General features: G+C 35.8%; 9 protein-coding genes across 11 annotated transcripts; 3 read left to right on the top strand and 6 right to left on the bottom strand.

Annotated features, from left to right (window-relative positions):
- Positions 1 to 4,059: 4,059 nt before the first annotated feature.
- LOC108992308 (nucleobase-ascorbate transporter 3-like) lies at positions 4,060 to 10,389 on the bottom strand. The gene is made up of 14 exons (XM_018966838.2): positions 9,846 to 10,389; positions 9,019 to 9,116; positions 8,560 to 8,736; positions 8,006 to 8,106; positions 7,758 to 7,833; positions 7,579 to 7,638; positions 7,313 to 7,497; positions 7,126 to 7,222; positions 6,816 to 6,902; positions 6,604 to 6,662; positions 5,703 to 5,794; positions 5,532 to 5,609; positions 5,271 to 5,434; positions 4,060 to 4,447 (listed from the first exon to the last, which is right to left on the bottom strand). Exons 1-14 carry the CDS (start codon positions 9,988 to 9,990, stop codon positions 4,229 to 4,231), a joined length of 1,638 nt encoding a protein of 545 aa, XP_018822383.1. The 5' UTR covers positions 9,991 to 10,389; the 3' UTR covers positions 4,060 to 4,228.
- An 8,406-nt stretch (positions 10,390 to 18,795) lies between these two features.
- Positions 18,796 to 22,260, bottom strand: LOC108992353 (serpin-ZXA-like). 2 transcript variants are annotated; one of them, XM_018966890.2, is made up of 2 exons: positions 21,722 to 22,260; positions 18,796 to 19,771 (listed from the first exon to the last, which is right to left on the bottom strand). In XM_018966890.2, exons 1-2 carry the CDS (start codon positions 22,112 to 22,114, stop codon positions 18,992 to 18,994), a joined length of 1,173 nt encoding a protein of 390 aa, XP_018822435.1. In that variant the 5' UTR covers positions 22,115 to 22,260; the 3' UTR covers positions 18,796 to 18,991. The 2 variants fall into 2 exon arrangements, with proteins under 2 accessions (XP_018822435.1, XP_035541769.1); XM_035685876.1 differs by lacking the exon at positions 21,722 to 22,260 and adding an exon at positions 21,271 to 21,495.
- A 12,955-nt stretch (positions 22,261 to 35,215) lies between these two features.
- Positions 35,216 to 43,248, top strand: LOC108992335 (cucumisin-like). Its single transcript, XM_018966867.1, has 11 exons — positions 35,216 to 35,486; positions 39,005 to 39,063; positions 39,149 to 39,237; positions 39,862 to 39,959; positions 40,102 to 40,242; positions 40,401 to 40,500; positions 40,725 to 41,238; positions 41,354 to 41,676; positions 41,765 to 41,876; positions 41,996 to 42,209; positions 42,665 to 43,248. The coding sequence occupies exons 1-11, from the start codon at positions 35,216 to 35,218 to the stop codon at positions 43,246 to 43,248; spliced, it is 2,505 nt and encodes an 834-aa protein (XP_018822412.1).
- A 31,230-nt stretch (positions 43,249 to 74,478) lies between these two features.
- Positions 74,479 to 80,088, bottom strand: LOC108992343. 2 transcript variants are annotated; one of them, XM_018966875.2, is made up of 3 exons: positions 79,330 to 80,088; positions 76,873 to 77,951; positions 74,479 to 74,706 (listed from the first exon to the last, which is right to left on the bottom strand). In XM_018966875.2, the coding sequence occupies exons 2-3, from the start codon at positions 77,945 to 77,947 to the stop codon at positions 74,675 to 74,677; spliced, it is 1,107 nt and encodes a 368-aa protein (XP_018822420.1). In that variant the 5' UTR covers positions 77,948 to 77,951; positions 79,330 to 80,088; the 3' UTR covers positions 74,479 to 74,674. The 2 variants fall into 2 exon arrangements, with proteins under 2 accessions (XP_018822420.1, XP_035541974.1); XM_035686081.1 differs by having other exon boundaries at positions 74,497 to 74,706; positions 76,873 to 77,947; positions 79,330 to 80,065.
- Positions 80,089 to 87,980: 7,892 nt separating this feature from the next.
- LOC108992336 (protein NRT1/ PTR FAMILY 4.6-like) lies at positions 87,981 to 88,637 on the top strand. Its single transcript, XM_035685766.1, has one exon. It carries the CDS (start codon positions 87,981 to 87,983, stop codon positions 88,635 to 88,637), a length of 657 nt encoding a protein of 218 aa, XP_035541659.1.
- A 519-nt stretch (positions 88,638 to 89,156) lies between these two features.
- LOC108992342 lies at positions 89,157 to 92,005 on the bottom strand. The gene is made up of 3 exons (XM_018966874.2): positions 91,721 to 92,005; positions 91,325 to 91,636; positions 89,157 to 90,062 (listed from the first exon to the last, which is right to left on the bottom strand). Exons 1-3 carry the CDS (start codon positions 91,853 to 91,855, stop codon positions 89,322 to 89,324), a joined length of 1,188 nt encoding a protein of 395 aa, XP_018822419.1. The 5' UTR covers positions 91,856 to 92,005; the 3' UTR covers positions 89,157 to 89,321.
- A 7,334-nt stretch (positions 92,006 to 99,339) lies between these two features.
- Positions 99,340 to 102,809, bottom strand: LOC108992344 (thylakoidal processing peptidase 1, chloroplastic-like). Its single transcript, XM_018966876.2, has 6 exons — positions 101,801 to 102,809; positions 101,188 to 101,253; positions 101,021 to 101,089; positions 100,760 to 100,846; positions 100,592 to 100,659; positions 99,340 to 100,340 (listed from the first exon to the last, which is right to left on the bottom strand). Exons 1-6 carry the CDS (start codon positions 102,482 to 102,484, stop codon positions 100,220 to 100,222), a joined length of 1,095 nt encoding a protein of 364 aa, XP_018822421.1. The 5' UTR covers positions 102,485 to 102,809; the 3' UTR covers positions 99,340 to 100,219.
- A 14,661-nt stretch (positions 102,810 to 117,470) lies between these two features.
- LOC108992358 (lysine histidine transporter-like 8) lies at positions 117,471 to 124,006 on the top strand. Its single transcript, XM_018966898.2, has 5 exons — positions 117,471 to 118,316; positions 120,154 to 120,287; positions 120,913 to 121,340; positions 121,465 to 121,596; positions 123,213 to 124,006. Exons 1-5 carry the CDS (start codon positions 117,943 to 117,945, stop codon positions 123,696 to 123,698), a joined length of 1,554 nt encoding a protein of 517 aa, XP_018822443.1. The 5' UTR covers positions 117,471 to 117,942; the 3' UTR covers positions 123,699 to 124,006.
- Positions 124,007 to 139,208: 15,202 nt separating this feature from the next.
- Positions 139,209 to 140,560, bottom strand: LOC108992337 (dof zinc finger protein DOF1.6-like). Its single transcript, XM_018966869.2, has one exon. The coding sequence runs from the start codon at positions 140,258 to 140,260 to the stop codon at positions 139,532 to 139,534; it is 729 nt and encodes a 242-aa protein (XP_018822414.1). The 5' UTR covers positions 140,261 to 140,560; the 3' UTR covers positions 139,209 to 139,531.
- Positions 140,561 to 144,179: the final 3,619 nt, after the last annotated feature.

Raw genomic sequence — 144,179 nt, forward strand, 5'->3', positions numbered from 1 at the left:
CGGTATCGGCCGGTATTTTGGCCGGTACGGTATATATCTAGTACCTTTACCGGCCGGACGGCCGAAACGAAAAATTTCGGCCGTACGGTACGAAATTAAAAACATTGGATATTAGACTTGTGCCTTTCCTAGTTCAGGGTGACGGGATAAATGTGGGTACTAAGTAATCAGAGTCGATATCCTTTCTTTTGATTAGAACATCAGACATTAGAGGAGTCTATAATTTCTTTACCTGTTTTAATGGTCTAAACTTTTTAGATGGTGATTGCTTGGACTTTTCACGGGAAAATTGTTGTTGCACAATTTTATTTTGGTGAAGTAATCTCCTCAGCATTACACTTCCCATTAAGCTGAGTTCGAGTTTGACTGGTGCATATTCATTTAATGCCTTTTGGTTCTTTCTTGTTTATGAGTATATTATTATAATACCTGGCAGATCTTTTAAATTATTGTTAGATAAGATGAGATGAGATGAAAATTGAATAAAATATTGTTAGATATTATTTTTGTTTTTGGACTTGAAAAAGTTGAATTGTTTATTGTATTTTGTATAAGAATTTGAAAAAGTTGTAATGATTAGATGAGATGAAATGAGTTGGGAGGTTCTCTCAATCCAGAAAACCCTTCAATGATTTCATCTGTGTTTTTTGTAGTTTAATTTTGTGGAGGACGGGATTATGCTATTTGAAGCCATTGCACCTGTAGAATTCTGGCAGGGGTTTACATCTGTTCTGCTGCGTTTAGGTTTGAATTACTTGAAAGTCATGGAAATGCCAACGCAACTGTTTGTCATGTACCTGTTGTATTCTAGTACTGTACGACTGGTTTCATAATCCTCACAATACTCGTTTTTTTTTCTTGGCAAGTTAAGTATTGCATAGATAAACTAAACGGTTATAAGGATACAAGATTCAATGGGGTAAGAGTCTCTAACAATCATCTCAAAACAAGTAAAAGTAGCACCGAAAATAAAATTAAAAAAGTGGGTTATTAAGTCAAAAATTTGACTCCAACCCATTCTCATATGGAGAAGTCATTTTAAAGTAGTTTTAACATAGCCTGATAAACAGACTATACACCTACAATTGAAAGTCACATTCGAGAAGGGTGCGCTGCATTTTGTTGATCTGGTCCAATTGTAAGAGATTATCATGACCACATCGTCTTGGTCGTTAATTAGGGAAAACAGGAACATAGGAGAATAACAACCTGAAGACGGCAAGATACACTAGCGAAGGACAACCACCGACGATGGTGGTGCCACATTGAGGAAAAAAGGAGCACACAGATGTGAAGCTGTTGGCCCCGATGGTATCGCGCGTGGAGGCAGGAAACTCCTTATGGTGCGGCGGTGTGTGAGGCCCACGCGCATTGTAAACTGCGCGTGAGCCACACATGCCACTCATTTGGACAGATTTCTTCCACCATTTGATAGATCGGCAGTTGGGGAGTCCATTGGAGGGGTGCATGGCGGTCAAATATGGCCGGCTAGCAGTAGATCGGAACATCTTGGTACTATCACTAGAAAATTTAAAACGAAACCAAAAATAAACCTAAAAGCAAGGGTTGGGTGAGTGGAGGAGGGGAAAAGATGAAGCTCCACCCCCCATAGACGGAGATGTTGTAATGGCAGGTTGTGGATAAAGAGATAACTCTGGGGAGAGAAACGGAGAAAAACTCCCTTACCAAAAATTGTAGCGGGAGATAAAAGCATGGTACCCCTTCTTGTAATAGGAGCTCGATTAGTGTTTCCTTATTACATTTAGTTTTTTCAATTGCTGAGCACTGGATAACTATGCCCATGGATGATTACCACACAAATCTTCGAGTTCTTGTTTAAGAGTAACATATAGCTTATTTTACAACTATTCTTATAATTCTATTTTAAATGGAAAGCCATTATGGAATGGTTGACCGAGGAGAGGGCATCAAACAAGTTTCTCTAAGTCTGTTTCTATCAATAAATAACTTTTTTTTTCAATGTCACATCTAGTCCTAAAGTAATTTTCGCGCACTCAATTTATAAAAAAATAGGTGAGCAACTATTAATTCGTGAATCTTTTCAAACAGAGTATAGTTTTTTTTTTTTTTTTTCAAAAACACACAAGACTTGCACAATCCAGTACAAAGCATCTCTTTCAAGTTTTTCCTCTTTTAGTATAAACTGTTCATTTATTTCAACAATCTGCCTTATTTTTATATGTTTTCTAAAGCATATACCTCATATCACAGTGAGCTTATCATATGCTGATACAAAAGAAAAATCGAAAATATGTTAAAGGAGGATAGGATTAGATATAGCCTCCTGAGTCCTAACTAATATTTACTGTGTACATTCATATTGCAAACTTACCTAAGAGGTCTTGGGACCTTTTATCACATACCCCAAAACTTTTTAACCGTTTGATCAATATAGCCACTGAAATTCTTAGATATGCAGGATTTGGGTCGAAGCCAAAACATGCATACTTGAATGAGCCACAAATCCATCATTTCAATGCCACCAAGCAAATTGCTAATATTTCAATATAAAGACAATATATTAAAAGCAGATAACAATACTCCAACAAGAAGGATAAAAAAAAAAGGGAAAGAGATAGCAATCTACTAATAGGAATCGAACATTATAGGTTCACACCAAGCTATAAATATATATATATATATATATATATATATAAATATATATATATTTATATGTTTATATGTTTTTTCAAAAAGTAAAATCCTAGCTGTATATATCAAAAGTGCATCAGTTTTAGTCCCCGTTTAGATAGTAACATGAGATAAGATAGTTTTAATAAAAGTTAAAAATTAAATAAAATATTGTTAGAACATTATTTTTTAATATTATTATAGAAAATACTAGGAAGTCCGATTTGGACTCCTATTTACTTTTTCTCGTTTGACGTGAGTTGGCCTTCCGTACTGAGTTTTAAATTTTTTTTTTTCCACCAAATTGCCATAGCTGAACCCACCAACTGCCATAGCTGAAACCACCGAAAAACTCAAAACTAAGTAAAAAAAACCAACAATGAGTCTCAAATTGATACAACAAAACTCAAAATTGAGTAAAAAAAAATTCCAAAACAACCAAACCCAAAATAAAAATAAAAAATAAAAAAATAAAAAATAAAAAGAAGAAAGAAAGAAAGAAAGAAAGAAAAAAAAAAAAGGGAAGAAGAAGAAAAATTCTAATTAAGAATCCAGAAGACAAAAATTATCCGATTAAGAACTACAAAATGAAATTTAGTGGAGCACTTGGTGCTCACAAAATCACCAGCCACTGTGACCAATTGCCATAGCCGAACCCACAAAAAAACTCAAAATTGAGTCACAAAAAAAAAACCTAACAATGAAATTGGTACAACAAAACTCAATGAATTGGGCAAAGTGGAGACGCAGAAAACCAAAAAGAACTAAAAAAAATGTGCATCGACATCTTACCTTGAAAAAGAATTGGGCAATGATCAATGGGGAGACGGATTCACTAGACAGGGGAGATGGAGATGCCGAGTGAGAGAGATGGAGATGGAGAAAGTGAGTTTGGATGGGTAGGGAAGAAGCCGAGTGAGAGAGATCTGGGTGAGGGAAATGGGAGGGGTAACACCGGGAAGGGGAGAAATGTGAGGGAGGAAAAAATAAAAAAATAAAATTCAGTACGGAAGGCCAACTGTCATTCCCACGTCAAAAGGGAAAAAGCAAACAGGAGCCCAAATCATGCTCCCTAACATTTTCCTATTATTATTGTTTTGAGAATTTAAAAAATTGAATTAAGATTTAAAAAAGTTATATTGTTTATTATATTTTATGTAAAAATTTAAAAAAATTATAATGATAAGATGAGTTAAGATGATTCTCAATTCAAACGAACTGAAAATTTGGACAAAAAATTGAACAGAATGAAGGACCAAAATGGTTAGAACATTATTTTTTATATCATGTGCAGCTTAATAATCTCTTCTATCTATCTATCTATCTATGTCTGCAGGAGCCAAATTGCACAAGATTTCCATATACTTGGTTACTGGGATATACTAGTGATCATGCCGAGACTCGGGTGGGGGGATTAAGAAGCTCAGGACATGGCAAAATCAAAAAACACAATGGCTGCCGCCGGTGAAAGTATAATCTATGTTTAGAACATGCCTTGTTTTACAACAAACAAAACCAATATATTCCTCCTAGCGTATAGCCAATCATGTACAAACGGGTAAGAGACTCGAGTTATTCAAAGAAATCTAGTAGGGATATACTCATTTATCCTCAGGGGAAGACTGTAAAACTCATCATTTCTTACATCTCCATTCCTGTTTTGGAAGGGAACCCACCATGGGATTCCTCTATCATTAATTGTGTGCTTCCAATCAAGCGTGTTATCGAGCAGCGTCCCGACAATCATTGCCACGGCTGGTGGCGAGGAGAATAATGTGTTCACAATGTTGTTGAACTGCAAAAGTTACAAAGACAAACAATCAGACCAGACCAACATATAAAATATAAATTACAAGTTGATGTATTGGCTCAACGACCAGGACAACTTCAGCCTTTGAATACACATCAAATTAAGAACTATGAAGGTCAATAGCTAAAGAACTTCAGATAATGTGAAGAATCAACATAATCATACTCTAAATCTACTAGCAGAGAAATAACTTTTAGACTTCAATGTCAAGGCCGATTCAAGAGACTAGAATAACCACTCGATCTCGATCATTACAAAGAGTGACCCTTGTTTAATTGCGCATGCATATTTGCTTATTAAATGAATGGGACAATACACACTCACTGGGTATACATTTCTGAAGTAGCTAAATAAAGTTTTAGCTAAGGCAGCAGCACATTTGGAGAACAATGAGGCAGAAAGGACTACAAAAATAGTGTGACTGAAGTGCAACTACTGCAGAGATCTAAATATTGATAAATTGTGGGAGATGGACAACATGGAGGATTTAAATATGAGTCTTGCTAGGTACAAGCGGTTTGGAGCACCAAACCGCGTACCGACTCTGACATGGTTTTTTTTATTGAAAAGAAAAACAAAAGAAGAAAAAATTTGAAAGAAGAAGAAGGTCCTCTATCTCACGAAAATCATTTCCGTCTTCAATTCGCAACGTTTCATTAAATGGATGCCTTACATGCCAGCATCGATGTGCGATTTGGTGTGCGAACTCGCTTGCAAGAAGACCTTTTTTTAATATTCTAAAATGGAATACATACAGCCAAAGAAACATATTACCCCATTATCAGCAAAGCAGAGCATTTCTACTTACCCATTGACCATCTGCTCTTACTGGTCCATGGCCATTATTTAGATCGGTGTTTGTCACAAAATATTGAGGTATTGATATTCCAAGGAACAGGGACAGACCCAAAACATAGAGGTTTCTCAAAGAATTATTATTTGCAAACTGTATGAACGAGATCCCAACAGCAGCTGTGAATAAAGAAACAGGAGAGAAAATTTTCCTTTAAGAAGATATCAACAATATTAAAACAGATTAATTACAACAAGAAGAAAGAAAATCACTCACCAACAATGCCAAATAAAACACAGTAGACGGCAGCAAATATTGATAAAGGAATAGATGCAAAGAGGGCACCAAACTTCCCTGAAAGAACAAAAGGTTACACAATTATAGATAAATAATGCATAAAACCCAAGATTATAGGTAAGGAAACTCATGGTGGAAGCAGAAACAAACCAAATATGGAGAAGAAGATCATGAAAGCAGTTGAAATTTGCACCACCCTTCTGCTCCCTATGTGAGTCAGTCCGAGGAGGCCAACATTTTCTCTACAATATTATCCCAACAAATAGAGTTTTAATGGAGCCTAGTCAAACAGAGTATTGAATGTTCAAGCTATGCTCATTTATTCTTTATTCAAACATGAACCGAGTTTGAACTTATCCACCGAATTAGATTTTGTATTCCCGATTGGTTGACTTTTTTCAACAACTTCAAGCTTGTCCAGGAGTTGCTTGATTAATATATTACTAAAACCTTATAAATTCTCATAATCCAGATTAACAATTAATAACTTGATTATGTGGAGATTAATAACAGTCTCTGGCAGTGATCTTTTGGTAGCCAATAGTGTGTTGTTTGATTTAATATTAACTATCCATCTATAATGTGAAAATCGTGAAGCGTTGCAGTACAATTCAATGCAATCACCTTATATAATAACATAATAGATATACAAAAACCTTGTATGAAAGTCATTTTACAATGTATCATGATCTTACAAATTTGGTTCTATGATAATAGCTAGACATATAAGATAAGCACAATCCTGGCCCCAACGGGACCTGAGTGTTCAAACCATTCTAGGGCTCAAGGTTTCTCACAATGGAGCATACTAAACTACCAGCCTAAACTACTATCCCAATGATTGTTTTGCTGAACATTTATAGGAAGAAAAATTCTATTAATGATCCCCTATACCACACACCACACTTTATTTTTTTATTTTTTTCCCTTACCAAATGTATGGTGTAGGGGGATGATGAGTAGAATGGCTCTTATAGGAATAGTTGACGCTCATGCTAAGTGAAGGCACAAAACAGATTAGTATATTGATCATAAAATGTTGCTTTCTTACACAGATGCAGTAGTACCAACAGCAGCACCAAAGATCCCTTCAAGCAGCATGCCAACACCCTGCATTGGATGATATAAGCCTTAATTTTATATTCTAAATAGTAAAGCAATAGTCAGTATTCATTCATCTTCTGTTAAAGCAATTAGACATATATATATATACACATATTTACACAACAGAGAGAGAGGCGTGACAGCCCATGGCTGTACTACCTGAAGGCCAATACTTCGGCTGAGAACGTGTGCCGGAGGGGGTGTAGCACCTGAAAGACGTGCTGCTGCAAAAAATGTTCCAGTTGACTGCCAAAAGTTTAATGAACACTTCATCAAGAAAAAGAGACCAATGAACTAAATTAAACTTATAGGTTCTACATCAATGTGGAATGTTCCAATATTTACATTAGCCACGTTTGTGGAAATCTAGTACAAAAGGGTAAGTCAATCAACTATTTGTAATGGGCTGATACAAAACATAATAATGAATTTTTCAAAAGGTTCTAAATTGGAATTTTAGCGAATGAACCTCTGCAGATGTAACGAGTGCTGCCCCTATCATTCCAAAGACATGGCTTGCTCTGAATATCGGAGTACCCCACTGAAATGGGTAGGGAAATTTGATCCTAGAATGCCAAAAAAGAAGTCAAAATAAATTATGTACAGAGGGACCCATAATGCAACAGGGAACAGGGAACCCCATTATCTGAACATACCAAGGAGCAGATTGTATGAGGAAGGAATGATCTGTGCGGCAACTCATTTTAGTCTGCTCTGGTACGTTGTTGTAAGCACCAGCCACTGTGAGGATAGCTGCAAAAGCCCAGATGATACCAATGCAAAAAAGCAAAGCGAACCTCTCAAGTATGATATGGCCCTTAGGAATGATGCGCTTCAAATACTGCACAGAAAATCACACAGCTCATCAGACTTTTATAGAGGAATCTTGCATCAAGGCAGGATTTCGGGAAAGATCTATAACCTGCTGGGCAACAACCAGAAGAATAAGCATGGGCAGGCCAATCTCCACACAGTTAGCAAGCTGCATAGAACATACGAGTCAGATGTTGATGTGATGATTTTCTTTCCTTTTTGACAAGTGATTTGATTTTTTTTCTTTCAAAGCCACCAAAGCATTAGAGTGCCCCTTGAGAGAATTACCACTGGGAAGCCCCTCATGAATAGACCAAGACCCACTACACAAACCACCGGTACGAGAACTATGGGACTAAATAGTCTGGGGAGGTGAAAAACAAAGTGAGAACGGTTGAACAAAATAAATTAAAAAAAGAAAAAAACTAGAAATCAGGACTATGTTTCAAGCCAGAATCCTTAAGATGGAAAAAAGTTACAAGTGTTGAATTTGTTGTGTAGAGGGAATTTCTTTTTCCATAGCATGATTACATTACCTAGTCAAATTCCCCCATGCCTTACTATATCCGAGAATGATGTTGACAAAGGAAGATACAATCATGGATCCTTGAATTGTTCTCATTGTGTGGACAAATCTCTGCAAGCAACCTCATTAAAATCATGAAAAAATCCTATGTTTCAAATACTCAAAATATATAACATGCCAGAAAAATCAAAGTTGAGAATAAGAAGGCAAGGTAATTTGATGGTAAACCAGCTAAGCATGCACCTCAACTATCCTAAAATTTAGTTATCAGCAGTACAAAGACGCATGTGCCAATGTTTGTAACATCATCGTTCGAGGAATAGAGTGAAACTTGCAAGGGAAACGGAAAATAAAAACAGCACATGTTACTAAAAAAGAACACATACCATTGAAAAATTCATAAATTGAACATGTAATTCAAGAGAAAGTAACAAGAACTTTAGAACGATGGTGTAGAAAAATGCCATGTCTTATATCACCAAGACAACAACTTTGAGACACGACCAACTTCTAATCAGGTTGTACTTGTTTTCTTTTCAGTCACATAGCTTGAACTTTACATACCTCATGCCCAGTTGTGAAGTTCTCATCACCTAAATCATTGATAATTGCCAACACTGGTAGGAGGAATGCAAATGATGCACCCATCACTGTAGGGAGCCTCGTCCCAAGCAACGTTTGAAGCAATGTGTTCAGTCCCGCCATAAAGAGTATTGTTTGAATGACACGGGCTTTATCACCCTGTTTGCATAAACAGTGAATTTGGAATATTTGGATTAAAGCAAAGTTGTAGTCCATCTAATTCAGCTCGATTATAGAGTAATATTACATACAGTCGTGTAGTACACAAGCACCGTTCAATCACTTTGAAAAAGAGGAGTCCACTATTAAAAAATTATTATTTTTTCATGTGGTCTCATATTCAAAAAGATTGTGCGACTTTTGTGTCCTTCACGATTGCAAATATTATTTTTCATTAGTGTATATATATATATATATATTCGAATCTTGGATAAGACTTACATGGTCCCCACCCATGCGAGGCACTAGTGTTGTAGCAATTAAAACCGTCGTTCCAAGCATTACGATGTAGTGCTGGAATGCCAGTAAGCATGCTTCCGCTGTAAAATTCCCATTAATTTAATTAGTTGCAGACTGTAAAATCAAAATTAAAAAAAATTATAATTAGCTTCAGAATATCCACAACATGTAATTAAGACCAAAAATTCTGAAAAAAAAAAAAAAAAAAAAAAGAGTGATCTGCAATTTTTTATTTTTTATTTTTGGAAAAATACATCTTTTGGTGAAATAGAAAGTTCGGCTAAAGTAGGATAAGTTGTGGAATTAGTTATTTATTAACACAAATTACTAACGGACAGATCACTAATGTTCAAAACATATTTCAATTAAACATGAAATAATAAAAGAGAAGAAGAACCAATTATTACGACAAGAAAAGCGATCCGCAAATTAATCAAGAGGAAAAATACAAGAACTAAGGTATATGAAATCAATTTTTGTGATGATAACTGCTGCAAATTTAAAAAAGATTTCACAAAAATAACTTTATAATCTTACTTACTTATTACATCATTACGTCAATTTATAAATTTATTTTTACCTAATCAGACTATGTATTTTTCTTTTCTGATTCTCTCACAACCCCACCACATACCAAAAAGTGTCCACCTTTTATCACAGAATCTTCAACTTCACCTTCTTTTTTTTTTTCTCGTTTACAGAACTAAAAAAAAAATCAGTATCCTGCACGAACTGAACTACTAAATCAAGTCCCAAAGCAAGAACTAAGAAGAAAGAAGAGGGAGAGACAGAGAGAGAGAGAGACTAACGCCAAGAAGGGTTGGAGTGGATACAGTACTGGAGTTGCTGGAGTTGCTCGGCGGGAGGCCAAGTGGGACCTCTTGCGGCTCCAAGAGGCAGCGCTGGGGGCGGAGGCGCCGACGCCGGCTGGTGGTGGTTTGCCGTTTCCACCATCTTTTTCTCTTTCTTCCTTCGTTCTTTCCCTTTTAAGACTGTAATAATAGCTCTTCCTCTTCCTTCTTGTACTGCTCAGTACTGGGGTAGGTTTTATCCCTCTCCCACACCAAAATCACAGAAAATAGAGAAATACAAAAGGAAAATACCAGAAAAAACAAGGCAAGTGAAAGGAAAGTATTATTAGAATTCAAAAGTAAGCCCAGTTGACATCTTCAACGAAAAAGGAAAGTTCATAAGGAAGTTCCAGATCATTTTATTAACGCATAAATTAGCTCCTTCAGATTCACAGAGAGACAGAGACAGAGACAGCATGGGATTACGTTAAGGGTGTCATGTGTGTACATATAGACTACAGACAGAGGATCATGGTACTTACTGCGCACATAAATAGCGTATGGGCAGAAGGGACGGGACTTTCACGTCTTCGAGGAAGTTTTATATTTTATATGTACTTTCCTTCTTCCTTAATTAATCTCACCAAACTGGCTTTCAAGTTTCTTTATATTACTATTTTGCCATTTTCTTTCCCATCCCACGCCCATTCTAGGCCCTACTCGGCCAACTAGCAAAACTTTGAAGTTTGACCGGCGTCTGGATAATAAATTGAGATAGAAAATAAAAAATAAATAAAATATTATTATTATTTAAAAATTTTAAAAATTAAATTATTTATTATATTTTATATAATAATTTAAAAAAAGAAAATTGTTACACAACTTCCACCACACTCTACACTTCACATTTTTTTAAATTTTTAATATTTTTTTTAAATTTTTTTTTGAGTTTATTGTTTTTAAATTATTTCAAATTTTTTATTCATTTTTCATATAATAAATATTTAATAAAAGAAAAAAATAATAAAAATTAAAAATAATGTAGAGTGTGGAGTGTTAGGAGGTTGTGAAGATTTTTTATTAAAAAAATTATAAAAATGAAACGAAATAAAATATTTTTACGATCCAAAGTCCAAACCAATGAAGTCAAAGCTCGCTTTCTTCCCTTGTAACAAGAAGTCGCCGACACGTCAGGATTTTTTATTATTTTATGAAAAAATTGAAAGGCATTGGACCTTTTTGAACTCTAATAAAAAAGAGTTTTGACCGCTTGGTTGTAAAAATCATTTCATCTTATTTTATTTATTTATTATAATTATTTTAAATTTTTATATAAAATATAATAAATAATTTAATTTTTTTTTAATTTTAAAATAAAAATTACATTTTAATAATATTTTATTCAACTTTCATCTCATCTCATATGTATAATCAAACAAGACCAATCTCATATGATTTTCACATATGGTTTCAACTCATCTCAATATCCAAATACCGTTTAAATATAAACACTTTTCAATCTCAAATTTCTCATCAAATCAATACTTAATCACTATAATTTTCTCAAACTTTCAAATAAAACATAAAAAATAATTTAAGGTTTTCAAATCTCAAAATAAAAATTTTATTAAAAAATTTTATTCTAACAAAATTTTATTTTTTATAATTTTTTTATTCAATTTTTTTTTATTATTTTTTAAAATTTTATAAAATATCTTAACTCAAACTATTTTATTACTATTTATAAGCTATCTCATTAATATTCACATATTTTTTATTTTATTTCATCTCATCTCATTTTTATAATTAAACGAGACTTAAAAAGTTTTACGGCCAGAATAATTTTTAATATATCACATTTATTTTAAAATAAAATAAAAAATCAATTTAATGGATCATTTATTTTAATCCCTATGCTTGGTTAAAACTTAAGCATATCACCTTATTTTCAATATGTACTGACGGAGGCGACTAATTCTTTTTTTTTTTTTTTGAAATAGACTAATTCTAAACTTGTAATAATACGATAGGTTAATTCTAAAAAAAATTACACAAAAATGTAATCTCAAACCGGATAAAGTACAGGGAGTTAATGGTAATTTAACCCTTCTATTTAATATACATTATATTGAAAAACCATTATAATAAGTAAAATTCTGATTCCGCCTGAGCTCACAATCTAACTTATTATATGCATGCAGGGAGGGCATGCATATAACAAATTTGTCTCTTTTTTTTTTCATTTTTTTTTAACATATATAAATATTTTTAAGAAATAAAAAAAAATATCAATACACTGAATGCCACTTTAGTCTTTCGTAATCGTTAAATAAATAGAATAAAATAAAAAAACATCAACTATCAAGATGAGTAGGTAAACTTAGGCGGCATATTAATATTTTTTTTTTTAAATTCAAAATCATTTAAAATCATAAATTTTGGATTAGTTAAAATAATAATATAATATTATTTAATTATAATATTAATAATTCTTTCTTCATATTTTACAACTACGTTAATTATATATTAATTAATAATTTAATTTTTACTTAATTATTATTTTCTGACAATTTCTTTCCTAAACCTATTTTGCAACTACAATAACTATAGTTTTGATGTTTTAAAATATCACTTTTGAAGATAAACAGTATACCTTTAAATATATCTTTAAATATGAAGAAACATTTACAAATATTGTAACTCATATTTGAAGCTACTTGTATTTGATTATTCTAATACAGATGATTTCGTCTCTATTTTTTCAAAATTTGAAGATGAACTACCAAATGCCAGTTTAACATCTACCTTCTACCCCAATGTAAACCATACTGTAATGCAGCACGTCTTCTTCATCTTTTATAGAGATAAAAAATAAAATAAATAAAATAAAAATGAGTGGAATATTTTCAAGCAACTTCATTGGCTGTTTCGAGGTTCAATCCGATCATAATCCTAATCCCAAATTCTTATCCCAATAACTTCAGAATCTCTTAAATTTTGGACCTTTTTGGTTACCTAACTACTCTCAATTCATCATTACAACTTTTTTAAATTCTAACACAAAATATAATAAACAATTCAACTTTTTCAAATCTCAAAATAATAATAATATTAAAAAATAATATTCTAATAATATTTTATTATCTTAACTCAACTCAACTCAACTCAACTCATTTCAACATCCAAACACAACCTTATCTTTTGGGGGAAGGATGATGATACAGCTCCACTGGGACTTCCGTTGGAACTCTAACATGTGTTTATGTTTTTTTTTTTTAAATTATTATATATATATATATATTAATATTTTTTAATAATTTTAAAAAATAAAAATAAATTTAGAATATTATTAAAAATACTTTCTTAATCAAAATATAAAAAAAAAGTTTATTAAAAAATACTTCCTTAATTACGAAGAAAAATAAAAATTCATAAAAAATTATTTTTTATTTTATTTTGTGATTAAGAAAGTATTATTTTATGATATTATAAATTTTTTTATTTTTTAAAAATATTAAAAATTATTAAAAAAATCTATATAAAAAAATTAAAAAAATACACATAATAAAACACATTAGAGCAGCTCTAGCATTTTCCTTTGGGGAATGAACGTCTCTTCCTGTCAACTTCTCTTCTCTTGTCAACATTTGAAAAAACAAAAGTTGCTTCTTTGGAATTTGCTTTGCAAAAATTGTGGCTACCTATTATTACAAATAAAAATTAAGTTTTCTGTGTTTTACTATTTTTCTAAACTCTCAAATAAAATATAAAAATCAATTCAATCTTTTTAAATCTCATAATAAAATAATATTAAAAAATAATATTCTAATAATATTTTATTTAATTTTTAATTTTCAACTGTCATATCATCATATCTCATTTCATCTGTTTAATTAAACAAGACTTAGAATAATCAAACACCTTCAAACTATTAAGATTTGAGTGTGAAGATTATGTCATGTTACCTATTTTTCATTTTATGTTAACAATTATAATTAATTCAAAGTGTCAATTGTTATATAATTTGAGTGTACATTACGAAAACTTTTATTTATTTATTTATTTATTATGCCTTTATCGTTACTCTTATTATCTCGTGATAAAATTCTCTTCACATGTCAAACACCTATATATGTGAACATTTATGTCCTAATTAGACAATGCATGAAAGTTGCCTTCCAAGTTTCTTCGAGGGCTTTCAATTCTCATTCATCATGAAGCCTACCGCCACTTAATATCGAAATAAATAGAAAAAGAAAGAAAAAAATATTGGGAATATTCACCAAGATATTAGATTAATAGCAAAATGGTAGTTTTCCAATTTTGAACTCACTTCTTGGAAATGAACACATAACTTTGGTACGTTCACAAGTGTACATCGAGTAATTGAAGAAATATCACTTTAGTGATCTGATGATTCCGAAAGCGTGAATATAAAATTTTGAATTTAAGACATAATTTATAGGGCTCGCTCTCGGATTGCTATGCCATCCATTAAGGCGAGATGCCTAGTTTGTTTTTAGAGATGAGATGAAATGAGTTGAAATTAAAGTTAAAAAGTTGAATAAAATATTATTATAATATATTTTTTCATATTATTTTTATTTTAAAATTTGAAAAAATTGAATTGTTTGAAAATTTGAAAAAGTTATAATAATGAGACAAGAGGTTTTTAAAATTTTTAAAATTTTGGGTTTTAGTCTTGAAAGCAAATTGACGTGATTTTATATAATACGTTAGATCTATTTTATAATAAAAATAATATTATAACTTGATGTATCATATTAAGACACGTTAGTTTGTGAATTTATTTTTTATATAATTCATCAAAGCATTTCTCTAAATTATTTGGTAGCAAAAGGGGATCTACGAATATGTAAGTGGGTGACAATATATGACACGATCCATAAACTCAACACGAATAAAATACAAAATTAGCGAGTTTGAGTTTGATTTTAATGTTTTAGGTCAAAATAGGTTGACTCGTTAAGACACGATTTATAAACGAGTTAATAAGGTGTCAACTTGCTTAATATGAAATTAATTCATTTTGACCAGTTTAGAATTTATTTCAAAATTAAAATTTTATTATTGTTAAGTTGTAATATTGATGTTTCTCAATATGTTTATGTTTTTGTTGTAATTTTAGACCTATGCTCATATTTGTTATTCTATGGTTTGTAATATTAATTTTATTAAATGTTAAAATTTGAAAAATATTGATATATATTATTAAAAGATTGTGATTATTAATAAATATATATTTTAATTTTTATGTAAAATTATATTAATTAGGTCAAATAAATTATAAGTTTTAGTTCAATTATTTACATAAAATAAACAAATTTAAATTAGTAGTATCGAGTTAACATATTTTTAATTAATTTATAAATAAATTAAAACAGATAACACCATATGATCGATCTGTTATTTAAATAACTTGAGTTAGAATTTATAAATTTGACACGTTTAATTTAACTATTGGATTGAATTCACTTATAAAATATTTATGATTTCATAATACGGTGGCTGCTAATTGCTAACTTCTGATTCTGCCCTGATGTTTTGATGGCCATATTTTAAAACTGATCCTCCCCCTTCTCTTTAGACTTCCCCAAACTCCAGAATCGGCTTGAGCTAAGCTCCCACCCCCTCACTCCTTCCTTCTCCCTCTCTATTTTTTTTTTCAGGCCAAATAAAGGAAGAATCGCCGATCGTGACTTTTTGATACCCAATAGCCAACACGCGCCCCACCAAGAGGTTGCCCAGTCGCCAATCTATATGACCACCGAATGTATCCCCAACTGGAGTGGAGCGTAGCCCGCACGCACGGGACGAAAAATTCAGAATTCATCGACGTGTGGTCCTCAAGCGCCACCAAGGAGCTCTTTGTCGTTGCAACGAGCGGCTATTTCGGAACAGGCGACTCTGTATCTCCCAAGATTGATAGTTGGTTTTCCCTACCGCCGCCTTTTTGTGCACTGTTTTTTTATTTTTACAGTATTTTCACATTGTAGTTTATTTATATCCTGTCTTTATTTTCAAGAAAACAAAAAATTTAAAAACGTTGTGCCTTCGGACCTATGTCCAAAGGATGTTGTCTCCCTTCCGCTTAGGCGGTGATATTGGGATTTTGGTTTTTCCATACTCCAATTAGTACGGTATAGAGTTTTGTTACTTGGTTATTGTAAACTCTGTCATGGATAGAGTTGTGTTATCTCTTAGACTTCTATCTTTAGAGATTTACCGTTTGAATTAGACCATGTTAATTATAAAAGTGTATTAAAAAATTATTAATATTTATAATTCACTTATTTTTTAAATTAATTTTATATATCTTCTTTTAATGAATCGAGATTCGTTCTTATAAAAATATATATATATTTATGATTTCGTACGAGAGATCAAATCGTGCCACCCCAGCAGTTAAAGGCAGGCAATGCGGGGCGAGACAATGAACCTCAGCAGCAGCTACGTGCTTAATTTTGTACACTGGTCGGTTGCTTTTCCTTGTCATTGTCATTGACATTTCCCAAGTTTCAAAGAACACAAAAAACCAAAAACAAACGAATAACTACCCTCACCGAAGGTGTTCCGAAAGTGTGTCCGGATAAGTTTATTTTATTTTATTTATATATTTTTTAATCATCATAAATATTTAAAAAAATAAAAACTTCACAATATTATTAAAAAATAATTCATTAATCACTAAAAAAAAATACTTCGAGACACACTTCCAAAACACTTTTTCCGTGAATTTAACATTTCTGAAAACAAAAACACCACCAAGTGTCAGTTGTCACCGACCTTAAATTATCCGAGCAATCACATTTTTCTTTACAGAATAATACTATGTAGAAGTTTTTAATAGAAAAATTATAAAAAAATAATTTATACGAGCATCAAATAGATTAATTCTGTATTAATGTTTGTAAAAAAAATTGACTCTACTTTAAATAAATTGTAAAACAAACTATTATTTATTAATAAAATTTATATTATCTTATACTTAACATTATTTCAAATTTCACTAAAAAAAATATTTATATAAAGTGATATTATTTTTATAAATTATTTTATATAAATATCATTTATTTAAAATATAGTTATATAAAATATGGTAAAAAAGATTGTATATCTATCCTCTTTCTTATCCCTTTTGGTTTGGTCCATCCATCGTCTGTGGGTGTCCTCTATTCGGATTCTCTAGTTTGGTTGGCGGTCTATTTCTATTTTTATTTATCCAAGCATATTGTACATTTTATAGTAAAGTTATTTTTATTATAAAATAAATTTAATTTATTACTCAATTTATAAATTTATTTTTATAAAATATTTTTATATAAATAATACTTCTCTCCCTTAAAAATTTATTAAAAATATTGCACCAAGAAGCATATCATATATAACATGAAATTCATATATATATATATATATATATAAAGGTTTAAGTGATTTGGATTAATTAAAGAAGTTCTTCATGTATATAGTTTGTCATATATATATATATATATATATATATATATATAATAAGGTTTTTAGAAATAAAATGCAGCACTTTTATGGCCGGGACTTGTAAATTATCTTAAAAGAGATCGTGTCTCCAAATCTCAGATCAAAAACATGTGCCTCGTTAGTTATTATTATTCAACCTACTGCAATACAACTTAATTTAAGAATATATCTGAATCCACGTGACAACCAAGAGTACGAATTCCTTCAAATTTTACGATTTCTTAGTTTATGCTACTTACATCCCTCGGGTTGCCTTTAGTATGGAATAATTTGGATTTGTATTTTAATTCAATCATGATTTCAACTTCTAGATCTTGAAGCATTTAAGGTTAGGTTTGGGTAAACAATTCAGATGTGATGAGATGAGATGAGATGATATATTTTGAATAATAGTTGAATAAAATATTGTTAGAATATATTTTTTAGTATTATTTTTATTTTAAAATTTGAAAAAATTGAATTTTTTATTATATTTTTATATGAAAATTTAAAAAAATTATAATGATAAAATAAAATGGGATGCGATAAGAAAGCTTGTTTGGCTTTAATACAGATCTATATTTAAATTTTAATATATATGAGGATTTGGATTATAAAGACTCAAATCTAAATCCTCCAAACTCTTATGAAAGTCCCAATTTCATTTAAGTACCGTTTAAATAATGAGATTAGATGAAATAATTTTAGATTAAAGTTAAAAATTAAATAAAATATTGTTAGAATATTATTTTTTTAATATTATTATTATTTTGAGATTTAAAAAAGTTGAATTGTTTATTATATTTTGTGTGATAATTTAAAAAAATTATAATGATGAGATGTGATGAGATGAAATACTTTCATTATCCAAATAGAGCCTTAGAATAATGCTAAATACAATGTTGACCCCTTTTGAAATTCTTTTTAATAATCCACTATTAAAAGTGATTTTTTTTTCAGATGAATCTTATATTTATCAACTTTTTATAAAGAAAGTATACAAGATTTGTACACTGATGTGATGAGATGAAATAATTTTACTATCTAAATGGATCCTTAAAATAATATTAAATACAATGTTGACCCCTTTTAAAAAAAATGAGATTTACTGTTAAAAAAATAAAATTTTCAAATAAATCTTATATTTATTAACTTTTTATAAGTAAAATATACAAAATTTATACACTCTAAAGCTGGATAAATCATTTGATTATTACTCATCATATCTACTTTAACTTAAGCACTCGAGATTCGTAAGTGGAATTACCCCCCTTGAAATTGAGCTGCCCAATCAGCGGCATCCACTGTTAAAATGTAAATTTTTTCAAATGAATCTTATATTTATAACTTTTTATAAAGAAACTGCGCAAGATTTGTACAGTTTTCACTCTAAAACTGTATAAATCATAGCTCCATGGAGCTTGCATTCTTTACTAAGAAGTCCAAAACTAAGCATTAGAAGGGCAAGGAAAAAAGCGTTTAAGTAAAAAACTGAAGACAGCTGATGATAATTTTAAGGTCAACATGTTAGGTAGTCACTTTAAGCCACGGTGGGCTGTTATTACAATAGCACAATAAAGCACAAAAGCAAGACAATTATTAATTACGATGGCCTCATGATTGTAAGATTTCATATACTATAACACATTTTCACTAGAATGCATGTTCATTCAGCCTTCAAGAGGATTGAGCACATGGCCGATAAACAGCACCGTTCCGGTCATGTCTTCTCTGATCAGATATAAAAATGGGTGGTCAGCCACAAAGTCTATCTTTTCAGTAAAGGCTATGGATCTTTCCGACACAACAGCGGCAGAAGCAGCTGCAGCTTCTGTGCCTTCTTCATTTACTTCAATGAAGGATTTTTGGAATATGTTTGAAACATATAGGTTCTGACTAACAGGTGAATCAACCATTTCTGTCAAATCTCCGCCAGAGAAGGGCAACACCAATCCTAATCCTTTCAGAATATTACAAGCTTCAAACCCAAAAGATATCTTAAACCTAGGGATCTTGAGGTCACCAATTTCTACTTTCCTGTTAGGAAGATGGCGATCCAAGAATCTAGATTCAGAACTCACTTTCTCCACCAGAGATGGCAGACCATCTTTTGCATCTGGAAGAAAGAAGTACATGGAAAAGTAGCGCTTATCCTCACCTTGCTTATAAGGAAGTCCAAGTACTTTGAAACCATCGAAGGCAATAGCAACCTGATTCTTCTTGTTAGTCATGAAGGGTACTTGAACTGAGCTCCCATTAGGAAGATGGAAATCATAGTCTTTTGTTGCTGATGCATCGAACTTCTCACCCCAAGCTCCTTTGAAGTACAGTGCATTTGCAAAGATGAGTCTGCTTGTCCCATCAACTGACCCAGGAGGAAGAACCTCCTTGATAAGGCCATTAGTCTCCTTTTCAGCCCATGAATTCACTTCACCCGTTGCTTTGTCAGGCTTCAACGCAACCGTCAAAATGAAATATTTTACCATTAGTATATCCGAACAAAAGTATTAAGAACTAGATAGTAAATGCAGTGAATATGCTACATAGAAAAAAAGTGTAACATAATCAACTAAGAGAGACTTCAGCTTGGAAACTGAATCGTTCCATCACATATCCTGTACTATGCTATGTTTGTAGGGATACGTAAGATATATAAGCAGAAGGAGACAGTGTTTAGTTTAAGGCTAAAGTAAGAATAGAAACACTATTCCTAGTTACGAGAACGTGTTAAGGAAGATCAAGATCTTTGCAAAGAAGATGGAAAATCCAAGAAATACCAAGATAGAATTCAACATGACCATAAAAGATTAAAGCAACAACGTGAAACTTATATAATGAGCAGCAAATAATCGGGCAGAACACGGACCAAAGATATATGTATCAGTACGTTCTTGAAAATAAAGATAATTTTGCCTACAATGACTCAAGGAAAGCCAAAGTCACGAGTTATATTCCAAAAAACCTAGTTACAATTAGAGCTTCTTAGAATTATTATAAAGCCCAATTCCACCAAGGAACCAATGTGAGACTTAACATTAATGCATTTTTATCATGCTTTAATCCCCCATTATGGGACTTAGCAGCGCACTACAATCTCACACACTTAAATCACTAGCGTTCTCATCAAGACCCCCATCGCATTGAGTATCCAAGTCCACATATTGTTAATAACTTGACTACGGTACCATTTGTAATGACCCAAGCAAAAACCCAAGACTTCAAAATAACTAATCAAAGTTACATCTGAAACTATTTCAAATCATAATAAAACATGGTTCTACCTAGTGAAGAACCAATGTGAGACATGGAACTTAATGAACTTTATCATGCTTTACCCACATAATGCGGGATTTAGCAAGGCATTACACAGCTAAACCACTGGCATGATGGATGGAGAGAGTGGCTTAGCTCCGGAAATAGTATTAGATGCATCTTTTACTAGAAGAAACTCAACTTGCCCATACCATACCATATGCTTTTCCTAACTTCTCAGCCATCTTAATTGTGATTTTTCACAATCACTTAGTCAACAGCTATTTTATGTAAAGATCCAAGTATAATAATTCAAAAGACAGTTCGTGTGAAGGCCCCAACATTCTAAATTAAAAACGTGACAATAAATTCCTCCATAAGAACAGAAAGCAAAGCAAGTTCACTTTTTGAAAAGAAAAACCTCTGTCCATCGTTAAACAACCATCCATTGTAAATCAATTACATGGCATGGAGAACCAAATAGAAAATCATCAGGGAGCTAAACTACCCAAATGGGTTCAAAAATTGCATCCAAATCACTCGTAGGATAGAATGGTGACCAATTATGTTTTCATCTATTATTTTTTGATAAGTAATTTATGTTTTCATCTATTAATGTGAAGAATAATACCCAACTGAACAGTCAGTTTTCTTCTCAGCCAAAGAAAAGAAAAAAAAGACCTACCAATTTTCTTACCATTGGACTTCTGAAAAATGAGGGCAGTTTTTAGTTGACTCCCGCCAAGTTACTTGCTCGGTATAATATTGAGATAAAAAATCTGTTTAGCCAAAAACGTTTTGCCGTCCAAATGAAGTGGGCTTTCTTGAAGGCCAAGTGAACTCATAGTTTCAGAAACATGCTGTGTGGTTTTCATTAGACGTTTTTCCGTCCAAATGGAGTGGGTTTTATCGAGGTTCACACCTTGGGTTCAGCAATCACACAGGCAGAGTAAATATAAGACGCTCTGTTAGTCAATATGAATATATGTAAACATCAAACATCGAAAACTAGAAGAAAGAAAGAGAGAAAAACAAATTAAAATAAAAAAAAAAAGAAAAACAGCAAACCCTTCTCGCAAAAACAACTTAAGACCGTGAATAACTATATCAATTTAAGAAAGAGCTGATTAGGGTCGAGTTGCGCTAACCTGGTTCCTAAAATCAACTTGATTCAGAGAGGCCTTGAAAAACTTGTCCACAGTCTGTTTGAAAGAAGGCTTGAGAGACAGGGACTTGTCGAGCCAAACTCCATTGGCGAAGGACAAGCGAGGCCCACCGCTGGGACTGCCGTCGGTGAATACAACGGAGATGATCTCGGAAGCGAAGGAATTGAGCTGGTCAGTGGATCTGGACTTGAGGAAGGATAGCAGCTGGTCGAGGGTAGGGCCCTTAGACCCCGCCGCGATAATGCTCAGCACCACGTGGATCGACAACGGCGAGAACACCAGGTTCGATTTCTTGCCTTCTTCACTTAGCAGTAACCGATTGGCGATCCTCAAAGAAACGTCGGTTTGGTCGCTGATCGATTGCCGGAGGTCCATAGTTGCTGTTTTAGAGAGGTCGACAAATGTCTAGAGTGGAAAGGAAAGAGGGTGTGTCGGTGCGTGGCTCTGAATTACGAAGTTTCGAATCAAATAGAAGTATCAAATTCTACAGTGTGTGGCTCTGGATTACGAAGTTTCAAATCAAGATAGGCAGCAGGTGTTACACCTGTTAAAAAGTGACATCTCAATCACTCTCGACACGTGTATTAATTTTGATTCTCTTATCCTATTTTTATTATCCAATTTTTTTTTTCTTTAAATGATAATTAAAAATTTCAAAATATGATCATATTTTCATAATCTAAAAAAAAATAAACTCAATCAATTAATATAATCATATAATTTAATTAAAAATAAATAAAAATTGACATTCTTTTAACTCTTGAGTCAATTTTTATAAAAATAAATTTATTTTTAATTAAATTATATGATTATATTAATTGATTGAATTTAATTTCTTTTAAATTATGCAATAGGATCATATTATAATATTTTAATCAAAATTCAAATAGTAAAAAAAAAATTATATTTACAGTTGTGGAGTGCGCAAGCGTCATGTAATTTCTTTAAAAAAGTAAATAAATGTGAGACTCACATAAAAAAAATTAATTTTTTAATAATAGACATCACTCTTTTTTAAAAAGAATTGTATTATAATTATACACTCTATGACCATATGTAACATTATTAAAAAAAAAATAGTTAGATAGTAAACAAAGAAGGTATAATGGTATCATTACTCGTTTTGAGAAATACTACAATCACAAAATAATTTTATAAAAATATACCTATAAATTGACATAATTTTATATTATAAATTAATTTTTATGGAACATTTTTGTAACTAAAATATTTTTTTTTAAATTTGTTACTCATCATTCTACGCACCACATTTTTATATATTTTTAATTTAATTTAATTTTACTTTAATTAAATTAATTAAATTATTATCTATACATTATATATTTAACAAGGAAAAAAAAAAGTAACAATATGTATGACGAAGGGATGGTTATTAGATATTTCTTTAATAGGATTTGTCAACGTGTCCAAAGGCAGGCTAACGGGGCCAATTATTATTGGAAAGAAAAATGATAAACATATAACACTTTACATAATATTTTATATAATAATATTTTAAAAAAAATATTTTTATAAAATATCTTATAAAATAAATATTATTTTATAAAAATATTTTTATTTTATAATATATATTATGAAATATATTATAAAATATGTTGAGTAGATATCACTAGTCTACTAGAAAAGATGGTTAGGAAGCTGGTCTAACCAACCTTCTACCACGTTAATACGCATATTTGTTTTCTTCCTAAACTACCCTTTCTTTTACTTTCTTTTCTCTTTTTTTTTTTTTTTTTTTTCATATTTTATTAGTCAGTACGACCTGTAGATAAAATTCTACAGTCTGTGGCTCTGATCAAATTCTACTAAACAACTAAGATTTCTTCTCTACTAGGCAGCACTTACACATGTTAAAAAGTGACATCTCAATCACTCTCGACACGTGTCTTAATTTTGATACTCTTATCCTTTCGTTATTATCACTTTATTATTCAGTTTTTTTTTCCCTCTTTGAAGGATAATTAAAAATCTCAAAATATCTTTCTTTCATAATCTTAAAAAAAAAAAAATTCAACCAATTAATATAATTATATAATTTAATTAAAAATAAATTTAATTTTATAAAAAATAACATTCAGAGTTTAAAGAGAGTCAATTTTTATAAAATTTTATTTATTTTTAATTAAATTATATAAATATATTAATTGATTAAATTTAATTTTTTTAAAATTATGAAAAAATGTCATGTTATAAAATTTTAATCCAAATTCAAATAGTAAAAAGAAATAAAAAGCGAAATGATATTTGTAATCGTAGAGTGTGTAAATACTGTATAATTTTTTTAAAAAAAGAGTAAATGTGAAACTCACATGAAAAAAAATTAATTTTTTAATAATAGACATCACTCTTTTTAAAAAAAATTACGCTGTAATTGTACATTCTATGACTATATATAACATTATTAAAAAAAATAACTGGATAATGAATAAAGAAGGTGTAATGGTATCATTACTCATTTTGAGAAATATTACAATCACAAAATAATTTTATAAAAATATCACTACAAATTGACATGATTTTATATTATAAATTAATTTTTACAGAATATTTTTGTAATTAAAATATTTTACTGTTTTTTTTTTAAATTTGTTACTCATCATTTTACACATTACATTTTTATATTTTTTTAATTTAATTTAATTTTACTTCTATTAAATTAATTGAATTATTATCTAATATCTATACATTATATATTTAATAAAGAAAAAAAAAAGTAACTATCTGTATGATGTAGGGATGATTATTAGATATATTTTTTTTAATAGGATTTGTCAACGTGTCCAAAGGCACGCTAACGGATAGTGATTTGACACCTCACAGATGCCCGCGATTCTTAAGATCGATTTACTCACAACAAGAAGGCCTTGAAAATTTTTAAGTTAACAATCTGTAGAAAAAATAAAATTTGAAAATTGGTCCTAGATTTTCTACTTGTTTTGTGTTGAGATAGGCGGGAGATGTGCTTGATTGCATTAGTGGCGAGTGTGAAGCTTGACTTGGGCGGGAGATCTACACGACCGCGTTAGGTGTGAGCATGGAGCTCAGCTTAGGAGGGAGATGTACTCGACCGCGTTAGGTGCGAGCACGGAGCTTGGCTTATTGGTGTGAAGGCTGAGCTCGGCTTGGGTAACTTGGCTTATTGTTGTGAGCGCAGAGTATCGACTTTGGCGGGAGATGATAGACTCGATCACATTGAGGTTAGAGTTGAGCTCAATCGCTTTGCTGTGGCGGGAGGGAGACAGAGCATGAGGCTAGAGTTAAGCTCGATCGAGTTGAGTTCAACTGTGCTAATGGTGCAAGTGGAGACGTTCGACTTGTGTTTGATGGGGAGATGCCTTGATCGCGCTAAGGGGGACACTTGGCTTATGTTTTGCTGGGAGGATACCTCAACCGCGCTTATGGTGCTAGTGGAGACACTCGGCTTTGAGAGCTAGGTTGGAGATGGACTCGACCGCTCTAGGCATCGGCTTTGAGTTTGTTTGTTTGTGTGAATGTTTGCCTAAGAGATTGTTTATTGTCGACGAAAAGTGCATATTTTCATTATTGGTTTTTGCTATTTGTTTTCCATGATTGGTTACATGTGACCGTTTGCTATCAGTAAATAGTGTGCATTTTTGTGATCGGTTTTTCTATTGTTGGTAGTAGTGGTCTTTTTGCCCTTGGTGTAAATTGTTGTTGGTGTTCCCATTTTACTGTTGGTATTTGTTGGTCATAACCTATACTAAGTGGTCAGAGAGCTTATCGACCCCCTGGGTTCAACTTAGGCAGTTGTCAAGCTTGTTGACTCATTCCTGAAGGTAATCTGTGCGAGGCGGTTGTGGAGCTTGGAGGCTTGTTCCCGGAGGTAACCTGTTGGCGGCGATTGTAGCATGAGTGTAAACACTCGACTTTTGTTGGAGAAGATGTTATGCTTGTATTGCTGTCCAGGTGAGAGATGTCGGACAGTTTAGAGACTTGCCCACATGTTGGACGCCTTGGGAGTCGGGCGATCCTTGTCCTTTATCACCTGTTGACTTCCCGTCTGACTTGTCACGAGGGAGGTCAGGTAGTCTGATGACTTGTCTTGCCTCTTGATCCTCACTGAGGTATGAGTAAGGTCCGGCGGTTCTTGATCTTTCCCTTCTATTGGCTCGTCACGAGGGAGTTTAGGTAGTCTAAGGACTTGTCCGCCTCTTGATCCTCGAAGAGATAAGTAAGGTCGAGTGATCCTTGACCTTTTCCACCCTTTGACACATCACAAGTGAGGTCGGACAGTCTGATGAATTGTCCTGCCTCTTATTCCTCGACGAGATATTAGTAAGGTCGGGCGGTCCTTGACCTTTCTCGCCTGTTGGTTTGTCACAAGAGAGGTTGAGAAGTCGGATGACTTCTCCCGCCTCTTGATCATCAGCGAGAGATAAGTAAGGTCGGGTGGTCCTTAACCTTACCCACTTGTTGACTCGTCATGAGGGAGGTCGGGCAGTCTGATGGCTTGTCCCGCCTCTCGTTCCTTGGCAATATATAAGTAAGGTCGGGCGGTCTTTGACTTTTCCCTCCCATTGACTCGTCACGAGGGAGGTTGGGCAGTTTGATGACTTGTCCCGCCTCTTGATCCTCGGTAAGGTATGAGTAAAGTCGAGCGGTCCTTAACCTTTCCCGCCTGTTGGCTCGTCACGGGGGAAGTCAGGGAGTTTGATGATTTTTCCCACCTCTTGATCCTCAACGAGGTATGTGTAAGGTTAGGTGGTTCTTGACCTTTCCCGCCTATTGGCTCTCAACGAGGTATGACTTGACTTTTGTTTGAAAGAGATGCTTGATTGTGCTAAAAATGCAAATCCAGTTAGTGTAGATAATTCAAATCATAAATGTGAGATTGGCAAACCTGAATCTATTTGCAAGAACATCGCGAAGGTTTGTGGTGCATAGGGTTGTAAGAGGACAAGACCAAAAAAATCAATCGGACCAAACCAATAGTCTTATTGGTTGGTCTCAGGGTGTGGTTTTTTTGGGCTGGATTGGACCAAGACTACGAATGTGTGTATATATATATATATTAAATATTATATATATAATATATTATTTTATATAGTAGTTGTATAAGTTAATTAAGTAATTTTTATCCAAAGGGATTACTATTGACCATATATACAATGAAATTATTTAATATTCATTAATCATATATAAAATATTAAAGAGATCACATAATTTCATTAACCATATATATATATATATATAATGCAAAAAATGTTCATGGACCAAATCAGACCGAATGGATCAACCGGATCAATAGTTAATATGGTCCAATTTGGCAAAAATGACGGACCAAAATTTTTGGTCTGTGACTCCCCCCATATAGAACCGGATCGAATTGGACCGATTACACTCCTAGTGGCGCGTTAGCAAGGCCCGCAAGCAATCATGCGTAAATAATGAAGGTCTGGGGTGCCCATGATACAAAGTAGTCTATTTTGATATAAACAGATTAAGAAGCCTACACGGCGCCCGGGAAGGGCTTTGTTGCCGGTGTTCCGCGTCACATGGGCGATTTTCCATGAAATATATTCCCTGAGTGTATAGCCACTCAAGATTCTCGTGGAACCTTGAGAATTTTTTATGGGAAAAATCTCCAAAATTCAAATTTGTTAGTGAAAATAAAATTAAAATAGCAAGTTTGAAAGAGATAAACCTAAGTGTTTAGCTGCCACTTTCAATTCTTCCTCAATTGAAATCGTTAGCTACTAAGTGATTTTTGCACAGAAAAATTACCTGTCTTTGAGCTCTTTTGTAATGATGACAATTGTTTGTCCATCTCAAAATCTTTTTTTTTTTTAATATCCAATCTGAGCGAGCAGCTAAGTGTAGCTAAGGTTAGGTTTGGATAGTGAGTTGGATGAGATGAGTTGAGATGAAAGTTGAATAAATATTGTTAGAATATTATTTTTTTAATATTATTATTGTTTTGAAATTTGAAAAAGTTGAATTATTTATTGTATTTTATGTGAAAATTTTGAAAATTGAAATGATGAGATGAGATGAAATGGGTTGAGAGTGTTTCTCAATTCAAATTAAGCCTAAGTGTGCCGTTGACAATTAACATTTTAGAATTGATTAATACTCTCAATATGAGTGGACATTCCTTATGTCCCGAAATTTTAAGTAGCATATCTCATTCCAGTTTTTCTCAAGCAAATGGAGAATCAATTTAACACTTGTGTTAAAATAGTTCAAAGTGATGGGAGTGGAGAGTTTGTCAATCAAGCTTTAAGTACATGTTTTGAAAAAAAAGGATTATCCATCAGTTGTCTTGCCTTGATACTCCTGAGCAAAATGGGTTGGCCGAGAGACGTCATCGGCAAATTGTTGAGATTGGTTTAACCTTATTGGCCCATGCCTCAATCCCATGACCACAACAACCCTTCTCATCAATCGACTTTCGACTCCAGCCCTCCACAATAACTCCAAATTTGAACTAGTATTTGGATTGCCTCCTACATACAACTAGTTAAAGGTATTTGGTTGTGCTTGCTATCCTTACTTACAACCTTTTGGCCAAACTAAGTTGGAGTACAAGTTTACATGATGCATTTTTCTTGGATATTCTGTACATCATAAAGGTTACCGATGTCTCGACCCACAAGGTGAATTTACATTTCTAGACATGTTTTATTTGATGAACTAACATTTTTGCTTGCTCACCATCAAGATTTTATCTTCAAAGATTTGAAGTTGTTCAAAGTTCGCTATCTTCTCCCGCCTGTTCAGCATGTTGGTCCTCCAAACCATTTGTCTCACAATAACAATTATGTGCAACCAGAATAGATGGCACCTGCTTTGGACAACTCCTTGAACTCAGACCCTTTGTCACATATCCAAACCTTAGTTCAAGTTGCATCTCAGACCATGGAATCTCAGGCACCAGTAAAACCTAAAACACTAATCCATACAAATCCAATGATTACACATGCCCAAGATAAACACGACATCCCAAAGTGTTTCTCTCCACACATCATCCTCTGCCCGCATGCTTCGTTGCTGATCTTACAGCTCAGTTGCAAGAACCCAGGTCTTATAAACAAGAATTGCTTAATCCTAATTGGATACAGTGCAAGCTGAACTTGATGCATTTCATGCAAATCGCACATGGACCTTGGTTCCTCGACTTTCTGACATGAATATAGTTACTAGAAAATGGGTGTTCAAAATTAAAACTAAAGTCAATGGATTAATTGAGCGCTACAAAGTTCGTCTGGTTGCTCGTGATTTCACTCAAATCCTGACTACGACTATGATGGAACCTTTAGTCTGGTAGTCAAACTTGCCACTATCCGTTTAATCCTAACCTTGGCATTATCTCAGGGTGGTCTCTCAAACAATTGGATGCCAGTAACGCATTTCTTCATGGTGACAAACAAGAGTAGTCTACCTCTCTCAACCACCAGGTTTTGAAGATCAATCTCATCCAATTAATGTTTGTCATCTTCACAACGCGTTGGTTATATATAGCGGATGAGTTTCCAATGTTGGCCATATGATACCTCCTTATTTTGTCGTTGCATTGAGTCTACCATTTTTATATTTCTCATATATGTTGACAACATAATTCTCAAAAAAAGTTCTCTCACTCGAACCATTTTCTACAACATCTCTCTACTGTCTTTTGCATAAAAGCCTTGGGTGATGTACACTATTTTTAGGACTCCAGGTTGTTCGAAATGAGCTACCATGACTCAGACTCAAACTTGTTGATTTTGCTTCTCCAACGTTTTGGTTTGAATGGAGCAAAACTTGTTTCTACGCCTTTGGTGCACGGTGCTAAACTTTTGGCCTTAGCTAGAATTTCATTATCTGATCCTACACTCTACCAACAAATGGTTAGCACACTATAATATGTCAGATTAACACGGCCGGATATTGCCTACGATGTCCACTTCGTTTTTCAGTACATGCGGCAGCCAAATGATCTTCATCTTGTTGTTGTCAAGAGAATTTTCCAGTATCTTAAAGGGACAGTTCATCCTTGTTTACATTTAAGCAAGCAGCTCCTCTCTACCCTATGTGGTTACTGTGATGTTGACTCGGCTGGATCCAGAGATGATTGACACACTAGGATGGAGTTTGTTGTGTACTTGGGTGATAACATATTTTCATGGAGAGCTAAAAAGCAAACAATCATCTCTCACTCCACTGTCGAAGCAGAGTATCGAGCTCTGGCGACCACCACTACTGAATTAATATGGTTTATGCATCTTTTTCACAATCTCGGATATTAGTTATCTGTGCCTACTCTGCATTGTGATAATCTCAATGCTATAAACATAACCAAGAATCCAGTTTTTCACCATTGTACCAAACACATTAAGATAGATGCGCATTTTGTCATAGAACAAGTTGCTTATGATATTATCTCTCTAGCTCATATTTTTGGTCATACTCATGTCACTGATACTTTCATACAAAAGCTCTATTCTGTCCTCATTTTGAACCTCACCTAAACATATTCTGTGTCGGTCTTGTACTGCCTTGAGCTTGAGGAGGAATGAAGAGACAACAGCTCCATAACAATACTATCATTGTCAAGATCTCCTACACTAATTTAGCTCTGGTTGTAATATTTATGTATAGCATATTTGCTTTCTATATGAAAATTATTTTCCATTTATAAGTTGTTTTATTTGGCATTCTAGCTGTAACTTGTAATTTGTGATCTCTATATAAGTAAATACAAAAGACCTTGCCTAAGATTAGGCCATTTCTTTACACACACACAATATATATATATATATATATATATATATTGTTTTCTTTTAACACATTCGTTTATGTTTTCTTTTTCAAAGTCTTGTACTTATAAAGGTATCCAAAATTGTAAACATGATGTTCATACATCATAAGTGATGGTTATTAAAAAGGAGAATGCTAATTTTCATCCAACATCTTGTTGTGATTCTCAATCACACATTGATGAGGCATGTTTGAAGTGGTTGTTTTATCAGTCATTTAAATAATAATCACTTAAAATGTATCATGCAGTAAATGTAACTGAAGATAACAAAATTTAGGAAGACGAATAGTATTACTCAATATAATTGAAGTACTATCCTCTTTCGAAAGAAGAAAATGTAAGAAAATAAAATCAACTACCCTTATGAAAGAAGTTAAGGGAATGATATTTTTGCATTCTCTGTCTATTTATCTTCTAATTAAAGCTAGGTTTTTTTTTTTTTGGTCACAATCGATCTTCATCACAACTCTCATGATTATATTAATATAATGATTAAACATGGTATAATAATAATGAGTTTTATATAAATTAGTTGAACACATTAGCATAGAGGGGTAAGCATTACTAAAAGGGGTTATTTCTAAAAGAATAATTGTACGTGACCTCGTTTGGATAATGAGAAGAGATGAGATGGTTTTAGATGAAAGTTAAAAGTTGAATAAAATATTGTTAGAATATTATCGTTTAATTTAATTATTATTTTAGGATTTGAAAAAGTTAAATTTTTTATTATATTTTGTGTGAAAATTTGAGAATGTTGTAATGATGAGATGAGATGAAACTGTTTCTATATCCAAAAAGAGCAAATCTCAATTGAGACAAAGTACAAGGACTTATTATTTTTGTTTGAAAGAAGTATAAGGGGTTATTAGTTATTAGCAAATTACCCATTATTATTAATCACAGATATAATGATACTTACATACCATGCTAACTAATAAGTTTATCCTTCTTTCATACAATATGGTACTATAAATTTTCCACGTGGCAGTTTATAAGACAGTAATGTATTTTTCGTCAAATAGAGTGGACGAATTTAAATATTGTGATAGCATAAGGGATGATTGTTCCTATAAAAAGTTGCACATGGGCCAAATCTCAATCAAGGTAAAGCAAATGGGCTTATTAGCCCATTATCCCTAATAATAATATTTTGGATTGTTGAATCGTATGAAACATATTATTTTCCTATCATATTATATATATAAAACAATCCATAAAACTATGATTTTCCTTATAAATAGGCATGCGAGTTTACCTTTATTTATTAATGTAAGGATCAACCAACTTACCATTTAGTGATAAAAAATAATAAAGAAAAAGAAAAGAAAAGAAAATGAAGTAAGCAGAGTGGATAATAATTAATCAAGGAAGAAGTATAAAATTTACCATGCAACTAGATTAATATTTACCTAGCGTATCACGCACATCAATTGAGAAAGCATAAATATTGCATATATCGATCACAAAAGAATGATTATATAACAATCCGATGAAGTGAAATCATTGATTATGACCACATAACAAAATTGTTTGTGCTTACAAGTCACACAATAAGAAAAATGATTATTTATGACGAGTGATTTACGATCAGAATAGACTCATTTTGATAGGAACTGGTAAGTTTCATCGCAAATAACTGGCTGATAAGAAATCCACAAAGTAGAATTAATTACTTGGGAAGAAATAGATGCTTTTAACTTTTTTTGTGATATGCAAAAGGTATTGCTGGCTAAGAACAAAATGTTCAACTTCTCTTAAGATATTTTCTCTTTCTATTAAAAGTTTGAATAAAGAAAATTGTAATAAATGCTTTAAAAAAAAGTAATGAATCATTCGATCTCTAGCCAATACTAATTAACTAGATCCTTATATATAAAAAAATACCACACTAATATCATACTAATTCTGAAAATATGCTTCCTAATTTGATATTGCCTTTTGCTATTTTTAGTCAAACAAGGGACTTCACCATTAGTACTAGAGAGCTTTAAAAGGAAGTTTAACTATTATTCCCTCGCTCGTACTTTTAAAATATTGCCCATTTATGATCTGTATAGACCATGCATTATACAAACACCATAAATGTGTAGTGTTAGATGTATTTACATTTTTATTTACAAGATTTATTTTGTTAGTTTTTTTTTTAAATTCAAATTTTGAAATTCAAATTTCATGATAATTTTTAACATATCAATGACTGACATGTAGCGAAACAAGTTTTTTATAAGTTTTTCTTAATTACATTTAGTATTTTCTAATTAAAATATATGATGCGTCAAAAATATTATATATATCATGAAGTGTTTTTCAATGCAAATATGTTTGAACCACAATCCATCTACGACTATTTAACAACTGCTTTATAATTCAATTTACAATTAGCTAATCTAATGCAGTTAACGGTAAAATGAATTGTAAAACAGTTATAAAAAAGTTGTAGATGCATCATTATCCACTTAAAAGGAGCTGAGAAGTGTACAAAATGTGAATCCAAAGTAGGGTTGAGTTGAGCTTGCATCAACAATAACAGATGGGAAAGGATGACTAAGTTTAAAATTCTTGAATTATGATCCATTGGCTGAACACAGAGGATTTAAAACAATACACATGATTTGTATAATGTAGTATGAATGCTGTTCTTAAATAAATTAAGTAGTTACTTAAGAAAAGTCCAACACATATATAATACCTAATTGTATAAAGAAATCTAGGAGGTAGAGTTATCTGATCTTGTTCATGTTAGCATTATTTAAATTACTGGACCTACATAGATTAACAATTTCTCATTGTATAATTGCCTAATATAAAGTTTGGATAATGTTTGTAAAGCCCAATAAATGTGATCAATAAAGTAACATAACTGGGCCAACACATCTCTTGAAGCCCATGATTTGGACAGGTCATGAGCATGAAGTGGTACGGGTCCAATTCATGTGTAGAGACTTATTAAGAACCTATGTAATTTCATCGTTTTATGATGGGCAAAACTGTAATTCTAGGTGTTATATAAGGTCATGGTCCCCACTCTAGATTCATTTTCTACTTTACACATCCCATAATTGTGAGTTTTTACTAGAGAGTGAATATTGGACGTCGAAGATCATACCACTATGCTATTCTATCCAATGATTACATGTTTGCACTCTTTATTATATTTCTACATGAGTTTGATAAGAGATTTTGTTATTTTTAGGATTTTATTTAAACTTCCAACAGAATCACTATGGGGAGAGACCTTAAAGACCACAATTTACATTCTCAATCTAGTACCTAGTAAAGCAATAGCTAAAATCTCTTATGAGTTATTGATTGGAAAGAGGCCTAATATTAGGCATTTACATGTTTGAGGTCGTCCAATTGAAGCCAGGCCCTATAAGCCAAATGAAAAGAAACAGGACTCCAGATTAGTTAGCTGCTTCTTTATGGGATATTTTGATAGATCGAGGGGTTTCAAGTTTTATTGCCCTTCAAGTAATACCATTATTGAGATAGGTAATGCCAAATTCATTGAGGATATTCAGGATAGTGGGAGTTCACAACCTAGAAATATTGTATTTGAATATGAACATATTGAAATACCTCTAAAAAATACTGAGGGTGATGAGATGGTCACACCTGTCTTAGTACAGGATGCATATGCGGATCATCAAATCATTTTTGAGTTGCCTCTAACTAATATGGAAGAACTTGAACAGTCTCAACAAGAAGTGTCATGAAGGAGATCAAATAGGGAGAAAAGATCAACAATTGTAAATGATTACAGTGTTTATCTCCAAGAGCATGAGTTTGATATAGGATTGGAAGATGATCCAATCTCTAACAATCAAGCCAAACAAAATGCGAACTTCCAAAAGTGGATAGGTGCAATGCTAGATGAGCTAAAGTCTATGAAGGACAATGACATTTGGGACCTTGTCGAATTGACTGACAATATTAAACCAATTGATTGTAAATGGGTCTTCAAAACCAAGTGAGACTCTAAAGGCAATGTCGTAAGATATAAAGCACGTCTAGTTGCAAAAGGCTTTACTCAAAAAGAAAACATTGACTATAAAGAGACTTTCTCTCCAGTTTCATCGAAAGACTCTTTTAGAATCATTATGGCACTTGTAGCTCATTATGATTTCGAGTTTTATCATATGGATGTAAAGAATACTTTTCTCAATAGTGACATTGAGGAAACAATATATATGATGCAACCAGAGGACTTTGAGACCAAATAAGCGAGTCATGTGGTTTGCAAATTAAAGAAATCTATCTATGGTTTAAAGAAGGTATCTCGCCAATGGTATCTAAAGTTTGATCGAGTAGTTTCCTTTTTTGGTTTTAAGGAAAATATTGTGGATCAATGTATTTATCATAAGATCAGTGGGAGCAAATTTATAATTTTGGTGCTATATGTTGATGACATTCTACTGGCAAGTAGTGATATAGGCCTGTTATAGGAAACCAAGAAATTTCTTTCAAAACACTTTGAAATGAAAGATCTTGGTGAGGCATCTTTCATGTTAGGCATTCAGATTCATCGTGATAGATCACGTGGTACAATTGACCTATCCCAGAGGGCGTATGTCGAGAAAAAACTTAGTAGGTTTGGCATGTAAAATTTTGCATTTGGGGATGCGCCCATTGCAAAAGGTGACATGTTAAGTTTGCTCCATTACTCAAAGAACAATATTGAAAATAAACAAATGGAGGATATCCCTTATGCATCAGCTATAGGGAGCCTCATGTATGCTCAAGTTTGCACACTCCCAGATATTGCATATACAGTTGGAATGCTTGGCAAATATTTGAGTAATCCAAGCTTGGATCATTGGAAAGCTGCTAAAAGGGTAATGTGGTACTTGCAAAGAACAAAAGATTATATGCTCACATATGAGAGGTCAGAACATCTTGAGATCGTTGGATTCTCAAACTCCGATTTTGCTGGTTACCTCGATGGTAGAGATCCACTTCAGGGTATGTTTTTATGTTGGCTGGAGGAGCTGTGTCATGGAAAAGTGTCAAATAGACACTTATAGCTTCTTCGACCATGGAAGTAGAATTTATTGCTTGTTATGAGGCATCCAATCAAGCTATATGGTTACGGAATTTTATTACTGGTCTTCAATTCGTGGATTGTATTGAGAATCCACTAAAAAACTATTGTGATAATAATGCCGCTGAGTTATATTCTAAGAACAACAAGAGTTCATCAAATTCTAAACACATTGACATAAAGTTTCTTGTCGTGAAAGAAAGAGTTCAAAATCACGTGCAATTGAGTACATTAGTACAAATCTCATGGTTGCGGATCCGCTCACTAAGAGCTTATCACCTAAAGTGTTTAAGGAGCATGTAGCTCGTATGAGAGTGGTTAGCTCTAGTGACATATTTTATTAAGTGGGAGTTTGTCTGTTATGTACTTGATTTATTTGATACTTATTACAACCGTGTTTTGGTTTATTAATGGTTCTAAGATTGCATTTCTTTCAAATTGTGGCAATATGTAAGGCTTAAAAGAATGATGCAGGGATCAGTTGGAAATAGGCATGATAAAGGATCACAATACATGAAATTTTCATGCTACACATCCGTACTTGATCTATGTTATTGATAATGTTGGTATTTGTGACCATGGATGGGTCCTGTCATGATAAATGTGACAAGGACTGCCATGATCTTATACTGATATTATTCAATAAACCAGATTGTTTTGAGATGATATCCATAAAGTCTGGCAATTATAGTTTGAACTCATAAAGTTTACAGTGTTTGATTTTTCAGAAATCTATGTGGTCCAAGTGGGAGATTGTTAGCATTATTTAAATTAATGGACATACATAAATTAGGAATTTCATATTTTATAATTGCCTAATATAAAGTTTGGATAATGTTTGTAAGACTCAATAAATGTGATCAATAGAGTGATATAACTGGACCAACATATCTCTTGAAGCCTATGATTTTGGTTAGGTTATGAGTATGAAGTGGTACGGGCCCAATTCATGTGTAGAGACTCATTAAGAACTTATGTAATTCTATTATTTTATGATGGGCAAAATTGAAATTCTGTGTGTTATATAAGGTCATAGTCCCCACTCCAGATGCACTTTCTACTTTACACATTCTATCATTGTGAATTTTTACTAGAAAGTGAATATTAGAAGTGAAAGATCGTACCGCTGCACTCTTCTATCCAATGGCTACATGTATGCACTCTTTATTATATTTCTACGTGGGTTTGACAAGAGATTTTGGTGTTTTTTGGATTTTATTTAAAATTCCAGCAGTCCAAGTATAATACCTTACATAAAACCTCCTTGAAATCAAACTGGGTTTAACAATATTAGCAATTGAGAATTTCATTTAGTATGAAGCAAAATTGCTAGTGAACTACAGCTTGTAGTTTTTTTTAAGGGTGTTGTTATTTTAGTCTCCTCATATAGTCCCCTCAAGGTAACCACTAGTTCAAATTGATTTTGTGTGTTTTTTTTTTAAATGTTAAAAAAATACAGAAATGCACTAGTTGTAAGATTCTTAATCATTTAAAAAAAACTGAAATGTACTAGCAATGAGTTTGAGGGGACTAATTAGCATTATTCCTTTTTTTAATGGGCAAAAAGGGTAGGAAAGGACAATCGGAGGGTTTTTTTTTTTAACAGCTTATACTTAGGTACGTGATTATAGTAAAACTGCTGGCACTCCCTCAAGTTGGGATTTGAAACTCCAATCGGATAAACTCGCAGTTTGCAATCTGGAAATTTGTTACATAGATGGTTTATCTGAATATGGGATCATATATTGTCATAGTATAGAGTGAGAATCTACTACATAAATTTGTGAGTACGTATGACTGCAATGCATAGAGAGGTTAATTAAAAGAGTAATACTAGGTATAATCCTATGTGTGCAAGTCCTGCATATTTCCTTTAAAAAAAAAATGGTGCCCACTATTAATGAAAAAAATGATTTGTTTATTTAGTTCTTAGATTTATCCAATTTTTTTAAAACAAGTGCGGGAACTCTTACACTTCAAAACTGTAAACACCATTTCTTTAAAATTAGTCACCCCCTTTTTTATCCTCAAGATTATATATCGACTCTTAATAATTAAGAAAATGCTGGTAAAGCGTGGAAAAAGATTGGAAATGGTCAAGAAACAAATAAGAATATTCGAATAAAACATTTTGTAGCAATTTCCCTATCATTATTTTTTTTCCACGCTCCATGCGCATGAAATCGTGTACAAAAAATGCACATGCAACGATGTGAGCATGTCGGTGATCTCATTTGTAATTAATTAGCATTTGAAACTATATATATATATATATATATATTCATGAGCTAGCAAGCATGGATTCCTCAAATTAATATATAATTAATTAGCACGTAATACTCAAAGCCAAAAACTAAATAGTTTAGTAAGACAATGATCACATAAACAAACAAATTAAGCCATACATATATATATATATATATATGTATATATATTTATGGAGTCTTATGATAAAAAACCAAAAAAAAAAAAACAGAAAAGAAATTGCCACATAATGATGATTCCCTTATTGATCCAGTACTATAAGGACGTTGATTGCTCTGTCATTGTCTGATTTTTTGTTGTATGATAAAATATTCATATTAATTAGAAGATTAGTCTCTATAAATAGCACCCTCGCGCGGGAGGTTTTCATTCTGGAAAAACCACCATTAATGAGTGAGAAGCAAAGTTCTAATTCCACCCATTAATATTGGGTCAATGAAGGAAGATCAATAAAGCTTATTCCAACACATGAATGGTATATATATAACTCGTGATGAATCCACCGGTACCAGATTCTGGATCCTTGAAGTTAATTGCATGCATGCATGCATGCATGCATGCATGCATTTGATATTAATCAATTCATTTTTATCTTATTATTTTGAAATTTGAACATGATCGATGGTTGTTAATTCAGTACTGCATGCATGCATGAGCGCGCGCAATGTATCATGCCTACTTATTCCAATCATAATTAAGTACTACGTACGTATACCGCGTACTGCAATAAATTAGCTGCATGCATGCATGCAGCTTATTCCAACCTTCTATTTTCTCTTCGCCATTATATGATTGATTCCCTAATTAATCCACTACAACTGTAGATCGTATCTATGTTAGAATATTTCTCTCTATAACCAAGAGAGAATTAGCAAATTAATTAAAGTTCTTCGATCGTTTTGGGTCAAGCAAATTGGTTCTTTCCAAATTCGAGCAGTACATGATGATCATATATATGCTTAATTCGTCAAGCCAGGCATCGATCTATGCGCAGGCTCCCTCGCCCTGTATATTTTTAACGTTTCTTAATTATATTAACACCTCGGAAAATTGTTTTCGCAAGGTATTAGCTTAACATTCTACAGTTGAGCAAAGTTCAACAGTACCATTGATATGGCGGCCAAGGTAGGTTTACATGTTCTTCTCATGTACCCATTGCTAATGCTGCTTACAGCTCTTCTGCAAAGCTGCCATGGCGGCCAGGAAAGAAAGGTAGATATCGATCTTTACCTAGTAATTGACATTTAAGTAATATTTCTCAATACTCAACATGCATATATGGGATCGTTTTTAATTAAGGAATTTATGTTATATACAGGTCTACATTGTATACATGGGAGAGCGGCCTCAAGGAGACTTTTCTGTTGCATCAACGCACCATTCCATGCTCGAAGGAGTACTCGGAAGGTCTCCGGCCACTAAATTACGTTCTATTCTATATTTGCGGAGCCCTTTTAGTCAACATGACCGTATGGTCATACTGTCATAGATTGTGGCTTTGCTGTGATGAGAGAGAAGAAAAAGAAGAAAGAAAGAAGAGGAAGGATGAATAAATCTAAAAATATTTTTCACATATATATCTTGCTTAGTATATTAATGGAGCTTATGCCTTGAAACCAGTAATGTTACTTTGAGGCTTATATATGTACAGGAACCATACGAGTGAATATCGAGACACAAGTGACATGAAAACAGTCATGTCGTCGGATGATATGGATAATTAATTTTTGGAATTATTTCTAGAATGAGCTGCTAATGATAAGTGTTGCGAATATGATATTATTTTTTAAAAATATTTTAGCTACAAAATAATTATATAAAATTAAACTTATAAATTGATGTGATTTCATATGGTACGACAGATTGTAAAATTATTTTTATTATAAAATAGATCTAATGAATTTTATGAAGCCACATGATCAATTTGTGGATTTATTTGTGTAATCTCTTTGTGTTTATACCAATTTTTTTTTTTTTTCACCTAACCATTTGAAGTATCTCAAGCATATATATACCTCTTTCCAATTGCAGTACTTTATTGGCCAAAAAGTCGCTAATTTACAGTTATGGGAGGAGTTTCAACGGATTTGCTGCCAAGTTGACCGACGAAGAAGTTGGCACGTTGTCAGGTGAGATTGTTGTCAAACAGGTGCCAAAGAATAATATATATATATATATATATATATTTATATATATAAGCTTTGTTATAACTCATGATGTGTTTTGTACTAAAATTAAAGCTTAATTTGCAACTGATGAAATGTGTTGCAGAAATGCAAGGTGTTGTTTCAGTACTTCCAAACCATAAATTAAAGCTTCACACTACAAGGTCATGGGATTTTGTGGGTCTCCCAAGAAGCAAAGACGTTGTAGGCCATCAAGGGGATATCATTATAGGGCTACTTGATACAGGTTGTTATGCGTCAATGTTACACAATTCTCTTTAAGCGAGACCCGGCAAATGATCAACTTACAATCAACTCATGTCATGCTTGCGCGCGCATTGGTTGATTGAAAGATGGATCGTAAAATACTTGTATATGTTTCTCACGTGGTTGATCTGGGTGCAGGAATCTGGCCAGAGTCTGAAAGCTTTAATGATGAAGGGCTTAGCTCACCACCCAGAAAATGGAAGGGTATATGCCATGGTGCCAACTTCACCTGCAACAAGTGAGTTCTGATCTAATTCTCCCCAGTACTTTAGCATTTCCATGCATGGGTCCAAAAACCATTAGATCAGGAAACGAACTAATCAGCCACTATCTCATCATCGAACTCACTCTGATGCTAATGTCTAGAATATCAAAACATAAAATGACATCATGTGCATTGGGTTTTTTAGTGGCCGTCAAGTACTTAGCGAGCAACTCAAAGATTTCTTTTTTTAATCACAGAAAGATCATTGGAGGCCGTTTCTACAACATCGACCAGTCCTTCAAGAGCACTGAGTTCATATCTCCAAGAGATTCTGAGGGCCATGGAACCCATACTTCCTCCACAGCTGCAGGAAGGAAGATAGCAAGCGCAAGCTACTATGGGCTAGCAAATGGAACTGCGAGAGGTGGAGTTCCAAGTGCAAGGATCGCCATGTATAAAGTTTGCTGGTCAACCGGATGTTCCTCAGCAGATATCTTGGCAGCATATGACGATGCAATAGCAGATGGAGTTGACATTATTTCGGTGTCCATTGGTTCTGACGAGGTCGTCCAATATTTTGAAGACCCAATTGCTATTGGGGCTTTCCACGCCATGAGAAAAGGTATTTTGACCTCGGCTTCTGCTGGAAACTCAGGGCCAACCCCATCAACCATCTCCAATTATGCACCTTGGATTCTCACTGTTGCAGCCAACACCATTGACAGAAAATTTGTTTCCCAAGTTGTGCTTGGCAACGGACAAGTATACACCGTGAGTTTCCCAAAATGAAGTTTTCTTTAATTAATTCAAAAGATAGCATTTCAAAAGATCAGTAATCATCAGTACTGATACCATTATTCTAATTCTTTGAACGATATAAATGAAGGGACTCTCCATCAATAGCTTTGATCTATATGGAAAATCATTTCCCTTGATTTGGGGTGGAGATGCTGCAAACTACTCTGCAGGTTTTGACCCGGAGATTTCAAAATCCTGCTCCCCAGGTTCCCTTAATTCATACAAAGTTGAAGGAAAGATTGTCTTGTGTCGAAACCCCCAGAGTGACACTGGCGTTCTGAGCGCTAATGGTGTGGGAATCATTATGATCGACTCATTTACCAACGATTTTGCCATCAGTTACTCGTTACCAGCAACACGGATAAGCACAGACGATGGCCTCAAAATTCTGGACTACATTAGATCAACAGAGTAAATAAGTTTCTACCTATTTAAATCAATCACTTAGAAATTTTCTGTTTTTACACAATCCTAATGAAATGATGCAAATCATTGGTAGAAACCCAGTCGCAACTATTTTAGTTGGTGAGACTTGGAAGGACGTTGTGGCACCTTATATTGCCTCATTTTCTTCTAGAGGACCAAGCCTTATCACCCCAGACATTCTCAAGGTGATCTAAAGATCGAGTCTCTCTACTAAATCTTATGCACCTTACCATGATTTAGTTTTAGACCACATGCATGCATGCATGATATTATATGCCAACACTCTTGTTTGGATGGTATGCAGCCGGATCTAACCGCCCCCGGAGTGGACATTCTTGCTGCTTGGTCTCCTGTGGCACGAGCTTCCAATGACTTTGGGGACACAAGGAGTGTCAAGTTCAATATAATTTCAGGCACATCTATGGCTTGCCCTCATGCTAGTGGTGCAGCTGCATATGTTAAGGCTGCCCATCCCAACTGGTCGCCTGCTGCCATTAAATCTGCACTCATGACGACAGGTGACGTAACAAGTTACTTGAATTCTTGAAACATGGCTAACACAGATTATTTCTTGGCCCGGACAGAACATCAAGGAAAACATACTACATACTGAGTTTCGAGTTTATGATAGACAGATTCAATAGACCTTTCTTTCTACTCGTTTTGGAACTACAAAAGTTTTATAGGCTAATACAAAATAAGCTGCATTGGAATGAGTTTGTTTGATGAGGCAGAGTTTATCATCGTGAAATCACTTGTCTTGAAAATTTAAACTCGTGGGCATTGGTAAATTTAAATATTTACATTATATCTTAACACTATCTTTTATTTGAACTCACCCATAATAAATGGGCTCGACATGTAACATTTTAATTAAATAGGATGAAGTATAAAATTTGGTTCAAATTCGAAACTTCTATCAAGATATTATGCGAAAGAAATAGACTTAATTATTTATATTACATCTTAACAGTTCACAGGATGGACCCAGAGAAGCATGAAGATCTTGAATTTGCCTATGGATCAGGTCACATCAACCCATCAAAAGCCATAGACCCCGGGCTAGTCTATGATTCATCTGAGGCAGACTACATCGACTTCCTTTGCAAGCAGGGCTATAATAGCACCACACTAAGACTCATCACTGGAGACAACAGTAGTTTCTGCACCACCACTGTGCCTGAAAGAGCTTGGGGGCTTAACTATCCCTCATTCTCCCTACCTATGGAAGATGGCTCACCAATTAAAGCTGTGTTCACTAGAACAGTCACCAACGTTGGCCCTCCAAACTCGACCTACACTCTCAGTTTTCACATGCCTCCATCTATTGCTGTTGTAGTGGAGCCATCTGTCCTGTCATTCTCTGCCACTGGAGAGAAGAAGAAGTTCAGAGTGAAGGTACATGGCCCAAAGATTGCACAACAGCCGATCACATCAGGAGAGATTATATGGACTGATGGGGTTCATGTGGTGAGAAGCCCACTTGTGGCTTACACAGTTCTCCCTGGTTCAACATTCTCCTCCTTCCCATCTCAGAAAGAACCAAATTTCAATTAAGACCCTTCCATGTATCATAAGAATATATATGGGATCCTTGTGCAAAAATAAATCAACCCATATTTTCTTTCATATTAATTGTTTTTTATTTATTTATTTGAGACGGCTTCAGCTTCAGCTTTAATTGTATTGCCTTTACAAGGCTGAAATAAAGATGGATATGTTTTTAATTATCTTTAGTTTTTTTCCAAAAGTAATTTTTTAATGATTTTCAATACACCATGTTTTCAAGAATAATTTTTTAGTAGTACTAAAATTAAACCACTATCCCATCATCCATGCCATTCTACAGTTTATATAAACCCTTAAATCCATCATCGTAAAATAATTAAATTTAAAGGGTATTGTTAAAAGTTAATGCATTTTCTTAAATATTCTAGAAATAGTTTGTATAGGCTGGTTCTAGAATATGTCTACTTCTCCTGTATATACCCAACACAGGGTGCTAATTTGTATGGCAATCCAAAAAATAAAATAAACCAAATAAATATCAGTCCAGCTTTGGAAGAACTCAAACATATATAGATGTCTTCTTAATTCCTTTAGCCTTTTCTCACAACTTATCCATTCAATTAAAGAAAAAGCTACTCTTTTCACTGGAGGCTACCACTGTTTTTTTTTTTTTTAACTTAATGATTAAGTAAGTATTTTTTAATAATATTATGAATTTAAAAAAAATATTTAAAAATGTTAAAAAATTACATGTAAAAAAATAAGTAAAAAAAAAAAATCAAAATGAACTAGCGGGAGCCCCATGTGGCTGTAGAGCCTCCCTTCAACTAAATATCAAATTTCCATATCCAATAGTGGTATCAGAACTCAAGTTCAATCGATTTTGGGCGAAGGGCATCATGGCTTCCGGTTCTTTTCACCCATCAATTCATGTCTTTTCTTTGATGGTGACAATTATGATTATTGGAGCATTAAAATGATGAAAGTTTTTCAATATCAAGATCTATGGGAGGTGATTGAAGGAGTTGCAAATCATACTAAAGGGAGTCCTCTCTCTACAAGTCAAACGTCAAAACAAAAGGACCTCAAATAAAAAGATGCCAAAGCTCTTTTTGTTCTCCAACAAGCACTAGTTGATACAGTCTTTCCAAGAATTATGAGAGCTAAATCATCAAAGTAGGCTTGGGATATGTTGCATGGGGAGTTTCAAGGTAAAACCAAAGTACGAACTAAACTCTGATAAGAGAATTAGAGAATCTTAAAATGAAAGATCCTGAGTTGCTAAAGACTATTGCTTATGGAGAAGAAATCTCTTATCAAAGACTGTAAAGGAAACATATGATCCTGTTGTAGCTGCAATTGAAGAGTCTAAGAACTTATCATCTTTTCTTCTTTTTGTTTTTTTTAGAAAGAGGATGGTACTCTAATTTTATTGATAATCCTTACTTGTGGCAGAGGAAAACCGTAGTTATAATTTTAGACGCCTGAGAGGTACAAATAAGCAAAATAAAGACCGACTCCCAGACATCAAGAGCAAACAAACGACAAAACTAAATGTTCAGAAATACAAGACCAATACAAGACCAAAAAGCAAATCCAAAACCTGCAAGAAGAAAAAACCACACATGCAAAAAATGATAGAAATGTCAGATGGAGTAAGACCAAAAAATCATACCTGGGGTAGAAACTACGAAATGCGAGAGAAGGAAGACCAATTCTATCCATTTTGAGAAGACCCCGTAACTGGCTAGGCAGAAGATCACTATCATTGTACCAATCTATATCAGTCACAGAACTGATGGGCTCTCTACAGGCACATGAGCAATGATCGAATCGGCGTCCCAAAGCCTTACTAGAGAATGCCTTTCAATTTAAGCTCAGCATAAAAGCTTAGATATCAGGAGAAGCGGGAAGCGAATTTCAAGAGAGTTCTAACGGAGGATTGATATCTCAAGGGGAAGAAAATATGAAACGGAAGGAAAAAAAAAAAAAGAGATCCTCCACCTGTTGCGTATGCAAGAAGACAAGCCATCCTGTATAAATTGTTCTATGCATGCCAAGTTGCTTCTGACCAGAAACGTGAAAAGTAGCATTTAGATAGTGGATGCAACAACCATATGACGCTTGATGAAAGTATTTTTAGAAATATCAATACATCTATCAAGACAAAAGTCAAGGTTGGAAATGGTGCTTTTGTGGATGCAACACGAAAACATGCACAATTGCTATTGGTGCAAAGAAAGGAATGAGATGCATCAAGGAGGTTCTTCTCGTCCCTAGTCTTGACCAGAACCTGCTCAATGTTGGTCAAATGACGGAGAATGGATATTCTCTACATTTTGAAGGAAATGAGTGTACTATAAATGTAACACCCAGGCGTTGCAGGAAACTTGCATTCGATTTTTTTTTAACATGGATGAAAAGTCTACTTGGGTTTTAACGAGTAAATTTTGGAATAGTTTATGTGTCCAAAATTTGTATCGATAGAATATGGACTTTTATTGAGCTTGATATTTAGATTATTTTTTGGTTAATATTTTTTTATGGATAAGTGGGATTTGTTTTAGTATCCAGCTCGGCTTAGTTATGGAATGAATTAGACTAGTAAGTCAAAGCCGTAATACTTTGAAACATGCCCTAAAGCCCAAGCCCTGAGATTACGCTATGCACGCTTTTTCCTATTTTTTTTCATAGGCTATTTATGCATCATCTCACGCATGGAGAACCTCCCTCAACTAGGTTACACTTGACGTCAGTTTTCTCCATGGCATGCATGTTCCTATCCCTACGACAGTCACGACAACTACTTGCATATATATGAGATATACATTCACTGCAGTTTTTCTACCATTTGTTTCTCTAGAGTTTTTTATTAGTTTTTTTCTATATATACGCTACACACTTCACGCACATGGCACAACCCCTCAAGTGATCATCTTCAACCTAAGCTAGAGTGCCGCCACCTGAGTTGCAGTGAAGCAACGCCCCCCTGTTTTGCTTCACCAAAAACAGAGTAGCTACTTCAGCCACCAGCTCATCTCGGGAGAACCACTCATCGCCACCAGCCTTACCCGACGTCGCCTCTTGCACAGATAGTGTTGACTGGACATCTCAGCCACCCTAGCTGCCGCTCACTCTCGGTAAGTTCACGATGTACCCCACGGCCTTCCTCCCGTATACTTTTGTCCTCACCGTGCTTCATCTCTCTTTTTCTCTCGTGCTCAGCCGCTCAACGTCAGCATCTCCGCTGCACGCCCTCCCCTGCTCTTCAGCCACGCCACCACTGCCTATCCAATCCAGCCCAGTCACATGTTGCCTCTTCCTTACGCATCTCAGTTCTACTCAGTAAGCCCCTTATAAGGGAAGCATGCGTGGAAACCATTCAAGCACAAAAACAGCACAAAAACAGCACATGATCAGCTCAATCTTCTGTCATAAATTCTGTATCAAAACTGATTTTATTTCCTTAGTTGTATATTGTAACAGTAGCTTAATTTCAGCATTCCCGTTACTTAGTTTCCAAAATAGTCAGTCTATTACTCTGTATATATTGGACAATCTCTATCAATGAAAAGTGTGGGAATTTATTCATTGAAATTCATTGCAGTATATTTTCTCTATATGGTATCAGAAGAGCCACCATCCAACGAGTCACCGATCCAAGTTACCACCATGTCTTCCTCCTCAGATCAAAACCCAAACTTCAATCTCAATACCCAACCTCCTTCCGCAGCAGAAAAACCTCTCATTGCTCTTAACATCACTGCACAAATCAATGAAAAGTTGACTCCCTCCACATTTCCTCAATGGCGTGCTCAATTTGAAGCACTCCTTATTGGCTATGCTTTACTAGATTATGCTCGAAGGCACCCTTCAGTGCCCCACTTCGGCTGGCACCGCCGCTGATGAGCTGCGCAAGATCCATTGGATCCGACAGGATAAACTTATCCTAAGTGCCCTTCTAGCCTCTACAGCCCCGTCGATCACCCCACTCATTGCTACGGCAAAAACCTCCCATGAAGCTTGGAAAAAGCTCAACAATTTATATGCTAGTCGCTCACGCACTCGTGCTATGCAATTAAAGGAGGAACTCACCTTAATCCAGCGTGGAAATCGATCAATCACGGAGTACCTCCATGCGGTGAAAGCCTTGGCTGATGAAATCGCCATTATTGATCATCCAATTTTGGATGATGACCTAACCCTCTATGTATTAAATGGCTTAGGTCCGGACTTTCGGGAAATCGCAGCACCCATCCGAGCCCGAGAATCCTCTCTCGCCTTTGAAGAGCTGCACGATTTGCTGGTGGGTCATGAAGCGTATCTCAGACGCTTGGAAGCTGCAACGCAGCACCTGGTTGCTTCAGCCAATTTCACGAAGACGAAGCAGTCCGCGCAAGGGGGAAATTCCTCGTGGTCCTCCAAGAAATCTGATTCCTCTCGTGGGCCTCGCGGATCCAGCCCAGGTAATGGCACTCAACGCGATGGACGACGCTCCAACGCAAATTCTGGCAGGCCCAATAACTCCAGTCGCCGTTACCAGCCCAAATGCCAACTTTGTGATCAGTTGGGTCACATTGCCAAAGCCTGTCCACAATTTAATTCTCAGAATGTCTCTATCAATTGTGCCACAACCTCAAACGGAAAGGATAAAAATTGGTTGCTTGATTCGGCTGCCTCTCATAATATTACGGGTGATCTCTCCAATTTATCTCTTCATTCCGAATATGATGGAACTGATGAAGTTCTTCTTGGTGATGGTTCAGGTTTGGCAGTCTCACACATTGGTTCTTTGACCTTACAATCTCCCCATCGCACCTTTATATTGCGTGATACCCTTTGTGTTCCTAATCTTTGCAAAAATTTAATTTCCGTTCATCACCTCACTAAACAAAATAATGTCTTTGTTGAATTTCACCCTTTCTATTTTCTTGTGAAGGACAAGATCACGGGGGCGATTCTACTAAAAGGAGCATGTAACAATGGCATCTATACCTTCCCGGAATCAATGGTGCCGTCACAAAAAGTTGCTAATGTGCATGAACGGACTTCTATTGATGGATGGCACAAGCGTCTTGGGCATCCCTCTCTTAAAATTGTTCATCATCTTGTTAAGAATTTTTCTCTTCCTACTTCATCCAATAAAAAATTGTCGTCATTATGCTCTTCATGTTCTATTAATAAAGCCCATCAACAACCTTTTCGTGACACTAGTCTTCAAAGTAATGAGCCACTTGATCTTATTTACACCGATGTATGGGGTCCCGCTAGTTATACCGGAATTGATGGCTCTCGATATTACCTTATATTTGTTGATCATTATACAAAATATATCTGGTTTTATCCAATGGCCACTAAATCCGGTGTTTCTACTATTTTTCCTCACTTCAAAAAATTTGTTGAAAATCGCTTTCAAAAATCAATCAAAACCTTATATTCCGACAATGGTGGTGAGTTTATTGCTTTAAAATCCTATCTCTCGCTTCATGGCATAACTCACTACACCACGGCTCCCCATACCCCACAACAAAATGGTGTCTCTGAACGTCGTCATCGACATCTTGCTGAAACGGGCCTTACCCTTCTTCATGATGCAAATCTTGATTTCTCGTATTGGCCCTATGCTTTTCAAACAGCTTCTTACCTCATAAATCGACAACCCACGCCTCTTCTTCAAGGAAAATCTCCCTTTGAAGCCCTTTTTGGTCAAACACCAAATTATTTAAAATTAAAAAAATTTGGTTGTATTTGCTATCCTCTCACCCGAGCCTATAATTCAAACAAAATGCAGCCAAAATCAAAAGCATGTCTTTTCCTTGGCTATTCACCAACCCAAAACGCATACAAGTGCTTTGAACCTCACACAAAAATTTTTTTTTCCTCAAGGCACGTGCTGTTTGACGAGACTCAGACCCTCTCCTCACTCCCTCAACCCGCGTCGTCCGTGCCAGCCCAAACACATCCAGAAAATTCCCAATCCCTAATTCCCCTTTTCGGTACCCAGCACCTTGAAGGCAGTTCATCAATGGAGTCTGGCGCACCTCCATCCTCGTCACCTCCGGAAGGTCCTCCTGCCATTGTTGCGTCCCCCTCAGGTAATTTCGGACCCTCTAGCTCTTCCTTTCACAATTCCTTGCATCATATTGATTCCAATTCCACTGATCCGAATTCTTACCTAGATGAAAATATGATTGCATCTCCATTAAACTTGCCGCCACACTCCACTGATGCTTGCGTCGAACCCATTCAAGAACCAAATCCTTTTTCATCCAACCCGAATGTCATAAATCCTCAACCCAATAATCCCTCCCAACGCACCCATACCATGACCACAAGATCCATGAATCAGATTTTCAAACCCAAACAAATCCATACTGTGTCCAAATATCCTCTCCCTGAGATCATAGAACCAACGAGTGTGAGTCAAGCCGTGTCGCAACCTCACTGGCGTGAGGCCATGTCCAATGAACTCACGGCTTTAATGAAACATGGGACTTGGGATCTTGTTTTACCTCCTTTGAACTGTAAACCAGTGGGCTGTAAGTGGGTTTTCCGTGTAAAAAGAAAAGCCGATGGGTCAGTGGACAGATTTAAGGCTCGCCTAGTTGCCAAGGGCTACAATCAACGTCCTGGTGTTGATTACAAAGAAACTTTTAGCCCTGTTGTTAAACCAGCAACTATTAGAGCTGTGCTATCTATTGCTGTCATGAATGGATGGGATTTGAGACAAATGGATGTCAATAATGCCTTTCTAAATGGTGATTTAACTGAAACAGTTTTTATGACACAACCACCAGGGTTCAAAGACTTGTGCAAACCTCACCATGTTTGCCGTCTGAGAAAGGCTATTTACGGGCTTAAACAAGCCCCACGGGCCTGGTACACAGCACTGAAAAGTGCTATTCTTCAGCTGGGATTTCATAATTCCAAAGCTGATTCCTCTCTCTTTATTTACAACCATGGCTCAAATCTCTGTTATTTCCTGGTTTATGTTGATGATCTTGTTATTACCGGAAATAATTCAATCCTTGTAGACAACATCATTAAACAGCTCGGTGACATGTTTTCTCTCAAGGATATGGGTTCACTTCATTTTTTTCTGGGGATTGAAGTGATCCCTACTCGGGCTGGGTTATTTCTCTCACAACACAAGTATGTTCGTGAGCTTTTAGCTAATACCAGTATGAGTGGTGCAAAGGATGTCTCAACACCTCTCTCTACCACTCAATCTCTCAAGTTGGTCGATGGTACTGCTGCTGTGGACAGCTCAGAATTTCGCCGCGTCATTGGCAGCCTTCAATATCTCTCTCTCACTCGTCCAGACATCTCATTTGCAGTCAACAAACTTTCTCAATTTATGCACAAGCCGACTACAAATCACTGGACAGCAACCAAGAGACTCCTTCGTTACTTAAAACAAACCATTTTCTATGGTATTCAGCTTCACAAAGCTGCATCTCCTGTTTTGAAGACATATTCTGATGCCGATTGGGCTGGAAATGTAGATGATCGCACATCCACTTCTGCCTATATTACCTTCTTGGGCTCTAATCCTATTTCTTGGAGCTCCAAGAAACAAAGAGCTGTCGCACGATCCACAACAGAAGCTGAATACCGGGCATTAGCTAATGCAGCTTCCGAGACAATGTGGCTGTCCACACTTCTCAAAGAACTTGCATTTTCAGTAAAAGGACCTCCTCTACTGTTATGTGATAATCTTGGTGCCACCCATCTTAGCTTTAATCCAGTCAATCACTCGCGCATGAAACACATTCAAATCGACCTTCACTTTGTGCGTGACTTAGTGCAAAAAGGGAGTCTCCAAGTTCAGCATGTCCATACTCAAGATCAATTGGCTGATCTGTTAACAAAGCCTTTGTCAAAACAACGCACGGAATGGTTACGTAACAAGATTGGCCTTGCCGATGGAAGCACAATCTTGCGGGGGCGTATAAGGGAAGCATGCGTGGAAACCATTCAAGCACAAAAACAGCACAAAAACAGCACATGATCAGCTCAATCTTCTGTCATAAATTCTGTATCAAAACTGATTTTATTTCCTTAGTTGTATATTGTAACAGTAGCTTAATTTCAGCATTCCCGTTACTTAGTTTCCAAAATAGTCAGTCTATTACTCTGTATATATTGGACAATCTCTATCAATGAAAAGTGTGGGAATTTATTCATTGAAATTCATTGCAGTATATTTTCTCTATACCCCTGCCACCACATCTTGGCCTCCCCTGTTACTTTGTTCTCTTTTAATGGTCTTAAAGTTTAGTTTATATATTTCTATGTTAACCTAGTAGAAAAGGGGTATTGTTACACTTTTTCCCTTTTTGAAAACATGTGCTGATATGTAATTTTTGGAGTTGTTTTTATGTTGGCTGCAGGTTTATTTTTTTTTGGACTTATAAATTAAGTCAGTACACTAATGATTTTTAACAGAATAATTATAAGTTGATCATGTTTTGATTTTATGTATTAAACACAATTTGTATGAGTTTTGTTTTAAATAAAGATTTGAAATATATTATTAGTATTAATATATATTTTTTTAGAAGTACATAGTAGTGAAAGATTTTATTTGGAACTCTTTAAAGAGAAACTAATTAGTCTTTCATTTTATGAAATGAAATCTTTGCTCTCCTACTTTAATCAGTTTTGGTTATAATGAATATTTAAACCATAAATGTATTTAGTGGTATAGTTGTATTTTTTTTACTACTATTATTATGCATTTTTAGAAATATTTTGAGTTTAATAGTCATGTGGATATTGAGGAATTTAGGAAGTGGTGATATTTTAGAATTAAGAGAAATGTTAGGTTATTGAGGTATTAAAATAGGTACTTCAGGTGTAAATATGAGATATCTATTCATTGGAGATTTATTTAAGTTACATGAATTTTTATAGGTGATGATTGACAATTGTTTAATACAATTGTGGAGAAATTCTGAAAAGCTAAGAAGTTCATGTAAGTGAGATTCCTATGCTAGACTTTGCATAAAATAAAAATGAACTGAGGTGGATTTATGAAAATGTGCATCATATGTTTTGATAATAAATGTGAAAATAACCTTAGTTATTTGTTCGTCATTACTCATTGAACTCTGATGAAAGAGAAAGCATTTTTGTCATGATTGGTGTAAACATGAGCTTATTTTTGACATTCTATTTCTGACCTACGCAAAAAGAACGAATATGAAAATTTGTGTATGATTATGTAAATACGCTTTGGATCTGCTTTGATTACGAAGATGATATGATTTTGTTCAGTACTTTGTTTGGATAAGATGTGATTTCTGAAAACCTTTGGCATGACTCTCTGATTTTGAATTTGATTATGTTTCCGCTCTGTTCAGTAACAGCCTTGCCAGGGTGATAATAGTGGATACGGCCCAATCACGAGTTATAATAGTGGATACGGCCCAACCACGGGTAATAATAGTGGATATGGCCCAACCACTGGTTATAATAGTGGATACTATTTTGAGTGCACACCTTGGTAACAGAGTGATATATGTTCTGCTTGGCTATCCGCAAATGCACAACCCTACCAAGGGGGTTATACATGGCCTCTATATTGATATGATATTCTGGTGATGATGATGATCATTTATGCTATATGCCAAATGATATTTTTGAATGAAATTATTTCTGAATCTTCGCTCTAATATTTTGATAACATGTTCTGCTTCCGCACTCTGAAAATGGAGATGTTTTATTTTGCATTCTGATATCTGTAAATGCTCATGTTTACACACTAGTTTATGTTTTTTGCTTACTGAGTTGTTGATAGCTCACCACTTATCTCCACAACATTTTTTCAGATGATGTTGATATCTCAACTGGAAGTCAAGAATATGAAATGTTAGCAAGGCTGTTTATCGTAGATGAATAAGTGCCAAATAACAATTATTTATTGAAGAATCTTAGTTAGTAGAATTATTATTTTATGTTATTTTGGAGTTTTGAGTTATGGATATGTCCGAGTCTGTGGAGATTTTAGTTTCTTTTATTGAGGTTTTGCTATGGTGTTTTGGTGGAGAAACATATATATTTGGTTTGAGTAAATGAATTTATGTTTTTATTTGGAATTGGAGTATTTATAATTATGGTATGAGAGATGATTTTAGCTTACAGGAGTTAACTCTCCGACCCTTACGGGATCGGGGCGTTACATGATGTGAACAAGAAAGAAGTGGCTCAAGTTTTTTTTTCTTTTATATATATATATATATATATATATATATATATATCAAATGGATTCCATTAATAATAAAAGAGATTACAACTGAGCACCAGTCCAAATGGCCTGTGCAATAAAATCAGGGAATGAATCCCACCATACATTAATCTCTTCCACACACAAATCATTTATTGCTAGTCTATGAGCTGCCATGTTTCTCAAATGCCCTACATGTTGGATTTGGCATAGAGGAAACATTTTCATCAAATCCTGAATGCCCTTTATGATGTTTCCTAGCATTGCTGGTACACCTACTACTCCTTGCACAATAACCTCTCTCAATCCGTAGGAAGACATAACTGTAGCCCCTTTAATAAAGCAATAGATTCAATTTCTAAAGGATCACCAACAATGGGTTCTTTCTTGCTTGCTGCCATCACTACCTTACCATTCCAATCCCTCAGGATCACACCCACACCTGCACTCTATTCATCATCAAATATTTCCCCATCAAATTTAATTTCATGGCTTTTACTGGAGGAGGTTCCACATGCAAGTTTTCCTTATAGATCACATAGGTCCCTTCTTGACAACTCTGAAGGACTTCAACAAAGATAAAGCATGGTTAATCACCTGCTGTACTTAATAATCTTTCCTCAAACATCCATTGGTTGCGTCTATACCAAAATTCCCATGCAATTTGAAAAAATAGTTTTAGGTGTTCCTCTCTTCCTTTTGCTATGATCTGTTAGCAGCATCTTGAAAGTGGAGTTTCTCATCAGTACTACTCAACATAGATAACTACATCGACCAGCGTTCGTTAAGATTTGAGTAATGTAATAAAGCATGTGATGTGTCCTTTGGTTCCTTAAAATAGAATTTGCAACTGTCATCCTTTATCACCTTCTTCTTCCTCAGATTAGCCATAGTAGGGGCAGTCCATCCATGCAAGCTTTCCCTGCAAAAACCTTAATTTTATGTGGATAGTTCATTTTCCAGATTTCTTTCCATAGTTTCATTTGTTGGTTCCCATTAGAACACTCCCCTTCCTGTCTCAGCTTAGCCAAGTCCCTAAATAACTGATAAGCACTTTTAACACTGAAATTCCCATCCTTATCATGTTCCCATACCTGCTTATCTTCATGATTTTAAGGACTAAAGATAATCTTCAACACTTTATTAGCTGCTGTTGGTGGTAATAAACTTCTGACTTTTGATACCTCCCACCATCTGGTCTGAGCATCAATAAGTTCCTCCACCTTTGCCTCATTATTCCCCAATGTAGTCTCATCCCTGTCCTGAATCAACCTTCCATGTCCAGGGATCCAACTATCCTTCCAAATGCTGATTTTTCTCCATTCCCTACCCTCCATATGCACTATTTGGCCAGTTTTTCCAAGTATAAGATGAGTTGATACCTAATTTGGAATCATGAAAGTTTCCTTGAGGGAAGTATCTAGCTTTAAAAATTTGGTGTAAAAGGGACTCTTCATTCTACATAAGCCTCCAATCTTGTTTAGCTAATAAAACTTCATTAAAGGTTTGGAGGTCCTTAAACCCCATTCCACCAACATTTTTCGAATGACATCGCTTCTTCCGGCTCACCCAGTGGATCATTTTTTCCTCTTTTTTTTTTGTCCCCACCAAAATTTTGTCACCATCTGTTCATACTCCCTACATAAAGCATCAGGTAGTTTAAAGTAGCTCATTGTGTATGTTGGTATTGAAAGAGCTACTACTTTGACAAGAATATCTCTTCCCCCTTGTGGTAATAACTTTTCCTTCCATCCTTGAAGTTTCTTCCACACTTTATGCTTAATATCAGAAAATACTTGGAACTTTGATCTTCCAACAATTGATGGCAATCCAAGATATTTATTATACTGCTGGAACGCATGAACTCCCTAAATGGATAAAATTTCATTTTGTTGCATAGTAGAGACATTTCTACTAAACACCATAGTAGTTTTCTCTATATTTACTCTGTCCTGACACTCTCTCATATTTATGGGTGTAACCTCAAACCGAAAAACTGGAAAACCGGACCGGATCGGACCAAAGCGGATCGGTTTTGAACCGGTCCGATCCGGAACCGGTTTTTAAAATGTAAAAACCGGCCGGTTCAGGTTCCGGGATTTTTTGGACCGGACCGGACCGGTTGATTAAAAAAAATAAAAAATAATATTATTATATATAAGTTTTATACAAAATATTTTATATATATTAAATATTAATATATATAAGTTTTATATATAATGTATAATTATAAATTTTTATGTGAAATTTTATATATAACATATATATTCATATATGAAATAATTTCTTATTATAATTTATAAATTATTACATAAAATGTTAATACTAAATCACTAAAAGTTTATAACTAATACTAATATATAACTTATAACTATACCAATAGTCTAATATTAATACTATTATATAGTCTAATATATTAATAAAAGTATAAAACAGTTTTTTTTAAATCAATTTTTTTTTTTTATAAACAAATTTTTAATGAAAAATTATAAAATTTACATTTTAAAAAAACCGAAAAACCGGATCGGACCGAACCGGAAACCGGTAAAACCGGAAGTACCGGTTTAGGAGGGTAATCGGTGCGTAATCGGTTTTGAAAAATACAAAACCGGTACATACTGGTTCGGTCCTAGATTTTATCCAAAACCGAACCGGACCGGACCGGTTACACCCCTACTCATATTGATTGAGTATCCTTTGTACCTCCTCATTCTCCTTCATATTAGCTTGAATGAACAACACACTATCATTGGTAAATAGTAAAGGATTCACTTTTGGGGCCCCTTTACATATTTTAATGTCATTGATCTTCCTCTCCATTTTAGCCTTTTGAAGCAAAGCAATCAAACCCTCGGTGCACAAGAGGAACGGATAGGGGGACAATGGGTCCCCCTGCCTCAAACCTTTAGAAGGATTGAAGGGTCCTATAGGTTCTCCATTAATCAGCACAGAGAATGAAACAGTCTTTACACACTGCATAGCTCCACCCATTTTGGGCTGAAACCCATGTTCATCATAACATTTTCTAAGTAAAACCACTCAATTCTATCATAGGCGCTGCTCATGTCTAATTTCAAGGACATGAAACCTTTTTTCCATTTCTTTTATACCTCAAATCATGAATCATCTCATATGCTATCAACATATTATCAGTGATTAATCTACCCGTAATAAAAGCTAACTGAGATTTAGAGATCATATTAGGTAGAACCAACTTAAGCCTATTAGCCAATACTTTGGAAATCAACTTATACACAACATTATATAAACTAATAGGCCTGAATTCAGTCACTTTTTCAGGCTTTTTAGTTTTTGGAATCGAAGTGATAAATGTGTAGTTGAGTGATGTAGGGAACATACCACCATTCTGGGCCAGCAGGACAGCAATTGTCACAACTTTCCCCAACACATGCCATTAGGTCCGGGGGCTTTATGTGGGTGCATTTGTTGAAGGGCTTCAAAACCTTATAATCAGTAAAAGGATTTGATAACTCGTTCATCTCTTCTGTTACTCTTCTAATCATTACATTTAAAAATTCCATTCCACCTCTCTTAGAAGAAGCTATGTACATATTTTGAAAATATTGTAAGATCAGTTTATCTCTTCCTTTCCCCTCTTGACTACCTCCTGCATCATCTTAAGCCTGCCAATGTAGTTCCTTTTTCTCTTGTGACTGGCCTTATGATGAAAGAAACCCATGTTCTAGTCCCCTGATTTCAGCCAAAGAGCTTTAGATCTTTGTCTCCAATATATCTCATCTCTTTCAAGCCAACAATGTAACTCCTTTCTGGCTTTCTCCTGTTCTTTAATTCTCAAGCAGTTTGGGTCACAAAGCTATAGATGGTCTAACTGAGTTCTAGCTTGGTTAATGCTTGTTTTGACCCTCCCAAAAGAATTCCTACACCATGACATCAGTTGCTGACTACACTGAGCAATACTTCTTTGAACTTCCTCCAAGTTTGCATAACTAGATTGCAAAGTCTAGTTTTTTGTAATTATTTTTTTCTCACATTCATTTTCCCCCACCCACATTGCTTCGAATCTGAACATTGGATTCTTACTTCTTCTTCAGATCTCACCTTCAAGGAGAAGTATAATTGGAGCATGATCAGAATAAGCTATTGAACCATGTACAACTGTAGCCTCAAGGAACAAAGCAGTCCTATTGGCTAAAAACCTGTCCAACCTTTCGCATATATTATCAGTTGGTCCCCCTTTTATTCCACCAAGTAAATTTAACCCCCTTATAGCTCATATCCATCAAGTTACAATAATCCATAGTGTTCTTAAACTCCTCCATCTGTTTTTCAAGCCTATTCCTCCCACTATTCTTCTCATTTATATTTAAAACCTCATTAAAATCACCAAATACCAACCATGCCTTAGAATGCACATCCTTTAAAGAACAAAGAAGTCTCCATGTCTCATTTCTCTTAGTTGTTTCTGGGTGAAGAAATTTATGGGTCTAATTCATCTCATAAAATCAGTTCTACAAGAGATGATTGTTCATTTATTATAAACATACGCAAGACCTTGTCCACAGGCAATGTGAGATTATTCCTCAACACCCTCCCTCACATATAGGCAGTATTTTTCCTGATTCTTGTTATGGGGTAATTAGTGTGGGCCCTCATTCGTCCTGTGGCAGACTCTGATACCATGAAGAAATTTATGAGCCTAACTCATCTCATAAAACCGATTCTACAAAAGATGATTGCTCATTTATTATAAATATGCTCAAGACCTTGTCCACAGACAATGTGAGATTATTCCTCACCATTAGGTGTCCATATACACCTGTTAATTGCCAGTCTAAAACTCATTCTCTACTATCCTTCACACATGCATCAATATGGTGTTTAGAAAAGCTTTGATCACACAAATCTACATCATTTCTCCACAATAGAGTTTAAACACCACTCCTGCCATCACTATCCACAACAATACAATTATTAAAACCCAACTGAAACTTCAAATGTTCCATCTTCCTAGTTTTCAATTTTGTTTCTTGTAAACAAAATGTTGGGAACTTCCTTCTTGATTAAATTACGAAGAGCTCGAATTCCAGGTGGGTTTCCAAGCCTTCATAAGTTCCAACTTATTAACTTCATTGGCCCCCGCAGGGCTAGAAACCAGCTACCACCGATATACAAGTTTGGTGCTCCAAATCATGCCTATCAACTCTTATTTGCTTTGACTCTTTGTATTTTGCTTCTATCTCTGGACTCAACCCCTCTAGATCTAGGCGAGAGGGCTTCCATGGGTGTTTCTGATTGTGTGCCATGCGGTTCCATTTTTAGCATCATGGGTGGATTACGTGGCAAAAATAATAATTGGAAGCTATTTTCAACCGTTTAAAAATGTGACTGGTTGGAAGATTTTTCCTTTATATTATATTATATATATTATATGCTAAATTACTTATTAATATAACTTGAAATTTTAATATTATTATTCAATTCTATTAATCTTATAATATAAAATTAATATAATGTGATATAGCATAAAAATAATCTTATAATTCTTAATATAACATATACATTTTAATTTTATAATATAAAATTAATATAACATAAAATTTTAATCTTAAACATAAACATTAATATTAAATTATTAATATAAACTTACATTTGATATATATCAAGGATACGTTTTTTGCATAATAAGTTATGATACCGGTATATACAGAAGTTTCAATTTCGGTAGTGACTCGGTCTGGTATCAGTTCTTAAAATTTCAAAACCGTATATCGACTTGATAATAAAAAAATGTACAAAATCGGACTTGTTACACCCCTAGATCCTTCCAATTTGAGCTTGCAGAACAGAATGGTGAGGAATTTTGGTCTGAAGCTTGGTTCAATTTTTTGTCCTTACCCCTTCCAGTCGCTCCCCCTACCCTCATCCATTGCCCAAACGAAAGATTCTCTTCAGGGAGCATCCCGTCATGTGATTGCCTTTGCTCACAATCACGCTAGTTATGGCCTAATCTACCACAGAGGTAGCATAAGGTTGGTAGCCTCTCATTAGGGGTGTAATCGGTTCGGTCCGGTTCAAGTTTGGACAAAATTTAGGAATGAATCGATATGCACTGATTTTGTATTTTCGAAAATCGATTACGTACCGGTTACTCTCCTAAACCGGTACCTTCGGTTTTATCGGTTATGGTTTAGTTCGGTCCCTTTTTCGGTTTTAATAAAATGTAAATTTTTCATAAAAAAGTTATAATTTATAGTGATTTAGTATAACTATATTAGTATTAGTATAAATGTTAGTTAAAGTTATAGTGATTACTGATTAGTATAACTATATATTAATATTTTTATAATAATTTTAATTTAATATAACTATATAATAGTATTAGTATAACTATCAATATAACTATATCACTATAGTATCATATAGTGATATAGTATTAGTATAACTACTAATACTATAATGATTTATATAGTTCTTTATATATAGACTTAAACTGGATTACTAATTTAGGGCATAAAATGAAATTAATATACTAATACACATTAGTATACTAATGTATACTAATTAATTAAAGTGAAATGTAATTAATACATTATGTATATTATTATTACTAATGTATTATGTATTTATCAAAAGGAATATGTTGAGAATTTATTTTAAGATTTTATATTATAAATTATTATAACATTATCTTATATATAATTATAACTTATATTATTATATATAAAATTTTTATATAATATTAAAAAAATTAATTTAAAATATATAATATAGTGAACTGGTCCGGTCCGGTCCTAAAATGCATAGAACCAGAACCGGACTGGTACCGGCCAGTTTTGGAATTAAGGGAACTGGTCCCGGATCGATTCCATCGGTTCGGGCTGGGCCGGTCCGGTCCTGTTTCCCGGTTAATTTTTACACCCCTACCTCTCATACACGAAATGGACCAAATATGAGCCATGAGACCACAGCTCATTACACTTTCCTCTCATCAAAGGCTATGTAATGTTCATCTTAATTCACATTCTAAGGAATTCTCCACATCAAACTCTTCGATTTCCCTTAGTGGACTGGCCAATCAATCTCCCAACCCTTTCATTCATCGCATGTAGTCGTTACTTATACATCCTGATCCAAGATGATGCTTCTATCAACTTTATTATGTTAATCTGTAGTTCCCCTTCAAAATCCTTAAGCAAAACCAGATACTTATCAAATGACCATGGCCCTTCCTTCTTGATCCTCTCATTTTGAAAGCTATCCTCAAATTCTGCAAGTAGCATTCTTGGTCCCAAGTCCTTTAGAAGCATCTTCTTCACTGGTCGCCATATCCTTCTCAATGTTTGCTTAAATGCTTCCTTGATTGTTATAATGTTTACTTGTTAGTACTGATACCAACAAGCACTTTCCACCTATGTTGATGGAGTTTTCTATCAGGTTTGGCTCAACCAAAATTTCTTCATTCTCCTTCTCAGACAGAGATAGCTTCTGATACATATTTGTTATATTTTCATCCATTATAGTTCCTTCACCACTTCCCGACGTTAGGGTAGCAAGACTGAACAACCTGTATTGCGAATAGGGAATGGCCTGATTTACAAGAGCATTACTATCGAGAGGAGTTACAGAGATTAAAATAGATAGAGATTTGAGAGAAAAATTAATTAGACGTGGCTCAAGTTAAGCTGGATATAAGTCAAAATTTTCCCATCATAGGCAATATGCAAACAAAAACAACTATGAAGACTCAAGTTGACAATTCATGGATTTGGCATCGAAGGTTTGGACATTTCGACTTTCATGCACTCAAAATTCTACATGAAAACAATATGATGAGAGACTTGCCAATTGTAGAGGAGAAACTTGGAGCATGTGAAAGTTGTCTGCGTGGAAAACAACATCGACAACCATTCCATTCAAACAATGCATGGAGAGCCAAAGAACTAGTGGAACTAATGGACATGGATGTACATGGTCCAATGAGAACACCATCTATGAATTAAACCAAGTATTTTATTTTTTTATAGATGATTATACTCGAATGACATGGGTAGATTTTCTTCAAGAAAAACATAAGTCTTTGGAATCTTTAAGGGCATGGAGCATCATCTCACTGTTGCTTATTCTCCACAACAAAATAGAGTTTCGGAGTGAAAGAACATGACCATCATGGAAATGGCAAGATCAATGCTAATGGATAAAGAACCTCCAAATAAATCTTGGGCAGAAGCAATAAACACATATGTATATTTGCTTAATAGATGTCCAACAAAAGCAGTGCAAAGGCTCTGTTTGGTTTGACATATGGTTTTAATCAATCTCATCTCATCTCAATATCAAAATATTATTTAAACACAAACACTTTTTAATTTCACATTTTTAACTTTTCTACTTTCTCGTCTAATCATTACATAATCATTATAACTTTTTTAAACGTCCAAACAAAATACAAAAAAGAATTTAACTTTTGTAAATCTCAAAATAAAATTAAAAAATTATATTCTAACAATATTTTAATTTTATAATATTTTTATTCAATTATTTTTTTCTCATGATTTCCCAAAACCTTATAAAAACATCTTAATTCAAATAATTCAACAACTATTCATAAATTATCTCACTACTATTTACAAATTTATTATCTCATCTGTATAATCAAACAAGGCCTAAGACTCGAGCATGGAGTGGGTTGAAGCCCTCAGCTAAACATCTTACAGTATTTGAGTGCATATGTTATGTCCATGTCCCAACTACAAAAAGATGAGTTGGAAGAGAAGGCTAAAAAGGAATTTTTATGGGATACAGTACAAAGTCAAAAGGGTATCGAATTTACAATCTAAATTCCAAAAAGCCTATCATTAGTCGTGATGTTCAGTTTGATGAAAATGCTACTTGGAATTGGGAAACAGAGAACATAGAAAGGAAAAATGTCATTGTGCCAAATGAAGTGCTTCAGGAACATCAAAAGGCTTCAAAGATCCAACTAGTAGATCAACTCTGCCTTCATCACGTACAATCTCCCCTCATGTTCGAGGTAAGCTGAGTTTTCACTAGAATCACCTTCGAGAAAGGTAAGAGAATTATGTGAGTTGTATGAAGCATGCAACGATTCAGTTTTGGATTCAAGCATTTTGGAAGTTGCATTAAAACGAGAAGTATGGGTGAAAAGCATGGAGGATATAAAAATGATTGAAAAAAAATAACACATGGGAGTTGGTAGACCATCCTTGTGATAAGGTGATCATTAGAGTTAATGCATTTTTAAAACAAAGCTTAACTCTAATGGCTCAATACAAAAATAGCATAAAGCAAGACTTGTGGCCAAAGACTACACGCATCAACATGGGATTAACTATAGTAAAGCTTTTGCCCCAGCTGCTCGAATGGATACTATAAGAGCACTTGTTGCTCTTTCAACACAAAAGCAGTGGAAACTACATCAACTTGATGTGAAGTTGTCTTTACTTAATGGAGTATTAAAAGAAGTATGTACAGAGCAATCACAAGGATTCACAATCACTATTGAGAAAGTTTTTCGATTGAAGAAAGCTTTGGCAAGCACCTCGAGCTTGGTACAGTAGAATTGATAAATAATTTACTAGTCATGGTTTCAGGAGCAAAAGTGAGCCAACACTCTACATCAAGATCCAAGATCACATGGATATTCTTGTTGTTTCTATTTACGTTGATGATCTAATTTTCATAGTAAATAACCATAAATGATTGAAAAATTCAAAAAAGAAGAAAGATACCATTGTGTAGTCATCTGCAAAAGCTAAATAAAATGTAACAGTCAAAGCACCACGCCAAGCAATATGGCTTAAAAAGAATATTTGAAGACATGGTATAACCACAAGACGGTCTTCCAGATATCTATTGTGACAAAAAATCGATAATAGCTATGACAAAGAATTTGGTTTATCATAGTCAAATAAAACACATTGCTATCAAGTATCACTTTCTCAGAGAAGCATAAGCAAATGGAAATCAATCTAAAATATTGCAAAAGTGAAGAACAACATGCAGACATATTCACAAAAGCATTATTATCAAGTGAGAAGTTTCATTTATTGCAAAGAATGCTTGGAGTTTCAAAATGCATTAAGGAGTGTTAAAAGTTAATATATTTTCTTGAATATTCTAGAAATAGTCATGTTCATTATAGGTAGCCAAAATTCATTGAACCTTGAATCTTGGACCATGCATGTATCTAGTTTTTTTATTGTGCCTAGGAAGTTATAAAGGCTGTTTCTAGAATGTGTCCACTTCCCCTATATATACCCAAAGTAGGGTGCTTTGTATGGCAATCCAAAATATAAAAAATAAACCAAATAATATCGATATTTCTACAAGTTTTAGAAGAACTCAAACATAAAAGTCTTCCTAATTTCTCTAGCCTTTTCTAACAACTTATCTATTCAACGAAATATCAAATTTAATTTCCATACCCAATAGTTATTAAACATTGTCACATCAACAGAGCAATATATATAATACTAATCTTATTAGTATTGCTTCTAGCATTATTTCAAAAACGTTTTAAGAGTTTTTGATACCATGTTTAGTAAGTAGTGCTTTTTCTACACAATTATTCTTATTTTTAAATTTATTTAAAAAAAAAAAAAAAACTTGTGTGTGAAATGCATGTGGAAGGATATGAATAAAATTATGTGCTTTTAGATCTCAGGATTATTTTCTTCAAATTAAGGACCATGAACATATATATAATCAAGTCCATGCAGTACTAAATCCACATGCAACTGCGTACATGAGCATGTCGGTGTCTTTTTTGTAATGTAGTATTTGAAACTATTCAGCATGGATTCCTCTAATCAATTAGTATATACTCAAAACCAACAACTAAATTCAAAATACCCACCAATCACTATAACAAAAATTCATTTTTGGGATATTTTTGTTTGGGGCGAAATGAAAATTGTCCCAAAAAATGAGATGTAGGGACGAAATTCAAATTTCATTCCTAAAACATAACAGAAGGTGTTTATCATTCGAACATGTTCGAACAGTATATGTAAGGATGAAAAATTTCATCCTTAATAAAATAACCGTTCGAACATAAAAAAAAAAAAAAAACGTTCAAACAAAATAAAATAAGTATTCGAACGGATATTATATATGGTCAAACGACAATTTAACTCGTTAAGTGTCAAAATTTAACGAGACATTGACTTACCGTTTGAACAATATACAATAGCGTTCGAATGTCAAGGTTAATCAATGTTTAAACAGATATTATATATGATCGAACAAGAAATTAGCAGGTTACATCACTAAATTAGTGGGACATTGATTTACTGTTCAAATCTATTATTATACCGTTTGAACGAATACGTTAATCAATGTTTGAACATAAAATAAAGAGTTCAAACATAGATTTATTGCATAAATATCTTACGGGAATGGAGAAATGTTTGAATGTGATATATTCTGTTCGAATGGTTACATAATTTTTATAATTATTGATGACAACAAATACCTTACTTAATTTTGGATAAAGATTTAATTTATATAAAAAAATTAGTAATTAAATAATATAAATCAATAATTAATTTAGAAAATACAAAAATAAAATTCATAATTAAATTAACTTCACAAAACACAAAATATTATCTGTACAAAAAAAAAATAATGCAAACAAAAGATATAGATTCTTATGATTGTGACCTGAGTCGCAAACATAACATCAATTTCTATATGTAAATTAGAGATACTAGCATTAATTCATGTACATAAGCTAGAGACGCTAGCATTAATTATTGTATGTAAGTCAGGGATGGCACTACGGATCTCTATACGCACTGCATCAATCATCACTAATGTTTGTCCGCAGATCTCTACACGCACAATATTTGTCTTCTCCTCGCAAGTAGATGTGCATGGTGCATCGGCTTGTGTGGATGTCTCATCGGCCGATACTCCATGATCTCTTAGGTGTGCATCTCCTTGAGTATCAACTAGGTCTGGAATAGGACCACGAAGATAAAGTCTCGAGTGACCCGTTCTTCGTGACAGGGTGGAGGAGTTGATCGGCCCAATCAGCTCCTGGACACACTTTGCAATATCTGGTAGGACCCCGACATGTAGCAGAAATCGTGTGATCATGATCCCGAATGACAGTATATATATCATAATGTACTGGGCCTCTGATAGAACCCTAGTGAATATATAACCCACTAGGTTAGTAGGCACCCCACAAGTGACGCATATCATAAACTTTGCTCGATCTAAGCCAACCTCTGTCTTATGCTGTCGAGGATCAATGTTATTGGCGATGATCAAGTTCATAATCTTGAAGAAACCCGATAGATCTGCATGTTTGATGCTCTTCATCCCATCATAGGGAAGAGCATCTAGACCAACAATCAGCTGCCTAACCTCATAATCAGAGAGGCCATCGAGTACATCTCTATCAGAGCCCTTGTCTTCAACCTTCTCTCCATCACCCATAGATGAAGACTCCCTGAGTACCACATTCAGATACGCTCTGTGCAATCGTGAGATACCAATAAAACCGGCAAGTATGTCCGCTGAAAATGTAACTAAGGCTTCGCGGACCAAAAAATATATGCATCATTGTCATCTCAACTGGAACGACCAAGTTCTCTATAAAACTCATCGACGATGTCAATATATGAAACAAGGTCCCATGCTTCATCCTTCTGGTTAAGGACTGGTGTCCAACCACGCTCGAGGAATACAACTGGCAAGGAATCACCCTCCCAAAAAAGATCTTGAAAATCAGAGATCTTCACCTGATGTTCCAACAAAATAGTCATCTCTTGAACTGCTTCGCTAAAGGGTTTTCTTGGTCTGCCACTGTTTCGTCCCCTACAAGACATTGAGAACCTGAAATTTAAAAAATAAAATTAAAAAAGTTAGTTATAAAATATCATACATAAACCTCACAAAATTATATACTAATTAATATAATTTAAACTGTTTTGTGTTATACCGTTCGAACAGATAATTAAGCGTTCAAACAGTACAATGCATACAAGCATTCGAACTTGAAACATATGTGTTCGAATACTTTTGATCAATCACTCAACTGTTCGAGACATGAGTCACAACCGTCCAAACTAATAAAACATCGTTCGAACACTTTCGATCGGTCACTCAACCGTTTGAACGGTTCAAGATATGTCACAGCTGTTTGAACAAATAAACCATCGTTCGAATGGTTTCTGGATCGAGCTCGGTAATGGCTGAGTCAACTCAGTGGCCATTGGAACGAAAAGAATCCACGTTCTTCCACAAATAATACACATACAAGGCCAGAATATGCATAGAGGCATCCCGGCCTTGTGTTTTCTGGCCACCTACGGTGTATATTGATGAAAACTATTCAATTTCCTATTTTCTATAAAAAAAAAATCAATGAAAATAACACAAAATAAACCTATTAGACGTTATTAAGTTGTGTACCTTGGAAGTGGTATTTGATGGTTGCGGTGACACGGCGGTGACGACGACGGTTCAAAGGCAATAGGAGCGTTCGTCGGCGTATGTGGATGGTTTAGAGAGAGAGAGAGAGAGAGAGAGAGAGAGAGAGAGAATGAGATCGAAGGGAAGTTCAGATGTTGTTTAAATGCGTTATACCGTTTGAACGTATGTTTTATGTTTGAACGTGAAAATGAAACATTCAACCAAAGTTTCATATGAGGTACTGTTCGAATGCCAATATTTTTCATTCGAATGGTACCTCGTATACACTAATATAATACTAACAATAAAGCTTGGAAAATGATAATACGACTCTCAAATGTGACTAGTATAGTATATTTTTATTTTTAATATTTTGTTATTTTTTTCTTAATGGTTAAGGAAGTGACTATTAGTGAATTTATAATATACTACTATGTATTATACTACAATAGTACTATATTATAATATTAGTATACTTCTATATTATGTACTAAAAAAATACATTAATTAATATACTATACTATATTATAATATACGAAACTATACTATATTATACTATACTATACTATACTATCATATAATAATATACTAAACTACGTTATACTATATATACAATACTAAACTATACTATACTATACTAAACTAACATTTATTTTTTATGACAAATATACTAAACTAATACTACAAAAAAATCGTGCTATGTCGACGTTTGAAAAGCGTCGGCAATGGTTAAAATAAATGCCGATAATTGAATAACGGTGTTTATTTACCAACGCAACCAAACACCGATATGGGAGGTCGCTATTTACACATTTTGGCATTTTTGGACAAACTAACGGCGTTTATTTAAATGCTACCACTAGTACCATCGTATTGCATAAATTAACGGCGTTTATCTAAATGCCGTCACTAGTACTGTACTAGTACATTACCTAAATTAATGGCGTTTATCTAAACGCTGCCACAGTACATTGTCAGCGCATTTTATAAATTAACAGTGTTTATCTAAGCGCTGTTATTAGCATATTGTCGGCGCATTTTATTAATTAACCACGTTTATCTAAACACCACCAGTAGTACATTTCCAACACATTACATAAACACCACTAGATTTTTTTTTCAGCATTTCGTAAACGCCGCCAACTTACTAAAATTACCACTGAATCTATTGGTTTTCCAACCTTTTTAAAGCATCAATAATAGTCACTATTGATTATGAGCATATATTGTTCTTTAAATAAACGTCACAATATTCTTTTTTTGAAATTTCACCAAATTTAGATGGAAGTCCATAACGATTTATTATGTATCAACATTTAAAAAAATTATATTACACAAGTTAATAATAAATATAATATAATGGGTAATTATTGATGTAATAAGAAAAAAAAAAAATTACAAATCAAATCAAATGAAAGTGACTTAAGAACTACTATATATAATATTATGGATAATGCTATGGGCTCACTCTAGAGTTCTGCTTCCCCTTATTGCTTGATGTGGCATGCCCCCGTGACATCTATTTTAATATTAAAAAAACCAAGTATTAGGCATCTATTTTAATAAAAAAAAAATCACAAAAACGTTTCATTTATTTTTTTTCTTTCTTTTTCTCTCCTGAAAAGCTTCTTTCTTTTTTCGTCAGAACGCTTCATTTCCGTTTTCCAAAAAGCTTCTTTCTTTTTGGTTCTGGGCGAACTCTGCCTCAACTTCCTTTTTTCTTTTTTTGTTCTTCTTCTTCTCTGAATCAGTCGAATTTTGTTCTTCTCTCCCCGAAAAAAATACCCATTCTGGTGGCAAGTAACAATTTCAAATGCCAAAATGGTTTGCAGCATTTTGAGAATTATTGAGGCCTAGTGCTTGCCCAATAGGTCATTGGCCTGAATCACCTCCATTGATGCTTTGCAGCATTTGTCATGTGCAATACATCATTGCCAACTTTCATAATCCTGTTTGGAACGAGCACCTCAAGATTCCCCCGACCCATTGGGTCCAAGTCCCTTGTGGAGTTCTACATAGAAGACAAGGACTTCGTATGTGCCAATATTGTTGGTGTCACCTTGGTCTCAGCTGAATCACATCATAGTTGACACTATTGGTTCTCATTAATCGGTTGGTATTGGAAGCCAACATCTGCATCGAGATGAGGTTCACAAAATGAGAGGATGAGATGATGTACTAGTACTGCATGTTGAAACCATTTTGGCATTTGAAATTGTTACTTGCCACCAGAATGGGTTTTTTTTTTTTTTTTCAGGAAAAGAATAATATACATGTTGGTGAAACCTTCATTTTCTTTGTGACAGATGGTGTGTTGTTGAACTGTTGCAAGGTCATCTTCATGGCCAAAGAAGAGTAAAAATCAAATGGAAGAAAAGAGAAGAGAGATTACAGAGTATAGAAAGGAGTTTCTGTTCAGGCCACTACAATTATGTTATGTCTCGATCGGATATCCAAGAGGTTACTTATACACCAACTGTACTGCTGCTAACTCAGAAGCTTTTGGATCAACAATGGTAACTCGAACTGGCAGAAAGGGAGTATAGCTTTGTTGAGGGTGAACTTACTGTGAACAAAAGCCGATTGATTCAGAGAAGAAGAACAAAAAAAACAAAGAAGCTGAGGCTGAGTTCGCCCAGAACAAAAAAGAAAGAAGCTTTTCGGGAAAAATAAATGAAGCGTTCTGACAAAAAAGAAAGAAGCTTTTTGGGAGAGAGGAAGAAGAAAAAAGAAATAAAGCGACTTTAATTTCAATTGATTTCAAGAAGTCACTTGATTTTTGACTAGCAACTTCAATATCTCCAAAATTGCAATCTTAAGCCTATATTCCCTAAGCGGCTGCGCGCATTGGCGTAACCTGCATATATAAAATTAACTCATTAATAAGTAAACTCAATAGATTGTTCCAATAGTGTAGGAAGGTTCTTACCTTGAGTTTTTCATCTCCAAGAAATGACTTTAAGCTCTGGAAAGAGAAGAAAAAATAGCCATATCAAGTTGAAGACATATCTTGTAAAAAACACAAGAGATTACCCATCTTAGAATTCTTTATTCTGAGTTCTCAACTCTCGATGGAGAATAAAAAATACAAGAAAAAATGTTCACCAACTCTTTTATAAAATAGCAATGCTAGATTAATATGTACCTTTAGTAAAAATGTCACAGCCACCTTCATGCAGGCACCAACCATTCAATAAATTTCGATACAAGCTGTTATCATATGATTTTTTCTCAGCAACCAAACACAAGGTAAAACTCTTCGAAACAAAAAAAATATATATATATGAGAGAGAGAAAGAGAGATGATAGAATAATGAAACAAAAGAAACTTATTTAGTTATATAATTATGACTAATTTAAAGCATTTGGGTTAATGAATACAGAACCTTCAAAGATTGAAACTTTAGCAATACTGCAAATAAACTGCAATATTAACGCAAAAGCTTCTGAGATCATTAGAATAAAGTGCAGACCTTGATTGTGGAAGGGGTTACCAGGACCAATACCTCATAGCACCAGATAAATCCCTTCAGCAAACCCACAGAATTGCAAAAACAGAGCAAAATAAAACAGAGTGGTCAGGACACTGATATGGCCTCCGACCGCCATTTCAAAGGTAAAGCTAGCTTGTAAGCACGAGAGGAGAATGGTTTGGTTATACAAAACAAAATTATCTCATCTCATCTAATCATTATAATTTTTTTAAACTTTCACACAAATATAATTAACAATTCAACTTTTTCAAATCTCAAAATAGAAAGAATATTAAAAATATAATATTATAATAATATTTTATTTAACTTTCAACAAAATATCTCATCTCACTATAACTATATTGTAGTATTAGTATATATATTATACTATACGAAACTATAATATACTATATATAAATAAAATAGTGATATACTACACTAAACTATACTATATTATAGTATATTATACTATAGTTCGAACAATTTTCCATGCCTATTTGGTCGAACAAACTAGTTTCGATCGACTACTCATGAATGATGCGTTTGAACATAATTCTGGGACAAAATTCAATCGTCCCAAAAGAAATGTTACATTCGAATGCGATTGAATATTTTTGCTCAAGTTTGTCTCAAAAGATATTTTTTTGAATGAAATTGATATTTTCGTCCTAAAATATCTTTTGGGACATTATTATTGGAACGACCTTAGAACGATTTTTTTTCATCCTAAAAAATATTTTGGAAGAAAATCACAATTTTTTGGGACGAAAAGTTTTGTCCCAAAAAACCACTTCTGTTGTAGCGAATATTTAAAGAGTTTTGGAACACAATGATATGATCAAGAGACAACAAAAATATAATTGGGGTCTAATGAAAAAAATAAAATAAGCCATAAGATTCCCTTCTTATTCCAGTACTATATATCAAGTCATGTAGAGCATGCTGCACATTTGAAGATTTTTTCTCTCTCTCTCTCTATATATATATATAGAATAAATATAGATAAAAATTATTATTGGAAGTATCTATTTTACACACATGATGTGGCATCATATAGACCACACATCTCCCCAAGTGTTGGGAATAATCAACTAGAAGCAGCCACGCAGTAAGTATAAAATGTGTACTGCTATAGTGACTTCTCTTTAGCATTACTCATATATATATATATATATATATAAATAGTCGGAGGCCAGAAGATTTCAATCTGAAAAACAACCAGTGAGTAGTGATCGAGAAGCAAAAGTTCTTCCTATTGGCCGGTGAACGGAGAAAGCAGCTTATTCCAACAAAATGGTATATAAGCTAACTAAGCTAGCTAGTTATGAATTCTCCGCCACCATCTGCAGATATATTTTCTTTGAATCTGATCTCTCATGCATTTGAAATGCTTATTTAATTCATCACTGCAGTATGCTTTGGTTAATGTTTTCTTCTTGATAAATAATTCCCCAGGACATATTCTGTGATGATGTGAAAACCAAGCCTGTGAAGGAATCAAGACTAGGAGGAAATCGAGCTGCCATTTTTGTATACGATACTAACACAGAGCTATATTTCTTTTCTTTTCTTTTTTCTTTTCTGCGATGAATTCTGCATGGTACTTAATAAGTAGCTTAATTTTAAACGTGAATCTATGCATATATGTGTAAATGCAGCTACTGAGGGGCTGGAGAGCATGGCGTTCGTCTCCAATGCAGTGAGCCTTGTAACGTATTTTTATGGGTATATGAATTTCAGCTTAACGAAATCCGCCATCACCCTCACAAACTTCTTGGGGACTGCATTTTTACTTCCACTCGTTGGCGGATTCATCTGAGATACCTATTTTTCCAGATTCAAGACTTGTGTCCTGTTTGCTTCCATAGAATTGCTGTTTGTTTAATTAATTATTGATCTATTACAGTATTCTTCACACATTAACTATATATGATCACTACATCTGGAAAAAACAAATAATCTGATAGCCTCTTACGTACAGTACTCAAATATTCTTAATCTGATAGAAAAGTGATTGAAGAAATTTATAAGGAAAAACATGAGCTGATCCTAGAATAATTTGTTCTTAATTAGGTCCACGTACATCCAATATACTCTACAAGAAAACTACTTATTGTGGTTAGCTATTTCTTACAAAAATGACTATTTCTATTAAAAATAGTATGTTTTCGTTGTAAATAGTCATTATCGTCGTAAATAATTTATCACAAATATTTATTTTTCTTATAATGATAATTGGCGAGTTGGACAGATACCAACTGCCAAATTAAAGATATATAATTTGTAGCTAGGTACGTACGCCCCATAACCTAAAAACATTTTTAAATGGCATAATCAATAATTGATTCGATCGAAAACAGACAAAAAGATATAAATAATTCATGTTGTCTAGCATGCTATAGTTAATGGTGTCTAGCATGTTGTCTAGCTAGCTGCGCAGCTTGTTGTATTTCCACATATTTGTCTTAATGATCGATCATCCAATCGTAACACGCACAGGTATGTTGGTCAGAGCATGATAATATTATAATTTCAGCATTAGATCACCCACCACGTACGTACGTAGTAGGTTTGGTGGGTGTATTGATCTAGTGTCTAGCCAGTGATTAATTTTTATTTTTATTTTTATTTAAAACGTGGTGGGTGTATTGATCTAGTGGCTTAGCCAGTGATAAATTTTTTTTTTAACAAAACCGACTTCAATAATTCATCATTAAATAGAAGGATATACAAGATCTTGAATACAAACTGGAACATCACAAATGAACATAGATGCATCAATTAAACTAACAGCAGCTTTAGCTAAGTTATGTGCTAGCTAGTTGATTGGCATCCCTCGACACAAAGTGGAACTCTCAATTCTGTTGGCTAGAAAGCAGGATCTGAATGTTATATGAAGGATATGCCCACTGGTGTCAAACAATCCATCTGCACTCTGAATCAACTCCACCACATTCTTGGTATCACCTTAAAAAAATATTCTATTAAAACCCAACTCCAAACACAATGAAACTGCCATGAAAGCTCCTAGAGATTCAGAAACCTGTGGAAGAGGGCATCCTTGTTTAGGAATTTGCTTTGTTACTAGAATTTCAGTACCATTCTCATTTCTGATAATAATACCAACTCCCATTTTTTGGTGTGTATGATCCAAAGCAATATCCCAATTGGCCTTAACATACCTTGACAATGGTGGTTGACATGACAGTGCAGGAATTTGTTGTTGCAGACATGTTGAATCTGAAGATTGCTTAAGAGATTGAAACTCTCCTCTGGAGAATTTTGAGCCAGGCACAATAACTGAGTTTGATGTTGGAACAAGTTATTATGAATTAACTTATCCCTTCTGATCCATATAGCTCTAGCAGTAACTGTCATTAACTCAAAATCGATTCTTGCAAGACATCCCTCCAAAAACACAACTAATTAAGTCCAAAAACTTTAGACCCAGAACTTTACATTTCTGAAACTTCTTATTACAAAGACACCATACATCAGTAGCAGAAGGGCATTCCCACAAAATATACTTGTAGTTTCCTCTGCTAAGGAACAAATTGGACAAAGTGCATCGCTCACAACATTTTTCAGCTTCAGATTGTGTCTATTTGGTAGAATATTGCAACAGGCTTTCCACATAAAGTTCTTCACCACTGGAGGTACATTAGACTGCCAAATACACTGCCAACAATTTTCTTCAACACTGCTATCAGCTGAACCACTTAAGTTTCTGGTGCATAAATCCAACTGCAGATGGTAAGCACTTCTAACTGAAAACCTCCCATTCTTAGCACATCTCCAAACCAGCCTATCTTCACTAGCAAGAGGACTTACACATAAAGTAGAGATTAAAGCAACTTCATCTGCACTAAACAAATTCTGCAGTAAAGCCATATTCCACTCGTTTAAACCGGGAAGAAATAAACTGTCCACCTTTGCATTCTCATCCAGGACTTTAACTGGAGATTGGATAGAGTAAGTCATAGGTCTTGGTATCCATTTATCCTTCCAGTACGTATACTTTTTCCATTCCCTACTTGTGATGCCCCGACCCCCTCGTAAGGCAACGCGGGGATGCGTGACTCGTACGACAACACGGGTCACGCATCCCAACAATAAGTGCCAAGTGTGTGTACATGCAAAAAGTGTACAACAAAAACACAGCAAATAATTTAAGTAAGTCAACTAAGTACCAAAATTGTTTGATACAAATCCACTTAAAACAAAATGTTCTAAAGAGTAATACAGTTGTCCCAAAATATATTACAAAAGGCAATATACATAACAAGTGGGAAAATAAATCTCGATACACGTGAGCAACCCAAGGTCACTCCTCCAGCGGAGCCAAAGCCTAAGGCTCGTCGTCGTCATCTACATCAAAATCTACGATACCATAAAACGGTACCGCAAGTAAGTAATAATCCAAACAATTCACGAGACAAAAATGCATTAATGCAACCAACAAACAGACCACAAAACCTCATTTTTTCCGAAAATGATTATTTTCCAACATAAGCCAAAATCCCATTTTGGCCCAAAAATATAATCCGATATTTTTCCAGAAAATTATTCACACAAAATCCAACCATTTATCAAACACTATAGGAGGGAATCTCAGGCGGGACTATATCACCATCCCTGCTTACCACAATCCCTACCTCGTGCACCGTAGGCGGAAATCATAGGCGAGACTCTACCACCATCCCCGCTTACCACCATCCCTACCACGTGTACCATAGGCGGGAATCACAGGCAGAACTATAACACCATCCCTACTTACCATCATTCCTACCGCGTGCACCGTAGGCGGGAATCACAGGCGGGACTATACCACTATCCCTACCCCGTGCACCGTAGGCGGGAATCTACCACCATCCCTGCTTACCACCATCCCTACAGTCTCTTTCATTTCTCTCACATGAAAATCCAATTTTCAATAAACACAGGAATATGAATGCAATTACACGAAAATTCAGTTTCTATTTACAAACATGAACATGCGTGCAAACATGCAACGTACAAGACACGACATCAATATCCAACAACCAACAAATCCCAATATAAACCAATCACACAAACAACTCTATCCTCTAATCCAACCGACCCCCTTACTCCTCGAACTCAGTCCGGCACAACCAACCAATCACAGTAAATAAATGAGTTAGCGCAAAAATACATTTAAATCTAAAAATTTTTTTGGGAAAATATTTACAACGCTTTATTATAATTTTCAAATGATCACGGAGGTGCAAGAGACAGCAACACAACAACAGAATAGTGCAAAATGCATTGTAGCCGTGGGTTTCAAAAACCCACTTTTGAACAGGGACAAACCAACACAAGAGATTACTAGGGAAGGGCTTAGGGATGTCGATGAAGCTAATGGTAGTGGTGGTTGGCCGTGGGTGGCAGCGTAGAGGGCAGTTGAAGGCCAAAATGCTCAAAACGGAAATGTTGATAGTAGGGCTTCACCGGTGGCGAATCGAAGCTGGGGATGGGTGAGTTATGTTGTTGGGGGGTCAAGGATGATGTAGTGAATAAATGGCGGCCGGAGGTGGCGCGACGGCGGCGCAAAGACGCAAGGAATCCCACGGCATGAGGCCGCACGCGGGGGCTAATGGCGGCCCAGGAGGAGCTGGGAATGGAGGGGGATGGTCGCCAGTCGATGAGAAAGAGAATAGGAGGGGCGGTGAGGCACAGCGGCGCACGGCAGCAGAGAAGACTCACAACCCGAATGGGTTCCACACGGCCAGCGGGGAGAGAGAGAGAGAGAGAGAGAGAGAGAGCGTTGGGAAGGGAAACTGGGGTGGGGGAGGTCGCCGGAGGGTGGGGAAGGCCTTGGGTTGGACGGTGTCGCCGAATGGTGGTGCACGACAGCGAGCTGGAGGGCGACGAAAATGCATGGGGAGAGGGAGAGGGGCTCGTGCGCACAGGAGGAAGCAAGGTAGAAAAAGAAGGAAAAAGAAAACGAGAAGTAGAAAAGAAAAAAAAAGGAAAAAGAAAAATAGAGGAAAAGAAATGAGGTTCAATTCTTATATCTTGAGTCACACAAATTATCCAACGAAAAGGATTTCAAAACAGCAAGTTAAATAAAATAATTTAAACGTAGTGCTTAAATGAAAATAAAATAATTAAATTCAATAATAAACTAATTTAAAATAAAGAGCAACTTAAATAACGAGCAATAATTAATAATAAGAAAACACATTGAATTAACAATTAAAAATCTTAAAATGATCGCTTAAGTCATCTAAAAATTTAAAACAAGAAAGCCCATAATCTTAATAAATGTAATAATTTACTTAATCAAAACACACGTACATACAGGGGGTGTCACATCCTCCCCCCTTAAAATAAAATTTCGTCCTCGAAATTTGTAAAGCCAAACATCACGCTAAAGCAAGATACAAGATACAACCAGAACACACTTAAGAGAATCACACGACCTCCAACACCCAACAAGTATGGTTACAGCTTGCATAACTTTTCCAAAAGCCGAGAATAAACCACACATGGCATCCATTATGAAAGATAAGATTAGACACATACCTGCCATAATTCCAGCGTCTTGAGTCTCTGGAACCTCGTCGCCAGCACTACTTGGAGTCAACGCGTACACCTGAGCCTGAACTACTTGCCTCTGATTAGTTCTACCACCGCGATGACCACCTTGATTCCCTTGGGTCCGATTAGGGCACTCACGAGCAAAGTGCCCTGACTGACCGCACTCAAAGCACTGGTTCCAACCCTGACGACACTGGCCCTCAAGGGCTCTATTACATCTACCACAAACTGGAGCTCGACCCCCAATACGTACACCAGAGGCTGCCTGCGATCGGGCCCAAGTCCTTTGCACAAACTTCTGTGGCAACCCGGAGCTGCTCCCTTCACCATCAACGTTCAGTCGCTTCTTACTCGAAGGGGAGCCTGCCACAGTACCTCGCTCTTGCTCAGCAATAGAGGCCACCTCGACCAACCTCTGAAAGTTCTGGATTTGTAGGCACGCAACTTGTCTGCGGATCTGAGGGCGCAACCCTTCTTGAAAACGTTCAGCCCGCAACTCTTCGGTGGCAATCAGATGAATCGCAAATCGCCCGAGCTCTATAAATTTTCGAGCATACTGCTCAACAGTCATATCCCCTTGGACCAAATTATTGAATTCTCGTGCTTTCTGCCGTCTCACAAAAACAACGAAGAAACGGTCGTCGAACTCTTTCTTGAAGCGCTGCCAAGACACAGCCGCAAAAGATCCCAACTCCATCTCTAGGAGTTCCCGCTTAGTCTTCCACCAATTAGCTGCTTCACCATGCAGCAGGTAACTCCCATACAACACCTTCTGGGCCTCCGTACAACCACAGACTTCGAATGTCCTCTCGAGGTCTCCAATCCACCTCTCGGCTTGAAGTGAATCCTCTTCGCCAGTGAAGGCAGGGGTCTTATGCACCAAGAAATGCTCATAGGTGCACCCAACTTGCACCACCCTATTCTGCTCTCCTTGCAGTGGACAAAAATTTTGCTGAAGGAAGTCCGTCATCTGATTTAACGCCCTTGCCATGGCGTAATTCCCATCACCTCTCGATAATTCATCCTCGAGCTCATTGGTCGGCCTTTTAGGTCGTACCATCTTCCTGTCATAGCATAACCCTTAACCCTACTTTCAACTTAAAACAAACTAAAATATAATTATAGTAAAATAAATTAAAGTACAACAAAATAACATAAAATAAAATAGAATAAAACCAACAAAATATGATAACATACAATAAATTAAAACAAATATATTAAAATAAACATACAATAAAACAAATAAAGTAGCGTGCAATAAAATAAATAAAACAATTAAAATAACATACTTCAAACAAAATAATTTCAAATCACAACTTTAAAATTTTCTGGTACTGCACCTACAGGACATGTGGTTTTACCCAAAGCCTAACTGCTCTGATACCACCTGTGACACCCCGACCACCTCGTACGGCAACGCGGGGATCGTGACGTGGGGATGATGACAATATGGGTCACGCATCCCAACGAAGTGTCAAATGTGTGTACATGCATAAAGTGTACAACAAAAACGCAGCGTATAATATAAGTAAGTCAACTAAGTACCAGAATTGTTTGATACAAATCCACTTAAAACAAAATGTTCTAAAGAGTAATATAGTTGTCCCAAAATATATTACAAAGGACAATATACATAACAAGTGAAAAAATAAATCTCGATACACGTGAACAACTCCAGGTCACTCCTCCAGCAGAGCCAAAACCTGAGGCTCGTCGTTCTCATTTGCATTAAAATCTGCGATACTATAAAACGGTACCGCAGATAAGTAATAATCCAAACAACTCACGAGATAAAAATGCATAAATGCAACCAACAAACAGACCCCAAAACCTCATTTCTTTCGAAAATGATTATTTTCCAACACGCGCCAAAATCTCATTTTGACCCAAAAATATAACCGACATTTTTCCAGAAAATTATTCACACAAAATTCAATCATTTATCGAACACTGTAGGCGGGGAATCATAGGCAGGATATACCACCATCCCTACCGAGTGCACCGTAGGCGGGACTCAACCACCATCCCTACAATTCCTTTCCACACAATTGAGTATCCATCAGAGCACTATAGGCAGAGAATTACAGGCGGGACTCTACCACCATCATTGCTTACCACCATCCCTACAGTCTCTTTCCTTTCTCTCACATGAAAATTCAATTTTCAATAAACACATGAACATGAATGCAATTACATGAAAATCCAATTTCTATTTACAAACATGAACATCTGTGCAAACATGCAGTGTACAAGAAATGACATCAATATCCAACAACCAACAAATTCCAATATAAACCAATCACACAAACAATTTCATCCTACAATCTAACCGACCCACTTACACCTCGGACTCAGTCCGGCACAACCAACTAATCATAGTAAATAAATGAGTTAACGCAAAAATACATTTAAATCTAAAAAATTATTTAGGAAAATACTTACAGCGCTTTATTATAATTTTTGAATGATCACTGAGGTGCAAGAGACAGCAACAGAACAGTGCAAAATGCACTGTGGCCGTGGGTCTCAAAAATTCACTTTTGAACAAGGACAAATCAAGATCCGAGATTACTAAGAAATGGCTTAGAGATGTCGGTGAAACTAATAGTAGTGATGGTTGGCCGTGGGTGGCGACGTAGAGGGCGATTGAAGGCCAAAATGCTCAAAACAGAAATGTTGATAGTAGGGCTTCACCGGTGGCGGATAGGAGCTGGGGATGGGTGGGCTATGTTGCTGGGGGGTCAAAGATGATGTAGTGAAGAAATGGCGGCCGGAGGTGGCGCAACGGCGGCGCAAAGACGCAAGGAATCCCGCGGCTTGAGGCCGCGCGCAGGGGCTAATGGCGGCGCAGGAGGAGCTGGGAATGGAGGGGGATAGTCGCCGGCCGGTGAGAAAGAGAATGGGAGGGGCGGTGAGGCACACGGCGGCGCACGGCGGCGCACGGCGGCAGAGAAGACTCACAACCCGAATGGGTTCCACAAGGCCAGCGGAGAGAGAGAGAGAGAGCGTTGGGAAGGGAAACTGGGGTGGGGGAGGTCGCCGGAGGGTGGGGAAGGCCTTGGGCTGGACGGTGTCGCCGGACGGTGGTGCACGGCGGCGGGCTGGAGGACGACGAAAACGCACGGGGAGAGGGAGAGGGGCTAGTGCGCGCGGGAGGAAGCAGGGTAGAAAAAGAAAAATGAAAGGAAAAAGAAAAAAGAGAAGTAGAAAAGAAATAAGAGAAATAAGAAAAATAGAAGAAAAAAAATGAGGTTCAATTCTTATATCTTAGGTTATATAAATGATTTAATGAAAAGGATTTTAAAACAGCAAGTTAAATAAAATAATTTAAACGTAGTGTTTAAATGAAAATAAATTAATTAAATCTAACAATAAATTAATTTAAAATAAAGAGCAACTTAAATAACGAGTAATAATTAATAACAAGAAAATACATTGAATTAACAATTAAAAATCTTAAAATAATCACGTAAATCATTTAAAAATTTAAAACAAAAAAGCTCATAATCTTAATAAATGTAATAATTTACTTATTCAAAATATATGTAAATACGGGATATCACACTACTCTCCACCATAAACCTTTCTTAAACAAATTTTGAGCTGAGAGAATACATTTCCAAGCATAAGATGCATTTTTAGGTGTTGTTGCCTCAAGCACAATAGGGTTAGGAAAATATTTTTCTTTTAGGATCAAAGCTGACAAGGATGATGGCATGTTTAAATCTCCAGAGTTGTTTAGCCAATATAGCAATATTAAAGCATTCAAGAGCACTAAATTCCAACCCACCTCTCCTTTTGACTATTCCCATCTTACGTCAACTCAACCAGTAAATTTTGGGTTCATTTTCCATATGGCCCCAAAAGAACCTCTGCATCATATGAGTTATTTGAGCACAAAGGGTCTTAAGCTATCGAAATAAACCCATATAATAAGTTGGGATGGCTTGAATAATGCTTTAAGAAGAATTTCTTTCACAGCCTGAGAAAGAAATATAGATTTTCAACTATTAATCCTCCGACACATTCTGCTTTTAATGGAATTGAAAGTAGCTATCTTATTTCTCCCTACCATCGATGGTAAGTCAAGATATTTCTCAAAATTGCCAATAGATCGAAGGCCAGATAAATTCTTAGTCACATATATATTATCTCTATTAGTGTTTCTGCTAAAATAAAGACAAGTCTTGGCCCTATTCAATTGCTAGCCAAAAGACCTCTCATAACACTGTAAAATATCCTGCAACCTACTCCATTCCATTGAATTTGCTTTAATAAGAAGCAAGTTATCATCAGCAAAAAAATAAGTGGGAGACACGAATGCTACCCCTTGAAATTGGCACACCATGAAAAGCACCGGTCTTCTGTGCATGCAAAAGTAATTGATTGAAAATCTCAACACAAATAATAAATAAGGAGAAATAGGATCTCTCTGTCGAATACTCCTTGATGGAATAAAACTCTGTTGAGGTTCACGATTAATCAAAATAGAGTAGAATACTGTGGAAACACACTCCATAATCAATTCTAACCATCTCTGCCCAAATCCCATTTTCACCAAGACAAATCTCAAAAAGTCCCATTTAACTCTTTCTTAAACCTTACTCAGTATCATGAGGCATAAGATAGCGATAGCAATTGCTTGTAACAGCTTCTACACTTATCCTCCTTTTGAATTTAAAAACAGTTGTACAGCTAGTCAATAAGTCCGATAGTTTCTCTAGTCTAGACTCAGTCAAAATAATTGTTCCTTTAAATTAGAAATTCAAACAAGTTTGTTATCCTGTATGTGTATTTAAACACTGCAAATGTAAATGAAAGATATACTCATTTTCCATATTCTGATATGGTATCAGAGCACCACGATTAACATCAAGCCGATCCAATTTTTTTTTTCTCTTCTGCTCTTCAGCACTCATGGCTTCAGAATCTGACCCTGCAACCATTCTCAATACCAATGAGCCACACCAAACTCTTATCAGCATCAATGTTGCTGCCCAAGCCCCTCTTAAACTTACCTCTTCTAATTACCTCTCCTGGAAACTACAGTTCCAAACACTTTTCATTGGCTATGACCTTCTTGGTTATATTGATGGCTCCAAACCCTGTCCACCAGCCACCATAACCCAATCCAATACAACCAGACCCAATCCCAGCTACAGTCTCTGGAACAGACAGGACCAGCTAATTCTCAATGCTGTCATTGGCTCCATCACACCCACCATTATTCCCTTTATAGCTCAAGCCAAAACCTCTAGACAAGCCTGGACAATTCTAGCCAACACCTATGCTAAACCCTCTCGTGGCCGCATCAAACAGATCAAAAACCAACTCAAAAATACCACCAAAGGCAGCCTTAGCATCACTGAATTCATGCAAACCATCAAAACTCGAGCAGATGATCTTGCTCTTCTTGGATCCCCTATTGATGAAGAGGAAATCACAGACAAAATACTCGATGGTCTCGGGGATGAATACAAAGAACTAGTCCGAGCTATCCAAGCAAGAGACACCTCTATCACCTTTGAAGAACTTCATGAAAAACTCCTCAACTTTGAAGCCTCTCTTCAAACCATCCCAACTGAGCCACACCACTTTCCAGCTACTACAAATCCCACATACAAAACCAACAATAGACATTGGCGTCCACCTCCACCACAAGGCAATACCAACCCCAACTGGCGCCCACCCTTCAACTCAACCAACCGTCCCACTGCTGCCAACAATACAGCAACCCCTTCATCACAAGGCCCTCGTCATCCTTCCAGACCATACCTTGGTCACTGCCAAATTTGCAGAATTCAGGGTCACACTGCCAAAAAGTGCCCTTCATTTCGTCTTGTACCAGTTCAAAATTCCCCCACGTCCAGCTATTCTTCCCAAGGACCACCATGGCAACCACAAGCTCATCTTGCTACCAACCCCAACACCACGCTATCCTGGCTTCTGGACAGCGGTGCATCACACCATGTAACATTTGATCTGAGCAACCTCTCTCTACATGCTCCATATATTGGCACTGATGATATCATGATTGGCGATGGCACCAATCTTCCCATCACCCATACTGGTTCCACTTCTCTCAACACTTCTCAAAGTACCTTTACATTAAACAATGTTCTTTGTGTTCCCTCTATGAAAAAGAATCTCATCTCTATATCCCAATTTTGTCATTCTAACAATGTTTCCATAGAATTCTTACCATCCACTTTTCTTGTGAAGGACCTTCAAACCAGTGCAACGCTGCTGAAAGGACAAACTAAAGATGGTGTCTATGAGTGGCCTACCTCCTCCCCGTTGATTGCCTTTTCCACAATAAAAACCACTTCTGTCAACTGGCATCATCAATTAGGACACCCTGCTTTTTCAATTCTCAAGCATACTGTATTGAGCAATCATTTAGGCTATTCTTCCTCTTTGTCTCCTGATTTCTCATGTAATGCTTGCCTTTGCAATAAAAGCCACAAGTTGTCTTTCTCCAACTCTACCATTATCTCTACTCAACCTCTTGAAATTATATTTTCCGATGTCTGGACCTCTCCACTTTACTCACACAATGGCTTTAAATATTATGTCCTCTTCATTGACCACTTCACTAAATACATTTGGTTTTACCCACTAAAACATAAATCTGACGTCAAAGACATCTTTCAAAAGTTCAAAGCCATAGTGGAAAAACATTTCAGTTTACCCATTAAAACTCTCTACACTGACAATGGTGGTGAATACATCTCCCTAGCTCAATATCTTTCCACTAGTGGTATCTCTCATCTCACCACTCCACCACATACACCTGAACACAATGGTTACTCGGAACGCAGACACCTTCACATAGTCGAAACAGGTCTTGCTCTCCTCACTCATGCCTCTTTACCCCTCACCTATTGGCCATATGCTTTTGCCACAGCAGTCTACCTCATCAACAGAATGCCCACCCCTACTTTAAATCTATCCTCACCTTACCTCAAGATATTTCAGACAGCCCCAAATTACTCGAAATTAAGGGTATTTGGCTGCTTATGCTACCCTTGGCTCCGACCCTATACATCACACAAACTTGAATCAAGGTCCAAGCCATGTGTTTTCCTTGGATATTCTCTCACTCAAAGTGCATACTACTGCCTTGACCCTTCCACATCAAGAATCTATGTCTCCCGACATGTCAAATTTGTTGAATCTCAATTTCCCTACTCCTCACTACCTCATCCGCCCTCTACAACTACTCCCAATATCATCGCCACTTGGATTCCTGCACCAATTACAATTCCCTCATCTTCTTCCCCACAGCCACTCACAATAACATCAGAAGTAAACATCCCTCAACCACCTCCCGCTGCAACTCCAACACTCTCGACAGAACATACTTCAAACATCAACACACAACCTTCCTTAACATCCTCAACCAACACAACCCCACCACTCCCTAATTCCACTTCCTCTCCTCCTAACCCACCCGCAACTAATCCTCTTCCAACTCACTCAATGACAACCCGAGCTAAAAACCACATTCATAAACCAATAACAAAATTGAACCTTCACACCCAACTCTCAAAAACCAACAACATTGAACCAACAACAGTGACTAAAGCTCTTCTAGATCCAAACTGGCGTGTAGCCATGTCTGATGAGTGTAATGCCTTAGTTAAAAATGGGACGTGGGAACTTGTTCCACCTGATTCAACACAAAATATAGTTGGGTGCAAATGGATTTTCAGAATTAAACGTCACTCTGATGGCTCTATTGACAGGTACAAAGCACGTTTGGTTGCCAAAGGATTCCATCAACGACCAGGACTAGATTATCTCGACACTTTCAACCCTGTTGTCAAACCAACCACAGTTCGTGTTGTCCTCAGTCTTGCTGTCTCAAGGGGCTGGTCTCTAAGCCAACTAGATGTCAACAACGCGTTTCTTCAAGGAAATCTCTCCGAGAACGTCTACATGCAACAACCTCCAGGTTTTGTTGATCAAGATTATCCTTCTTATGTTTGCAAACTTCGTAAGGCAATCTATGGCCTCAAACAGGCCCCTCGAGCATGGTATCATGAACTTCGCACCTTTCTTCTTCACTCGGGCTTCAAGAACTCTCATGCCGATACCTCATTGTTTGTTCTCACCACTGCTGGCCATATTGTGTATATACTTGTCTATGTGGATGACTTAATAATCACTGGTGACAACAACAACATCATCGACTCCTTTGTAGAAATTCTTGCTCATCGGTTTTCCATAAAAGATCTTGGACAGCTATCGTATTTCCTGGGTGTCGAAGTAGTCCCAAATCAGCAAGGGCTGTTATTATCTCAAAGGCGTTATATCATGGATATTTTATCTAGAACTCATATGATGGATGCCAAACCAGTGCTCACTCCCATTCCCACAAGTCCACCTCTAATGTTAACGTCGGGATCCCCTCTGTCTGATCCTACAGAATACAGAACAGTGGTTGGAAGTCTTCAGTATCTCTTAATTACACGACCCGACCTTGCGTATGCAGTTAACAAGCTCTCTCAATACATGCATAGCCCAACAACGGACCATTGGAGCTTTGTTAAACGTCTACTACGCTATCTTTGTGGCACTATTAATGAAGGACTACAAATCCATCGTCAGTCACCATTTAATCTACATGCCTTTTCAGACCATCTTCATTGTCAGTCCACACTCAACTTACATGCGTATTCAGACGCAGATTGGGCAGGGGACAGAGATGATTTTTCATCCATCAATGCCTATATCATTTATCTTGGTCGGAATCCCGTCGCCTGGAGTTCAAAGAAGTAGAAAACAGTTGCACGATCTTCCACAGAGGCTGAATACAGGTCTGTAGCGAATGCAGCTGCTGAGCTAAACTGGCTATGTTATCTCCTGACTGATCTTGGAGTTAAACTGCCCAGTTGTCCAGTACTATACTGTGACAATGTTGGTGCTACCCAACTCTGCTCCAACCCAGTATTTCATTCCAAAATGAAACATGTAGCTATCGACTTTCACTTCATAAGGGATCAAGTGCAAAATGGTATACTTCGGGTAGCCCATGTCTCCTCAGCAGATCAACTTGCTGATGCTCTCACCAAACCTCTTCCACGTGCTCGCTTTCTTGAACTAAAATCCAAGATTGGACTTCTATCCCGAGCTCCATCTTGAGGGGGCATATCATGAGACATAAGATAGCGATAGCAATTGCTTGTAACAGCTTCTACACTTATCCTCCTTTTGAATTTAAAAACAGTTGTACAGCTAGTCAATAAGTCCGATAGTTTCTCTAGTCTAGACTCAGTCAAAATAGTTGTTCCTTTAAATTAGAAATTCAAACAAGTTTGTTATCCTGTATGTGTATTTAAACACTGCAAATGTAAATGAAAGATATACTCATTTTCCATATTCTGATACTCAGATCTAGCTTAACAGCCATATAGCCTTCTCTCCCTTTCAAGCAAGAACTCATGGTATGAAAAGTCTTATAGGCAGCCAACACATTATCAGTAATGAGACAACCAGGTATAAATGCACTTTGATTTGGTGATATAATATGAGGCAGAACATGCTTAAATCGATTGGCCAATACTTTAGAAATAATTTTGTAAATGACATTTCACAAGCTAATAGGACGGTAGTCAGATACCTTGACTGGCTCTTTAACCTTTGGAATGAGAGTGATATAAGTCTGATTTATATCTGACAAAGAATGTGCTCTTAATTTAGCTTTTTAAGTGGCTATTTTTAAAATGTAAGATATTTATTGGATATTTTCTCAACTGCCTTGAGTTTTTTAAACCAAAAGGTAAACATGATGATCAAGTTTCCATTAACTATTGTACGTGTCCAAATCATGTTAGAGAGAGAGAGAGAGAGAGAGAGATAAATTTAGGAAGTTATAATTTTGAAACAGGAATAATAAAGCAGATATATGTATGTATGTATGTATGTGTGTAAATTAAAGCTTAGCAATAAATGACCGAACTTTAAAGGCCCCAGAGAGTTCGATCGACTCAACTCATGATTTACATGCATATGTATGCAGGGATATGCCCTCCTAACAGTGCAAGCTCATTTTCATCAACTAAGACCCTTCCCATGCAAAGATGGTGGATTAAAAGGGCAAAACAACTGCGAGGAAGCAGACACCAGCCATGTCGCAATCCTTTTTACTGGCCTATACATGATTGCACTTGGAATTGGCGGGGTAAAGGCGGCGCTACCCGCTTTGGGAGCCGATCAATATGACGACAAGGACCCCAAGGAGGCAGCTCAACTATCTAGCTTCTTTAACTGGTTTTTGTTTAGCCTCACCATTGGAGCTGTAATTGGGGTGACTTTTGTGGTATGGAGAACCTCCAACCAAGGCTGGGAATGGGGCTTTGGAATATGCACTGTAGCCGTGTTATTTGAGCTGGTGTTTGTGTGCATGGGCAAGTCATTGTATCGGAATAATGTGCCCAAGGGTAGCCCATTAATTCGAATTATCAAGGTAACTACCATACAAAATATATATACGTACCTTTTGACCACAAGTTCTTCTATTTATATTTATGAGTCGATGTATAAATATATATATATATATATTTGAATTGATTAGATGTTATTAATTTGTACACTTCCTAGGCACATCCCTCAAGCACACACCCTCACATGTATTGGCAATTTTAAATTATTTCTGTTCTTAAAATTCAGGTATTTGTGGCTGCCATCTGAAACCGAAAACTTTCAATTCCAGAAAATGCACAGGGCTGGCTGGAGCCTCATGACAAAGAAAGAAGAACAGATGATGAAATCCTAGAGAGAACAGAACAATTTAGGTATATAATAAAACATCATCAAGGTTACTAGCAATATCTTTTGTAATTCCTTCAAACTGGAACTACTGAGAATGGAATGCGCTGCAATATATTATACAGATTTTTGGACCGGGCAGCAATCATTCAGAGGAACATGAATGATGCATGGACAGCAACCAGTTGGTGCCTGTGCACAGTGACACAAGTTGAAGAAACAAAGATCTTAATCCGCATGCTACCAACATATTTAGCACAGTATTCATGAACACATGTTTGGCTCCACTTCAAACATTCTCGGTCCAACAAAGCAAAACCATGAACCCCTATATCCTAGGCTTCAAAGTGCCTGCCCCCTCAATCCCAGCCATCCCCCTCCTGTTCATTTTCGTTCTTATTCCATTATACGACCGGATTTTTGTCCCACTGGCTAGAAAAATCACAGGAGTACCTACCAGAATTCAACACCTCCAGAGAATCGGAATTGGGCTGGTGCTGTCCACTATTTCCATGGCGGTTGCCGGAGTCATAGAGACCTGCCGCAAGTCCGTGGCTCTTGAACATAACATGATGGATAGTGTTGAACCTTTACCAATAAGTGTGTTTTGGTTGGGGTTCCAATATGCTATATTTGGAGCAGCTGATATGTTTTCCTTTGTAGGGCTCCTAGAGTTTTTCTATGCAGAGAGCTCAGCTGGCATGAAGTCACTCGGCACAGCCATTTCACGGTGTTCAGTGTCATTTGGGTATTTCATGAGTACTGTGGTGGTGGAGGTTGTGAACAAGGTGAGTGGAGGGTGGTTGGCTAGCAATAATCTTAGTAGAGACAAGCTAAACTACTTCTATTGGTTATTGTCAGTGATGAGCATGGTGAACTTTGTGGTTTATTTGGTGTGTGCATCTTGGTATAGATACAAAAAGGTGGAGAATAAGGAGGGTGGTGCTGAGGGAAAGCTTGGAATGGCAGGAGCTTAGGGATGTTGGTGTTTAAATTTTCTTCCAAGGTTTTCTTAGTATGTTTTAGTAGCATCCATCATATTCCCTAGAATTCGTGCTCGAACTTTAAGCCTAGATTTAGAGATAAACTTTACAGTATTTATTAAATATTTAATACTTCTCAAAAAATCCATATATTAGTTCACATACTTGTTAATATATTTCTCTTTTCAAATCTAGACCTTAAAATTCAAATAAAACTCACTGTTAAAAATTCTCAACAATTTTTAGGTAAGTCCCTCTACTTTGACCAAATCCAAAAAAATTTAAGTCCACTACTTTTAAATTTTTAAGAAATCTCATAAAACTCATTTTTTTAAAATTTCTCAAAAGTTTTCGATGCAGGCTCCAAGTCTTGTTCATGTGGTGCTAGCTGCTGGTGATTATGACATTTACTAACAATGGACAACATGAATATATGCGTACGAGGAAATCCAAGCTTGACTACCAAAATAAAAATAAATAAATAAATAACCATGCTACCAGAGCCATAACACATGGATAGAATCTAGTTTGCAAATTGAATTCATTTCCTCGTTTTCTTGGAAATTTATGTACATGAGAACCAATTAAAAGTGCGCTTGATACAGGTAGCTTATACAATTCATCATCAAACAAGACAGAAAATGACACAAATCACAACTATAATACAACAAATTCATCCTACCACTTCACATCCAGAGTTAGAGCCTCGGGAGGAACGAGGATGGACCCTAACTGTGTAAAGGACACATTCGCCATTAAATTGCTCCATGAAACTGTGTCAACTCCAATGAAAGGATTCACCTTCTCGATTGAAAGGGGCTTCAGCCTCTCTGCTTCAACTCTTGCCATTACCTCAAACCATATTCTTTGGATATTTGGCTTTGTTCTCCACTCTGCCAACTTAGCGTGGAGAGTGTCGTTGCTCCTGACATGTCTTTCCAGTTCTAGCTGAAAGCGGATGATAGCAGATGCCTTGATCTTAGTTTTGAGGAATCTCAAATGTTTTTGAAGAATTCTATCACCAAGAAAGTTCCGCAAAACTCTTTCCACCATGGCAATCCCCGAACTCAAGGAATCAATGGGGCAATCACGCTCCTTGAAGACTCTGTAACACTTCTCAGGCAACAATTCAATGGTGCCCTTAGAAACAAATTTAGTTTCAATGTATGCATCCCTATTTCGAGTCTTATATGCAACTAATGATGCAGCCCCTAGAACTTGTATAGGAAGTAATGGGATGCACATAGAATGCTGAAAGGCCCAGAATTCATTTTTCACCTTGTTATTCACAAGACTTCTATTTACCAAAAAACCAAGATTGGATGAATGAAAGAGAGAGACTTCTTGCGCTCTTCTCACTTCCACCGTGATGCCTTCACCAACAAGAACTCGATTCAAGCCCTTAATAGAAGTGTTCATCTGGCAATAGATGTCAACATGTCCAGGCAGTTAGTGGTAGAATTAAAGAAACTCTCCTATGCAGCCAAAATAATCATAGCCATTTATGGGACTATAACAGATGCATCAATAATTAAACGTCAATCCTTGAGTATAACCAGACATTGTCAAACAAGCTGGTCAGCAAAATATAAAAAGAAAGAAATGCTAGAAAGGCCTTTGCTGATTGAGGTTATCCATTCCAATATGTTGCCATCAAGGTGAACTCAACTGTCCTATACAAGACTGTTTCTGAAATTTTTCGTCTTGCTTTATCTCCTTTTTCTAAGCAAAATTGTATCACAACTACTCATAAGCTTAACAGAAAATGATATCCTCTGGAGATGTTTATGAGAGAAAACTATAGTCAACTGTCTCGGGAATGATTTTTAAAGTCTAAAACAGATCCAAAAAGCTCTAGCAACATTGATTACTGATCTATTCAACTCCCCATCCCTTCACAATCAAAATGAAGTTCCCACTTTTCTTCAGACCATCAAAATTTTATTGCTTGAGCAAAGATTATAGCCACTAAGAAAAAACAGCTTTAGAAACCAGAAACCAAAATCCAAAGGGACCATGAAAGGCTAATCTTGAATCTTTTCAGTCTCTAGAACAATTGATATGAAAAATCGTTTCCCTCGTTTAAGATTTCAAGTAATTACCTAAAGCATTTCAAAACCTGTTGGTGCCCCAACAGAATAATACTAAACATATATGCATCAGAGAATTATCCTAATGAATCGCAAAGAGAGGGAAAGAGAGAGGCAGAGCGCTAAAATACTAGAAGAAATTATCAACGAATTCACATATGATACAGAGAAGCAGAGATTTACTGAGAAATGCACTACGGACTGATAAGTGAAAAGTGACCAATAAGATGCAATTTTGAAGATAAGGATTCCCAAAGAGAGGTTAAGAGTCCTACGCTTCCAGTTCCGTATCCATATAAAAATATAGCAATTATGCATGAAAAAAACACCATCTGCATAACGAAGAATCTGGTTCAGCCTTCTAACCAATACACCAATACACCAATACATTCTCAGATTCCCATTACCATTAAGTAAGAGCTAAAAGCCTAAAACCCAAAAACTAGCAACTTTTTTACGCTCAGCTTCAATAAGATATATATTATATCACTCTCAATTATATCCTAAAAATATATAAAGCCACCTGGTATGAAAATGGAATGAGATTACAGTATATAACCTAACTAACTCGTACAAAAATATAAAGCCTACCGGCAACTGTAGCGAAACCTCGTCGCTACCACCGACCAGCAACTCAAACGGACCCTCCACTTTAAATGTATCAAGCACGCCCATAGAACCAACCTCGCCGACCAAAGACCCAAAATCGCTTTTTTCAGTCCCGAGCTTTTTCCAAGAATCCACTCCATCCACATATTTCAACACCAGTCGATTCCTGCCAAACGCGACCCGATATTCGTACCGTTGAGCACTCCCAAACCGGACCTTCTTCAGATCCAACTTCGAAACCCTAACGTCATTCAAATCCCAACTCTGCCTCGCCGATATTTCCTTCAAAACATCCTAAATTTTCCACAAATTAGGATCCGGTGAGAGCGTTATTAATGGTTAAAGAAGATGAATCAAGATAAGATCCGAGGAACGTACCTGTATGTAGTTGTGGCTTGAGTTCGAGGTGTTTGAGGAAGGAATAAATGCTAGAATTAAGGTTGGGAGTTGAACGTAGACGAGGAAGTGGAGGAGGAGAAGGGACATGGACACAGGGAAACGACTCGTTGTCATCACTTATTTCGTCAAAAATCGGACTCTGTTACTGTCCGTTTTCGGTCGTCGGCGATTGTAACTCGTACGGGCTTAGCCGCCTAGGGCAGGTTTCAACCCAGTTTGGGATCGTGAGCTAGTAAAATGACGGTAATGCCCAGAAAAGATTATAGGTGTCAAACGTTTACGGTGATACACTAAGCGGTCGTTTGCTCACAGAGATTAGGTAAAATGATTTAAGTTAAAAAAATATTATTATAATATTATTTTTAATATTATTATTATTTTAAAATTTAAATAAATTAAATTATAATTTAAGAAAATTAAACTATTTGTTATATTTTGTGTAAAAATTTAAAAAAATTATAATAATAAAATGAGATTAGATTAAACGATTTCTAAATCCGAACGGAATTTAAATATCAACAAAAACATCTCACAAAATAAATTAATATTTTTATTAGATATATTAAATTTATTTTATAATAAAAATATATTTACAATCTAATATATTAAATTAAATCACGTTAATTTATAAATTTATTTTTATAAAAAAATTTTATAGTTAAAACATTTTTCGTAAAAAATATTTCATAAATAAGGAGAATTATTAATTCTACACCGATATCTTATATAAGTTACATAGCTCACGTAATTTAAAGTGTTGTATTGGATCGATTTTACAAAAAAAATAGACCATATGATCTAACGTTCCATATTACAACCCTACAAAATTGTAATAGAAAATAAGAAAATGACTTGGTGTGGTACGGTAAATTGTAATATTATTTTTACTGTAAAATAAATCTTTAAAACTATATCAAGTCTTGAAAGTTCATAGGTTCACTCTCATAAAACTTATATAGATCTAGCAATTTCTTAAGGTTGCGTTTGGATGTTGAAATGATTTCAGATAATTTGAGTTTATCTGTGAATAGTAGTAATTTGTAGATCTCATTAAAATATATTTAAATATAAATAAGTTAATATATATATTTGAATGCATAAAATAAGCTGAGATGTGTTCAACTTTTTTATAAAAATATGAGTTGAAAAATTAGTAAGTCTCATCAATGATTGGTTTGAAATAATTGAGATTATTTCAACAACTTGCTATTTTGAGGTGAATCTAGTAACTCAATCAAATGTCAAGAGGTACATTTTAAGAATTAAACTTCCATTTGGGCAGATTCTCATTAGGATAAATACTATGGTTTGCATTTCAAACAACATGGATAAGGTGAGAACGTAAGTTTTGTTTGAACCCAACCATAGGCTGCTTCTTACAGGCATTCACTTTGTCATTAACTCTTCCTGCGCCTAGCGTCAAGAGTAAGTTTAACAACTCACTTTGTGACGCACCCAATCTCCGCTTGAGATTGGATGGAAACTAAAACGTTGTGACATACAACTCAAGGCACAGTTAAAATGTAATGCATCTATTGTAATTCTAGTAGTATGCAATAAATCGTATTGAAAATTCATGTAAATCTAAATATGATTTAGAGCAATTTTGCAAAATATCATGGTACCATAAAAACCAAAAAGATTACATTGTTTGAACATCCCAAAATACAAAAGGGTCCAATAAATAACAAAGCAAACCATTCCCTCTTTTAACTTCAAATTTTAGGATCCACCTCAAAATCCTACAAGGTCTTATCTACTTCTCTTTGTCCTTATTGATTATCTTTCTCAACTCCTCAAAGAGTTGTAGCACTTCAATTATGAATTGATCAACAGCTTCTATCCTCTCCACTAAGGATGGCTCCAACGAGCGCTCAAGGCTCTTCAGGGCTAAGAGCCTCCTTGACTATCGGGGGTGCTAGCCTCTTGCCTTTCCCCATATCCGGTTTCTTGTCCTCTAACAACTTTCACCATTCTAGATTGGGAATAGTAGTGGAAACTACAACCGAGAGATTTCAAGAAATCTCATTAAGTAAACAAACAACATACCACGAATAACATAGGCATATAAAGGCAAACTATAAGATGAATACATTGACATGTACTTGACACAAAACTTAGTTCATGCAGTTTGATTTTTCGAAAACATGTAACTTTGATCTTTTGACCTTTCCATAAAACATATTTTTCCTTAGCTCATTTACAGTTACATATAACACATCTTTAACTCATTGCCTTGTACACTTTTTGTAACATGTAATTTGGATACATCACGACTCCCCTATCTACCATTAGTTCCCTGCTAGATACCGCATCACCTAACGGCCTACTTGGCCGTGGCGACTAAGTCATAGTCCTTACTATGCGCTAATTCGCTATTTCGTCTTCACCTCATATAACACATGTGGCACCCACTAGTTTTAGATGTTATCCCACTCTGATATCCTTTCCACAATGATCCATTCGAGGCCTGCCAACGGTCTAAAGTGGACAGAGAAATTCCACCAAGACATTCCCTCGTCCTAGCATTTACGGTCGTGATAAAATATATACAGATTCTTTTCTTTGAAAACAGTACACAACCCAAATGCATGTGACATGAAACTTGTTACACTTCTCTTTTAATGCATCATGGGGACGTGTAAATACCGAGAATCATATAACCATGTGATACAACATTGAACATTTCATATTACGGCTTGAAAATATTAGAATATTCGAATACTCAATTCACAAACATGGGCAATAGCATTCGAGACATACTAAAGTAAAAGAGCAATATCTTAAACCCGAATACATATGCATGATCGAATCATTTGAGGCTTACATAAACATGTTATAACAAGCAACTCGAGCTAATATCTCTAAGCATACTTGAAACATCATGAACAAGTAGATATAGCAAGAACATCATGCAAATCCAATTACAAAGTATCACATAGCAAGAGATTATAATCAATCAATTAGTTCATATAATAGCACATAAGAATGCAAAGTTTACACAACATATACAAATATTATCCAAAGTAAGTTGCGAGTCTATTTACAAAAGTCGAAAGCAGTGAAATGTGATCAGGCAAGCTGTAAAAAATGTTTGTTTAAAATATTACAAACAAGAAGATGTAACCTAAATCCAACGTAGGTGGTCATGCTAGGGCTCTTTTTTGCTCATGGTGACACTCCAAGCATTCGGCTTAGAGATCCTTGGTTAATGGTGGTTGTGTTTTTCCCTTGACCTCGGCAAGATCTTTGGCGTGTGTAGCATGGTTAGGTGCATGTTGTGCAAGGTAGTCGAGCTTCCTAAGAAACTAGGTGTGAATCTCTTCTCCTAGTTTCGGCTTCAACTATTGGGAAAATAGTTTTCCCTTAAGAAATTCTCTCAAATAAAGGTTGAACACTTGGGCATGATGGTGGTGGTCTTCCTTGGATCCGAAAACCTAGTGACCTCATCACCCTTGTGTGTGTGTGTGTGTCTGTGTCTGTGTGACTTTTGAGTAGTGAGGGTTAGAATGGTATCGTGCGACGTGTTCCTTGAGAACGTGGTTGTCACCTTTTTCCTTGCTCGTGCCTAAGAAGACAGAGTGAGAAATAGTGTTTGTTTGGAGAGAAAATAGAAAGAAAGTGGATTTTGGGAGGTGAAATGAAAAGATTGCATAGCATGAACAAATGGCATCCAAAAAGCCTTCTAACTGTCAGCCTCTATCCTTTTATATCCCTTCGGTTTCCTCTCACACTTATCTTCGAAATGGATGAAATTCAAGCATGTGTGCCAAGTGGCATGCCCTCATCATTTGGTTGAATCCCCTGTTCATCTTCCCATATCTTTGTTTTCCTTGGAAACTCAAAGGTCTCTTGACAAATGGCGTGTTGGGCTTCAAAAACCAAAACCCTAATGCCTCTTTGAGTCCCTCCTCTATGTCCAGGTTCAATGAACATTTGAGGCTTAAGAGTATTTTCACTAAACCCTAATCATCCTTGGGAGAGTGGGCGTATGTATGCTTGCCACTTGGCAAGGGCATGTGTGTGTGTTGGTTGGCCGCCCATCTCAATTTTCCATATGACCTTTCCTCTTCTCTAGATACTTGGAGTGGCGTGTAGTGAACATTTTCTAAGCATCATTCCCTCTTTCCATGAACATCCTTTTAGAAATCCAGAGTGACATGTGGCGTGTGTGAGAGAGAGTGGTGTAGTGGCAGAAACCTAGGGACTAGGGTTTTGTTTTATCCCATGCACCTCTTCCAATTCTAATCATATTCATCTTCTAGAAATGCTCCAAGTGCTTGGGACTTGGTTTTTGCTTGGATGCACTCCAAGTGCTCGGTGAAATGCCTCAATGTTGTTTGGTTTCTCATTTTCATCATTCATTGGCATATCATTGTTCCCATGCTCATTTCATGTCTATCCTAGTGTTGGAAGGGTGTTTGCCATGAAATTGATTTGTGTAAAGATGGTTTGTGTTTAGGAGGACCATGGGACTTCCATTGGATTTAAAACCCAACCTTGGCATTGTTTTTGTTGGGTATTGAAATGGGCTGTTAAATTGTATTATTGGGCATGTGCATTGTGCTTTTTGAAATGTGTTTGGCAAATGACACTTGACATGTGCATTGGATCATGCATTGGGCATTTTGCATTTTGGACATGCATACATCGGGTCTTAAATACCTTTAGCCATTGTCTAATGGTCACTGATTTTGTCCACAGTAAAAGTCATGTCTCAACGTGTTCGTCCACGCCAAAATCCTCCTACCCCCGCTCAAGCATATTTCCACAATCCTCGGGCACAAGAGCTTTACACTCAAAACTTCTCTCACCGTTCGCTTATTGTTGAGCTTGAAGTCTCCCTTGGTAAGCTTACTAGGCCTTTTATTCCTCGTATTTTTTAGTCTCGCCAGTGGCAGGCCTTGACCACTGGTCATCCCACTCATTCTGAGGAGATGGTTCAGGACTTTTACTCCAATATTTATGTCATCTTTGATAATGGCTCTTTCGTCCCACTCCGCCAGTCATTGCTCAATGTCTGTATGGTATGCCTACTAGTTGGGATGGTAGGTTACCACTTCTAACTGTGAGATTTCCACCTGAATATCTCATTCTAAGTAGGATTGTCCTTACAAATCTTTATCCTACTGGTCATCAGAGTGATGTGAGTCTTGACCGTGCCACTCTTCTGTATGCACTAATCAACGATGTCTCCATGGATCTAGGGAGTCATCTGTGTCGGGTTTTGCTTGAGGCCTTTAATTCTCCTAAAACACAGACTGATTTGTCTTTTGCCTGCATCATCACTCGGTTAGCCATCTCCCAGTCAGTTGCGTTTCTTCCTCATGAGCCTAGAATTTCTCTTAAGGCTCCTATTGGTCGTAGGACCATGCAACTGAGTCGTGCTCACATTGCCCCTCACCCTTTGAATGTTGAGCATCCTCCACCACCCTCATCTCAGCCATCCAGCTCTCAGCCTCATAGCTTGGCACCATCCACATCAGCACCTGGTTTGACCGAGCCCGGCCTTCAGCAGGTCCTTGAGTACCTTGCTTGCCTTGAAGCCCGGTTTGATAGCCTTGATGCTAAAGTTGAGAGCCTGCAGCAGCTTGTGACTCAACGCTTCAATGATATAGAGGAGCGCCTTAATGATGGTGGTGGCAGTCAAAGTGATAGTGATACTTGAGACCCTTGGCTTGTCGTGACAAAAAGGGAGAGTATATATTCAGGGGGAGTGGCATAGATGTAGGGGGAGTAGTAAGAAAGCTGTAGGGGGAGTAGTAAGAAAGCTGTAGGGGTAGTTTTTGTTTTGTTAGTAACACATTGTTTTGTGGGGGAGCAGCTTTTGTTTTTGTATCACATGCTACTCGTGCTGCTATTGTTTGTCTTATTGAACTCAATGTCTAATTAATTTCTTAATGAAAAGTCTTTTATGAAAACTGTGCTACAGACATTGTTTATGCTTATGAGATTATATCTTGCATATTTTTGTTAGTACGTTTAACCGTTTGCTAAGTGTTTGCAGAAATATCTCAACGTATTCAAGACTATACCTGAATCATGAGAATCCTGTTTGGGGTGTGTCAGGATTAGATCCTATGTATAGGTTAGAGGTTTTGTCACAGAAATGCCAAAGGGGGAGATTGTTGAGGGAAAATTTAGTTGATTTGCATATTCTTGTGAAAACCTATGTAAAATTGAGTTGTAACAAGTATTGAAGCGATGTAACATGAAAAAGATTGAAGTGTGCTCGACTGGCACTCGAGCGGAATCTTCCAGAGAGGTTCGCTCGATGTGCGCTCAATTCAGCGCTTGAGCGGAACCCATCCAGAGAGGTTCGCTTGATGTGCGCTTGACGTGGGGCTCAAGCATAACTCTTCCAGAGAGGTTCGCTCGACGTGGTGCTCGAGCAGATCTCTTCTAGAGAGGTTCGCTCGATATGCGCTTGACGTGGTACTCGAGCACAACTCTTCTAGAGAAGTTCGCTCGATGTGCGCTCGACTTAGCGCTCGAGCTGAATCCATCTAGAGAGATTCGCTCGATGTGCGCTCGACTCAGCGCTCGAGCAGAACTCTTCCAAAGAGGTGTGCTCGACTTGCGTTCGACACTTCGCTGGAGCCAATGTTCAAGACAACTTAAAATTCAGGGTTTTGAGCGCCGTGATTTGTTGGGACTATATATAGAACAGCTTATTTCTGTTCTTTAGTGTGGAGAAATAGAGCAAAAATCCTAGTTGCTTCAAGAGCCATAAAGAGAAACCTTTCCTCACTTGTGAATCTCTCTTTGACAAACACATATCCATCACACCAGACTCAAGATCAAATCTTATTCAAAGTCCATTGAAGTTGATGGTTTCTTATTGGCCAGAAGAGTTCGGAGCTGCTGTTGATGCAGAAATCGAGAAATTCTCTTGGGAAGCTAGAGAAGGTCGGAGTTCCGATACTACATGCTTGTAGAGATAGAGTGGGTCAGTTGTGATGTTGCTAGCCAAGTTTAGCCACTAAAAAGGTTTTGTAAGTGTTTCTAAATTGATTGTAATAAACTTTTTCTATAGTAGATTTTAGGTGGTGCCGTACACCCGGAGTGGTTTTAGAATTTGAAGAAGTTCTTCAAATGAGTTTTCACTTCGTGATCAAAATCATTATGTTGATTCTTTGTGTTAATTAATTAACTGTTTGTTTGTGTCTATTTCTGAAAAGTTCATAAAAATTGGATTACACCTATTCACCCCCCCTCTAGGTGTAGTGATTGATAGAACCACTTCTTTTTCGATTTCTAAGTACTCTATGCCTTTTTTATTTTTGCATATGAGAAGAGATGAGATGAGTTAAAATTAAAATTAAAAATTAAATAAAATATTGTTAAAACATATTTTTTAATATTATTTTTATTTTGAGATTTAAAAAAATTAAATTATTTATTTTATTTTGTGTGAAAATTTAATAAAATTATAATGATTAAATAAAATGATATAAATTAAGAGGAATTGAAAACAAACAAAATCACCTCTTGCATGGCCCAAAATTAAATATAACAACGTGACAAAAGCCAGGCACGGACTTGGCTAAGTCCGTCACACACTTAAATGGTAAAAACATGATACAATAAAACAAAACTAAAAAAGAGTTAAAAGAGCATCAAACAATGTGGAAGTTGATGAAATACATGAGCAAAAGTCGATACAAACAACCACCCAGAATTGGGTGTAATGGTCTGTTTTGGTATATGCAGTTACCCACAGATGGTTTCCAAACAGAAATATAGACATTTATTACACACTTATAACAATAATCACTCCGACTATTTGATCCACAACATGCATATAACAATGGGGAATTAAAGCTAGCTCTGAGAACCACCCACTTGCCATGAACATTTTTAAGATGAGTTGGTTAGATTGTCGACCAGAGATGCGATGCTGTATGCCGGTATGGATAAATTCATGAGCAATCCAGCATGATAGTAGAGTACCCGCCAGACTTCATCACTTCACCCATTCATCATCATCAAGGAAACTTCGAAGACAACATCTAAGAGAATCAGAACTTTTGCACCAAAGTCTAGTCGATGGCAGCACCGGACTTCATCGTAAACCATCACCCCGCAGATATTTGAGCCCTCCAAAGCCTAACTCCTTGATTACTGCAAGCTCATTTTGAGTCCTTGACTAGCAAAGTGCATTTTAACGCCCCCACGGATAATAACCATAGAAATATACGTATGAGATAAAGGAATGCTAAATATGTTTCCTACATTCCTCTCTTCCCACTTTTCATGCAGCACCGGCAGACAGCTTGGCCATCCAAAAAGAGACTGATACACAAGGTACCCATCAAGAACCAATTGAAGTCAGCCAGGCACATGATGGGAAAAGGGTTGAATGTTCACAACTGCTTAGAGATGAGGCAAAAGAAAGGATAAACAAGTTCTAGAATCATCATCCAGATGAAATAGTCGTCACCAAAGATCATTATCATGCAAGCAGAAGGCAATATGTCAAGAAACTGCCACTGCTTTCCTGCCCACTTGTGGTTCATATATTGTGTCTGATACTTTGGATGGAGGCCAATAACGAAACACCGATCTCCCTATAATGTTTTCTATAGGAAGCGGACCCCTGATGACAAGGTAAACGAATCAACATGTCAGGAAATACATTAAAAAATTGAAAGTGTGTTTATTGGACAAGCATCGATCGATATTGCCATTCTTCATACATTTTGTATATAAATTTCTGATGGGCTAGATTTTAACATAATCATATTTGAAATATCTGTAGAAGCCACGTGCTGAAAATGATTCTTTCCCACCTAATTCAACATAGTCTCAAACCAAAAAATCATCAGCAATAATAGATTCCAGAATTACCAGTTATGAGAATCAAAACTGTTGTTGCGATTGTCTCCCATCACAAAGACGGAACCTTCAGGAACAAGCTGCAAAATCAACAAGAAGAGTGGACAAGGTTCAAACATGCAAGGCATAGTGACAGATCAGTAACAGGAAAAGAAAGTAATGATGAACATGAGGCATTACCACAGGATCCATCTCATAAGCAAGTGGCTCTAAAATGAAATTTTCATCTCGAACATCACCATTCACATATAATTTTCCATCATGAACCTATCGCATGAAAAGGCAGGCAATATCTAAGGTGTTAGAGATAAACGTAAGGAAAAAATTTCCTTACATAAAAAAGATGAGAGGAAGAAGTGTATATAAAATGATCTTTTAGATACAAAAAAAAAAAATCAGACTGCAAGAAATAGATGGAATTAATTATATATGGATTCTAACCTCAACATAGTCTCCAGCCCTTGCCACAACTCTTTTGATGAACACATCGCCTGAACAAAAGCCAGCCTCCTACAAGATGCAAAAAATTCACAAAATCAGCAATTCCCACTTAAACCAAGAGATTTCTCCATGTAAGGCACTTCAAAGTAGTTTCCATATCATAATACCTGTAATATCGGTGCCTTAAAAATTACTATATCTGAAACATCGGGCTTCCTGAAAAAGTATGAAACCTGTGGTACAAGAACAGAAGCAGAAATATCAGCTTACTGTCCAAAAAGAAAAAAGAAAACATTGACTAACTGTCTTATCTCTATATTTCTGAACCGTTCAATCAAATTTATCGATTAGCCTGTGTATCCACCATAAAACCAGACTTCCTACACAAATCATGATCCCTAGATACCATTTAACAACGTAAGAAACATGCAAAATCTTCGGGAATCCATTGAGTGCACTAAAGGAATAAATCAAACTTTTACCGCGCTTATTGCAACTACAATATAAGATAAAAACCATAATGGAAATTCGGGAAAAATGTTCACTCCTTTTAAGAATTGAGATTGTTGAATTAACAAAATAATCTGGAAGTAAGCACATCCCAAGCAACTGGGAAAAAGTCAATAAATTTAACACGAATTTTAATTACAAAAACTCGCTAATTGGTTGGATGTAAATCGCATCAAGTTCGATATGGAATCTATCCAGCCAGGCACATGCCCGTTCTCGGATTAGAATACCAAAAAAACGTTGTAAAATTAGAGAGTTCAGCTAATGTACCTTCTCGGCCAATACGCGGTCGCCGACATCCAGTGTAGGGTACATCGAAGATGACGGAATCGATCTCGGTTCCGCCAAAAACGACTGGGACATCAAGCTCACAGTCAGAGCAGTGAACACAGCCTTGGCATCCTCCGAACAGAAACTCAATATCTTCGACAACCACCCGCTATTCTCAAACGTCTTGTGTTTGAACTCTGAGCTCTCCTCACAACACTTTGTTCCCCCTTTATCCACAACCCCACTAGCCGAGTCGTTACTAGAAGGAAGCCAGTTCGATCCCTGTAAGAAGGGAAAAATCGACTGGGCCTTAATGGGCGATACCCCGAAAACGCCGAGCGCCGTGGCCGACGTACCCGACGCGCAGGCCGTTGACTTCATAATCGAAATCAAGCCCAGCACAATCGGGCTTTTGCACTTATCCCCGAGAACCTCTCCGGCGAGAGTGGAGTACAAAGAAGCCGAATTTTTGCCCCAGTTATTCGGTTTAGGACGGTTCACATCGGATCGGTAATTGCGCACCGTGCCCGACGTATCGAGCTCGGGTTTCTCGTTCGGACCGAAGGTCCGAGGACGGAACCAGCACTCGTGAGCGGTGCGGCAATGGCCGGCCCGAAGGCCGGCCGAGGATGCTAGATTTTTGGCGACAAAGCCAGAGAAGTTGAAGGTAACCCGGATAGCCATGTCTAGGATTTTGATAAGCAAGATGAAGAACTGGTACAGTGTGACTTCGGTAGCTAGCAAATTCGATTCGGGAAACCCTAGAATCCGAAAAACGCCATTTCCACAGAAGACAGAAACTCGGAGACGGGTGGGTGGAATTGGAACTGGAAGCTACCGCCGGGAAAAGAAATCGAACACGATTGGGAAATTAGGGAATCGAAATCCTTTTGGTTTTGCGTTCGAGACGGGGATTGCTTGGAACTCCAGAGCAGCGAGAGAGCGAGCTGGACTCTGGGGCCGGAAAGAATTGAGACACGTGAAAGTATATCAGCAATGGCTAGATTAGACAGAATTCGGATTTATTACACGGCGGCTATGTCTTGATAATGAAACTGGACTCGTTCTTCGTTATTATTACGATTCTACACCTTACCATGTTTTATTTGAAGTAGAGAAGTTCTATTTACCCTCTTCTAGTGGTTAGTGGGGACTATATGTATAGACACATTATTAAATAAAAGAAATCATTATTTTAAAAGAGATAATTTTGTAATTTTAAAAAATTTTAAAATTAAAATAGTCTAAACTTACATTACAGTCTCCATTTAAAAACTGTACCTAGCATTGCTCTTTAAAGTAAGTAGCAACAGGAGAAAAAAATCTTTCTGTTTTATTTATGGCCTTTATTTTAAGAAAATTTATACTTATTACCAAACATTAATATATAATTATCATTTTTATCTTTTAATCTAAACACACATATTAATATATAAATATGTATATATAAATAAAAAAATAAAAATAAAAACAAATTACATATTAATATATAACGTAAAAATAATAAGTAACATTTCTCTTATATTTAGTTTATAATTCTTATTTTAAATCTCGCCATTCTCATCACACGTGATGATATGTCATATTTCAAGTAATTTATTTTATTATTTACTTAAGCATTATCCACTTATATGATACATGAACATGTGTACTCATTGTAAGGAGATTTTTCTTTTCTATTGGTTCGTATATAGATTATAGAGCCCATGAGGGGTCTCTGGGGGAGGGAGGGGGAGAGAGTCCGATCAGACCCAACGACCCTCATCTAAAAGGAATTAATAGGTCTACAAAGTACTCAATCCATGAGCAAAACTCATCCAATAAGCAACCCTCGCGTGGAAAAGTCGGGCGGTAGAGACAAATAAGACTCACTGCCCTGACGCCCTTTGATGGCACCCAACCATTGGGAACCTGCGTAGGCAGGTGGTCGAGAGATACAAAAAACCATCGATCTCCTAATGAAAGGGATGGAGAGGATGAGTGGTTTGGATTTAGAAATGAGTTGAGATGGTTTGTAAATAGTAAAATAAAATATTGTTAGAATATTATTTTTTAATATTATTATTATTTTTGGATTTGAAAATATTGAGTTGTTTATTATATTTTGTATGAAAATTTAAGAAAGTTGTAATGATGAGATGAGATGAGTTGATGTGAGTTTTGAATCCAAACCACCCCATCCGTCCGCGGAATAAAGTAAGTCAGGAAGTCATACCGCATTAATGAAGTCGCTCTCCAGACTCAATGCAGCATTAAAAGATTCTGACTAGATGAACAATTGAAATGACATGAACTCCATGAGGCAAGGTACGAAGAACTCTCTGAATCCTCTAAGCCGACCCCCATGTACGAAGACCTAGTACCTAGTATGTCCTTGCCCAAAAACTTAATAAAAAAGTCGACTCCCAGGTATAAAGAACTATCTCTAATTCCTCTAAACTCTTACACAAACTACTAAGGAGATCTATTGACTTAAGTATCGAAGACTTCCCGATTTCCACCAAGGCCCTCCAGTCTCTGTGTTTTCTTAAGTGTGCAGTTAAAAGGCTCAAGACCTAAGTTACTAGAATCCGGCCCAAAGGTATACGAAGCACGACGTTAATACTGATAATTACAAAAATTAAAACCAAGAAAATTATTATTTTTATTTAAATTATTTTTTACATACTGTCAAAATTATCTATTTTTTACATACTATCAAACTATTAAAATTACCAGTTTTTTACATAATATCAAAATTATCATTTTGACACCTAAATTAACACCATTTTCTGTAATTGTCCATTATTTAAAATTTACTCATTAAAATTGCTGTCACATTCCGTATTTTTCATACATCTTAAAATTTCATCACAACAAGAGGTTAAAGTGCAACGGACATTTAAAGACATTAGTTTGGCAAGAAGAACAAAGTTCAAGCAGCTAAAAATTAGCTGGCAATTTTAGTGCACTAGGATTGGGTGCTTTTAAACAATTAATAAGAATATATTTATATATATATATATATATATATATATATAAAAGATTGGGTAAAATTAAGCTGAATTGGAATAGTTAAAAATATAGTTAAAGAGAAGAGATATTTGCACTCCTAAAGTGTGCAAGCATTATGCTCTCTTTTACAAAAAAAAGTGAATAAATCTCAAACCCACATGAAAAATTATTTATTTTAATGGTGCACACCACTTTTTTATCGAATGGAACGCGCTTGACACACACCCTAATTGTAACACTCCGCTCTTCACAATTAAAAATAAAGTCATGTTTTTAAAATTTCTTGAAATCTGGAGTGCTACTATTGAACTTGGCTTAAAAATATTTTCTTTTATTCTAAAGGAAGCGCCAGGTATAAAACTTTAATAAATAAAATCATTTTTTATTAAAATACTAAGATTATAAATGAGAGAGTATACAGAAGAATTTATTAAGATTTCTCAAAATCCGTGCCATAAAAATTATAACTTAAAATCTTTGTATATGATCTAAGTCACTATCATGCTTCCCTGGACTAAGTCCTGTCATGCAATTCTACATTCATAAATATTCTGACTCAGGTGGTTTAAAAAAAAAAATACAAACTAAAATGAGTCGATGATTCTGTAAGAAACTCATCATAACGTAAACATACTTAACATAAGGTTTTCATAAAATATTTCACGCTAAACTTTAAATCATGACTGATTATACTAATACTTATGCTATACATGATTGATTTATTTGAATTAATTGACTGGTCTGATTTATATGATTGACCAAAACACTTAATCCTATATGCGAGGTTATGCCCCAACCCTACGTCTCACGGCCGCAAGGGGAGCTGCTAATAGTATTCTAACAAATTATGGTGGATCACGCTTGAGTTTGTGGCTTGTACATCCACTCTGAAACTGCATTGGCAACTGTTCTGAGTTTATCTTACACTTGATCTCATGAAAGGTTACGTGTTTTATATAACATGAGATATAAGAGATGCATAATACATACATAACTATAATATGCAAAATGAAATATAATAAATGATGTGCTTTCAAATATCATGATATGCATGGTACATTAACACTGACTTTGAAAGAACTGCTTTTAATAATAATATATATAATTAGCTAATGTATGATATTTCTAATTTATGATCAAGCTATTTACCTTGCAGCGTTAATACAATATTTTCGACATAAAATCGATTACGTGAATTAGAAGAAGAGAGAGAACGTGAGCAAAGTTGTGAGAGGAATGAGGTAGTCAGCTATTTGCATGGTGAACGTGGGACACGCACGGTGTTGGGTTAGGTATCTTGGATTTAGCTACTACACTTACGGATGTTTATGATTTTTTCTAAATAACTCACAAAATAGATATATTTTTATAGAGATTTGGGAGAGAGTGCCGATAAATTCGAATTGGATTCTGTTGCGATCATTCAAGATTAAAGTTGTTATGTTTGGGTAGTGAGATGATATTATATATTTTGTGAATAGTAATGAAAAATAATGATAAAATATTGAATAGTAATAAATAGTAGTGAAAAGTTGATGAAAAGTAATGATAAAATAATAAATAATAGTGGAGTATTCTCATAACACTCCACTACCCAAATAGAATCTAAAAACATGATCTAGTATTTCATTCAATGTAAGATTGGCAGTGACTGAGACTGTGTAGCAAACTTCAATCAATGATGATTTTAAATTGAAATAAATTTTTAATGGCCAATCTTTAAATTCTAAAATGAGTCTAACTCGTTCGATAAATAATAAATGAGATTTAATCTAGTTATTGAGCCTAATTAAAATTTATAATCAACTTCAATAATTTATCGCTCGTGGGCTTATCTAATATGGCCCGTTAAATATAATTTAAGCCTAATAAAAATTATCAATATTCTAATCTTAAAATTACCGGATCGGGTCATTATACTAATATTGTATTTAGCATTACTAATAGTTAAATTAGCTGGAGTCACTCATGTACACCAATAAATTTATTGGATATTGTAGCCTATCTATCACATAAACTAATGTTATTGATGATCCAAATTTGTAGATAATTTGGATACACAGGAACTAAATAATGAAAACTATTTAAGATGCCTTTTCTACCTAAATTTTAACCAGAAAATTATAAAATCGGATGCCAATGCTCTTAGTAGCCTAATTATCAATTCTATTTATGTGGTAGTTGTATTACAAAATTAATGATAATTTAGCGGTGAAATATTATTTTCTATCACTTTCTTCTATTGAAGGAATACAATAAATAAGACCTTTGGTAAACGAATTTTGATATTGATTTTTTGTGTTATTATTAAAATGGCTCATTTTTCAATAAGAGATCTTTGAAATAAGAAAAGAAAACATTGCTGCGTTTGGATTTTGAACTGAGTTGAGTTAAGTTTAGATGATAAAATATTATTAAAATATTATTTTTTAATATTATTATTATTTTAAAATTTAAAAAAATTGAATTGTTTATTATATTTTGTCAATTGAAAGATAAAGAACAAATGATAAACCATCATTTGAAGAAAAATTATAATTAAGAACTCCCGGAGAATACATGATGTAGTATTCATATCCTATTATAGTATATCATGTAATTAAAGGTACTTATATAAGCATCAATTTTAATTAATATAACATCTTATGATAAGATGAAAGTATCACATGTCCATATTCCGAAATTGCCTAATTGTTACTCACATCTAAAACTTTAGCATAACTGTTTTTAATTGTGAAAAATATAATACTCTTTGTCATTTTGATTATTATTTTTAAGCAAAGTTCTTTGGATTTTCGATAAGTTCTTATCAAACTCTAAAACTTGTAGCACCAGAAACTCTTATTTTATAAATATGCAGTAAGAGAAATTCTATTTGCAGTCCCCACTTGAGGATTGCATGTGCAGGCCCCTTATTAAATGAAAAAAAGTATCATTTCAGGAAGGATAGTTTTGTAATTTAAAAAAAAAATTAAAGATAAAATTACCTAAACTTGTATTGCAGTCCCCATTTGGAGACTGTATCTAGCATTGCTCATGCAGTAAATACTATAGAGCTCATTTTTATATACATATATATATATATATCATATTTTAGACTCTAAAATTTATTTAAAAACTATTCTTTGACATCTAATTTGATCAATGGTGTTATTGTCGAAAAATCGCACAATAGACTAGAATAGGAGAAAGAGTTAATTTCAGACCACTGAGGTAGTCCAAGACTAGATGAGGCGATTCAGAGCCCATGATTGCGGTTTGGGGCGGTGGTACGGTATCCGTACGTATATCCATAACAATGAGTAGAAAATAAATACAATAAATATAAATAGAGATGGAGATAGAGACACACATATTTATATGGTTCGGCACATGGCCTATATCCACAGGTCGTTTGGAAGACAAGTCTACTATAACATGAGTATTTTACAATCTCTCATGATCTTTCATTTCTCTTTATACAATGGCAATCGGCTACCTCTTTTTGTGGAGAATATGATATTATAGAACTCTTGTTCTAAGATTGAAGATGACCTTTATGCTCCTGTCCTCTCCTCGTAGCCATCTAGAAAAAAATCTTTTTTATTTTGGCATATGTCAATAATAGGTGAGAAAGTCAGTTTTATCCTACTTTCCTTTGTGTGTTTGATTTACTTTCCTCCTTTTTTCCTTGCTCTCTCTTTTCTTCCATCTCTTTCTTTTCTATCCGACACTTGCTTTTCTTTATCCCCTTTATCTTTTTCCTTTTGTTTCTAGATGATGGTCATTTGGGTTGGCCTAAGATTTATTTTGGGACAGGAGAATTTTATCTCCTAACAAATTATATAATTTGATTTATAAGATTAAAATTTATTTTTGAAATCAAATTATATCGTATTATTTAAATAATATGTTGAATAAAACTTTAATTATTCTTTAACAAGATTCCCTCTTAGCTAAACTACAAGGATAACAATTTGGTCATTCGAGTCTTCGATAGAGACGTTGGTCATTGGGGCTAGTTTCGATATTTGGTGGAAAGTCGAGGGTACTTGTTAGCTCTGCACTGCTATTATTTACTTTGTTTGACAGGAATGGTTTTTCGTATCACGTTCCTGCGACTTTCCTACTCCCTCGAAAATCCCGACCCCAACAGCGTAGAAAATGGAAAATGATAGAGCCACCGTTGGTGGCTTTTGCTAGAGTCATCATTGATTTTATCATGTGTTTTTTTATATATTTTTTTTATAATTAATTTTATATAAATATTTTTAGTAATTTTAAATATTAAAAAAAAAATAAATAAAATTATAATATTATAATATTATTAAAAAATACTTTAAAGTAAAAAAAAATTATTTCGTAATTAAGGAATTATTTTTTAATAATTTTTTTTACTTTATGATTAATAAAATATTTTTTAATAATATTATAAATTTATTTTATTTTTTTTAAATATTTAAAATTATTAAAAATATCTATATAAAAATAATTATAAAAAAATATATAAAAAAATACATGTTAGAGCCAGCGGTGACTTCCAGCCGGAGCATCACTCGTAGAAAATTCGTGCCATCAAAAGACTATATTGGCCCCCGTTCATATTTATACAACGCACTCAGCATAGTTTTTTAGTAATTCTATTTATAGTTATTCATACAATAATATATTTGAGTCCGGCTACGTATATCTATGTCTGGTTGTCCATGGCCCAGGGCATATTGCTGACGTGGCAGATCAAAGAAATTCGTCAACATTATAAACTAGATTATGGTTCGTCAACACTACTAGTAAGGAAGAAACTCACCATTTTCAGACATCATTTTCGTTCAGCCATTTTCGAATCGAATAATCTTAAGTGCAGTCGTAAAATTTGTAAGAACAACATAATTATTTTTAAAAAAATAAAATTTATTATTAAAAATTAATATTTTTTATATAAATCTCATATTTATTTATTTTTTTAAAAATAATTGTGCGACGTTTACGTATTTTATGACTGTAAATATAATTTATCTTTAAAATCAAACCCACAATTTTCCACCACCGACTCTAACCAATTCATTTTTTATTTTATTTTATCTGAGATTCTCTTTCGATTAATCTTCAAATTCTAGCTCTTACCAAACTCTCAAATTTTAGAAGAAAAAGACCCCTAAAGCTCCGAAATCCGCCACTATTTTGAGGCGCTCTTTGCAAGTGCTAAAGAAAATGAGAGATAAGTCAAATGGGTTTAAATACTTTTTGGCGAAATTGAAAAGGAGAGAAAGGTAGAAAAGCAACCAAGTGGACAAGGAAGATATGGGTACGTAATTTCGTAGTGGTATTTTGGGAGAGGGTTTGATATAGGGACAAGATAGATGTTCAAATCTTGAATAGAGAACTATTATATATATAAAGAGATTATATAAAATAAATTCACATATTGATGTAGTTTTATGAGATTCGTTAGATCTATTTTATAATAAAAATAATTTTATAATCTGACGTATCACATCAATTTATATATTTTTCTTTCGTATAACCAACAAAGCATTGAAATTGAAGTTAGACACGAAAGGACAAGGATGAGATGCCCTATATAAAAACACCATTATATTATTTGTAGTAGTTTGAGGAGGAGAAAATAAATTATAAATAAAGGAGCGATGAACAATAGGTTTGGATCCATGTTTTTCGGCTCTTTCAAAGAAAGGGATCCCTTCTTTGATCAAAAGATCGATCTAAACTCGTTGGATCAAAGAGGGATCTTTGATCCAACGAGTGGATCCATCGATTATGACTTAAAAGGTCTAATTGACAACTCATCTCACTACTATTCACAACTCACAAATCTCACTACTATTCATAACTTATCTCAACTCATCTCAAGTCATCTTCGAATTCAAACGTCTCCTAAGAGACATTATATTCTTCTACCACATTTATCTTCTAATTTGAGAAAAAATATAAATATAATTTGGATAGCTAGAGACTCAAAAAAAAAAAAAACTTATCCTCGACTTTATCCAAAGAGGACCAATGACTGTACCAACCGGTGAACTCATGTGTCGTCGACAGGGTCACATCTTGAAGCTTTGAGTCCAAGAAATCTATTGGTGCCATGCATGTAGTTGTTGAACTTGAAGTGATAAAATTATGGAGCGTGAAAATGAAAGGCGCGTGAGCCTCACGTATTGGTCAGATGAGGTGATTCTTGACTCGTCTTGGTATTGGTCTATATATATCCATATATAAAATTACCTCTTTTATATATCTATTTCATTATTTAAGTAAAGTTTTTATATTGATTTATGCATATTTGAGACAAAATAAAAATAAAATATTATTATTATTATTTTTATATATATTTTATAATTAACATCCATTACATACATTTGATATTAATAATACAAATGTAATAATAAAAAAATATAATTTTTTTTATATATTATATTAAAAATATAATAAAATGAAAAAAAAATTATATAATATATTATAATAATAAAATGAATATGCAGATAAAGATTTATTGTATTGTTGAGAGAGGGAAAATAAGAAATGATTGTAAGAGAGAGAGTGGGAAGAGAGAGAAATAATTAGTAAAATAATATTTAAAGAGTGAATAGTGAATCTCTAAATTTGTATAATTACTATTCATAACTATGTAAAAATATAAAGATATATAATCTAATGTGAAAGAATTTAAACTCATATTATACAAATATGATTTTACATTGCTCTTATAGGAGAGTTACAGTTTGGCGTGCGTAACTTTTAGATGTCAGAAATGTGATATAAACAATAAGCTAAAAAAAAAAAAAACAAATAAGAGAGGAAGGGGACTGAGATTGGAAAACTGATCAAGGATGTAATAATTTGACGGTGGCTTTTGCACACGAGAGTTTTGTAGGTGCGGGATAAGCTTGGAACATAAACGAGAAGGACTTTCCAATAGATGACGTAATGTTATATACCACATTTTCATTCTATTTTTATTTTATTACATAAGATCTGTCACATTTATTATATAGAATCATCTAATAGAAATAAATATATAACATCTTACATAATAAGATGAAAATAATATAATACTGTAGTGTATAGAAATTTTCAATTGAATAATACATAGAGTTAGAAGGATGAATGGTTATTATTATATGGTTGGATAAACAAAATGAGAAATGATAGTTATGGTTTTAGCGTGTGTAAGACCAATGCATTCTATTTGAAAAAAATAGATAAATTTAAAATTCATATAAAAAAATTATTATTTTTTTTAAATGAAGTGTACAGAACTTGCACATACTAAGACTACATCTAACATTACTTAAATCAAATACTGTAGTTGGTTTTTTTTTTTTCTTCTTAAGCATACAACTAGGTTCATATTCGTATATTTATATCTTTTTAATATTATGCTTACATTGTAGTTTTTAAATTTTTAGAAGATAATTGTGTATAAATATGACGTGTGTTATATACAGATTGGCTATAAAATGACAGCTATATATGAGACCAATAGTTTCTATCACTAAACTAATGAAATTACGATAGAAATACCTATCAGAAACAAGAATCTTCGAGTTTCAACCAGATCATGTGAACCACCCTTGTAATCAGAAGCACATGCCTGAAAAGGGTGTACAACATTCATTTTGAGCAACTCTTGCATGTGACAACTAAACCTGGATTAGGTGCTTTTAAGCTGCATTTGGAGGGCTGCCTTCCGTAGGTTTTAGAAAGAGAAACTCTCTTTTTTCTCTAGAAAACTCGCCCTCTTCTCTATTTTCTTTCTGATACTGCTTTATGTATATGCTTTGACTTTCATGATAGTGTTTTTATTCTCTACCCTCCATTGGTTTGGTTTTGATCAAATCTACTGCACTCCAACAATCAACAGTCGACATGCACCCCACCACGCAACCCTATAGCCGTCGATCTACTGGGAAAATGCGGAACCGCAGCAAAAATCCTGGCGAGTGGCCCTCATGTGTGGTTTGCTTTTGGCGTGTGGCCTTTAGGTGCTGCCGCGCCTCGATGAGCCCACCAGCTACACTCACTACACCAGTAGATCCCCCACCTTAAGATCTTTCACATCTGTCACACCTCACCTCCCAACTATCGGCACATGGTCTCCACGCTCCACCACAGGTGCGCGGGAAAATAGATGCTTCACCGCAAATTAGTTCATCCGATACTGTATTTTCTATTATGTTATCGCTTTCCCTAATCGATGACATTGAAAAAGAGAATACAGATCAATCTAAGAAATATCCCAAGACAATAAATTGCAATGCACTCACAATTTTCACCACTTTCAACAGTGGTTCCACAGTTCGCATGGCTATGCGAACTATTAAAAACTGTCTTTTAAGATAACGTCATCTTTGTAGGGCATGGGTGGGGACCAAGAAATTGGTCCCAAAACCCGTTTTTTCTTTTCTTTTTTTCCTCCAGATTTACACTCTGGTTATTGTACTGAGACGTTTGTTGGGAACTTCACCCCTTCCACATGTATCATTTTTTCCTTATCTAAATGAAAACTTGCTTGTTTAGAAAAAAGAAGCTGCGTTTGGATGCTAAGATTATTTCAGATGATTTGAATTGATTTGTGATTAACAGTATTTTATGAGTCCTATTAAGATGTGTTTGAATGTAAATAAGTTTAGATATATGTTTAAATATATGAAATAGATTTGTATGTATTTAAATTTTTTATAAAAAATTAAAAAAGTAGTAAGTCTCATCAATAATTGATTTGAGATAGATTGAAGTAAGCTTGTATACCAAACATAGCCTGGCTACGTTTGGGTAGCCAACATACCTCAACATTTTTCAAGTATTCTCGTACTATTAGAAATACTCCACATGCCAAACGTAATGAACCATCTTCGTATCAAAATCTTTCCAAAAATCACTATAATATTTATCACTATTATATATAAATAGAAATTAAAATCAATAATATTTATCACTATTATATATAAATAAAAAATAAAATCACTATAATATAAGATTTATCATTATTAAATATAAATAAAAAATAAAATCACTATAATATATAAATAAAAAATAAAATCACTATAATATAAAATCACTATAATATATAAATAAAAAATAAAATCACTATAATATTTATCACTATTATATATAAATAAAAAATAAAATCACTATAATATATAAATAAAAAATAACATTACTATAATATTTATCATTATTATATATATAAAAATAAAATCATTATAATATTTATCACTATTATATATAAATTAAAAATAAAATCATTATAATATTTATCACTATTATATTTAAATTAAAAATAAAATCATTATAATATTTATCATTATTATATATAAAAATAGAATAAAATCACTACAATATTTATTAATATTAAAAAAGCACTATAATAAAATCACTATAATATTTATTACTAAAAATAAATCATTACAATATTTATGGAACCCACACTTTTTTCAACTATCTATCCAAAAGTTAACAACTCAACATACTTCACACATCCAAATAACTCAAAATACTCTCAATGAGATCCACAAATTCACTCCAATCTCTACTCATAACTATTCACAAACATTCTCAACACTTCTCAAATGTTCTTACTATCCAAATGTAGCCATCTTGCTTCTAGACAAGAACTTATTCTATTCTCAAATCCTTCATCCTAATTTCATTTTAGCTAGTTAGAAACTTTTTAAATTACAAGTAACAGTCTATAAAAAGGTCCAAATCTCATGAACTTTTTTTTTTTAAGGATCAAATGATACTTCATTCATTATGAAGAAACAAAATGTATCACAATACATGAATACAAACACACTTAATAAATACATTAAGCCCATAGGCAACTTTCAACTTCTACTTCCAAGCTAGTTTGAATAAAGTTAGGAGGATGAAACCACCATTAAAGAGTATTCTCCAGAATCCTTGCATGCCTGGCTAGTTTATGTTCCGTCTCATTTTCCTGCCGTCCAACATGTAAAACATAAAAAGATTGGAAATAAGATAACAATAACTAAATCTCCCTAATAATAGGGTTGAAAGTAAACTCTTGAACAGTTGTTGATTGAATGACTTCAATTACAATAAGTGAATCTTCTTCCAAGATCAAGTGAGGAATTCCCAAATCTTATGAACTTAGAGTAACTTCCTCGAATGTTTTTATGACATTGTGATAGGATGTGTTAAACTTATAAACAAATTTATAAAATAATTTTTATCAATCCCCCATTACTACCGTCACTTTTATCAACTCATCGACGATATTAATAGATATAAAGACTATACTCAAATTTCAGATTCAAGATTTTAAAATTTTCTATCTTAAATTTAATAGAATATTAAAAATAATATCCAATTCAATTCAATTCAATTTTCATAATTATCAATTCAAGAGACTTGATTTTCATAATGGTAAAAGATTTACGCATATTTTATCCGTCGTAAATTTCCTACAAATAAGAATATATACTTTATATTTAATCACAATAATAAAGATGAACCTTCAAATTCTTCATTTCTTTCTGCTTCTCTCCTCCCCTCCTTTTTCTTTTATTTTTATATTTTCTATCTCTTAGAACAAACTTGCGATTAGGGGTGATAATCGGGCGGTCCGGACCGGGAAAACCGACCGGACCGGACCGAGAGTTGTTCCGGTCCGGTCCAGTCCAAAAATAAGAGGACCAAATTAATTCGGTCCGGTCCACGGTCCGGCTGGTTTTCGGACCGGACCGGACCGGACCGGACCGAATTAAATATATATATATAATTTAATAATTTATATATATTAAGTATATAATTTTCATTTGACTAATTAACCTAATCCTATCACTAATTCATCATTAAGTAATTATTAACTAATACACATTTATAAGTTTATACTAATAGTAATATTTATAATTTTATAGTAATACTAAATTATTAATATTTATACTAATACAAGTATTATATTAATAGTCTAGAGTCTACTTCTAGACTCTAAAGTCTAATATGGTATTAATAAAAATATATACTAATAGTATATTAGTAAATTAGTAATAGTCTAACATAGAGTAAGAGTCTAAGACAATAGTTAATAGTTATAGACTTATAGACTTATAGTTATAGTAATATAGTTATAACTTATACTAAATCACTATAACTAATATTAGTATATTACTAACATATAGCTATAGCCTATACTATATTACTAATAGTCCAATACTAATACTATTAATCTATTATATAGTTATAAGTTATAACTTATATTGATCATGATTGATAATAACTAATCACTATAAGTTTATAGTATTAATGTATTATTATTATAATATATAGTATTAGTATAGTAATAGACTCTAATATGGTATTAGAAAAAAATATACTAATAGTCTAGTACTAAATTACTAATGTATTATTATATAGTATATAGTATAAAGTATTAGTATAGTAATAGAGTAAAATATACTAATAGGCTACTTCTAACTAAATTACTAATGTATTATTATATAATATATACTATTAGTATAGTAATAGACTCTAATATGGTATTAGAAAAAAATATACTAATAGTCTAGTACTAAATTACTAATGTATATAGTACTCTTACTAAATACTAATGTATTATTATATAATATATACTATTAGTATAGTAATAGACTCTAATATGGTATTAGAAAAAAATATACTAATAGTCTAGTACTAAATTACTAATGTATTATTATATAATATATAGTATTAGTATAGTAATCCTTGGCAAAATCTGTATTATTATTATTTTTTGTTGATACTCCATATATATTAACATACAAAATCAGTGGGTAGCAATCCTTGGCAAAATCTGTATTATTATTATTATTTTTTTTGGGTTTTTTTTATTTTATATAGATTAGTTTTAACTTTTAACTTTTTTTTTATCATTGTATTTTTCAAAATCAAGTTTTTTAAATAGTTTTAGTTAAAAAAATATACCAAATTTGAAATGGGCCGAAAATAATTGAAATTGGACAAAAAAAAAATCACATTTAGATGGGCTGAATGGCCCATTTTAGGCATGTCCAGACCGACTGGACCGACCCTGGACCGGACCGGACCGAAATGGACCGGACCGGACCGGACCTATATGTGAGTCGGTCCGGTCCAGGGTGGAGAAAATGTAGACCGAATAGGTCCGGTCCGGTCCACATTATGGCCCAAGACCGGACCGGACCGGACCGATATCAGCCCTACTTGCGATTGCAAAATTTATTGAATGAGTACATATAATACTTCAAGATTTATAATTTAATGTCATATTTGGTAAGTGAAATGATCTAAAATTACATTAGACAATTTTATTTCTATTTACTATTTTTTCACTATTATTTATTATCTTTTTATTATTATTAACAAATCATCTAAAAGAATTTCAACATTCAAACGTAACTTTTTATAACCTATTATATCAACTCAAATTGATTTTGTAAAAGTATAAATATAGATAGAAGTTATTATTGAAAGTATTTATTTTATATATATGATGTTGTAACATCTAAATTACATATCTCTTTAAATGAGTGTTAAAAATAATTAACTAAAAATAACTATATAATAAGTACAAAATATATATTTCTATAATAACTTCTTTTTAACATCACTCTCTGTAAAATAAATTTTTATAATTCTAGACACTAATATCTTCTACAGTGAAGAGACCGATGAACTACAGGCACGCTCCAATCAGTTTGCCCACAAATCGAAATGATACTCCAACGTAAAAGCCGAACTACAAAATCCATCAAAAATCAAAGCAATCAACTTCACGTTGAATCTCGAGGTTCTGTCTTCATCGCCGTCCAAAACAGTGGATCCCACTCGCCAACGGTTAAGATCATAAACGTTGCAAACTTTCATGCTGCTCTTGTACGAAGACCCCATGCTCGGATTTCAAACTGACACTTCTTCCGACACTGAAAAAGCATTGAAATAATTGAAGTGAGGTTGGAAAACGAAGGAAAGAAAGAAAGAGACGGGAGAAATCTCCATTATTGCGTCTCTTGATCACGTGTAGATGATAGATATACACCTGTAACTCGGAGTGGAGTTGCAGAGTTGGAGCTAGAGGTAAAGCTAGATATAGACCGGCATTGGTTTCAGCGGCAAAGCTGCAGAAGGACGGAGAGTTTTGGGTTTTGGGTGCTGGGAGGTTGGGGAGAATGGAGGAAAGGCCAGAGACGGAGCTAATATCCATACCGGCTACGCCGAGGGTGGCTACGCCGGAGATACAGACCCCATCGGGGCAGAGGTCTCCGAGGCTGCAGGGGAAGTCGTCGACGGCGTGGACACCGACGTCGTTTATATCGCCTCGGTTTCTGAGCCCAATCGGGACGCCGATGAAGAGGGTGCTGATCAACATGAAGGGCTACTTGGAGGAGGTCGGCCACCTCACGAAGCTCAACCCCCAGGACGCTTGGCTACCCATCACCGAGTCTCGCAATGGGAATGCTCACTATGCTGCGTTTCACAACCTCAATGCCGGAATCGGCTTCCAGGCTCTGGTTTTGCCCGTTGCCTTTTCTTTTCTCGGCTGGTATATATATTTTTATAGCTATTTAATTTCATTTACATGTTTTCATCGTTCTGAGTTAGACAGTGTGTAGATTTAGAGGTTTAGTACTCGTTGTAGCACTGATTGCATGCAAATTTATGAACTCTGAACTGCCTGCCTGCCTGCCCGGACATGTTTGACTGAAGAGAGATAGACAACTTTTACTTCAATTCTAATGTTATTTCTTTATCCTAAGCTTCATGCAATTAATTTCAAAAGAGGGAATCTTTCAATTAATTTTCACTATTTGTACCATATGTATAAGTTCTTCTCGAATGAACCGTCTCTTTCCTCCAACTTGAGTCTCTCTCTCTCCTCTCTCTCTCTCTCCCTGTATCCCACATGCTAGTCACTGACTCACTAGAATTTGACTAAAAGGTACAGTGAAAGCCTTTTTTTTTTTTTTTTTTTTTTTTTTTAAAGTTATGGATAGACTTTCTTTGATAAAAGAAGAATTAAACATCCTTAATGCAAGCTATTTAGGTCCTTTATCTTTTGCTTTTTTAAGCAAACTTATTCTAGAGAGAAAAAGCCACCTCTCGTACTGTGGCCACTGATAATTCTGTCAACAGTTCTTGCGATTATGACAGAGGGCCCTTTATACTTTGTTTTTGCTTGTTTGGCCTTACCCTTGATTCCTTATCTTAATATTCATGTCAAATCACTGAAAATAATTAACCTAGAACACTTTGCTAAAGCATATTGTGCAGCCATTAGTAGTATGCTCTTTTTCCTTGTGTTTCTTCAAATTGAATTGATCTGTTTGGTAAGTTACTCTATCACTGTACAACACTATATAATATGAAAATAAGAACAGCAAATTCAGGTCAATCTTCCATCTACATTCTCTTTGATTTCCTTGGTGTGGTGAAAAAGTGAGGTTGCTCTTTCTACACATATTTGCGGCTTAGGTATTGTTTTAAGTTGCAGACTAGTGATTCTGGAGAATGTAAGAAATTTCAAAAATATATTTTTACCCTACTGGTTAATATGCAATATCAGACTATCCTCATGTTGATAACTCTTGAAATAAGGTTGCAGCCATGTTTGGCACCCAAAGTATGCTCGTACCTGATTTGCAAACTTGGCATATGAATTTCTCATGGATATCCACATGAGCATCACAAATAAGAAGACCTAAACGGCATGAGTGATCCATATTTGATCCATCCAGGATAATTAAATAGAAAAACTAACCTCGTGTTGTGTTAAGGACCTTATGATATGGGACAGGTGGGTGTAGATTTGTCAGGGAAGCAGAGTGCAAGGTGCTCACAACCGTCATTTTTGGTGTGAGAAGCCGTGGCTCTAATGAATTGCATCATTTACCTCATGTATTCATTATTCTGTGGCTTTGGTTTTATGTGTCTCGATCTCCCAATCCTTTACAAATTAACATGTCACAACCAATTTCACATTATTATTGCTGTTGTCATTCATATTAGTAAAAGAAAAAAATGGATTTCTTATATTTTTATATGGTTGTGGACCCTGTGTACATTGGTGAGGCTAAAAGTAGTTAAAAACTTTACCGTCCACAGCATTGCTTCTTTTCAGCCAAATCCTGGCAAGCTCCCCCAGTTTGATTACTATTCTTGATTTGACCTATTATTATAAAAACTGCTTGCTATCAAAATGAAAGACAGGAAGATAGAGAAGAAAGGGACTACCAAGTGAGACTATGACTTGGGGAGAAAATGCTTGCTGTTGCCTATCTTATACATTGTTTGAAAATCTGTACAATAATCATTTATCTTGGTGCTTAAAGGAATAAACATATATCGATCGACGTGGTTTCCCTTCTTTACTTTTTCTATAGGAGCTGGGGAATACTTTCTTTAACCATAGCCTACTGTTGGCAACTCTATACTTTGTGGATTCTAGTTCAGCTACATGAGGCAGTTCCAGGAAAGCGGTACAACAGATATGTGGAACTTGCAGAAGCAGCCTTTGGTGAGAATGCATTTCAACATAAACTTTTGGTAGATAACATTTTTAATGTTCCCTCTTTCTTGAAGATGATTACCATAAACAACTTATAAATTAAAAAGCACACAAGACAGATTGTGAATGCTCATTAAACAGGGCTGATTATTTACATTTATTCCTGACCTGCTCATATAACATTGACCATTCCATTTATCACAATAGTCAGATGATTGCATACATACTAATTTCATATTTTGACAGGCCCCTTCTGCATATATGACAAATGGTCAAGTAAAATACTGTCATATGAAAACTTGTTCATCCCATCTTTTGTTCTTTGCTTCCTAAAATTTAGCATTTGCAACAATTATATTAGGACTATTGTATATGTCTAATTCTAAAGTACTCATTGATTACTTCTATATTGGACCCCTTTGAGTGCACAAGAAACTAAACCATAACGGGGAGTTGGCGAAGCATGATGCCTTCACTATTTCATTGTAAATTAGAATTACATGAAAGCACAATCTTACTATATTTCCTAAAGCATTTAATATTAGTAGTGAATATGAGAACCATGGTTGATATTCAAGTGGTTTACTAGTTATTTTCGTATATGTATCTGCTGATGATATTCTTTGTTTTGTAGGGGAAAGATTGGGTCTCTGGCTTGCTCTCTTCCCGACTATTTATTTATCAGCGGGAACTGCAACAGCTTTGATTCTTATAGGAGGGGAGACCATGAAACTATTTTTCCAGATAGTTTGTGGGCCCCTCTGTTCATCTAATCCCCTTACAACAATAGAGTGGTATCTGGTGTTTACTTCTCTATGCATTGTTCTATCTCAGCTCCCGAACCTCAATTCAATTGCTGGACTTTCACTAATAGGGGCTGTAACAGCAATCACTTATTGCACCATGGTGTGGGTCCTCTCTGTAAGCCAACAAAGGCCACCAGCAATATCATATGAACCCCTTTCATTGCCATCCTTCGCCTCTTCTGCCTTTTCAGTCATGAATGCACTTGGAATTATTGCTTTTGCTTTCAGAGGACACAATTTAGCGTTGGAGATCCAGGTATGCACTCTGCGAGGGATGAAGAGATAAAATTTACTAATACCCTTGCAGCAACATCCAAAGTCATCATCAGTTGAATTTGTGCATCTTGATCATCTAATGAATTTCATTTGGCTTCTGTCAGGCAACTATGCCATCAACATTTAAGCACCCAGCTCATGTGCCTATGTGGAAAGGAGCCAAAGTTGCTTATTTATTCATTGCCATGTGCTTGTTCCCCGTTGCCATTGGAGGCTTTTGGGCTTATGGAAACCTTGTAAGTATCTAATTAAACTACTCTTGAAATTTATTAATCAATAATCTCATGGTAATTTACTATTATCAGAAGCAAAATTTCATCAAAACTATGCATACAATAAAGGTGAATGCTTTTCAGTCTGTCTCATAGAAGATTCCAGCATGTCAACAGATTTTGTACAAAGGACTTAGATAGTTTGTAACTTATCAAATCAGAATTAGATATAATCTTAGAATTATATTTAAATTATGTATTAAAATAACCTTGTGTGTTAATTTGGCTTTCGGTACAAGTGATGGTTTTTCATTGTATCAAACTAGGTGGTTTGAGTTTAAACCTTGTCTCTACTCTATATCTTCAATTTAAATTGGAAATTTCACATGTGATCCCTACTAGTTGGTGGAGAAGAAGAGTTTGAACTTACATTTGAAAATGAGATCTGCAATGATTAAATGATGAATTTACCTTGGGCTATGCCTATTCTATTAATACAGTCGTTTACTTATAAAAAAAAAAAATGATGAATTCACAATTTTCCCATCAAGTTGTAGGCTTTTTGGACCCATGGTCATTTAGCTTCAGTGAGGACTTTGAATGAAACAATTGTGGGTGACATGCTAAATGAAATAGCTTTTAAGCAGTTTGTGTAAATTCAAGATTGATATTCTAACATCCTTCTTTCATTTAAAGCAGAGAACAACCTGATTCGGGAAGGTGAGTTAACTTGTATTTAATTACTCCCATATGGTTAGTGGTAGGGATGCAGCCCATGTGACCAATGCTTGCATGCACTTTTTTGTCTTCTGTAAGTGTACTTGTTAAAATATAATGTAAATAATTAAATTTTTCGCATCCTATCAACATAAGCTTTTAGAACAAGTGATGATTTAACATGATATCAAAGCATAGGTCTTAAGTTCAAACTTTGACTTTACATTTCACTAGATCTAATTAAAATATTCCACATGTTTGGCCCACTTGTAAAAGGAGAGTATGACGCACACATGAGAGAGAGTGTTACGATATAATTTAAATTCCCATTAGTTTATGCTTTTTGGACAAGTGGTGATTTAACAGTACTTTATTGTGGAGTGTATCATTGGCATTATATAAACTTTGTCATATTACTTCAGACTTGACTTACGTCTCCTGTTTTATCAAAATACTATAGTTTTCAGAATGTCGATGATAAAGTTCTTGGTGACTTCATGAAATATTCCCCAATCAGGATGAAACTGTCAATGTCCAGTGCCCTGTTCATTTTCCTTCACTTGCTTGGCCTCCATAGTGGATTTTTGGTCTTCACTCTTTTGTTTACTTGGTTCATGGAAGCTTTTTATTTTGGTCCTGCTTTGCCCCCAGTATTTGACAACTCGTGAAGGCAATACTGTGGTGTTCATGCTTACATACTTCAAAATCGATCATAAAATAATGACATTTCAGTAAGAATGAAAGTGCTATTTTTTTTATGATAATGATGAAAATGCTAGTTCACCAGAACACTAATAATAGATGATTTTATCCAAGATGGTCTTCCTTCCCCTATACTTATAGTTCTACGGTTATTAATATATGCAAGCAAATGGATTAGTCTTTTATAAGATTCTCAAATATATGCCATGTTCTTCTTGCAGATGCCTTCAGGAGGGATTCTTAATGCCTTGTTTGCCTTTCATAGTCATGACATCCCGAGAGGACTTCTTGCAATAACTTTTCTGCTAGTTGTGTTCAACTGTTTGAGCAGTTTCCAGATATACTCCATGCCTGTTTTTGACAGTTTTGAAGCCAGCTACACCAGCCGAACCAACCGCCCTTGCTCGATCTGGGTCAGATCTGGTTTCCGTGTTTTCTATGGATTTATAAACTTCTTCCTAGGGATTGCACTCCCTTTTCTCTCCAGTATTGCTGGTCTGTTAGGAGGACTCACTCTTCCTGTCACATTTGCTTACCCTTGCTTTATGTGGGTTCTTATAAAAAAGCCTACAAAATACAGCTTCAGTTGGTACTTCAATTGGATCCTTGGTTGGCTAGGGATTGCTTTTAGCTTGGCCTTTTCCATCGGAGGTGTTTGGAGCATGGTGAACAGTGGACTCAAATTGAAATTCTTCAAGCCCATTTGAGATTTGGACAAAGAAAGCTAAAAATGCCATCTGAGTTCTGCAAAACTGATACTGAAACTATAATATGTTGTTATGTATACCCCAGGTGTCATGTAAGAACCTCTTCCCCCTGGACTTATAGCAGCAAACTGGTGTTGTGTTCAAATTCGTTTTCTAGTTCAATTTTCCATGTAATGTTAGTCTTGAGGTGTAATTTGGTTCCTCCCTCAGCTCCATGTTATCCTCTTGTATTGAAATAATGAAGAATTGGATCACCATATGTTGGGTTGTTATGAAGAGATGCAGAGATTGTGTAGATTTTAGGTTTTCTTCTCTTTTTTTCTGTAATCACTGCATAAATATGGGACGTGCTACACAGAAGCCACACACTCCTACACACCACTTAAAAATATGTGATTTTATTTTTTTATTCTCATATTTCATATTTTATATTTCACGTGTTAAGAAATATGAGAGTAAAAAAGTAAAATTGTATATTTTTAAGTAGTGAAGGAGTGTGGAGTTTATGTCTAGAATTTTTCCATAAATATATTCATGCTAAATAATCAAGGAGGTTCAAATATATCGTCAGCAGATTGGATATAATTAGGAGGTAACTGGGCTATAGGTATTCCACCTACAGTGTTAGAAGCAGCGGCCCATTTTGCCTAGTTATGCGCCAGAAAATACTACCAAGGTCTTGCCTACCGTCATTTACTACTGGAGAAATCAACCAATTTGTTGAAAGATTTTGGTTGTAAAGTGAAAGTACCAGATGTAGAGAATCTCCTTTCGACAATGACATGGTGAAATCCCTGAGCTTTGGCTTCAATTACAACTAATGATGCATCATAAGCTTCAGCCATTGTAGGATTGATGGTATTTTAGACTCCCATGATAACAATTACAATACATACAAAGAAAATAAAATGAAAAATAGAACTAACAAGTTGGTGGGATCTCATGTTTTCTTCATCAGTGTGAATACAGTTTTTGAAGTAGTCCAATTGATGGATTGTAGTTGCAATGGTTTGAGTTCACATAAAAAGGTGTATTGAGATCTACTGGTGAGGCAGCCGATGATCAATTCCACATTTTGTTTCCCGGGTAAATGTGGTACGATCTTTTTTTTTTTGATACAGAGGATTTGATCATTGGTTCTCATAGTAAGAAACTAAGGTGTTGCCAATTGATCCAAAGGATCTTGACAAATGTGGTATGATCTACTTCTCAAGAAATGGATTGAAAGAGCCAGATGGCCATTGGATGGAATCATGCACGCTTGTGATGGCATGTAGACCTCACGCCAATGGTGATGATGATCGGTGGGCGAAGCATGGTTGATCAGGGAGGGCATGTGTGGTTGTGGTGGATGGATGATTATAAATCTATATTTCCACATCCAAAAACACTTGAGGATATAAAGAAAATTTTGGGGAAAAAAAGAGGGGGAGGAAGAGGTAGAGAAGAGGTGAGAAGAACAGGAACTCCACAATGAGATTTCATACCAAAAGTGTAAAAAACTTTTGTTGTCTACCTAAATCAGTAGTATAGGGTAAATTAATATATGTGGAAATGAGATTCTGGCTTGTTCTGTTTTTACTTTGTCTCCATAATTTTGAAAGCAAAATATAAAGGCTGGGAATAACTGGAGCATGAAGTGATGCCATTTTAATTGTTAATGCAACTGCAAATAGACCAAGGTCTAGTGGGGCAAGTGCAACTCCTAGTAAATTTCAAGGATGGCTCAGAAATAGTTTCACTATTCTATGTAAACTTGAATTAATTTGGATCTTCTAGAGTTCGGGTTTACTTCACATGTCTATCTCTCTTCCACACTAGACTTTAGATCCCGTTCGGATTGCAAGATGGTCTCATCTCATCTCAACATCTAAACACCACAACATAATACTTTTCAATTTCAAATTTCTAACTAATCATTACCATTATTACAACTTTCGCAAACTTCTATTTAAAATACAAAAAATATTCAACTTTTTCAAATCACTAAAAAAAATTTTATTAAAAAATTATATTCTAATAATATTTTTATTCAATTTTTTTTATTAACATTTTAATAGAATTTTCACTTCTATTAACAAATTATTTTATTATTATTCGTCTCATCTCATTTCATCTCAACATCCAATCATTTCATCTCAACAGCCAAACAATACTTTTTAAGAGTACACGGGTCAACAAGGTGGGGGCAGCATTGATAATGGGATGCTTGGTGGAAGGCTGGGAGAGGTATTAATTAGCAGCATGCGCTGGGGGGATCTATTGATTCAGTGAACAGAGTATGAGTGCGTGTTTTGTGGTGAGGGCCCTCCATAAATGATGCCTTCACGTCTGTATGGAACATAAATATGATGAGCTTTTGCCTACATAAGTATGGCGGCTAGACTGTGTTTCTTCTGTAGGTCAACGTTCTTTCATGGGAGTCAGCAGCTCTCTATCTGTAGCACATCAATATTCATCACCAACTTATAAGGATGCAATCTTGTGCAGATATGATTATGAGACCATCAAAATGAACCTGCGTGCAGACGTGAGAGCTAAAAACAAGAAAACGACAGTTTAATGGCAATTAATTACAGCAATCAACAGCACTACACAAAATGGAAACAGCAAAGAACAATGAGGATGGAACTCCAGTATCGATTTAGTCACAACTGAGCAGCAAGCTGACTTTAGGAGTGAGAATGATTCAGCTGTGATCGAGTAGCATCAATAATGCGGCAACAGCTAGCTAGCACAAACTTGGAGTAGCAATGGCTGAGTACTTGATGAAAGGTTGCCTTTGGCTAGACAAACTCCTTACATATTTGCTTCTTTTATGTCTTTTTTTTTTTTTAATCTCCAAGTTCTTTTTATATGAAAGTTAATAAAATTAGAAGTTAAAATAAAAAATACTTTTTGAAAGAGTAGACAAGTCCTACCTGTTCATTTTTCTCTGCATCTTCTTCCATTATTCTCTATTTTTCCTTCCCTTTTCTATATTCTTCATACAAAAGGAAGTAATGGTTGATTTCAAAAAATCTCAAGGATTGATAATTTTGTCAAGCCTGTGTTATTTATTGGGTTTTGTAAAAATAGATAGTAAAACTTGAATACTTTTTTTTTAAATATGTTTTATATATTTGTAAAAGTAAATAGAGTTAAAAAGTAGTTTTGTTTTTATGTTTGCGTTCTTTTACTTTCCATAACAATCTAAGCAAATATTGGATGAAAAGTTGGAATACAATTTTTTTTAATTGAAAGATGTTTGAGTTAAGTTGATTTATTTATTTATTTTAAGAAGAAAATTTAACAAAACATGGATAGAGTTTTTCTTAAAAAAGATAGCATATGAGGATTATTTATAATTTTATGTTTTAAATATTTTCTAAAACTAGAAAAAAAAAGCAAAATATATACATTTCTTAATTTTTAACCTTAGAGTGAAAAATCACCACTTGTATATTAACGGGCTAGACTCTCCTTCAATGAGTGAGTTTAACATGTAGAATATTTAATTAAATGAGATAAAATATAAAGTCATGATTCGAACTCAAAACTTCTGTTCAAATACCATGTGAAATCATCATTTGTCTAAAAAACTAAAACCAATGAAAACTGTGACGAGATTTTCCCCACTTCACAAGCCCACTGGGCCTCAGCCCGATACCCAGCCCTAGGGTCCAAGCTTACCAATGAAGCAAGCCGCCTACATAGAAAAGTAATCAGGTGGCTGATGGGACGGACATGCCTGACGTCGCTCCGCCACATTCTGATCATGGAGACTTGTACAGGGCAGAACGGGAAAGACGGAGAACCCTCGATCATCTGACATGGGAATATCAACGGACCACTGAGGATAAAGCAAATCAGGGAACCACGCCGCATTAATGACATCACTACCCGAGCTACACGCCACATTATTGACGCCGTCGTAGAGTCACACTTCATTTAAGGACCCTGACAAAAAGAACAGTACGAAGAATATGGACTCCATAGGGGTAGACATGATCTGTCCCCCTCTCAAGCTCCCAGTATAAATAGCAACTCCCAGGTACGAGTAACGCTCTCTGGTCCCTAGGCTCTATCACTTTATTTACAAACTTCCAAAAGACGATATTAACTTTGGCATTGGAGACTCCCACCCCAAGACTGCCCATTTCTAGCTACTTTCTTTATTTTCGCAGGCCCAGTTTTGAAGACCGGAGTTGCTGGAACCTAGCCCAAAGGCCTACGAAACATGACGTTAATAGTGACGTCGTCTATGAGATCTTGCGTGTACTTTGTTTGCCCGCGACAACCCGTTCCAAACAACTCGGAAACTCACCAATAGTGCCAATGAACGTGCAAGTTGACCAACGAGAAAGCCGAACTCCCAGTATTGGAAGAGACCCCACAGAAGAGAGGTGGGAACGTACCCAAGAAGGGATGTCTCCGAATGGCGGGGTGGGCGCAGTGTGCCCTATGGTGGATGACCACACCCTGCCACTACCTCCCGTCTGTGCTCTAGCCGAAGGCGAAAATCGAGATGAATAGAGGCTTAGAAAGGTGGAACCAAACGAGCCGTTAGAGTTCGTTCCCTAAACTCGGATCGACAAGCCATAGCAAGGATCTATAGTGAAATGACACCTGAGGCGCAGAGCGCCATGCAACAACTTCTCACCGAGTACCAGGATGTATTTGCTTGAAGCCACGAGGATGGCCGGGATAGGCCCTGAAATCATACAACACAGCCTTAGTGTAGGCCTAAAGACCAAATGAGTGAGGGAAAAATGCCGAAGTGTCAGTGCAGAAAAGAACATTGCCATAGTTGAGGAAGTGGACTGCCTGTTAGCCATTGGATTCATGCAAGAAGCCTGCTATCCGGAATAGTTGTCCAACGTGGTGCTCGTAAAAAAGCCGAACGACAAGTGGAGAATGTGCGTCAACTTTATCGACCTCAACAAGGCCTGCCCGAAAGACAGTTTCCCACTTCCCCACATTGATTTGATCGTCGACTCCATGATAGGCCATCATATGCTTAGCTTCATGGATGCTTACTTTGGGTATAACCAGATTCAGATGAACCTGGAGGACGAGGAGAAGACCTCCTTCATCACCGACCGAGGCCTGTATTGTTACACGGCGATGCCTTTTGGGCTAAAGAACTCAGGAGCTACCTACCAGCAGCTGGTCAACGGTATGTTCAAAAATCAAGTAGGAAGAAACATGGACGTCTACTGAGGCAGTACCAGGACAACACTTAAACGACCTGAGGGAGGCTTTCGCAATACTAAGGCAGTACCAGATGAAACTGAACCTGGCGAAGTGTGCCTTTGGTGTAGGATCAGGAAAATTCTTGGGATTCATGGTGTCAGAAGGCGGAATTGAAGCTAACCCCGAAAATGTGGAGGCCATCCTCAACATGGCCCTACCCCAAAGCATAAACAAGGTGCAAAGGCTAGTCGGGTGAGTGGCAGCCCTCAATAGGTTCGTGTCAAGATCCACCGGCAAGTGCTTGCCTTTATTCAAGGTTCTATGAAAGGCACTGGAATGAGATGCTGAGTGCAACTTGTCGTTTGAGGTTCTCAAGAAGTACCTCACGAGCCCACCGCTCTTTAGCCAACCCAGGTGTGGGGAGACGCTAACCCTTTACCTGGCAGTCTCCCCCTAGGCAATCTCTTCAGCGTTAGTGCGTGAAAAGGATGAAGTCCAAAGGCCGGTCTACTACACCAACCGAGCAAATCGTGGAGCCGAAGCTAGATACCCCCACGTAGAGCAACTAGCATTCACAATGGTGGTAACCACGCGCAAGCTGCGCTTGTACTTCCAAGCTCACCCAGTAAAGGTCCTCACAAAAATCCCATCTAGACTAGTAAGCTCGCAAGAAGACTCCCACTTGCTAGAACAGATGGTGATCCGAACCGTTGAAGTACCCGCCGTAGGGATCAAGGTAATGGAGATATGGCTCGGGGCCCTAGATTGGGTGAGAGACATACTCAAGTACTTGGATGCCAATGAGGTGCACAAGGACAGGCAAGAGGCCTTAAAGATTAGAAACTGAGCGGCACACTACACTTTGATCGAGGAAATTCTGTACTAGAGGGGCCACTCGACTCATCTCTTGAGGTGCATCTCCCCAGAAGAAGCGTAGTACGTGTTGGCAAAAATACATGACGGAATCTGCGACAGCCACTCGGGAGGAAAGGTGCTAGCCGGAAAGGTGTTGAAGGAAGTGTATTACTGGTAAGGGAGGAGTAAAGTTTGTGGTAGTAGTTGTGGACTACTTCACCAAGTGAGTTGAGGCCGAGGCCCTAGCAACCATCACGGTGAACAACATCATGCGATTCCTATGGAAGAAGGTGGTTTGCAGGTTTAGCGTTCCGCGCACTATCATATTGGACAATGAGAGACAATTTAATTCCGAACACTACCGTAATTGGTGCCGGGAGTTGGGGATTGAGTTTGGGTACTCGTCCCTGGGCCACCCCCAATCTAACAGGCAAGTAGAGGCGACTAATAAGACATTGATGAGAATGCTCAAAAAGCAACTCGATGACAGAAAAGGCACGTGTACAGAAGAACACGTTGTCCTATGGGCCTATAGGGTCACTGTAAAGACACCGATAGGGAAAACTCCTTTCAGCCTCACTTACGGCCACAAGGCAATGCTGCTAGTAGAGATCGAGATCCCCACCTACAGAGTTCAGCACTTCGAGCAACAATCTAATGATAGGCGGCTAGATGAACAACTTGATTTGTTGGAAAAAGTTAGACTGGAGGCAAAAATAAGAACCGCAGCAAACAAAAGAAGGGTCGAGTGATGCTTCAACAAACGGGTGCGCCTAAGAATATTCAAGATCGGAGATCTTGTACTTAAAGAGACATGAACATAGACGCAAGTCGAGGGAAAGCTGGGCCCTTGGTGGGAAGGCCTTTACGTGGTCACCGCCACCAACTGCCCAGGCTTCTACCAGCTCCGAGACTCCTAAGGAAACGAGCTGCCGTACCCTCGAAATGCCGAACATTTACGGAAATTTTATTACTAAGCTAACCCGATTATTGTAAATTCATGTTTCCATGCATACACTACAGACCCTAATAATAAAAAAAAGTGTTGTATTTCAATTTTAAGTTTTAGGGACACAACGAAATCTTCATCAACGTAATTGCCATCAATGAAATCAACGAACTCTCCATCAATGTAATCTCCATCGAAAAAATCTCCATAAGCAACTAATCTCCTCGCAAGGTGAAATGGATGAGTATAATGCCTAAGACTGCTCTACCCCTTTCGCGGAGGAGTGTAGGTCGGCCCTCGGCCACTTGAAGACAAAAACTTACCTCTCTCGTGAGCGTCAACAGGTGAGAGCGGGTCCAGTTACAGGTTATTCGAAAGGGTGGGGTGAGCCAAAGGCCACTTTGTCCCTCCCACGACGGAGTGGGTCCAGCCTCGAGGTTGTCTGAAAAACTTACCCCGACCTCCGCCATAGTGAATTCAGTGTGGGATCAGTGCCATACTGACTCGAACTTACCTTTTCCTACGATGACAACGGGCGAGAACAGGTTTAGTCCCAAACTGCCCGACCAACCTACCTCCCCACGAAGGATGATAGGTGAGTAGGAGGCTCAACCTCCTCGTCCGAGAGAGCAGGACCAGCCCGTGGCAGCCCGAAAAACTTACTCCAGCCCCTATCACGGTGAAGGAGAGGGTCAGTCACATCCCTGTTCAAATTACTTCCCCCGTGGGATACCAGAGGGAAAGGTAAGCCAAAAAGTGGCCTTATCCCTCCTGCGACAAAGTGCAGGTCAGTCCTCAGCTACCAAAGGGAAAGACCTACCTTCTTAGTAAGTGTCAATAGGTCGGAGTGAATCCAATAATAGACCAAGGGGACGAGTCGTGCCAAAGGCCGCCTTGTCTCCCTGTGGCGGAAAATGGGATGAGCCCCACGGCTACCCAAATAAATTACCCTGACCTCCGTTACGATGAAGCGTGAGATCAGCACTAACCTGGCCCAAAACTTACCCTTCCTTGTGATGTTAATGGATGAGAGCGGGTCCAGTAACAGACTACCCGAACAACCTACCTCCCGTGGGGAATAAATGGACAGGTTGAGCCAAAGGTCACCTTGTCCTTCCCGCGAAGGAGAGCGATTCCAGCCTTTAGGCTGTCCGAATACTTACCCCGACCCCTATCGTGGCGAAAGAGCGGACCAACCTCATCACTGTCCGACCCATCTCCGATGGAGTGCGAATAGTCCTCTGCTACTAGAAGATGAAAACTTACATTCCTCATAAGCATCAACAGGCGAGAGTGGGTCCTGACACAGACTGCTCAAACGACCTACCTCCCCACTGACCATGGGGACTAGTTGAGCCTGAGGCCACCTTGTCTCCCCGCGGCAGAGAGCATGACCAGCCCCCTGACTACCATAATAAATTACCCCAACCACTGCTACGACGAAATGTGGGGTCAGCGCTAGCCTGACCCAAACTTACCCTTCCCTGTGGTGTCAACGGGTAGTAGCAGGTCCAGTAACAGACTGCCCGAACAACCTACCTCCCGAGAGGAACAAAGGGACAGGTTGAGCCAAAGGTCGCATTGTCCCTCTTGCGAAGTAGAGCGGGTCTAGCCTCAAGGCTACCCGAATACTTGCCCAGATCCCCACTGTGGCGAAGGAGTGGACCAGCCACATCGCTATCCTAATTACCTCCTCAGGGGACAAAGAGGCAATTTGGCGTAAGGCATTCCAACCTCTGCCATACTGAGTGCAAGCCGGGTCCATCGACTGCCCAAATACTGCAACAAAGGACGCGGGCCTCATCAACATGGAAAAAAGCAACAAGCACATTGCAGCACAGGCCAGAGGGCCCAAGTTTGAGAAGTCTAACTCCTACAAAGCTAAGGATAAAATCATGATGACATTTTTATCTTCCAATCAGGGATTAAATGCATAATGCCAACAAACGGGAGAAGGTCTAATTCCAAATGGCCCGGACAACCTATCTCCCCGCGGACTAAAGAGACAGGTCGAGCCAAAGTCCGCATTGTCTCCTCGGGATGGGGAGCGGGACTAGTCCCATGGCAACCCGAATAACCTACACAGGCCATCATTGCGGCAAAAATAAGTCCGGACTGTTTATGTCAAACTCCATGGCCAAGGTGCCACTCAGGCGCCAGTGGGGGCATAGAGGCGGGTTAGCGAAACGCTACTCGGCCTTTCCCCCGAGGATGAAGCCGGAATTCCCCTGGTGCGGCTTAACTATTAGGGGAGGATTTCCATTTCCCCAGGCTGGCAACAATGGGCGAAGACCAACAAACACTGACAACACTTCTCCTTTTTTCTTTCAATTACGTGCCAAAATAAAGTACAACAACGTAAAATGGAAGAACTAAAGGACTAGGCGGGATAAAGCGCATAAGAGACAGACGGCAAGAAGGAGGAAATCGGCGTAAAGAAGAAGTTGAGAGACATCAGCCTAGTCAAGAGGTATCACTAAAGACCCCGATGGGATAACTACCTAACAAGAGTGAATAAAGACAACACAAATGAAAGAGCAGTCGGCCAAAGGGGTCGGCGGGAATAGGTAAGGCACTGGGGGGGGGGACCGTAAGCCTCGTGTGATGGCCATCCCCCGCTAATGTCAAGCCCATAATTTCCTGCGACAAAACTCCACGAGCCGACAATGAAAAGAAAAGAAGAATAAGTGAAAACATAGAAGGAAACATCGGAGAAGAGCAAAATGACAAAAGAGAAATATCGCAAAAACAAGCAGTCAGGCACAACAAAAGTATGAAACAATTTCACTAATGATCACAAGTTACAACATGAAGCCGCAAAATTACAAAGAACAAGTTGCAACATGAAGTAGTAGAGTTACAGAGAACAAGTTACAACATGAAGTTGCAGACAGAGAACAAATTACAATGTAAGGTGGCCAATTACAACGACCTACAGCTAAACACGACATAAAGTTGTGAAGGCGTAGCAAACTGAAGCCTGAACAGATCATATTCCAGTAGAAGTGGCAGATAGAGATCTCTATCACTACGACATGCCGATAATGCCCGAGGTTACCTCTGAGAAAATCAACAGGGATGTAATGAGGCAATTAATTGACTTGTACGGTGAGAGCAATTTCCAAAATGCCGTCGGGAACCGCTCGCTTGCAGGGGAGGAGCAGGAGGAACTGTTGGAGAATGTGAAGATAGGTTGGAAAGCAGGATAGGAATCACCTCGAAGACAAGCTCAGAGGCAGGATATGAAGAGAGAGAATGAAATTTTGTATGAGCAAGGCGAGGTTGAGCTTTGGGAGAAGAGGTTCGAAGCCAGAGTCTCGAACAGTAGAGAATAGCAAGACCCATCATAGAAGTCGCACGGTGTGCTACTAGGGAGAATCAACCATCAGCGGGCAAGATCGTTCGGGGCTACCACTAAGGGCGCTCGGGATTAAATCCTTCTCAAGGAGAGCAACCTGCTCCATAGACACTTCATGAGGTGGAAGCTCCTGCACACACACGGCCCTCAGGTCACATTGGGGATTTTGGAGGACATGAGTCTTCTTCTGCTCCAAGTTGTTGTTGTAACCAAGGTTCCAGGCATCATCACAGATGCTGCGGACATAAGACAACTCCTCCCGCAGACCCCGAATGGTAACATCACGGGCCTCTAAAGCGCACCCCTACCTCAGTCCGATCAGCCTCCAGATCCCTCGTTTGCTTCATTTCCTCATCCAAGGCCTTTCTTTTGTCCGCCAGAGACTTGGAAGCCTCCACAAACCGCTCCATTAGCCATTTGTTCGTCCTACCGTCGGAGTCCTACTGCTTGCACAGATCTCAATTTTCGGCTTGCAATTGCTCAAGCTCCTGCTGACAGTCGTCAAGAGACTTTTGCAACCCCTCCCTCACCTCAGAGGCAAGTACCATCTCGAGATGCAGAAGGCCCACCTCTTTCTGGGACCTCGACAAGTCAGCGAGGGCCTCCTTAACTTCTTCTTTCTTCTTTCGCTCCTTCGCTGCACAACCTAAAGCTAGCTGCACAAAGTGTCCTGTTCTCGCTCGCCACCTCCTCTCGACCATCCATAATAAAAGCCGCCAGACGCTCCAAGCCCTACCATAGAAGTCCGGGTCAAAATCAAAGTAGGAAATGAAAAGAAGTATGGTGAGTTTGCATGCGAAGATCTTAACCCAGCGAACAGCCTCTTGAGCCTGCCGTCCACCTTGCGAATGCGGTCGACAAGGCTCACTGAAGCCGTCGGTCGAAAGTCTGCCGGAATCTCATCAGTAGCCTTATTGTCCTCGCTAGGGGCCACAGGCACCTTGGCTACCTCAGCCAAAGGAGCGCCCACCGTTGGCTCCCCGACTAGAGTAACAGGCCCTACCACTTCATCTCCAGTTGAGGCAACCTCAACTGCAGGAATGGTTTCAGCGGTAGACTCAAGGACATGTGGTTCGAGTTGAATGTCCGCAATATGGCACAAGGAAAGTTTGCGATCATCGTTATCTTCTTGGGCGACAACAACTCGGGCCGGATAACGAGCACCACCATAGAAGGACCTCTGGGAGGAACGGGGAGGTCGTCAGAATCGGATCTGAAGGGAGAAATCCTCTGGGGCCTTTTTCTATTCCCCTCCACCGACGGCTGGGCGAGTGGTTGGGGGCTCAAGACGTGACCTCCCTTATCGAAAAACCTACGTTGGAGCACAAATTGGCTGGGGGAGCCAAGTACCTACGAAGGCTGTCCTAGCAGTCCAAAAAAAGGTCGTCCGGATGAGCCTTCACCCAAGCACAGACGAACTTAAGCCTAAGTAGCTCGTCCGGGGTTGCGCTAGGGTGACGACCCTTGTCACTGTCCACATTCCCCCATATAGCGAAAATAGGGAATAAGTGCCAATTGGCCTGGCTGATAGGGAACTCCCATCCCTCACCAGATAGAAAGAAGAACTGACGATTCCACCCCCTTACGGTAGTATACTGTGACTCCAACCGAGTCAACGCATGGACTGGTCTGAAGTCGTAGATGTGACAACCTCGCCTCAAAATATTGTGGGTAAGGAAAAACTCGCGTGCCATAAGATCCTGGTAGTTGGCTCCGACCTCTTCCAACGTGCGACACCAGACGACGCAGCACGACACAAGGATCCTCCATGCGCTAGGAGGGAGCTAAGCAGGCACCAACTCAAAGAAGCCCAGCAGCTCTCACTCAGGTCGATAGAAGGGCAGGCCGAGGCCACAGGAGAACATGGCGGGGTACACCGCAACCTTGGTGGCGTAATTCTCATAATCTACCGCCCTTTCAGTAGGAGGAGGCACTACGAATTTCACCGTCCGAGGAACCCTATAGGTCTCCTTAACGTCTCTTGTTCAACAGAAGTCACCTCTGAACGTCACAAGAAACTTGCAAACTCCTCTGGAACGGTGCCTCCTTGACTGTCGGCAGCACGGGCAGTGTCAGAAAGTTGCGATGATTTATTGGGAGCCATTGGTAATCACATTGAAAGAAGATAAGCTAGGGGAACGATGCAAAGAGAGGTGTTTGAAAGTGGAAAAAGAACACAAAATACCAAGTTGAAGAGGGAATGAGCAAAGTAACCTATAGCTGAGAGGAAAAAGGGCTTTATATAGGTAAGATTGACGGTTGATATCCCAAGGCAGTAGGAACTCACGCGCCCCGCTGAGTACCATAATCCCACGATTGACGCGATTCCAACAGATCGTATCCAATGACGTGGAGTAATGATGAAGGGATTGAAGGAGCATCATTTGATGCGAAACATTACTGTCAAAATACATCCATGAAAGCTGAAGACAAACCGTTGGAAGATATAGAGTAAAGACAAAAATCTCACTCGGACATAGCTGGGGAACAGGAATGCAACAGGCGAGCACCAAAAAGTCCGCAAACCTCGCCCCAGGAAAGAAAAGGTTGTGTAGTCTCAAGTGTAAAAATTGATTAACCAAGGGAGCAAAGGGAGAATTCTCCTCAGACCCATCCGAGAGGAATTGGTGGGGTAACTATAAGGGAATTTTTTTCACTTCACAAGCCCACTGGGTCTCAGCCCGATACCCAGCCCCAAGGTCCAAACTTACGCGTGAAGCAAGGCGCTTATAAGGAAAAGTAATCAGGAGACTGATTGGACGAATAGGCCTAACATCGCTCGGCCATGCTTTGATCATGGGGACTTGTACAGGGCAGAATAGGAAAGACGGAGAACTCTCAATTCTCTAACATGGGAACATCAAAGGACCACTAAGGATAAAACAAATCAGGGAACCATATCGCATCAATGGCACCACTACCCAAACTACACGTCACATTAATGATGTCGTCGTAGAGCTACACCACATTAAAGAACCCTGACAAAAGGAACAGTGTAAAGGATATAGACTCCATAGGGGCAGATACGATCTATCCCACTTCCTGGCTCCCGATATAAATAGCAATTCGTTGGTACGAGTAACGTTCTTTGATCCCTAGGCTCTCTCCTAGTTGCTTTTTCTCTATTTTTGTAAGCCCAGTTTCAAAGACGTGAATTGTTGAAACCTAAGTCAAAGGCGTACGAAACACGACAGTAACAAGTTAGATTTTATTATATATTTTATATCTTAACATTGACATAGGTATTGTTCACACGCATTATTTCATATAAAATTTCACAATATATATCTATCCTCTCTTAAGAATATATATATATATATATATATTTATAAGAGAGGTGTGATTCTTTATTTATTGGGATAGGAGATCACATTCCACAATAATTAATTAATGAATTAATATAAAAAAAAATAAGAAGCCGACATGCACTTTAGTAGAAGTGAGAAAAGCAACTTGTGGGTTAGATTGTGTTTGGTTCACAAATAATTTATTATTATTTATAAATTATTTTTTTATTATTTTTTATTTTTTATTATTAATTACATGATCATCTCAACATTCTAACGTACTCTTAATTAAAGGAGAAAAAAAAAAGAAAAAAAGAAAAGAAAAGAAAAGCAGGTGGTAAGTTGGAGGAAAGGAACATGCGTGCATAGTAATTGCATAATTAGAACACCAACGAACATCAAACTGTCCCATGGTCGGTGGTGTGTCAGCCACTATCTATCTATTTCTCTTTTTCTAGATTACATCGAACATTAATGTGTCCTTAATAGATTTCCCCACACATCAACCTTTTTGGTTTTTTTTTAGAAACTTCTCACCATTCCAAACATATTTTGGTTGGTGCCATTAGCTGCTCTGTGATCATAGGGAAAGAAAGAAGCAAAAAAATCATGCTCCCAGCTCCACAATTAATTAAAGTGCTCCATTTCTTAAAAAAAAAAAAACAAAAACAAAACAAAACAAAAACAAAAACAAAAATCAAAATCAAAAGCACTTTTCTCACTTGGTAGATATGGTATTTTCCATCAATTTTAGATTTTTTTTTTAAAAAAAAAAAATTAAGGTTAACTAATGCAAAATTATTAAATGAATTTTTAACGGTTTTGCAAATTAAGATTTAGATTTTCAACTTTTACAAAATTGATAAATAAATAAATTAAAAAATTATTTTTATCAGTCACTATTTATTATTCTACATTCTATAAAAAAAAAACATGTGTGAAATGTGAGTAAAGGATGCATAGTATTTTTCAAATAAATTTAAAACGACGATCGGAGATTAGGTATCTTCGTCAATCTCCTTTATAAAATTAATAGTATGCCATATGTTAGCCTTGGATTGGCTGGCACATTAGAATTAATATGTCAGGTTAGGCATTAGTTTTCCAAAAAGAGATTGACGAAGATTGTGAGTTTTTTATTTTTTATTTATTTTTATGCATCAATTTTTCAAAGATGAAAAACATATACCTCGATTTGCAAAAACATAAAAACCCAGGTAATAATTTTAAAATTAATTTCGAAAACAATTCAAAAGACTCTTTATGGTCTCAAAAAAAAAAAAGTGTGCAAGATAATAGTGTGACATAGAGTTTTCTAGGCCCTGTTTGGATTGATAATTAAGATGTAATAAATTGAGATAGTTTTAAATGAGTTAAATAAAATATTATTTAAATATTAGTTTTTAATATTATTATTTTAAAATTTAAAAAATTTGAATTATTTATTATATTTTATATAAAAATTTAAAAAAATTATAATAATGATATAAAATGAGTTGAAATCACTTCTCAATCCAAACCGGCATAAGTTACACCTGCCTATAAAAATTATATATGTTGAAATCACTTAAATTATTTTCCAATTGTGATTAAAGAGAAGATTATCCAAAACGTTTCTACTATCAGGCTGAAGAAAAAGTGCATGTTGGGGAGCTGATCAATAATTTCTGTTGAATGTATTTTTGCATTCAAAACCCTCGTGAGGTTAATGAGGCTGGAAACTGCAAATTTGAATTGATTACCCAAACCCTTCTGTCCATTGATACGTCCAAGTAAGTACTATAGGTATTCATTTTTGCCCAAAAACCAAAACAAAACAGTGAAAACAAGAACAAGAACTTAATTGATGATGATGGTTCCAAAGAATTTGCCTTTCTCAAAGTAGATACTGTAGTATAAAACTCCTGAAAAGGATGTCCTTGTCCATTTTGTTTCACCCCATTTTTGTCCAACGAAAGACCAAAAGATTTACAGAGCCACCAACAAACAAAAACATAACCTACCTAAAGAAACCACCTTCTGGTCATTTTTCTATGAAACCCTATGCCACTGATCTTCAATGTCCACTAAATACTGACCCACAAAAGAAGGCAACTTTGACCCACAAAGGTTCGAACGATACGGCCACTTCCCCAGAATTTCGAAAACCCTACCAAAACCCAGAAAAGAGTGAGGAAAAAGCATTTTCTGGAAATGGTAAAATGCTGCACTATTTGTCTAGACCTTGGCCGGGGGTTGAAATAGAAAGGTCAGGCGAAGCAAAGGAATCCCCGCCATCAACCAGTCCGCCTTGATCATCAGCACCGCTCACCTGCCAGGTGCCGTACGCTGCGGAAGCCAGCGAAGTTCCGATGCCACTCCCGCCGCCAAAGTCACCGACTTCAGGAAATGCCCAAGCCCCAGCTCCGGCCAACCCAAGACTCATCTCTTCGAAACCAGGTATTGTTGACCCGTACCCGTACGTCCCGCTCAGCCCCAAGAACCCGGCCGGACCCTGCGAGTTCAGCAAGAAGTTGAAGCTCCCAACGGCACCACCCACTGTCGCCACGTTCTCGTTTAGGTTCACATCGTGCGAGACCATCTCGGGTAAAACCGGACTGGTATTGGAGGGTAAGGCCTCACTGTTCACGGCAGATGAAGACGAAGAAGACGAGCAAGATGAAGTACTAGTATTAGAGCGAGAGCGCTTGGCTATACTCTTGCGGGTGCCACCCCCAACGGGGACGTTGCGGAGGGTCCCGCCCTGGGTCCAGTAGCGGCGGCAGGACTTACAGAAATGGCGGGGCTGTGAAAGGTTGTAGTTGTTGTAGTAGCAGAACTTGGTGGAGGTGGAACCGCAACGAGGACAAGGGAGGGGCTGAGTCTGTGGCGGTGGAGGATAACCGAAGCTTTGCTGGAGCCTCGCCGCCGGTTTTTCATCGGCGGTCTCGGATGGCATTTTTGTAGGGCGTGCAGCTGGTATATGTTTTGGGCTTTGTTTTTTCTTGGTTCCTTGGAAGAAATGTGGAACAAGAAGACAAAACTATGCAGAGAGGGGAAGATTCAAGATTGTTAAAGAACAAACAAACAAGGCGCGACGAGCAGATGTCTTGGAAGTAGTGAGTGGGATTTTATACCCACAGGGAGAGAGAGAGAGAGAGAGAGAGAGACTGTAAACAGGTGAAACCGGGAAAGGATGGAGCTGCTGAGTACCTTCAAAGAGTGGGGAATTTTGGATAGCTGGCCAGCTGTGTTGCAATCGGTGGTTTGTAGACTTGTAGTACCGTACTCCGTAAAGTGTTATAAGGCTCGACGCGTGGCTCAATTAATAGAGAACATTCAATTATGAAATTATTTTTATTATAAAATAAATATGATAAATTATATTATAGATCATAAAAAATTACATTATTTTATAAATTTCTTTTTATAAATTTCTTTTATATATGTAATACTTCTCTTTTATTTATTTTTAATTTGGATTATTTTGAGATTGATTAATAATATAAACTTTTTTATATAAAATTCTAAAACTTTCTTTTTTTTATTTCTTCTTTTCCTTAAAAATGAATTGGCCAAAATGATCTTGATTTTTGTTTAAAAAATTTTACATACCACACTTGTATCCCACAATATCTATCCGATTATGATGAGTAGATATTGTACATTAACCTTTGAATTTTCCTTTTTATTTAGAAGCCATGCCAAACAATTTAAATAATTTATTAATTAAAAATTGAAAGTATAACAAAACTAACTGCAAATTTTTTAAAAAAAAAAAAAACATAGTAGGGCGTGACAAACTGATTTTCCACCCTTTTGGCAAATATTTATCTTCCGAATGTTTGTTGATGTTCATGCATGGTTTCTAATATACTATATAATAGGTCATCAATATTTTATCATTTTAGAATTATTTTATAATTTAATAATGATTTGAGAGAAGAATTGAAAAAAGTCTAAAGGTGCGTTTGGATGTTGAACTGAGTTGAGTTGAAATGATAAAATATTATTAGAATATTATTTTTAAATATTATTATTATTTTAAAATTTAAAAAAATTAAATTATTTATTATATTTTATGTTAAAATTTAAAAAAATTATAATGATAAATTGAAATAAATTGAATTTCATTTAATTTCTAATCGTATCCGTAAAATTTTATTCTTATCCTTAAATTTAAGTAGGAAAATTAATTTTAAAGTAGGTAAGGTTTGCACATTTTATTTAAAAAAAATAGATAAATTTAAAATTTATATAAAAAAATTTTATTTTTTATTTAAATGTACATATTTATATATAAATATATATTTAAATAGGAGCTAAAAAAATAGAATAATTAAAGACTAGTCGTTGAATGAGATCAGAGATTCACCCTAGAACTAAAAGTAAAGAAAGAGAGAGTACTCGAGGGATAGAAGAACAGTCGGGTGAAAATGCACAGGAGGACCCACAGCATCATCAATGCTGGGCTGCTCTCTCTCTCTCTCTCTGGCTGCTTGCCTGTGCCGGATTTCTCGGCTGCCTTAAAATCTCTCAGCTCCTTTGATTGAGCAACTCTGTTCCCATGTTCTTCTTCGTCAATGGTTTTTTGTTTCTTTTTTTGTTTCTTAAATTTCATACACTACTCACTCTCGATCGTAAGCAAATTTCCCCGACAGAGCATCTGACCTAGATCTGAGCTGCAGACATAGATGTCAGTACTCACGGAATTGATGAGACCCTTTGGTTCTGCAACTTTGACCAGGTTGAATTGGCCCCCGAGTCCCGACCAGCACCAGACCATGCTTGCCTCCCTCCCATCCAGACTCAAAACTTCCGCCACCGGCCACTGATTATAATTCCCTACCATATATACTTTCTATGACTCCTATTGATTACCAGATATTCTATTTTGAATTGTAAAGAAGTACATTTATATTATTTATTATTCATTTAATATTATACAAAATATTTACATCGATATGAATAAATATTGTAAATTTGTTTTCATTTGATATATAAATAATAGTAAAATATTATATTTTATAAATAATAGTAAAAAAATAATAAAAAAATATTAAATAATAATAAATAATAGTAAAAAATAATAATAATAATAATAAAATAATAAATAATTTTGAGATATTCTGAATATTCTAATAATACTTCGAATATTCTCAATATCCAAACTAGATTTGTTACTTGAGTCTCTTAAATTCTTGTTCTCGAATTCAAACGAAGACTTTAGTCCAAAATATATGATAATGAGTTTTCTTATATATCAGTCAATATTTATTCTCATACTTCATATTTGTATTTTTTTCTTTTTTTATAAGATGTGGAGTATGAAATAGTGAATAGTAGCTGATGAGAAGAATTATTCTATAATAAAACTCGTGTTGCAAGATTCATAACTGTGTAAGCCACGTTCATTCTCTTTGAAAAAAATAGAGTCCATCATTAAAAAAATAATCTTTTCATAGAAGTCTCATATTTATCTACTTTTTCTATAAAAGAAATGAACTAAACTTGCTCACTCTAAAACTACAAAATATCAAAAAAAATTTAAATTTTAAAATATATTTGAATTAAAAAAAAAAAAATTGTACAAAACCTCAATCCCACAAGCATCCAAATAAGTTTGTTACGACGAGTACCATCTTCGCTCTATGCTAACGTGGATTCATTGAATAAATTGCGGTCGCAGAAGCTTCGACCAAAAAGTGTTTGGACACACAATTATGGTTGTACCCAACTCTCGAGTGGTTTGGATGTTGATGTTCCATTGAATGATTGTGTTGAGAGACATGTGGACAAAAATAATAATAATGATGATGAATTATACCTTATTGCAAACGAAAATTAAATATTGTACTAGTCATGGACTCACCTCCCCGTCATCATTTTTATTTTCTTCCATCATATTAAAAGACAAATAATTCCGTATATTTAATATTTCTTGCAAAGAGGCATCGTATTTAAACGGAACAATCATATTTTAGAGAAATTCTGTTTAATTTTTTTAATTAAAAAAATAAATATAACTAAGATAATTTTTTTTTATTAGTTTTGCTTGGCAATAGAGTGAGGATTCAAATTTAAATATCATATAAGAAAAACGTTAAGGTCTTTTGTATCAGATGACATAAGATCTGGTCTCTAAATAAAAAAACAGTAAAAAGAAAAAAGAATAATAAAAAAAAAAACCTATCGTGTAAGAAATCGGGGTTGATGCCATCTAGCCGAATATGTTGACAATTAGATAAATTAAGCTCCAATTGTTATGTGAGAGCTTGGGATCTGTATGTTGTGTTGGTGCATGCTGATATTAAAAGGTAATGAGAAAAGAAAAAATGGATGCTGGTGGTTAACTTCATCTTCTGCTTACTCAGCCCTCTTCATCTTTGGATCGGGAAGGTATTATTTTACGCTCTGAGCTATCACGTTATGGAAACTTTGGATCTAGTTTAGTTATGTGTACGGGTGACAATATGTGATAGGACCCATGAATCCAATACGAATATGATATGAAATTAGTGAGTTTGAATTTTATATAAATAAGTTCAAGTCAAAATAGGTTGACTTGTATTAGTTGGAGGGGCGCCCAAGTGGGGCTGACCCCCTCCTGCTTGTAACGCATGGCTTAAAGCCATGCGTTACTTGTAACGCATGTAACGCATGGCTTTAAGCCATGCGTTACTGCTGTTACACTTGAATATTGAAGGCTGGCCTTTAAGGCCGGCCGTGCAGATCAATTGTGTTTTTGGGACTATCTGAAAAATAGAAAAAGACTCTCTCTCTTTTTGTTCTCTCTTGATAAAATACTTAGGCTGTGGATTGATTAAGTGTTACTCTAGTTCTATACTACGTAGTACACTTTTGCCACTAAGAGGAAA

The sequence above is a fragment of the Juglans regia genome, chromosome 15 (assembly GCF_001411555.2).
Source record: "Juglans regia cultivar Chandler chromosome 15, Walnut 2.0, whole genome shotgun sequence".
NCBI classification, from domain to species: Eukaryota; Viridiplantae; Streptophyta; class Magnoliopsida; order Fagales; family Juglandaceae; genus Juglans; species Juglans regia.

What these genes read in the sequence shown, in the direction of transcription:
- LOC108992308 (XM_018966838.2), bottom strand. Translation starts at nt 9,990, where the DNA reads ATGGTGGAAACGGCAAACCACCACCAGCCGGCGTCGGCGCCTCCGCCC. An exon ending in TTCTGGTTGTTGCCCAGCAG is followed by an intron (nt 7,498 to 7,578) that starts GTTATAGATCTT and finishes TTTTCTGTGCAG; the next exon opens with TATTTGAAGCGCATCATTCC. An exon ending in TAAGAGCAGATGGTCAATGG is followed by an intron (nt 4,448 to 5,270) that starts GTAAGTAGAAAT and finishes TAACTTTTGCAG; the next exon opens with TTCAACAACATTGTGAACAC.
- LOC108992353 (XM_018966890.2), bottom strand. Translation starts at nt 22,114, where the DNA reads ATGGACCTCCGGCAATCGATCAGCGACCAAACCGACGTTTCTTTGAGG. An exon ending in AAGTTGATTTTAGGAACCAG is followed by an intron (nt 19,772 to 21,721) that starts GTTAGCGCAACT and finishes GTTGCGTTGAAG; the next exon opens with CCTGACAAAGCAACGGGTGA.
- LOC108992335 (XM_018966867.1), top strand. Translation starts at nt 35,216, where the DNA reads ATGGAGGATATCCCTTATGCATCAGCTATAGGGAGCCTCATGTATGCT. An exon ending in TAGATATCGATCTTTACCTA is followed by an intron (nt 39,064 to 39,148) that starts GTAATTGACATT and finishes TGTTATATACAG; the next exon opens with GTCTACATTGTATACATGGG. An exon ending in ATCTGCACTCATGACGACAG is followed by an intron (nt 42,210 to 42,664) that starts GTGACGTAACAA and finishes ACATCTTAACAG; the next exon opens with TTCACAGGATGGACCCAGAG.
- LOC108992343 (XM_018966875.2), bottom strand. Translation starts at nt 77,947, where the DNA reads ATGGTACGACCTAAAAGGCCGACCAATGAGCTCGAGGATGAATTATCG. An exon ending in AGACGCTGGAATTATGGCAG is followed by an intron (nt 74,707 to 76,872) that starts GTATGTGTCTAA and finishes ATGGTATCGTAG; the next exon opens with ATTTTGATGTAGATGACGAC.
- LOC108992336 (XM_035685766.1), top strand. Translation starts at nt 87,981, where the DNA reads ATGAACCCCTATATCCTAGGCTTCAAAGTGCCTGCCCCCTCAATCCCA.
- LOC108992342 (XM_018966874.2), bottom strand. Translation starts at nt 91,855, where the DNA reads ATGACAACGAGTCGTTTCCCTGTGTCCATGTCCCTTCTCCTCCTCCAC. An exon ending in CAAGCCACAACTACATACAG is followed by an intron (nt 91,637 to 91,720) that starts GTACGTTCCTCG and finishes TGGAAAATTTAG; the next exon opens with GATGTTTTGAAGGAAATATC. An exon ending in AGGTTTCGCTACAGTTGCCG is followed by an intron (nt 90,063 to 91,324) that starts GTAGGCTTTATA and finishes ATCTATTGCCAG; the next exon opens with ATGAACACTTCTATTAAGGG.
- LOC108992344 (XM_018966876.2), bottom strand. Translation starts at nt 102,484, where the DNA reads ATGGCTATCCGGGTTACCTTCAACTTCTCTGGCTTTGTCGCCAAAAAT. An exon ending in ACCGCGTATTGGCCGAGAAG is followed by an intron (nt 101,254 to 101,800) that starts GTACATTAGCTG and finishes CTTGTACCACAG; the next exon opens with GTTTCATACTTTTTCAGGAA. An exon ending in TTAAGGCACCGATATTACAG is followed by an intron (nt 101,090 to 101,187) that starts GTATTATGATAT and finishes TGCATCTTGTAG; the next exon opens with GAGGCTGGCTTTTGTTCAGG.
- LOC108992358 (XM_018966898.2), top strand. Translation starts at nt 117,943, where the DNA reads ATGGAGGAAAGGCCAGAGACGGAGCTAATATCCATACCGGCTACGCCG. An exon ending in GCCTTTTCTTTTCTCGGCTG is followed by an intron (nt 118,317 to 120,153) that starts GTATATATATTT and finishes CTTTTTCTATAG; the next exon opens with GAGCTGGGGAATACTTTCTT. An exon ending in ATTTAGCGTTGGAGATCCAG is followed by an intron (nt 121,341 to 121,464) that starts GTATGCACTCTG and finishes GGCTTCTGTCAG; the next exon opens with GCAACTATGCCATCAACATT.
- LOC108992337 (XM_018966869.2), bottom strand. Translation starts at nt 140,260, where the DNA reads ATGCCATCCGAGACCGCCGATGAAAAACCGGCGGCGAGGCTCCAGCAA.